Source organism: Drosophila teissieri, chromosome X (assembly GCF_016746235.2).
Source record: "Drosophila teissieri strain GT53w chromosome X, Prin_Dtei_1.1, whole genome shotgun sequence".
NCBI classification, from domain to species: Eukaryota; Metazoa; Arthropoda; class Insecta; order Diptera; family Drosophilidae; genus Drosophila; species Drosophila teissieri.
In genome coordinates, this window is record NC_053034.1 from 9,387,923 (window position 1) to 9,495,192 (window position 107,270).

Sequence of the window (107,270 nt, forward strand, 5' to 3'; positions counted from 1 at the left end):
CCTTCCTTTCGCCTTTGAAGCGGCTCTCCATTTATTTTCTCCACCTCAATCACGCGTAAGACGGGGCGTATACTTAATGTCGACTCAACTCCACAGGGGCGTCCTTGGCAGCAAAAGGGGGAAAGGGGGGCGGTGGGTGGAAGGGGAAGGGGAACATCTGTAATTGGAAGACTACGGGTAATTCTGTGCTGTATGCACGCCCGGGCTTAAAACTCTCGACATTCGTTTGAAGTCCCTCACATGCAAAGCGGTTGTTCTGATGAGCAGCCTAATGCGAAACTGCTGATTCAGATTCGTATTTGGATTCAGATTCGTATTTGGACTACGAAAGTCGTATTCGCATTCGTATTCGTATTTGTATTCGTAGTCGTATTTGTATTCCTTTGCGAGTGTATTAAATGCCAGGGAATTAAAGTGCGAGTAATATGCCCATTGGCCATGGCTTAAAGTATCTCGGGGTATCATTACACAATTGTGCCACACAAATTAGTCACTTGCCGCAGCAGTTGGAGCCAACATTAGTTATACTGCGTAACATTGAGTACACTCAAACTATTCAAACTATTCAAATGCAGACAGAAGCCAAACTCTGCGTGGTTTTCTAAAACACCGCTGACATTTTGTGCGCTATGAAACCTTTTCCGAAACTATTGGATGTTTTTTTTATATTTTTCTTTTGTATTTTTGGTGGACGGTGGACAGTGGACAATCCCATCTCGTTTCGCCTTCCGCACGTTCAGTTTTGCGTTGATGGCTTGCCTGCTATGCGAGTATCTTTGTATCTTTGTATCTTCGCTGCTAGTCGCCCCATTTTCCTTGACTTTTGCTGCCCAGCCCAGTTCGAGGTATGTCCTCCCATTCCCTGTCCTGTTCCGTGCTGTCCTGTGCTGTGCTGTCCTGTGCTGAATATTGTCCTTTGTCTTCGTCTTTTTTTCCGGGCAGCGGAGAAAGCGAAAAAACAACTATTTGTTATCCCTTGTAATTTGCATGGGCGCACCCGAAAACGTCAGTCAGTTGGGCAACGAGGCGGGGGGTTTTTTGGGAGGGGTTTTTTTTTGGGGGGGGGTTTTTTTTTTGGGGGGGGGGGGCACTTTGACACATGGACAACGTCTCCATCGCAGTCGCAGCGCCCGAAAATGAAGAAAAACCACCCACTTGTGCCACTTTTCCTCTCTCACTTTTGCCCTCAACTTTCGCGTTTCCATTTTTCCGCTTTTTTTTTGCTTTAATTGATTTCGCTTAAGTCTCATAATCGTGACACTTTGGCGCCTTTTAATTTGATTTTATTGGCCCTCAGCATGCCACGGCCCGCAGGACCTCCGCCTTCCAGGACGCCAGAACACCAGGACACCAGGACATCAGAAAAGCAGGACTCCAGAGCGGCGGGGATGTAAATGGGACTAGAGGAAAGGGTTCTCGAGCAGTTGACCCGCGTCAATTGGCGCATTTTATGACGGCGACCTCGGCGAACTTTATTATTTTGTAAAAATAAGACAGGCGCAAAAAAAAATGTGAAAAAAAAGGACAGAGGGGTTGACATGGAAAGGCGGGGAAAACGCGCTGGCCGCAAAGGGTGGAATTGGGAAATGGAAAATAGGGAAAGGACGCTGTTCGCATTCCACTTTTAAGATATTTCATGCCCCTTTGCGTTCTGTTTTTGTTTTCTGTGTTGTTCGGCTCTTTTTGGTTTTTTGTTTTTTGTTTGTTTGCCTTGGCACCGCCTACATTCTCGTTTTAATTTGCGTAATTGAGTGGCTCGTTTTAATTTCCACTTCCTCTCTACTTCACTTCAACTTCACTTCTTGCTGCCGATCGCTGGGTATCGAGGGTTTGCCCGACTAACCACATTGCATGGCAGCATTAGGATTACTCATTTGATAGATCAGTTTTAGATATATTGTTACATAAATTGTTCATAAAACTGGAAAGTCACATTTATAATTGTTTAACTTCTACAACTAAAAGAGAGGTATTAACTGGCTTGTTGTGTTTTACAAATATCTTGCTACTGCAAAGCCAAAAAAACTGGGCGACAAAAGGCGGCTTATTAAGTGGCTGCCAGTGGCCCAGTGAAAATGACAGACTGCCAAATGAGTTAATGTTCTTGGCCAACTTCAGCTTCAGCTTCCAGTTGGAAAATCAATTTGCAAGCCAAGTGCCAAACGAGTTTACAGTTGCATTTGAATACAGAGTGCATGGTTTATTATTACAATATCGAAAGCGGACTCCATCTACGGGATTTGACAGGACTCGACAGCAGTGCTGCTGGCCACAAAACGGCCAAGGACAAATTAGATTTAATTTAATTCACCCCACCCACCTGGCCACCTGGTCACCTGACCACCCATTCATCTATGGATCCACCCATCACTCAATGCCCGAGCGGAGCAGTCGAGCATTTGGCCATCCATCAGCTGGACCCATCCATACATCCGCACATCCGCAGTCCGCACATCCGCAGTCCGCAGTCCGTTTGCTCCGGCACATAACCGATGATGAAGTTGCTCACTGAAGCGCCAACGAACACTAGTCAATGGCATTGATTCTAGTCTCTTCATTCTTTTGTTTCCCCACTCCTTGGTCTGGAATCTGGGAATCGGGGGATTCAGGGGAATCGGGGGATTCGGGGAATTCGGGGAATCCGAGCTGGCAGGACATTTAATTTATTAGAGAATTTGTAAAGCAATAAGTTTGTAGCCAGTTCCAGTTCTCAGATCCAGGCGTGCCACTCCTATTTCCATCTATCCAATTGCCGAATGCCCTTCGTCCTTTCGTCCCTTCGTCCTTTCTCCCCTTCGTCCTTTCGTCCTCTCGTTCCGCCGTCCCGAGTCGATAATCGTTTTCATTAAGCCGAGCGACAGGGGGCGCCAGCGTGCAACACGGCGGCTTAATTGCTGAAACGCCCCACCAAGCAAACCACCCACCTAGCCACCCAACCAGCCACCCAACTACCCCCCACATCCGCACATCCGCACATCGCATATCCCCACCCATCAGTCAAATGGACAGTCGCACTAAGCGACACTTTTTAATTAAAACGCAAGAACAAAGCGGGAGTGGAAAATTGCTGAAATGGGAATGGGGATGGCGGGGGGAGAGGCGGGAAAATCCCTTGCTGACTTCAAGAAAATCAACTCATCTCGAGACGGAGACGCAGACGCAGACGGCGACTTGAGGCCACAAAAATTCAATCAAATCACGGCGCCCACTAACCCAATCCCCCCCCCCTCTTTACCCTACCCCCCTTGCTACCCCCCTTCCGCCTTTGAACTTCGTTAAGCGGAAAGGAAAGGTGGAATCCTGTTTAGAGCGGATATATCCGCATGGAGTCTACTTTATTCCACCAGAACGGGCAAGTTGCTAAATGCAAGTTTGGGGATTAGAGTACAACCTATATATACCCCCGATACTTGTGTATATGTTATCACTAATAATGATAATAATGATAATGCGTAGTCTTTTTGGCACTCCCTAATGTCCAGTCACCTTGCCCCTTTCTTGCTGCTTTCTTGCCACAGATTCCTACGACCGCAACAATCTAATCAAATGGCAGGCATCAGGCGAGCACAAGCATTATCCAACCGCTTTCCACTTTTCCCTCTCCCTTTTCCATTTCCCCCTTTCCCCTTTCCCTTTCCCCTTTCCTTTCCCCTTTCCCGATGCCTTGATTTCCCCACTTGCCATCCAATCTCTTGGCCAGGGATCATTAGGCTCTAAGATGTGGAGCGAGTGGAGCGCTGAGTTACGGCGATGGTGAGGCAAGGGTTCATTCGCACTGCAGCCGCGTACACTGCAAGAAAGGGCACCACACTTGAATGTGCTAGTAGCAGGAATCAGAGAGAAAGATGTAAGCATAATAATAATAATGTGTATAAATACATCTGTCACTCTGATTCATACTTTTGCACAGCTTTACTTGTATTTTTGCAACCCAATTGGCCCCATTTGTTTGCCGTGTAGCTCGGCGTAAGGAAGCCATCAGCCATCACCTTCGTGCGCTGCGGCTGCTCATTTGCGTAATGCACAAATTTAATTTACCAAAACGCAGCCCAGAAATAAGACGCTGCCCGCCTTCCTGCGAACTTTCGCCACGGAACATCAACGGCGAAAGTTGCTTATCCGCAACGCAGTCAGTGCGGTCCGCTGTCTTCTGTCCGCTGTCCGCTGTCCGTTGTCCGCTGTCCGTTGTTCGCTGTCCGCTGTCCGCTATCCGTTGTCCGCTTTTCGCTGTCCGCTCTCCGCTTTTCGCTTTCCGCAGCCAACCGCCCGCAATTTTCCAGCCCCCCCCACCAACTTTTGCCACCGCCGTTTTTGCCCATGATTTTGCGAGGGAAAAGCTTACGTTAATTGTGTGTATCCTCCAGCTGCGAGCCCTGTGCCTTGAGTTGCAAGTGCTTGGCACCTCCTTTCCCCCAGCTCAGAGGGGGGAGGGGGGTTTCAAATGGGGTTTCATTGGTGACCCCAAACGGTGGGTGGCGGCAGGGGGGGAAGCAGGGGGCAGGACTACTGAGGCCCAGGAGCCGGGCTCATTTTAATCAATTTTTAATTTAAATTTAATAGAGTAACACGCTTGGTGGCCCGTCGAAATGGCGAGCGACACGGAGAAATGGAGACAGGGAGAAAAGGGGAGAAAGGGAGAAGGGGACAAAGTGGGCAGGGGCGTCGAGTTTCAAGGGGGGAAAAGGGGGGCATCGCAATACATTGGTGTCATTTTACACGCATTCCTAGGTAAATAATCTTCAGAGCGTCACTAATGCGATGACTTTGTGGCGTTGCCTCCAACGTCGAAGGGTGAAAAAGGGGCAAGGGGGCCAAATGGGGGGTCGAAAGGGGATAGGGGGTTGTGGGGGGTGGCAATGTAAATTTGCGCGTCATTTCGGTTCGTGGGGCAAATGTGGGTTAAGGTGTCACAGAGCAGCGAGCGGGCGATATTTAAAGGATTAAGTGATTTCCCAGAAATTAACACAAGTGAGAGTGTGGGTGCCATCGATTTGGCCTTCCTGTGGGTGGTTGGGTGGTTCGGTGGCAGTGTAGCTGGGTGGTTCGGAGGGTGGATGGTGGAGCAATTCGAATAGCTGTTTCTGTGGGTGGTGGGCCGCCCCTTTTCTGGGGCGTTTTGCGGGCAGCCGGCAAATTGCGTGTTATTTTGACCATTATGCTTGGGGGCTTAACGTAATTCAATTTATGGCCTTGGTAAGTCCCTGACTCTACCCTCCCCCCCATCCCATCCCCTCCCCCTTTCTGGCCGCCGCCGCTGTCAATTGGTTATTTATACGCTCCTTTTAGATTTTAGCGGTTAATTAAAGCACATTATGCCTTAATTGCTAGATTAAAATGCTGCTTCTTTTCCCAGCAGCTTCTTTTCCTGCGTTTTTTGTCCATTTTATTTTCATTTTTTTTTGTTTTTCGGTTTGGAGGTCAAGCGGCGAATTGCGAAGCGCTGACCCATTCCCGCAGTTTTTTAGCTGCTTTTTAATGACTCGCAATTAGTGGCGAATTAAATTGAGTGCCGAAAAAGAAAAGTTATTTCTGCTACCTAATTGAAGAGTACGAGTTCAAAGTTCATTTCAGGTCCCACAGAAAAGTAATCGGTTTATTTTAGGCATTTTTTAATTAGAAACACGTTGGGTTAATTACAACATCATTTAGTTCAATTAATACTTAATATTAATATTGAGTTTAATAAGTGAAATATCAGTTAGCATCTATGTAAATATGTATGTACCTTGAATCGTATTCATTAAAAGCCATTCCAAAGTGAGTACTATTCGTTGGGGCTGCCGCAAATATTTCCTGAGTGCAGCTCCACTTTAACTAGGAATTTCCCTCGGGCATTTGCAGCTGGTTAAAAGTGGCCTACGCACGGTGGGCGGTGGGCGGTGGGTGGTGATCAGTGGGTGGCGAGTGGGCGGTGGGCGGTTGGGTGGTTGCGTGTCAGAAGGCGGCCAGGTGACTTTGAGTGGCCGTGCACCTGTCATTTGTCAGCCGGAGTCGCACCTTTGATGGGCCAGCGATTGGGGCACGAATGCATTGGGCATTCGGCATTGGGCATTGGGCATTGGCCATTGGACATTCGGCATTTGGCAGCAAACTGCATTTGTCCACTTTGATTGTCATAATTGCATTTCTTTGTCTGCGTGTCCGCGTTCCGTGTGTGCGCATGTGTTGGTGCCCAGCACAGCCTGCATTGTGCATTGTGTGTACGTGACAGGAAGTCGGGCCGGAGATAGCCATGCACTCGAAGAAAATGCACCCCTTGTTACACAAAACTCCATTTGAGATTACACGCGAATGGACTTTTAGGATATAACTGCAAACCTTATTTTACAAAAATTTAAACAACACGAAATAGAGATTTCTTTTTTATATCTTATGTTATTAGCTTTATTAAAATTTGTAATATTTATATATTATATTATTTGCTTTGTTAAAATTTGTAATATTTGCTTACCATATTTAACTTTATAAATTTATAATTTTTCCCTCTCCATTTCCCCCCAGGTACTCACCCCTTTCCTCCAGCTTTTTCCACGTCAGAGCTGCCAGCTGGTTGTAGCTCCTGGAAAATAGCTAGCTCAGGCACTTCCTCCAGTTCCTCCAGTCGAATTCACATTATTGATATCCATCCTCTGCTGCCACATATCACATATCACTGCACCACTTACTCACAATTAGTACTATTTACAAAAAAACATCGAAAAAGTGGTTTGCTTATGTAGGACTTTTGAGAAGCGCAGAGGAGGGCACCTATATTTTGGTATTATTTAGTATTATTTAGTATTAAGTATTTAGTATTATTTAGTATTAAGTATTTAGTATTATTTAGTATTAAGTATTTAGTATTATTTAGTATTAATTAGTATTTAGTACTTGGTATTATTTAGTATTTACTATTTAGTATTATTTAGTATTTAGTTTTATATTATATATTATTTCCTTTTAATGTAACCTAATTCTTTCAGCTAGCTTACTTATAAATTTATAATTTCACTTTGAATGCCAGCTAGAACAATAGAAATGGAATAGTGTTAATTGGGTATAAATATAATTTAATAATATAATATAATATATAAGATTGTTTTTTTGCTAAGACATTAGAAACATCAAATCACAACAACATGTACCTTTTTCTTGGATGTTCCCTTTCATTTCCCTGCATTTCTGCGACCGTCTCGCTTCTCTTTGTGCCAGTAACAAAAAGCAAATAACCCAAAGTAGGTGGGAATATTTCACAGTGCACGAGTAGGCGCCAGACAAAGGCTTTGCTGCCAGAGCCATCAGCACACAGTGTGTGCTCTTCGAGGGGCGGTGGTGAGTCTGGAAGGGGGAGTGGGGAGGGGTGGTGTTGGAAGGGGAGGGATCCTGGTAGCGTCAGCCAGCGTATAATGATATTAGTCCCGGACTAATGTATGCAAGCTTCTCTAATAAGCGCACTGCACATTATTAGTTATTAATTAGTCAGGTGAATTGCCCACGAGGCCCGAGCACCCACACACACACACACTCATCCGCACACACACACACTCGCACACTAATACCAATAAACTACACCTGCACACCCACGGGGCTAAATGTGTGCGACCTTTGTTGTAATCGCCCGACCGCATTGAACTCCACACATGTACATACATATGTAGTGATGTACGTACATATGTATGTATGTACATATGTATGTGTGTTAGCTATAAAAGTCGGTAGCTTAATTTGTATGACTAGAATGGCCGTCGGTGTTTTTCGGCTACTGCCTCGACACTCTGAATTATTAGAAATGAGCTAATTGAAAAACTCAGAGCGCCCCAAAACCAACACACACACCCTAGCACCCACGCACACACATCCACACACCCACACACCCATGCACACCTACACACACATCCACGTAATGGCGTAATTCATCACGTAACGTGAGATGTAAATTGACAGCTAACAAGCTCAACGCCGCCAAATGCGGAAATCTAGAGAACCAAACGAAACGGAACGGAACGGAAAGCCGGCGATGAGCTACCAGGACACCAAAATCCTGCGACCAAGCGAGTGGGATGACTAATTACCTCACTCGAGGGAGCGCGGGATGAGCTAATGGTCGTGTATACCCACTGTGGCAGGCATAGGGTGCGCAATTGCTAAAGTCTTCGAACAGAGCTTAATTGTATTGGATTTGAAAAGCTGCTCGAAAGTATGGAGTACCCTGCAATAATACGTTGCATACTTGCAGACACTCTTGCAATTTGATGTGAAGTAATGTGGCAGGACACCAGGAAACAGCTACGTAACAGCTACGTTATCTGCAACCCTAATCAGCCACGTAAGCTGCACAGGTAGCACAGGTTGACCATCGTGGGTTGTGCAACCAGCCAAGTTCAGCTGCTTAGGTTACGTAAACTTGCAACATTGCGACGCTGCGACGAACAATTTGCCAGCGGAGCTTTTGTTTGTAACATAAGTACTGCAAATTGCATCGCAAAAATGTATGAAAACCTCAACGGCGATGCAGCGCCAAAAGTTATAATGACCTCCTTCGCTGCGGTTCAAGTCCGAAATCGCAGTCCCCAGACCAATTTCATTTCCAAGCCAATCTGGGCGCCCAATCACGCGCCCAATCACGCGCCCAATCCCGTTCGGCGAACCCAAGTCCGGTCAGCAGTCAGCAGTCGCCGTCTAGTAGTCCACGGGTCCACGAGTCCTGAACTCCAGCAGGCCAATCCCAATCCCAATCCCAATCCGAATCAGAATCAGAATCCGAATCAGAATCCAACTGCGACGGCAGCTTAGCGCGTAATTTTCTATGAATGCGGCCATGGCTGTGGACCGCAGGAGGTCCGCCAGGCGACAGGAGACGAGTCCAGCAGGATCCAGAATGGGTCGCAAGTGGACGAATCCTGCCACATGTATGGTAAATTAACACCCTCCCTGGATGATGCACCGCAAAAAAAAACGTTGCTAGAATCAAACTATTACATTCAGCTCACTAAATCAATGGAAAACTGAAATACAAGCAACAACTAAACTTACGATTGCTATATGGCCATGCAGCTCTGTTTCTGCCAGTGTAGCAGCTGGAAAGTCGCGCTGCAACTGTCGCATATTGAAACGTTAATCGCATTGCTCCTTGCAGTTTTCCCGGCAGGGAAACAACTCCAGCTTCAGCTCCAGCACTGCTGGTCAGCGGGCGCGGGGATAATGGCAGCGGGATGGGAATGAGGATGGAGATGGGGGATTGCATGGAGCAAAGGCCGTCATATTTAGTTTTCCTTGACGCTCGCAGCTCACACAGCTGGATGTCCTTGCAGGCGCACCCTCCCCTCCCCCTCTTTCCTTTCCTACCCTTCCCTTTCCTTCCCTTCACTGCTCTTCCCTCCATTTCCATTTCCATGTCCATTCCTCGCCTCTGCATTTCCATGCCCGCCCCCAAGCAACGTTTGCGATGATTACTTTTGGTGGTTGTTGACTGTGGCGAGTGGCCACTACCGCCCCCCGCCGCCCCTTGCCACCCCCTGCCGCCTCCTGCAACGCCCCTTTGTTGTTCGCCTTGTGGTCAATGACATTTACTCGCAAGCAGCAGCGACAAAATCAGCAGCAAAGGCAGCGAAAAATCAATGCAGCAGCAGCAACGACACCGATGACTTTTTGAGACCCCCCACACCACCCACGCCACCCACGCCACCCACTCCACCACCACAACCGCCCACCCAGCCGGAATCCCACCCCCTTTTGGGCCATTTAACCAGATGCCGCAGAAGACTTTTCCACCTGCAGGCCGCCAAAAAAACAAAAAAATAGAAAGCACAAAATAGAAAATAGAAAACACAGAGCGGTCTTCCAGTCGAGTGTTTTGGCCACATATTTCACAATTATCATAAATTTCTAGGCCAGGCACTTTCCATTTAAACTGGAAATTTATTGGCGTAGTTGTTCCGATAATTGGATGTTTGAGTGCCCAGGAAAATGCTTTAATAAGCACTCATAAATTGCTACATGTTTATCAACTGACTTTTTTGCCAACTGACTTTTAATGACAGTAAACAGACAGTAAACTTATAGATTTGTCTTAATCTTATTTCATCTTATTTCTCTCAACTGCGAAACTCTTTCCAATAAAATATATCCAGCAGCAATAAAGCATATTAAATGCATAAAGTGCGGCAAGTGGGTAATCCGGCCAGGATGAAGAGAATCCTTTGATGGAATCGCTTTGAGTCACCGCGTTTCTGGAGTTTCTTGAGTTGCTTGAGTTGCTTGAATGCCACACGTTGCGAACTTCGGTTGCCACTTGCCGCAGCTAATTTCCTTCTGCCTGGCAAACATTCTGCGGCCAACTCACCTGAGAGCAAATCAAATTCCAGACATTGGCCGAAGCTTTTCTCGCACTTTGCTCGCCGGAGAGAAATGCGAAATTGCGGTAGCAACAAGTACGCCAATTAGCCGCATGCCTCGAATTCCCACTCTCCCCTCTTTGCCCCCTCCCCTCTTAACCCCCTCCCCTCTTAGCTCCTTGCCCCTTGCCACAACCCCGCTCACCTTTACACGCAAATCATGGAACTGACGCGTTAATTGGCTTTCATAATTGACCAAAAAGGACATCGGAGGCTGTGGGAAAAGCGCACTCATGCACCGTGCAAAATGCTGCATATCCTTGCTTTTAAATTCATTTAAATAATCCACTTGGAATTTGATAAGGTCTAAATAACACTTCATGTGAGATGCATGACATAGTCATTTTCATTTCTCTAACAGCTTTTAGTGTAGTATAAAGTTGTGGCTATTTTGCATTGTGTACATCGACCCGACCACTGAAATGAAATGAAATGAGCCAGCTAGCTTTCTTTTTGACTGGCGATTGCAGCTTGGCCGCTGCTTCTTGTGGACATTTTTCGCATTCCGATTCGCATTCGCATTCGGATTCAAGCCTGGCTGAAACACAGCGAACTGGCCAAGAAGACAGCGGCGATGTTGATGCATCCAATTAGGCGGAAGTGCAAGTCACTCTACGCACTCCATCGCAGCTTCAGGTGGCCAACAGGGAAAACGCAGCAACTCCTTCCGCAGACTCGCCGCTAATGAGAAAGCTGCGAGTGGGATTAGCCAACTTCAATTGGGCTTGCAACTTCAATTGCAATGTTAATGCCACGCACACATGTCAAAAAGTGTGTGTGTTACAATAACTTAAAACTTGAGTAGCTACAAATTATCGCTGGGGGTGGATAAATGGATAAATGTATTACTGATACAATTTAAAAGCAATTTGGCTTTAGTTGCACAAAATGTACTTTCCACTGAGCACAGTTTTTGCGCTTCGCAATTAATTCGCTGGTTTTATATCGCCCTCGTGCCCAAAACAAAAAAAACGCCGCCCTCTTTGTCATTTAAAGCGATATTTATCATCGTTGGCTACTCCTAGGCTCATTTGCATTTGCCACAACCCGTGGGGGCGTGGCAGGAGTGGCAGGGGTGGATGGAGTGGCAGGAGTGGCAGGAGTGTCGCCTGCCCCCGAAACGATAAGTTGTGGCCCTGTTTTTATGGCTCGCACGCTCTGGGCCAAGTTGTTTGTGACCGCTTCGTTTTCATTTCATCAATTAACCAAAAGGCAGCAAAAATGTGTTTTCGCCCTCTAATTAGCATCTACATAAACAGAGGGAAATCCTATTAGCACCCGCACCCCTCGACCCTTCCCTTCCCTTCCCTTCTGTTCCCCAATGGAGTGTTGTAAAAAATACAAGAAGCAAAAAATAAACAACCCAGCCATAAATACTTTGGGGCAAATGTGGGCGGCAGGACATTGCAGCTCATTAGCAACTCGATTCAGTTGCTGGCAAAGTTGTTATCCTCGGGAACGTGTCCTTTGGCAGCCAAGCGCCATTCAAAGGTGGCTTTTGCATTGCAAAATGATTCACAACAACTGCAGTCTTCTTCTCAAGCGAACTAGTGCCCTTTTGCTAATATTCCTATTCCCCAGAGATCGTACAACTTATGAGACCAAATTCAAGTAGCTGCGCCATGCGCCTTTAAATTTTCAGTCGGGAACCAATGAGGCTGCTAGCTGCTAGCATCTGGATGCATCTCGCATCTCGCAGCCAGCTCACGTCGGAGTGCGGAGTCGCCACCTGGCGACCTGGCTAATATTGCGAGAATTCTTCTCGGACTGCGATGACAAAAGAATCTGCTGCACTAATTGCTGCATAACTCCACTGTGTGTGTGGCTTTTATGCTCGCTCCTCTGCTCCTCCTCTGCTCCTCCTCTGTTCCTCCTCTGCTCCTCCTCTGCTCCTCCTCTGCTCCTCCTTGGCCTCCCTGTCATCGCACATCGCACATTGCACCTCTCACCTCTCACCTCTTACCTCTCACATCGCACATCGCACTTGGGATGCTGTGTCAGCGGCGGAGTTCATTTGCGAGCTGCCCGCTCTCCTTGGTATTTTCAGCACGGAGCGGCTGCCTGCTCCTGGTCCTGGTAGAGGTACTGCTCCTGCTCCTGCTCCTGCTACTGCTCCTGCTCCTCCTTCTGCTCCTGCTCCTGCCACTGCTCCTGCTCCTCCTCCTGCTCCCGCTCCTGCTTCTGCTCCTGATTTGCTCCTGGTTGCGTGTCCATTGTGCCCACGGCCACTTCACGCAGTCCCCGAGCGCCGATCCCAGCCCCGAACGCCAGTTTCAGTTCCACTTGCAGATACGCATCCTTTGGATACCTCGGATACCTCGGATACCTTGGATACCTCGGAGACCCCTCTATTTGCTCGGCCCGGCACTCCAGGGGTTTACCCCTCAGCCTGATTGCCGCATATACATAAGCTTGCGGTGGAGAACCTTTCAAAAACATTTGCCCCTGTCAACTGGGTTAACTATGCACTGGCTGCAAAACAAAGGTAAAAGTTCATTAAACACCGATAGATAATAATAAATAAATAGCGAGAAGTACACATATCATAGGATTTGAACACGCCTTTCATTTGCTGTTTTTGGCTGAGCCAAGAGCTAAATTTTGTTTTGTGCTGGGTATCTGTTAGTCGAGTCAGCTGCGATGGATGCCGCCTTGAGCCGCGTGGCTTGGCCCCTGTGTGCGCACCTAAATGTATCCATATGCCTGAGATACGGGATACCAAAGCCAATTACCTGTGCGTCTGTCCCCCCCTCTCCCTCCCCCTCCAAAGTGAAGGGGAGAGATGCTGATGTGGAGGGGGTGGAGGAAAGGGGGGAAATGGGGGAAATTAGGAGGAGAGAGTTGTCTGGGCCTGCGGCTGCTGTGGGAAATACAAAACTGACGCTGGGGCACAGTCTCCGTGGGCCATGCGACAAATTTGACTTTTATGCTTTTGAGAATTGCCTGTGACACAGATACAGATACGGATACGGATACAGATGCAGATACAGTGTTACAGGTACGCACACACGCATACGCACACGTACACATTGTATGTGTGAGTACGCCCCCGACGGTTATGCAATTACAACAGGTACAAAAACCCAGCGAGGCACTTGATGCGACTGTGATGATGACGATTCTCGGCGGAGGATCGTAATGATGATGCTGCTGATAGAGTGTGGCAATACACTGAGGAAAAACCCGATGGGCTGCTATCCATGTCCGTGTCCGTATCCGTGTCCGTATCCGTGTCCGTGTCCGTGTCCGTGTCCGTGTCCGTGTCGGTGTCCGCCAGCTGAAATGGACGCCGCACACAACAACAAATTGTTTGCCGGGTAATGCGAGAACTTTTTCGGGGTAAATAAGTGGATGGCCCTCGGCTAGGAGTCTGCAATGGAACACTCGCCACGCACATCCATGCAGCATACATGTACATGCACTGAGAAAAACGCGACACTAACTAAAAGATCTTTCTTGCATATACCATATACTATAGTTAAGTACTTATGTAAGTATGCCATTGGTTCTGGAAAACCTTCACAAACAACCATGCAATTTAAACAGGAGTTCTTAAAAAGTTATAAAAAACGAATGCTGTGGAAATTGCGCACCGTGTATGACCACCCACTCGGTGGTGGATCTGTCCGAAAACAGAGAATTAAAATTCAAATTCCAATTCATCAAGATAATCGCATTTCAGAACTTTTATTTGCCCCCGCACAGAAGTCACATGTGCGAGCGAGAGGCCCTGCTCTTGTGCGTGCCTCTCGTTTCCACCACTTACAACACCAACACACACACACACACAGCCACCCACAATTACACACACCCACACGAGTGTCCGTTCGCGTGCGTGTGCATGTGTGTGCGTGTGTGCGTGTGTGTGTTTAATTGTGCTGGTGTTCGGTTTTGTTTGTGCTGAACGGGCAGCGGATGTTGTAAATATTTGCAAATAGCCGTCACAGTTCCCAGACCGAAACCCGACCCCAAGAGCCCTGGTTACCCTGGTCATCCTGGCCCATCCTTGCCCATCCTGGGTATCCTATCCCAAATCTCCGCCCACCACCCACCACCCCATGCACTGCGAAAAGGGGTTTTTAGGGCCAATTATTATTAATTGCTTTACAGATACAGAACAGTACTGAACAGCCGACTCGCAATTTCCATGCGAAACACACGACGCGAGTAAAGGACGGGAATAAAGGACTAAAATGGCAGGACTAAAACAGCAAGAAAACAGAAATCCAGACCAGGAAACGCAGCTTTAATTACGCTGTCAGCCACTTTGCCACTTTGGGCACTCCGATGATTATGAACTATGAACTATTAGCTATGGAACAGCGTGAAGAAGTGCTTACATTTTATATACTTACACTTAATACCTAAAGCACAAGCTACTAAATAGTATGAATTAGTGCATTAATTACGTTAATATAGTATAAATATAACATCATTTTATTTAAAAACTTAATTCGTATATATGTAGAAAACATTATCTCTGCCAGCGATTTAGGAAATATGTGGCATGCTCTCGGGCAAAGTCTGCCACTGCCACTTGAAACCCAGATGAAACCCAGATGAAGCCCATCCTGTCCAGTCCAGTGAAATGGAGATGGGGTCGGCAAAAAGTGGCACACAAGAAGCGGCAATAGTAATAACAATAAGCCAGGGGCAGCAATAGGAATGGAGCCCAATTGCAAGCTGTTGCATAATGCCGCTGCTCCACAGTTGCCACTGACTCGACTCGGAATCGGACTCAAACTCAAACTCAAACTCGGATTCGGACTAACTGGATGGATGGATATTTGGACGGATGGCCAGGCTCTTGGCTCATGGCTCTTGGCTCTCGGCTCATGGCTCTCGGCTCATGGCTCATAGCTCTTGGCAATTGCCAAGCGGATTTTCCGCTCCAAGGCGCTTTGCCGGCGGCCAGAAAAGTCTTGGGTGGCAGAGAAAACTGGGAAACTGGGAAAATGCAAGCGACGCACTCAAGCGTTCACATTTTTAATCATAATATTTTAAACAATATAATTGCAAAACTAACAAAAGATGCAGTAAGCAAATGATGATGCACAAATTGCCAATAATTCGGCTCTTGTGAAAATTGAGAAAATTGTGCAAATTTCGCAACTGATTGAATCGATTGTTAAATTGCCAAATTGGATTATTCGTCTATGAACAGTTGAACGAGGAACAATATAAAATCCTCTTAAAGAAGAAGTTTTAAGAAAATCAATATCATTCGAAGGCTGAATTCAATAAATGAAAAATGTAACTACTTTTAAGGATTTCATTTTGGATTTCATTTAAATAGGATTTAATTTATAATGTTTTTAGCTCATCTTTTAAGACACCCTTATAGAACCAAAGACAGTGCCAATAATTAAAAACTTGCATATTAATTAAATAAACATTAGTAAATGGTCTAGTTCAATGACATATCTTATACTTTTATTAGTATTTGAACACTTTACAAGCCGCTTAGATTTCTTACCTTTTTACCAAATTTTAAACAAATAAATTGATCGCCTATAGCCAAGTTCCACACCAGATCGCGGCTGCAGAGGAGACTCCAACCCATGCCAGCGCACTAAATCAACAAGTATCGCCGGCCCAAAAGTATGCAATGCGTGTTCGATCGAACGTGCTGCGCAACACGCAACACTCAACACGCAACCGCAACGTGGCTGGATGCAGCGGCATGATGCAACATGTTCGAGTTCCACGCGGTCCACTGTGTGGATGGCAATGGCAAGTGAAGGAAATAAGTTCGTTGCTTTTGGGGTTTTTCGTTTTGCATTAGATCTTTATTTAATTCTTTTGCGCTTTTCTCGTTTGTAGGCCAAGTTTTTTCGCCAAGTTCCACTTTTAGACTTAAAACGTTGTTCTCTGGTAATTAATATGCATAACGTTACTTACAGTTTCGCTTAACTTAGTATAATAATAATTAATTCATACAATACAATAACTAATCATAATAAGGTGTAAACTACCCTCGTTTAAATGCCCGTTGTTGTTGGTATCGGTATCGTTATCGTTATCGGTATCGCTTGTCTATATATGTATGCATGTATGTATGTATGTAGTTCTGTGCTGCGTTCTTTCGTTACGTTTTATAAAGTTTCCATTAGTTTTTATAAAATATCACATTTTAAGCTTTTTGTTTGGGGGAAAAACCAAAGTGTCGAACGCAAAATTCACCGGCAAAGCAAAATTTGGGCGATGGCTGAAGCAAAGCAAATCTAGCGAGACCCAAAGAACGCCAGCACTCTTCATCGAAATTGAAATAATGATCGGTCTTGGGATCGGTATCGGTATCGGGATCGAGATCTTTATCCCCATATTCGTTATACATATACTTGGTTGTGGTGCTAAAACTTTGCTTTATTTTACGATTTATCCAATATCTAATGCGCCTTTCTGCGTTACTTCGCGTTTAATATTTTATGTAGACATTTAAAAGTCTGCAAAGTGCAGCTTGGGAATTTAAAATTGTAATTTCTTCTTGTAATTCGTATATGCATGTCTGTCTGCGTGTGTTTTCTCTCATTCTCATTTTCATTTTCATCTGTTACTGTGTGTGGAAAGTGCGCCTGCGTTGGACGCCACTTTCGACAATCGGATTTCCCATTGTTGCTACAACTTGATTCTAGAATTTCCCCTATAGTGCTTCGCCTCCTCATCATCGTTTGCTTCTAATTGTGGACTGGAAATGGACAGGACTTTGAAAAGTGCACACGGTGCACGAAAAGTTCGCGAAAAGCCCCAGCTTGATTGAAGGTATTGGTAGGAATATGTGTTTACTCGATACTCCAATCTTTCTATTCTTTACTTTTTACTTTCAAAACAATAGAATCAACTTTTGGAAAAGCTTGCAAATGACTCTATTTAAAATCAAAAAGGCCTAATTTGGAGCTGTGTTTCGACTTACAAAGTACAAAACACTGCAGCATACTTTCGGACACCTTTTTTAGAGGTTTCAAATGGACAAAAACGATATTCCAGGGAACTTCTATCATTGCAGCTTGCGTAGTCCGCTGTTTTCAGGAACTCATTTGCGGACGATGCCTGAGGTCTTGCAGTTGGCATTTGAAGAGCTCTTTTCCCCCATTGTCGAAGTTGGGTCGGTGAAAATGGACTTTTGTTTGGCTGGGAAAAGTTGTTCGAAATGGAAATGAAATTCTTACAATGTTTCTCTATAGCTGTATAGCTGCGCCTGCTGTTTGGAGGTGTGTGTGAAGGTGTGGAGGTGTGTACATTTACCATTTATCATTAGTATACACATAGGTATGTATGGGCTTATATATGCATTGGCTTAAGACACATTTTTCAATAAGTAAGTGGAACAACTCGCCAACTGTTTCGGTTTCAACTACATGCACATAAATTACACATTTACTTTTGTGGGCTTTTGGGTTTGGTTTTTAAATGCTTTTCCATCGATTTTGTGGTTTTCTTTTCGCTACTCGATCGTTTGCAAAAAGTTGACAGGCATTGACAAACATATAGTTTTTAGTTTTCGTTTTTGTTTTGCAACCATTTCTTGGCTTTTGTTTTTGCCCTTTCCTTGCATTGTTTTTTGGGATGTGCGTCAATTAAATTGTTTATGTGTCCAAATTTTATTTACAATTCGTTTAACACTCAGAGCTTAGGTTACCAAAAAAAAAACACGTTTTATTAAATATTCCTTTTTTATTAAGATTAATATTCGTATAGTTATAATCCACAATCTTTACTCTATGTACAAGCATTGCTAGGTTATAAATAATAAAAAAAAATCGTATATATTTAGATTTATATATAATTAATGATCATGTTTGCTTTACGCGCAGACAACATGGTGGTGCAATCTTCTAGATCTATTCTCCACGTTCATCCACAAAAAAATTATCGCGCTCACGTATTTCTAGTCGGATGCAATAAAAAAAATTCGCTTTAACATAGTTCGTATGTACATGAATAAATATATATATATATATGTATATATATATATACATCTTTATATATATGTTGTATGTGGTTGTGTGTGCTTGTGTCTGTGTTTGCGTGTGGTGAGTGCGGGTTACATATATTCTAGATGGATATATGCCTAACATACAGTTAATTAGCGGTGCCAGATCTGCCAGATGTTCAATAATACATATATTTTGAATATATATATTTATCAATTCTGTGCTTAGTAACGATTAGTTTGAAATGTTCATCAGCCGCCAGGAAAAAAAAAACGTCGGTATACATCTATTCAACATGCGCAACTCGTTCATCGGATATCGATTATCGCCTATCGCTTATCGTTTATCGTCTATCGCTTTAATCGCTTACATTCTGCATTTCAGGGGGACTCTCTTCCATTCGCTCTATACGTGCTAACTCTCTTTGCTTCATACTCTTTTCCTATTTCATGCGTTTCTTGTTTAGTTACTTTGTTGTAGGTACCTTGCGTTTCGCTTTTAAGTGATTCCGAATCCGTTTCCCCTTCCGCTTCCGCTTCCCCTCCCCCTCCCCTTACAACATATCCGCTATGGAGCCGTAGTGCTGCTCCTGGCAAATCGGACGACAGCACTCCTCCACGGCGTCGTACTTGTAGTGGCGCCTCCGGTTCATCTGACTCCTCTGGTAGTAACTTCTCCCTGGCTCCTCCTCTTCCTCCTCCTCGTCCTCCTCCTCCTGTTCGTTATCCTCCTCCTCCTCCCCGTCGTCCTCCTCCTCCTCTTCCTCATTCTGCTTACTGCCCATCTCTCCAGGATCGCAGATATCCAGCTCGAAGGGATTGAGACGATCCTGGGCGAGGGAGTAGCGTTTCTGGGGCGGCTGCAGTGATGATGTGGACGATGACGTTGACCCTGATGACGTCAGCTGCTGATGCTGATGGTGACGACGGCTACTGTGGTTGTTATAGCTGCTGCCGCTGTTGGTTTGGTGGTAATAGTGGATGGCATGGCATGAGGCAGTCTTTGTATTGTATTCCTGAAAGTCAGAGCGAAAGAAATTGTTAGATTGCAAATCTATTGTGTATTTTATGCATAACTGCAAGTAGAAGACGGTTGTTAAGTTTCAGTTGTATAGTTGTTTTGGTTTCTTTCCTTTGCAATGTGTAAGCTATACTATTAACCCTTTGAGATAATCGAATGCATAAAATACAAATATAAAAGCCAGCATTTTCCGAAATATATATGCAATACTCTGAATCGAAATCATTCTGCTGTAAAATTAGTTTTCGCTTGTGTGGTACTTGATTTAAATAACTTTCGTATTTTGTTGGTGGCCATTGATGTGATGGTTTTTTTCCTTCTTTTTTTTCTGCATTTCAATGCTGTGAAACTGTTGCTGCATTTTGTGAATTTAATAGCATTTATTCAGCTGCAGCTTGGTCTAGAAATCCAGTATGTTGAAACCCTAACCGATTGAACTGTGATGCCATACAGGGTTCAACAAGTTCGGGCTTTTGGTCAAGTCAAGTGTGGAGATTCCAGCAATTGACTTTTGGAAGCTTCTTCTTTTATCCACTTCCGGTGGTGCCACCAGCACCCATACTACGAACGAGCATGTACTCACTTCCCTTTTGGTCGACTTTTCCTGAACCAACTGAATATTGTCTGCGCTAAAATTTGTTGCCACAATTTGTGCAACAAATTTTGTGCTCCAGCTTTTGCTGCTGCTGTTGCTTTTGGCTTTCGGCTTTTGGCGCACTGCCTCGACATCTGTGGCCAAGTGTGTGTGTGTGTGTGTGTGTGTGTGTGTGTGTGTAAATTACCAACATAATGGCAGAAAGGTCGCATTCTCATAAAGTTGGCGCTGACTTTCAGGGGTAACCAACCAGCACTCCTGTAGTTCCTGCACTCCACTGTACTCCTTTGCTCCTCCTCCCTGCCTCGTCCCACTTCCTGTGCCCCGCATATTATCAATAAATTGCATCTGACTGCCGAGCAGACAACAAAACGTTAGTCCTATCTGCAGACCTCACCCCCCAGTGCCACCCATCGACCCAGCCACCCACCTGACTAACCCGTTATTAAGCGACAGCTTAAACACTGTGCAAATTCCCCGAAAATGCAACAAAACGAAGAGGAAGCTCATATTCCAGTTAGAACTGGAAATCATGTTAGTAAGCTCCATTTTTAAAGGATTTGAAATATATTGTTGCATTCTTTTAAACTCCTTTGGGAGAAACTTTTGTTCTGCCGTTCTTCTTCCAAGCAACAGAGTCGCAATTTACTGATTATCTATCTATCTGTATATCTGTTTTTCCCTTTTAAGCTAGCTTTCTCTCAGTGTACACGTATTATGGGCTTGGGCCCTGTCACACCGCACCTTGTTCTAATTTATTTATTGTTGCATGCATGTGCCTTTATTGGGCATTGGGCTCCCCCCTCCCCCCTTTCAACCGCAAAATATCAGAGGGGGAGGGGGAGAGTGGCGGTGGATCGGACTTTAACAATTATGTTTTACCGGGTTGTTCGGTTGTTGGGTTGCTGGGTTGCTGGGTTGTTTGGGTTGCTGGGTTGTTCGGCCAAAGTCAACAGTCTGACAATTTGATGCACTTGTCGCTGGGCTGGCCATTTGGTGCCAAAGTTATTAAGCACTTTTTGGGCTCGCCAAATGGGGAGCATGAATGGGGGTGGGGAGTCTAAACCGAGCTGATCTCACCCAACAACCAACTGGACTGAGTTTTAAAATCGGCTTTAGCAGGCAAATGTATTTCGAATATGCCACCCACCACCCATGCTATTCATACAGAACACCCACTCTGCAGCTCCCCCTCACTTTCCCTTTCTCGTCCCCCTTCCCTTTGGCCTCCCATTCACCTGCTTGTTTCAAGTTTATTGATGTCGTCGTGGGTTTTCATGCCCCGCCAGAGGGTCAGCTCAGCTGGAAGTGCGGAGGGGAGGGGAGGCACATAGGGGGAGGGGTGCAGACTCGTCTGCAACGTGACAAAACCCATTATAGATGCGACCGCAAAGATAACACTCGCTTTTCGGTCCAGACTCGACTTCTGATGGATGCCCAAACACAAGTGTCAAGCCTTCGGTTTCGGGGCCGTGGGGTTTTCATCTGGTTTTTCCGGGTGCGGGAAAGGGGAAAAAGGGTGTGCGATATGCCAGTGATGATGCCACTGGAAAAGGTACTAGTACTATATACTACTAGCAATAGCCATATTCCAGTTTAAAGGTATATATAGTAGCTATATGAATCAGTAATAAATATTAACTATTCATTGCTGTTGAATGATAATACTTAAAGCATCCTCATATCATCTGCATCACTAGTGTAGCAAATTAAAGTTAGACAACCTTAGTAAAATTCAGAGCAAAATTCATTAGAGCTTCCCTAATTAACCGAGCAGAGAACAAACGTTGAGTTAATTTGTGGTACCTTTACCTTTTGCCAGCTGAAAACCTCTTCAAATAAGTACCTACATACGAGTATGCGAGTATACGAGTGTATGTGTACCCAAATGCGCACCATCACTTCCGGTTCACTGGTGAAAAGTGAGGAAAAGTGAGGAAAAGGGCGGCGCTGCAAAGTTTCCATAAATTTCATTTTGTAACCATCAAAAAGTTAAGTCAACGATAAATTGAATGGCTGCATGATTGACTGAATGAGTGAGTGAGTGAGTGAGTGAATGAGAGGCTGTGTTGTTGCTGTGGTGCTGCAAGTGGACAGTGGGTGGTGCGTGGTGGGTGGCTGGTGGGTGGTGCGTGGTGCTGCTGCTGCTGTCAGTTGCTTGTCGGTCATTGTGTGGCTCGTTGCGTTTCGGCCAGACATCAAAATCCACAAGCGGCTACAAAAAGTTGGGCAAAAAATATGCGAGTGCCAAAGAGATAAATGGAGTCAGGGGTTAAAAACACAAAACGCACAGCACAGGGTGCAAAAAAAGGGCTTAGCTCATAAGCTGCGAGTGTAAATTGCATTAACCGCTTTCAAGATTGTGACAAAATATTTATGGTAATACTTTGCATTTGGCAAAGAGCTTTTTTGCGGGTTCATGTAATTAATATGAAAACATAACATATGGTTTAATGGCATTGCTAAAAAGTGCACAATATTTGATTCATTATCTAAACTGCATCAACATAAATGTCAGCTATAAATTCCCAGACATAAACGGACAATTAAATGCAATTATACAGTGGTTACGGGCGCAACGAAAAGAAAAAATGTAATTAAATTAACTATCCAAATTGAAATGGAGCAGCCAGCGGACTAGACCACAACTATAATAGCGACCGCGGCTGTGGCGTAAAAAAGCGTCAATATAAATATACAGCAGGCGACAACAACAATGCGAAAAAGCCAAAAAGTCAAAAGCCGTCAAAAGGCATCATTGAGCCGAAAGGGGGGCGTGGCATGGAGGAGGGGGGGCGAGGCGAGGTAAGAGCAAACAGCTACACACCTCCCTTCTGGCCAAAGGCGTGGCACCGACATGTGACATATGCCCCCCCTCCCCCGCCCCCGAAAACGTCATGGCAACACCCCCATCCCCCCTTCTACCATCACCTGGTGGCCAGGTGAAAAGGGGTGAAAGGGGGGAGAGGAAGCACCTGCCCAGCCGACAATAGTGCGGAAATATTAAATCTGCGCGTCAGGCGAAAGAGAAGAAAACGATTTTGGGCAAGTGAAAATATTGCTGCTAACAAAAGGGCTTCGCCTCGCACACAAAGGGGCGGCGAATAACAGGGGGGTGAAAGGGCGTGTCACAGACTTTATATAAATTGCAATAAACACGAATTGCCACGCAAACTTAAAACTGATTATGTATTGATGGCACTTCTGATGTCTGGCGTGCGCAGATATTCAAAAGGGGCACCATCTGTCGCCCTGATAATGCAGCATTTTGGGAGCCGGGGGGATATTATATGGATATGAACTTGATTGGGACAATCATGGCATGTGGTCAAGTGGTAAAATATTGATTTAGAAACGAAATTAGGTTGTGTACAAAGTGAAGTTTTATTATTTATTATATGCAGTAAAGTATATAGCGAGCTAGCTTTCATATTGTGCACAACTTTTAAGCAGGCTGCAGCACGTTTCAACTTTATTAATCCCATTAAATGAGGACACCTTGTGGTGGGTCAGTTGCCCCTACCCCCCGTCCCCACCAACCACCAACTTTTCTTGCAACGCCGCCAAAGTGCAAAAAGTGTTGCCTACTTTTTGGGGCCGTGCACTTAAAGTCGCTGCACGGCGCGGCGCCGTCGACGTTGTTGTGCTGTTGTGTTGGGAAATTTCTGACAGGTCATAAATTGGCGCAGCGGGCGCTCTTGCCACACCCCCTTTTGCTCCTTTGGGGGGGCGGCGGGGTGGGCCACTGGAATGCCTTTGCAAAGCTTTGCCAAGCCCAAACGCACACACATACACTTGCACATGCACACACAACAGTCGCAGCCATCGGGAGATATATGTGTATTCTGATGACCAAATGTCGACGTTGTTTGTTCGCTGCTCTCCGGCAAACAAAACCAGACCAAACGAAACAAAACGAAGCGAAACAAAACGAAACGAAAGGAAAATGCATTCCCCACAACAGCTCGTTCACAAATACAAACGCAAATGCAAATGCAAATGCAAACACACATACCAATACCAATACAAATACAAATAAAGGTGTGAAGCGGCGCGGCGCAACAACAATGGCCATAATAATGGCAAGGACAACGAAAAACCAAGTGCCATTCCGCCGCCCGCCTTCATTTGCATTCATACATATATACATACATATATACACAGATACACACATACAGCGTGTGTATTTTTTACAGTTAATGAAGCGACCAAGGACCGGAGACCAAAGTAGGAAAAAACACAAATACAACAACAGCAGCAGCAAACAAGGAATGCCAACTGCACTTGGAAAAACAAAGCGAATGTCTTGGAATATTTACTCGTAAATAAGATAACAGAAAATGTATGGCATGTATTTACATTGCACATAATACAGACACATAGCAATCGAGTTAATTGTTATATATTATATTTGTTTAAATCACAGAATACTTTTTTGCTCAGTGCACTTTGGCCAAAGCAGAAGCGACGCTTTGGCACCTTTGGTTCCCCGAATTTTCCCACCTCGCGCTTCGTTTGCAGCGCTTGTTTATTAGCCAACGCCGTGCAACAATAACAACAACAACGACAAAAACAACAACAGCAATAACAACAACAACAGCAGCAGCAACTACAACAACAAAATCAGCAACAGCGACAGTGGCAAAATGGCCGCCGCCGCCGCGCTTAATTGTGCGGCCAGCGACCGGAAACGGAAACTGATTGTGCGGTCTGGCGGGAACTGGACCTCTCCTGCGCCCTCGTCGTTACCTTTACCCCATTGATTTGCAGCAAATCTCATTCACATTAACGCGGGCGCGATTTGCCAGCGTTTTTAGTCGCGCTGGCGGCTTTCCAATCAACGCATTTGACATTTCACCAGCCATTGCCATTTCCATTCCCCCGCTTTTCCAGCACCCACCACCACACATTGATTAAGCAAAGGAAAAACGAGAATGTTGTTTTTTTTTTTGGTTTTTAGGGGCCTACGTCAATCGGTTTGTTTGTTTGCCAAAAAATTGACTTTGAGATTCTATTTCTGTTTTGTGCACTGCCTGGTTGTATGTATTTTTTGCAATTTTTCTTGTTTTTTTGTGAGCGTTCTGGTCCTGATTGATGGGCTAAGATAAAGCTATGGGTTGGCTTGGGTTTGGAGGTTTTGGTTGCAGGATCTGTCGTTTGCATTTAGCCGTGCTGCTCGCTACCACTCTTCATCTTGGCCAAAAAGCTGGAGCTGCAAACGCTGCGGAATAAAGGACAACACAACGAGTCGCGTTCAATTGAAGCTGCGCACCCTGTTTCTGCCTCCCGATTTTCCCCAACTTTCCACCCTTTGCCGTAATTGATGTGTCTGCGTTGCGTTTTGTTTTTCCTTTTCACTTACAAGTCCTGCTATTTCTTTTTTTGTTTTCCTTGCTTTTTTCTGGTTTTTTGCAAGCTTTTTTGCAAGCTGATCTGCAAAATGCCGGCAAGTTGTACATCTCTATTATAACTTTCATGGCACGTTGGCCGTGAATAAAGCAGGAGAATTAACGGAAACAACGGAATATCTGAAGACCATAAAGATTATTGCAAGGAGGTCCATTAGGCTATTCTTTCATACATGCTCATGAAAGCTGAACAAGCTGATGGAAAACGTGGCAACTTAAAGGGGATTTAAAATTTAAAATAAACACAGCTTTTTATGAGCTGAAAAGTTAGTATTTAAGGATTATTTTGCCTTTTAAATCAACTTGAGCACCATGTGCCGATTGCCGCATATTGAATGAGATAGTTCGGTGGTAATCCACAGCAATTACGAGCAGTGCGACTTATTTCACCCTTCAATGGCGACGCACACGGCATGAACCTTTTGACTACTGCGTCTCATTTGGCAGGCGAATTGATTGCGCAACAAATGTTCCATCATCGCAGCCGAGTTCATCTCATCTGGCATTATCAATTGCTCTTCACGCACGTTTGCCCGTTGTTAATGTTAATGCAGTCATCAGCTTAAGGCCGCCGAACAATGCCCAAAATAGTGGGTAGCTATTCCCCAGTATCGGGCACCCAGTTTCCCTGATTTTGATTCCGAATCCCGGGGATTGAGGTCCAAAGGTCCAACCCCTCGATATGAAACCGCGCACAACAACACCAGCTGTGGGCGCAGCGAACCTCAAGTCGATAATTTAATGGTCTCTGCCATTTAATCTGCATTGAATTTATTATCTTGGAAAAAATTAATCTTGATATGTGGCCGGCTTATGGCGGCGACGACGACGACGACGACGACGACGAACTCCCGCTCTCCATTTCCTCGGGCGGAGCGAGCGGTGCGACTGACGAAAATAGCTAAAAAGCCGCGACAAGCACGCGCCACTCCCCCTTTGTTCGCCCCTGTGCGCCCCTCGAATATCTCATAAAAATTTGCAATTGTGCGGGTGGAGTGTCTCTAAATCTTTAAAGAATTATTTACTACAGTTCTCGTCTTAGACGGCGAGTGGTGGGTGATTTTGGTTAGACAACCCCCGAAAACCAAGGAGTACTCAGACGCTTTGTGTGTGTGTACACTGAGCCAAATTTGCGTTTGCACTTCAGCATATGGATTTTGTTTTCTAAACACCTATTTAAAGTGCAGAAATTCGTACTCTTCCAAAAGTACGAAATGACTAGGATCGCCATGCCTAGCACGCATAGTACAACAGCTCATCTGCAAGTAGTTGTTGTTTCTCGCAGTGCACTTGTACACGAGTGAGTATGAAAGGGAACGCAGGCGGACAATGTCACCACCAGCTACCGTTGAGCCACCCCCAAAATTCGTTGTGTGTTATTGCTCTACGCCTGGCATTGTGCTGCTCCTTGTCCGCCGTTACGCCATCACCCCTGTCCGTCCGTTTGTCCGTCTGTCCGTTTGTCCGTATGTCCTTCTGCCCGCCCGTCCAGCCGCCCGTGTCCGCAGCCATTCCCCTGGACCTGGATTCTGATCCGATGGCTTGGCGCCTTGCCAATGAAAGGAGCAGACGACCGACAACCAGACCAAACGGGTCCTTGTCCTTGCAAATTTATTGTGCCACCCACGCGACTTTGGCGCCAGCGGGTTAAGGCTTTCCCTCGCCTTTCTTCCACTCAGCTACACTCGCAGAAATACTGCGCATTGGATTTGCCACATTTAGGGTTGTGTGTCGGTTAAATGAGACGCACAGAAATGCTGTAAATGTCGATGGGGTATTAGGAGCAAAGCGCAATTTACATTAAAATGCAAAACACTGTATGGGGAGCAACATTGTATGAATGGCCATTGTTTGCGGTTGGAAACTATCGATTTCATTTGCACCTGCTTTCTTCCCAATATTAAAAATTTGCTGCCATATGTACCGTGTCCGTGTTAGCCTACATAGTTTTAATTACTTTTGAATGGGTTTTTGCCACTGAAAGCTGCATTCAAATTGACCGAATAATTGCATTTGTTCAGATGCCCGAGCAAATAACGTGCCATTTTGTTTATAAATAATACAACTAACTGCCAATAATTAGGACTGTCCAACTAAATGAATTTGTTCGCTTTGAAATATACTTGTACATTTTGTACTATTGGAACTTTCAGCTTTCTCTTTCGGTGTTGCAAATGTTGTATAAGAATAAGGCCTGATGGCTTTTCGTACTTCGGGGCAAGTTTAACAATTTCAATGTGAGCGTCATCGTCTCGGGGCCTTCATCGTTCAATTTTTAATCAGTCGGGCGCAATCTAGCCGGAGAAAAGTCAACCAGGCACCAGGCACCAGGCACCAGTAACTGGGATCTAGGAACCAGGAACCAGGAAAGCAGGCTTCATTCAACCAAACTTCTGACGAATTCCAAATTTCCAGCTTGGCCCCCGGCGGCGGGTGGAGTGATGACCCCTGACCCCTGTTTAAATAGAAATGTTGTTCATTTGAGTACTTTGTGTGCGGCTTGGCTTTTATTATGGCTAAGTGAATGTTTATGCCCGATTTCCCCAGCACATGTGCCATTCTGCCCCCAATCCTTCCGTTGCCTCCTTTGGCTCTTTCGGCTCCTTCCTTTTCATCCTTATCTCCATTGTCCGGCACTGGAATCCCCAAATCGTCGTCGTTCTTGGCGAGATCCATTTTCATATTTGCCCAGAGCTGAAAAGCAGACGTTTTCCCCCATTTTCCCATTTCGATGTGGCTCTGATTTCATTTCAAGTTCCTTTTCCTCGTTTTCCCTCGTTTTCCGCTCCTTTCCCTCTTTGCTTTATTAGCCGGCGCAAGTTTAAAATGTTTTATTATTGTTGGCTACATTTAAACGATTCTCGGTGCAAAAGGGAAATGGGAAATGGGGAAAGGGTTACAGAGCTCCCATCCCCAACCAAGCAAAAAAAAAAGAAGAAAAAATCATAATAAAAGGGGGGAAATGGAAGGCAACTGACTGACTGACTGTCAAATCGAGTGTGCACAAATCGTTTCCAGATAGACTTGCCCCAGGACTAGTTTCGGGTCACATGTATGAGAAAAGTCCCCAAAAAAAAAAAAGAAAAAAAGAGAAAACGAAAACGAAGGGGGATTGCGTTGGGGCATCAGTGGGTTAGGGTCAAGGGTTAAATTCTAATACAGATGATGATGATGAGATGTCTGGGCTGGTGGCCAAACTTGTGTCTGGAGCTCCCAGAAAATGCTCACAAAAAACCTATACAAAGTCGTCGTGAATAAATGAATAGGATGAATCAACTGGAGTGAGCGGGTGGACATATTCACTTACTATTACTCATCTCCACTGAAAAGGGGACACAAGTAAAAAGTAATGGGAACACCTTAAACAAATATTTAAGGAAACTTCAGAAGCTAGAAACTAGATGTGAAAATTCCAAAAATATGGGGGCATGTGTATATATTTCATGTCGTTGATAACCCCAATTCAAGGTGAATGCTGCTGGGCTCCGCATGAATGGTCGAAAACTAAATGAATGAGATTTTGAATGCGAGTGAATGGGAATGCTCGCATTCTCGGCCGATTTCATAAATGACTCCGGAAATTCTTCGCATAAATGTTCTGTATAAGCAGCGATTGAATAAGGAGTCCCTTGCCTCATATGGCATATATACATATATTGCCGGGTCCTCACGATTCACACACTCGCATTCACACTCGCATTCGCACTCGCACTCGGTCACTTATTCATGGCGCGGCAATGGACCATTCACACACACTCGTTCGCTGCCTATCATGCTGCCATTCATCCAAACGGCATTGAATGCAGCCGAGAGACCCGAGAGTTTCCCTTTTCAGCGCTTTCCCAACCAAGGAACGACCCAACCACCCAACGCCCAGTTTTCCCTGCACACTCTCACTCTGCCATGTGTGTTTGGCTTTCTCCCGTTGCGTTTATTTCACATGCTACTTAACACCCGAGGCAAATTAGTTGCGCCTCGGCGCTGTTTCGAATATAAATCAACACGCGGACAACGGCAACAGCGGAACAACAACATCGCCCAGCCAAGGAAATGGATGCGCAGCCAAAGGAATCGATGCATTTGCTACCCTGGAATAAGTGCCACTTCCACTTGATTAAATATATAAGTTGCACCAACTGTCGATATGCTTCTATGCGTCTGTGTAAATGGAGTGAACGACTATTGTGTATCCTCACATTATTTTTTACTAACCACCATAGCGTCAATAATACCCAGTAAAAGTAGTTTTGCCTTCGGAGCCATTTCCGAGTTTTCGCAACAGATTTTTTATGGCAGCCGCCGAAATGCGAGAAGCGCAGGAAGAGGAAGAGGCAGGAACGCGAGCAGCGTGCACCCTGCGGCTGCCACACATGTGCGACCCTGCCCTCGAGGGCTGAAGTGTGTTGCCCTCCCACACCCCACTCCCCACTCGCCACTACCCACTCTCCAACCCCCGACGCACTCGCATTGCATCCCCTTGCAAACCCTGTCGAATTGCATAGAACATAAAGCATGCAGGCACTCAAAGAAAAAAGGTTATATTAGCAACCTAATTGAACAGAAATACTAAGTCAAATAAAAAATAAATTAATAATTTAACAATCAGTAACTATTTTGAATTAAACACATTTTTGAAAAAATATGTAAAAAAAATGCAGCATACTAACATAAACTTTTCATAATTATTACAAAGATTTTTCTCATTTTCAAGACGATACTCCGCGTTTTTGGTCGCGACTTCTGTTTCGAGTGAATCGCCGGCTTGTACGCACAATTGTGCAAATTGACAGATTTATAACAAAATGCAATGAATAATGGTATTATTCACACAGCGCGTAATGGGGCAAGTGAGTGGAGTGAGCGGATTTAAGGGGGTGTTAGAGAGATGCTATGCTATGGTATGGGATATGCTGTGGCATGGGTGCATCTTTAGGTCTGCGGACATTTCAATAGGCGCCTTAATGTTCAACACTCCACTCTCCCCTTGCCGCACATCCATTATTTCCCTTTGCTAACCAACCATCCTCCTCATCGGGCTATTCGGGGTAATCCCCGTGACCAGTATAAAAATGGGGGCATATGTGGCCCCGGAATATCCCACAACCAAAAAAAAGCAGAAGAGAAGACAAAGTATTGGTGAGCGATGCGGATTAGCCCAGTTTCAGTTATAAATGAATTTTTCGTATTTTTCGGTCAGAGCAAGAGATAAAAAAAAAGTATATGTGTGTGTGTGTGTATATTGGGGGAGGAAATCTATGAAGTTCAATCAGTTTTAATTGATTCATTTCGGCGGCGAAGGGATGAAAACATTTTGCCCGCTTCTCACAGATAATGATGATGTCGGGCCGCTCAGTTAATAAATTTATTATCTTGGGAATGCGGATAGTCCAGTCCTCAACATCCCTCTTCCCCCTCCTTACCATCTATATATATATATAGCTATATCTCGCGCGGATCTGCTTCCTCTGCAGCGGAAGTATCTCGTTGATTGTGAAATGGAGCTATAAGCTATGGCCATGGCCGTGGCTGGAAAACGGGGCCGCAAATTTATTATGATTAAAGTTGAAAAGTTGAAATTGATGCCCAAAAGCAGTCGGGATATGAGAGCGATTGCTCCGACTGAGGGGATGTGGGATGTGGGATTGGGGATTTGGGACTGGGGATTGGGCATTCGGAATCGAGTGGAGGGGGTGGGAATATGGTGATGGCGACGGCGATAATCATAGCAGATGATCTTAAATGACAAAATGGCCATAAAAAGTAATCAACTATTGAAAGGGGTTAACACACACAATCGCAATCACAGCGATGTGGATAAAATGGACGATGTGATTTTGTGAGGGAAGTGACTCTTGATTGATACAAAAACAACTTGATGACTAATGCGATTTTATCTCTCAAACTATTAAACATAGCAGAAAGGAACTATTGGATATATAAGGTTTAGATATAAAGGTTGGAAAGGTAGAAAACTCTACAGAGTTATTAAATTTAATTTAGTTTAACAATTAGAGCTGCACTCACCATAACAATAGTCCATTTCTTGCAAATGTGACGCAGCGCCTTTTTGTAGCATCACGGTTTCATGGTCCAGAAGTTCTTCTTGGGTTTCGCGCCCGTGGATAGCGCCACGTTGCTGCTGCTGCTCATGCTCATGCTGCCGCCGCCGACGGCCACGCCCACACCGGGTCCAACGCCCACGGCGGAGGCTATCGATCTGCCCGAGGCGCGCTGCTGGTCCGCCGAACAGCGACGTGGATAGTTAAAGGGCGACAATGAGCCAGCGCCCACGGCACCGGATCCCTCGTGCATGGGTGTCATCATGCCGCCACCGCCGCCCACAGCCAAGGACATGCCAATGCCCTGATCCTCGCCACAACTGGCCATGCTGCTCTTGGATGTGGATGTGGCCGAGGCCGTGGAGGAGCGGCAGCTGCGCATGTTGTGCGGCAAGGTGTTGTTGTTCAGGCTGTGGTGGTGCAGCGCCTGCTGTTGCTGCTGCTGCTGCTGGTGGTGGTTGTGGTTGTGATGGTGGTGCAGCGGTCCGGTGGGCGTGGCGGACTTGTAGTACCGCAGACTCTCGTTGTAGCTGGCACCGCTGCTGCTGCCGCTGCCACTGAAGCCGGAATCGAGATCGCCCTCATCGAACTCCGGATTGATGCAGCTACTGTGGCCATGATCTTTCAGCTCCATGCTGTTCAGCGTGCTCGATAGATTCTCCAGGCTGGCGTGCGAGGCGGAGCTCGAGTTCGAGGCGCCCCCAGCACCAGCCGCACCGCCCAGCAGGCCGCCGCGTCTGGGTCGTTGGGCGGTCTTCGAGGGACCCGCCACCACGCTGGACACCACCGATCCGCCGCCCACGGCACCGGCGGACATCGAGGTGCTGGGCTCGTCGGCGCCCATGGCGTGACTGGGACTGACGTCCGGCGGTGTGGGCGGCATTATTAGGGCCTCCAGCGAGAGATTTAGCTCGTCGAGCACCCTAAAGTGGTTGTGCTGCACGCGGCGCTGCTCCTCCTTCACATTGCCCGCACTGGAGCCGCTGGCGATGCGGTTGTCGGACAGCACCTTGCGGATCTTCTGATCGCTGACCTCCTCGTACAGGTTCTCGGTGGTGCCGTAGCGTGTGGTGTACGTGTGGCGGTCCCGCTCCTCGGCGCTCGGCGAACTGGAGGTGGACTGGCCACCATGGTTGGTGCTGCTCTTCGAGCGGAAGCTCTTCGCCAGCAGGGCGCGTATCGAGTTGCGCGGCGGGCTCTTCGACTGCACCTGATGGACCTGGTGGCCCTGACCCTGACCCTGTCCGGGACCAGCTCCCTGGGCGGCAGGCACGTTGGTGTGACACTTGGCCGCCCCCGGTTCGTAGTAGGCATACGAATAGACATGGTTGAAGGGCGCCGCCGCTGCAGCCGATCCCGAGCCGACGACACCGCTGGCGCCCGATGTCGAGGCTGAGCCACCGCCGACTGCTCCACCACCGCCGCCATTGAAGGCCACGTGCAGCGAGGGATTGGAGGCGCCGCCGCCATGCGAGGCTGTGGCACTGCTGCCACTGGGCGTCATCACGCCGGCTGCAAATCCGTAGTCCAGCGACGAGGTGGACGACGATGACTGTGTGTTGGTGGTGGGCTCGAAGCGTTCCATGGTGGCAGCGATGTTCTTGCGTGACCACTTAACCTGGTTATGGGTTTAGATTAGATATGGATTAGCGCTATGAAAGCAACCCTTGTCGTCGCCCCCAGGCCCAAAACTTACCTGCTGCTCCACATCCATCTTGTGATTGCTGCGCCGGCTGTGACCCCTCCTTCGGCGCTCCGTGAACGCCTCGCCGTGACTGCTGCCCAGGAGCAACTGGTCGCCGATCCCGAGGCCGTTCTGCGAGGAGGCGGACGAGGAGGAGGGCGCCGCCGGCATGCAGAACTCGATGCTGTCCATGTCGTCGGGGAAGATCAGATGCGAGCCCACATGGCCGTGGCTGCTGCTGCTGCTGCTGTTGTTGTGCGAATGCGAGTGCGGCGGATGCCCCAAGGTGGCCGCCGCATGTCCATGGTTGTGACCCATGCCCATGCCCATGCCCATGCCCATGCCCATGCCGTGGTTGTGGCCCATGCCGCCGTGATTCAGGGTCATCTGGCTGGGATGCTGATGGGCTGAGGCCGAGGCCACCACCCGCTGGCCGTGACGCATGGACATGGAGCCACCGCTGGCTATGGAGCCACCACTCACACCGGGCGGGGCACTGTGCACCGCCACCGATGTCGTCTGGTGCGGATGCTGGTGCGGATGTGGGTGCGGATAGTCGCTGGCAAACTGCGGCGATCCGCAGCGATTCTGGAACTTGGCAGCGGTCGCTGCACTGCCTCCTCCACTGCCGCTGGCCGGATACATTGTGATATTGCAAAGTCAAAGTCGTTCGGGGGAGTTGCGCTCTGCTCAGCTTTCTCAGCTCGCTCGGTGAGAAATTCGGCGTATTTAGCAACAGCAACAGGAGTCGGGCATCATCTGTGGAGTACGGATAGCCATTAATCAGCGTGCCAAGTGGGGAATGGTCAAGGGTGCCAAGGAGCATTGGGTGGAACCAAAGAACAGTGAGACGGCGAGGAGATGCAGAGATGCATGACTGACATGCCATGCCAAAATCCCACAAATAAAAGCTGGAATTATGAGCACCGCACAGCTCCAAGACCAGCAACCTCACTCTCATCCGCAGTCGATTCCAATTTATTTATGCGCAAACATTGTTGCCACACTAAGTGGCGGCCCAGATGCACTGCGAGAAGTGACCAGAATATTCAACAAAAATGCACACAGCTCTGCCATTTAAGTAAGTCATTTTACGCGCAATTCATGGTTAAACATTTTCTTGGAGTGTTCGAAAGGCACGCATGTAAAACATTTGGCGCTGGCATGCGTTTCGGTTCCACATCCAGATCCCAATGTGTTCAACAACACCACCCCTACCACCCCCTTCCCCCTGTCCCACTAAACTGTGGCCCTTTCTCCACGAAATGCCATAAAACAGCATTAAAGCTATTAACAGCCAAAGGAGAAATGAGCCAGCCGGCAAGAAAAAGCCGTCCAAGAAGTACTAGGGAAAAGGGGGAAAAAATACAGCTAGTGACGAGAGCCACCCTTAGCCCCACTCCCCGCTCTTCTTCTTATCCCTACCCCCTTTTTTTGGTGTGGGAGAGGTGGGGGGAAACATAAATCAATCAGAGTGGGCAGGCCGCCCTTTATGAGTGCCCCAGCGTGTGTCCAAGATAATCCTAGAAACAGACTGACAAAAGCGGAAAGTACAGATGTACAATATATATATACAGAAATATATATACATATATATATATATATATAGGAGTATAAGAGTATAAGAGGAGTACATGTGAGCCCAGCTCAAGGCCAAGTTTTGGGGGTCGGGAGATGGAAGGGCAGGGCTATTAACGCACAGAAAATAATAAAACCATATCAAATATCGACTTAAGATGCCATGGTTATACACGTACGTACATATGTATGTGCGTTTGTTTGTTTGTCGATGTTATTAAGACGTCCAAGTCCTTATTTACCATACAGCCAGATATTAATAGGCTCGAGGCTATAAAAACCAGAAAAACAAGCCATAAAAATCAATCCCGCATTGGAAACAATATTTTTGAAATCTATATTTATCGTCAGGCACCTCAAATAAACGAATCGTTGTGATCTGTAGGTGATGTATGTTTAAAAAGATATGTATGTTAAAAAAAAAACAAATTTAAATAAGTTGAAATCCCATTATTTGCATTGTTTCTGTTGAAATGTAAAACTACCTGATTTGTAACTAAAACTAATTATTATCTGGCCGCTGGGAGAAATGTGCAGGCTGTTTTACCTTTCACACCGCCACGCTTCTCCGCCCCTCTGGCCCAGCAAGTGGGCGTGGCAGCAGCGTATAAAAACCGAAATGAATTTCCCTTCCTCTTGGCTGGATTTTCATTCGTGCTTTTCACTTTTGGCCCTCACTCTGATTGATATATCAAATTGATAGCCATCCGCTGCTATATAGCCAAATGCTCTTGTTGCTGTTGCTGTTTCACTGTTTCACTCTACGAATACCCAATTTTCATTGCCCCGTAGATATTTCTATTCCACCCCCCTCCACCCCCTCTGGCCAAACACTGTCCCCCGGAAAAGTCTAACGCTATCTCGCTTCTATGCCCATCCCCCTTCCACTTAACAAAGCTCGGAAATGTTTGTGCCTGCGTATTTGTCTATTTTGTTTTCACCTTTTTGTGTTGTGTTTGTTGGGCTTCGAGATGAGCGCGTGACGAAACACGCCGCCAAAATTGCACTCAAAACTCAGCTGTTTCTTTTGCCAGAGATATATTTTATATAATTTATTTAGTTTTATACTCGAACATCATATTATTCTTGAGAAGCAGATAAATAAAGATTTAACCACTTTGGCTGCCCATAAAAGCGACCATCACGCGCACATCTTTAGCTAAATTTTCTTTGATTTTTCCACTGCTTTTTTCTCGTTCCTTTTGGCGTTGGCTATTTTCCGTTTTCAGCTTCTTTTTTTTGTTTTGGCCGTTTGCATTTCACATGCAAATTCTAACGAGTTGTTTGTGGTCTTGTCGAGGCGTTGCCAACAAAAGTAACAACAATTGCGACGCAAAAAACCATGATAACACGGCAACAACAATGGCAGCCATACGCCGTTTATTTGCTGCACTTTTGCAACATTTTGATTTGCCTGATTGAGTTGGTTTGAGATAAAGGATGGTTTGCAATAAAAAGCAAAGCAAAACAAAACGAAAAAACACAGAAATTAAAAGCATAGTTCCGAATGGAAACAGCGACCAGTCCAGTATCGCATATCGCATATTGATGTGCATTTTTCAATTAAGATTTTCGAGAGGAAGCCGCATAAAACACACACGTATCTGTATCTGCATCTGCACTGTTATATGTTCTTAAAAATTTATAAAAATCATATTGAAGTGCAATATTAATGCGGATTAATAGACGGGGGAGAATCATATTTATAGTTTGCTAACTGCTAACCTTAAATTCGTACATTCTGTTTGACTGAAGTTCTTGGAGCGAATTAAATGGTTTCTTCCCTTGCAAAAATATATATATATATATATCTTTATAGACCGATCTGGGTAGTGAAAACAATTCTTCCTCTTCGTGGAAGGCGAGCAACCACTTGCCTAATGCAATTTTCGAATGCAAAAGCCATAAAAATATCTATTTTAATCGAACACTTTGTAGAACTCTTTTTGCACCAGCTATTTTCTACATTTTCTTCTCTGAATTTTTTTTTGTGAATTTTTTTTTGTATTTTTTTAGCCAGGTGAAAGGGGGCGGCAAAAGCAATTTAAAGTCTGCTGAATCTTGGGTTCATCCTCTTCCTGTTCGTTCTGGCAAAGGCAGCAGCTGCGGACCAGGGCCAGAATGTATCTTATGGATACTTCTCCTGCTCCCTTCCCCTTCTCATCCATGCATTTTTGCTCTCTGCATTTGAATGCCTCAGCTGCCTGCTGGCAATTCGATTTCATGCTGCAATTTAATTTGCTTCACTCTGGCCACGGCATCGAAGCATCGATTTGAAAAGCAAAAGTAACTCAAGTTGTCCGTAGCTTGGCGCAACTCCCCCACTTGCCACGCCCACCAACCCCACCCACGAGCAGTGGGAGTATGGGTGTAGCGCACCTGGGGGCAGCAGTAAGGGCAACAGGTACCAAACAGGGCGGGGCTCATTAGGAGGCGATCGAGTTCTAGGAAAGAACTCACGAGTAGTCGGCAGTCGGCAGTCGGTTGGTTTGTCATTAACACATTTTGTGCATGTTGTGCATCATTAGAGCAGCAGACGAGACGAACCGAGATGAGGATGAGGATGCGGATGAGGATGAGGATGATGTGTGGTGGTGGATGGTGGCCCATGTCGATGGAAGAAGCACCAGTACACTGCCACAAATGCCAACTAGCCGCGGGCAAGCGATTTACTATGCACCATAACCAACTTTAAGATATCTGTTTACTTTACTTCTTTCCTTCCTATAAAGCACTCTGTATAGCTTCCCCTACTAGGAATGTGTTACGTTTGATACTCAGTTCAGTAGGTACACAATATTTCTCGCAGTGCAGTCATCTCACATGTTTCGTTATTTCAACAATGCTCCTGACACGTGGCGTCTGCAGTTGGGCCACACACCGAACACACACCCAGCCCATTTCGCTTGCCCTTCGCTCCGCCAACTGGAAATTATTCATTGATGTCAATGCCAAAGAGGAGATTTTCCTTGCCCCTGCCCCCTGCCATCTGCCCCACCCTGTAGCACCCCCCTGTTGCAGCACACCCCTCTGGCCCTCTGTGTGTGGTTGCCTTGAGCTCGGCTCGGCTCAACTCGGCTCGGCAGCTGTTGCTCCTGCTTTTCAGCTCCTGCCTTTGCTGCTTGGCATGCATATGAAAATTGGCCAATTTGGCGCAGCGTTTGGCATCACTTTGTAGTTGTTGTTGCTGCTGCTGCTACATGTGCGTGTGCCCCAACACCCAACACCCCAACCCCACGCACACAGCACCAGTATCATTATGCACAGAGGAAAATTAACATACTAACGTGCTGGGTAGCGTAATTTTGGGGTCATATTCCAGTGAATCAGCAGTTGAAATATATGTTGTAGTATCTTTTTTATTTACTATTTCATAAACTTTTCGGCTTTTATAAATAATATGGCTTTAATAAATTCTATAAAATATGCAAATATTATAGACTAGCATATTTTAATGTATTTATTAAATATCCTTCGACTTAGTTTTGTATTTTTTTCAGCTGTGTGCAATTGGCAGCCGCTCGCCATTTTGGCTTTTGTTTCCTTTTTTTCTGGTGGCGTCCTCCACGTAATGACTTTAATTAACATACACATATACTCTTGAGGCACAAGGGCGGCACCAGCGAGGGGGGCGTGGCACGGGGCACTCAAGTGGAAGCTTTTTTGGCCAAGAGAGCCGAGAGCAGCAGCAGTAGAAGCGGCAGCAGCAGCAGGAAAAACACCCAAAATGTGGGCCACAACTTGGTGGCCAATTGCAGCTGCAACAACAAACTCATGAGCAGCAGCAGCAGCAACAAAAACAACAACATAAACCACACGTTTGCCAGCTTCAGCAGCAGCAGCAACTACAACAACAGTAACAACAACAACAAACACTTAATGAAAGGGAAATGCACTCGGCCATTTGTTTTTCTTTCCCTTCAAGTGGGCCTTGGTCCATATTCCACCATATTTGACCAAATGAGTATGAAAACTAATTAATATCGTGAACGGAATATGATGATGAACATAATCTATACCTTTGGTTCAGCAAATCAGCTGACCTCAATCCATTGACACTAAAGTTTAGACTTGATTTTAAAGAGCGAAGTTTGATTTTCTATTACTCCAATAGAGGCAACTTTTATTGTTTGAATTGTTTCTCTGCTTAAATTGTTTCATGTTACCAATGGCTATTTGGTGACCCAAACACACACAGGAAAATTGAACCTCAGTGATGTTACAAGAGGTCATTCGGGTTCACAGGGAAAGCTACGTTCAACACTCGATAATCGCCTCGATATTTCTTTCTTTGGCCCATACGCCAGCCCATTTGGGCCACCTGTAATTCATACAACTCATCGAATATTTGATTTCCGGGCTCCTTCATCAAGTCGACTCCCCAGTGCCCACTTGCACCATGAACTCCGGCCCACAACTTCCCTTCCTCTCCGCCTTTCCTCCTTTCCGCTTTTCCGCCTTTCCCATGCCCCTTACTCTTACCCTTAGCCCTCTGCCCGATTTTCCACCCACTCAGGCAAATCTAACCAAATGCCAACACAAATTTTGTTTGCCTTTTGTATTAGGTTGACAAAAATCAACAGCCAAGCGGGAAAACAGGAGCCGAAAGATGAGCAGGAAAATGCTGGCAGGGAGTTGGAAAAGTCGGGTGCTGTAGGGGCTGCCAGGGGATGGCAGATTGTTGAAGAGATTTATGTTGGCACTACGCCCACAGTAGAACGAGATATGGCCAAGATATTGGGCGGCAGGGGGGTGTGTGTGGGGGGGGGTGGCTGCTGAGCTGTTTGTCTTTCGCAAATGTTGGGCAATATTTTGCGGTAAAAGGTGAATTTATTAGCACTAGAACGAGGAGAGGGTTCACTTACAGTTTGCCAACGGAAAGGAAAACCACACTACTACTCCTTGTACAATGTACATAGCAAATTTTAATCTCACTAGAACTGATACTTGGTACTACATAGTACCCCCTCTTTGTTTCTCTCTTGAAAAAGTAACAGCTCCAAGGCTACAATAAGTAGTTCAAGGAAAAATGTTTCTTTAAAGGTATAAAAGACCATATTAGCAACTTTAAAGGAAAGTAAGAGAACCACATTTCACTGTGAAAAAATCTGTGGCAATTTAAAACACATTTTCCCGGCCCAAAGATCTTGACAAATCATAAACAAAACGCTCGTCGGACGCTGGCCAGCCGCAGCTACGTTTTGTATCTTTTTGGAAAAGCCATAGAGAAGTACCCACACAATCACAATAAAAAACAACACACACACAAACTCACACATGAGATGCATATCGAAAATATTGAGCTGAAGATGCTGATGAAGAGACAGTTAAACGCACACACTGCAAGAAAAATCGTGGATGGGGGGCTTATTATTTGGGGGACCACAAGATACGCATCTTTCGGATTGTTGCTCTTCGAATGAATTTCCCCCTCCGTTTGCGCTTTAAGCCGATTTCTAGGTTATCTTTTTTTCTGTTGTGTGTCTGTTGCGACATAAAACACAATACGAGTGAAATGAGAAATATCTGTCGGGGGGTGGGGGTGGGGGGTCAAAGAAACTTTCATGTCAGCGCTATCATTTTCGAAATTCCAATAAGTTTACTATCGACGCAGAGCTGAGTAGAGAGCTATATTGGATACAGAATTTTCCCCAAAAAAGCATAGTCTCTTCCCAATTCACTTACCGAAATTTTTGAAGAGATTTTCCAGTAACGCTTGTTGTTCGCCAAACCTTCTGGAATCTGTAAATACAAACACGAAACGAGAAAATATTAGTACAGAGCTGTGATTTAATTAGTATGCGTATACTTTTCAAGTGGACTTCATTCGCAAAATACCCCAAACAAAGAAAAAAGAAAAGGAAAAGCTCCATCAATGATGGAAATGCTCCAGGAATCAGTCGAAGTTGCGACCAGCAGCAGAAGCAGCATTGTACATCAAATGTGACTTACAATGTCAGAGCAAATGAAATTTTCCCCTGGTTTTCCTTTTAGCTTTAGCATTTTCATCATTTCAAAGTCAAATGTTGGATAAATAAAACAGTTTTCTGTAGTTTTTCCATCTCCTTTTTCAATTTTTGTGTGTGTGTTTGCTTGGCTTCTATTCTTTCTTTTTTTTGTTTTTTTTTGTAGCTTTTCTCAGAATTCATAATTGAATGTTTCTCTCAACTTTGTGGGGATGATATGGGATTTGCAATTGAATTAAATTCTGATGCCGTTTGTCCATGGAACTTTGGCTCGGCTTCTCCCGATTGGCCTCGGATTTCTGGGATTCTCGTTTTCTGATTGAGATTTCTTGCCGTACTCGTAGGCAAAGGATAATTGTGGCCAGTTTCCACTTTTCTATTGATGTTTTTATCAACGTTTATCGTGGATAAAGTCGTCTTTTGTTGGTAGCAGGCATTTCTACGATAACCTTGTAACCTTATTATGAACTATGAACCGAAATACTAAAAGAGCGTGAATTCCTGACTTCCTAATCCGGTTTGGTTGATGACACCAAATGTCTATATCTTATGCTTGGAGTAGGAGTACTGTCCTTTAAGCTCACCTTCAATATGTTTTCAAATGCCCAATACATTTCCACCACTTCTATATACATACATATGTATCTAAGTCCTCTTTACCTTTTGCTATTCATGATGTAATATCTTTTTTACCGGGAAACCCCAAACAACTACATCAACCAAATTGCTTTCACTGCAACCCCGCAAAATGCTCAGTAATAAAAAAAATTTCCTTAAGCCGACTCAACGAAAAATATGAAAAAAAAAATGGGGAAAAAATGGGGAAAAATAGAAACCCAAATGGGAAGCGGTCGGTCACAAAAGTCCGACTTTTCCTAGTCCTCCAGTCAAACCCCACAAATGTCATTGCAAAATGTTTTAATTGAGCCAAGAATGAAAACCAAGAAGGATAAAAAAAAATAAAAAAAAGAGAAGAGAAGAAAAAAAGTGAAAGCATTTTGCACAATACAAATAAAATAGAATTTCAAACCGCAAGCAAACGTGCGTTATTCATTTTTGAATTTATAACACAATTGGGAGGAATGCGAATGAATGTCGCCGGGAAAATGGAGAATGGAAAATGGGGAGTGGGAAATGGGGAAATGGGGAATGGGGTGAAGCAGTGAAGGAGTGAAAATGCGCAGCAAGAATAACTGCTTGCCTTTTGCCATTTTATTTTCCCTTTTCGGTTTCAGTTGCTACCGTTGCTGTTATTCCCTGGTTTTGTAGTATGTTTTTTTTATTTTTTGTACTTTTTATTCCTGCCATGCACATAAAAATAGGAATAAATAAGGATGTGTTGAGGTTGGGGCACGGGTAAAAGTCAAAGGAAATCGTGTCGCGGCAAATGTGACAGGCGGCTACCGTTGCCGCACCACATCACCCCCCCTCCCACTTCAGCCGCACTTTTCCGACCCTCCTTCAGAGTTTTCCACACACAAATGACTTGAGTTCGCGGTAAATTGACAAAAATGTAAAAAGAAAGCAGGCAGAAGGAATAAGCTCCTAAGAAGTTGAGTGTAACCTCTGCAAATGATGATAATGATCATCGTGACGATGCCGCCTCCGCTAAAGATGATGAGCGGCGGCATGTTGCCAGTTGAGTTTTCCGGCTCTGACATCTTTTTTGTACATTTTAAAGCCACCTTTCAGTCAAAGGTTTTCCGAAAGCCATTTCTTCTGCTTTCCAAGAAGCGTTGAAGGCTTAAGGCATTTCATTTGGGCATTTGGCAACGCAAAAAATAATAAACAAATAGTAAAGGGTATACAAAATATACCATATAATAATAATAAGTTTACTTCAGTTGATATATAAAGAAGGTTCTGCAAACAATGAGCTAATTATTTGAAACCCTAATTTCCCCGATTTTCTCTTGTATTCCTTTGGCATTTTTGGGGGTTGCAGAACCCCAATCAATGGCCAATTGTTAATCAATGATCTGTGCACCAAATTAATCGTCAAAGAAACCGCCACCGAACTGAAGTCCTATATGCAAAGGTCTCATTCGATTCTCCTTTTTTTTTTTCTACTTTTGGGTAGAATTTCGGATGTCGGAAGACCCGCAGCTGAGAATCGAGAGCAACCCTTTCCCTCGGCTACTTTTCTGTGTTCATGAGTCATGTTCTTTGGCTGGAAAGGGGTTTCTGTTTGCCCACAGATAAACAAACTTGCAGCCAAGCCAAGGCATTTCGCATTTCGATATGAAACAGACAGCTAAGGTCGAGGTAATAGGAATGCCGAAATTATGAACAGCTGGTAAATATGAAATTATGCAAAAAAGACATCATATGAACACCACAAGCTAAGAGCCTTCAGGCAAAGCTCTGGGTCACCTCCTTTTTGGTTCTAATATTTTGTGAGTCAACGTTGTAAGGGGCAACTCGCCTACAAACTCCGCCCCTCCCCGTTGTTTCCACTACAATCAACCAAGACGACCTTGTAGGGGAAAAATAAAATGGGGAAACAAAAAAAAAAAAAATTATTGAACACACAACACACTCGGCCCCCGTACGAGTGTGCAAATATGTGTGAAATTTATTTGCCACAGCCCGCGCCGTCCCAGGGGTTTTGGGTTGGGTTTCTGTGTGCCGCCCGTATCCGTGGCATCCGTGGCAAGTATATCACCGACAACCCTTTCACCACGTCCCAGGGGTTACTGCGAAAGCCCCCTTTTACTTCGACAAACCCCTTTCCGTTTGCTTGTTTAAAAATCACTTGATTGCACAAATGCTCATTGAGCTAATTTTATTTCGTGTACGGGGAGGAATAAAAAACCAGAAGGCGATGGCGATGGCAATGGCGATTGCAAAGGCAACTTGAGCCACGCTTACATTTTATGGGATTCCAATTTCCATATGCGCAGCCAGGGAAGCCGTACTGCCTGAAAAAGTACCAACTTAACTAAATTATTAGCCGGCCACCTCAACTCAGCTCAGCAATGTGGAAAAATGTGTTATGTCCGTAAAACAAAAGCAAAAAGGACACGGACACGGACAGTGACAGGGAAAGGGAAAAGGAAAGTAAACGGGATGGAATGGAAGGGGGGCAAGAGGCACAGTGAGTTGATCAAATTACCAGACAAACCCGAATGGTCCGGTCCTCCGACTTTGATGCACTTGAGCCGTGTCAGAAGTAGTCACAAAGTAAGCAGCAAGCAGTACTCGTGTACTGTCCCTTTTTCGCTGGCTTCGTTGTTGACCTTTCCCGGGTTGCCGGCTTTAATTAATTACACGAAATGAGTTTTTCTGCGGCCGGAGCACCGGGGTGGCCAAATTACATGGCGGAATGGTGGCTGCTGAAGGGACACAACACAGCACAACAACAACCGTGTAATGGAAGCCCGAAGATGCTCCGCAAGGCACATGGTTCAGGTACATGTCTTCAGGTGAGCTTCGAAGCTTCGGGGTCTGGACACAATTTGTAATTGCTCCATTTTAACAAGTACACTTTTCACTTAAGCTAAATTAAAATTGGGGTCCATTAGCAGCAAAAAAAAAAGGTGGTGTCCTCAATTCTAAAGTGAATTTCTGAAAATTCCAGGTCTCCCTGGAATCCACGCCACCGCATTATCATTAACCATTGGCGTATACATTAAATCGAATCGAAATAAATCCAACTAAAAACCGCATTGCTCAAAACCCATTTAGGAGGAATTCATTCATATCCCTAAAAGCCCTGCCATCAACTGACGGCTCAACAAGCTAGTTCGTACTTGAAATTAGTTTCCGAGTGCGTGACAAAGTTTTCCAGCCCAAAATCCATCTCCCTTTGCAATTTTCTTAGCCCCGGCTTTGAACTTCCATTACCAAAACTCCAAGGGACAAACAACAAGTAGAAAGAGGAAAAATACAAAAATTCCCTTTACAACTTCTGCGTCTTCACTTTTTTGGGCATGTTTGGCAATTAAATCATTTTGACCATAAATCGAATTTCGCAACACTGGAAGTGGGTGTGCGTGTGTGTGTATGGAAGTGTGTTTGTGTGTGTGTGTGTGTGTGGGCCTCGTGTTAATCCAATTAACTTGGCTTGCATCAAACACATTCCTTTCCACCTATAGAACGAAGGCTGACGGAGAAGAGCGAAAATAAATAAAGAAATGAAAACAGTTTCAAAGAAACTCAAACTTCAAGTTTTATAGTTCCATGCTCCTTCCTGGCTCCTCGTATTTTCCCCTCCGGTTTCGTTTGGTTTGCTTTGGTTTGGTTTGGTTCGCTTCGGCTTGGTTCGGTTCGGTTCCACTGGCTACAAATTTCAGACGAAACTTGGTTCAGAAAAACTTTTCGCAGGCATTTCATTGGAATAACTTCCACCACCCCCCCGAATCCGAGATAGATCCCAGTAGCCCCAACATCATCTCCATCCCCATCCGCATCCCCTAGCAGATTGGCAAGGTGGGCCATCAAGCCAGAAAAGCTTGTCCTGACAAATGTTTTCATTGATTTTTACGAGCAGTGAACGTATAAAATAAATTCACTTTTTTCCCTCTGCTCTTTATTTATTTTTGGATTTTTATGCTCTGCGACCAACAACAAAAAAAATCACGACTTTAGTGTAAGCTGAGCCAAAAAAAGAAAAAAAGTCGAGAAAACAAAGCTTTACACAAAAATCTCCAATTGTTTACATTCGTTTGTTTGGCGTGCTCCATGTTTCCCCTCTTGTGCAACACCACTATCACGAGGGTGGGGAGAGGAGAGGGATCGGCGTTTGAGGGGGGAGTTGCGAGTGTCAGTTTTACGATTACCATGCGGGTCCCACGTTGGGCGCCATTAACGATCCCACCTACCTCACTCACTCACGTGTGCGTGTCCTGGCCGACTGGTTGACTGGTTGATGTGTCGTAAACGCATCATAAACAGCTGGTACACAAGCACGCCCACCCCCACCCCCAACCCATTTCACCCGATTTGAACCCCACTGCATCATCATCAAAATTATACTTCATATTTACCTTTTCCTCTCCAAATACTCTCTTTTTTACGCCCAAGGGCCACCCAAAATAATGGACACTGATCTTTATCAACAGGTGTGTAGGGAGGATGGTACAAGGGTGTTTGCTTATGCATAGCGACCCCAAAGGGTTGCATATAAAAAAAAGGAAACGTGGAAAATTTACAATAGGATGTTGGTAGGATAATTTATAATCCATCTAAATTTCCAAGTGCTTCGTTTTTTTAACTTATCATGGCTCATCGTAATCGTTAAAATGAATATTATATTTCGAAGAACGGTTCGTATTTAGATGAATCCATGATATATTGAGTATACTTTGAGATAAAAAACAAATACATTTTCAGAAAAAAAGCTGATAAAGATAAAAAGCCTTCCAAAACCAATTTTGAAAAGCTTTTGACACTAATTCGTTTAATTACACCGACCTAATGGAGTCATACAAATGTCATTTTAAAGAAAATGTTCAATTATAATAGCCATCGTGAAAATAGACAATTGCAGACCAATGAGTTTGAATTGCTTTGATTGAAATTAATGACAAAGATAAGCGCAGCACCAGAAATATGAATTATCTGCAGATAGCTCGTTTCCACTGTGCACGGTGGGGCTGCTTGACTGCAAGCCAGTGGAAACGCTTTCGTATGTTTATCTTGTCTGTGCCAAAGGTTTGATTAGCCATAAAAACTCACATTCGGCCTGGGTGTCGTTGTCGTACTTGTTCAATGATTGTATTTCCCCCCCTCGCTTTCCGATTTTACTCGACATTTTATGGTCTTTCCCCATCTATTCCATTTTATTTTTTTTTTATTTTGGTTTTACGAGCTTTCGAATTTGAAAGTCGTAAAATGCATTTCAGAACAGCAGACAGCGGACAGCGAGCGACGACAGGCATGGAATCTTTTAAGGCCACGCTGCTGATGGCATTAGCTTATTATTATTAATAATAATACTGGGCCAAGTGCTTGATCTTTAAACCCTTGCTTATTGTGCCCGCTTCGGTTCGCAAATAAAGTTTGTCCCCCTCTCCACTACGAGTTCATTCCAAGTCGAGTCAAGTCGAGCCCAATAAAATGTAATTAATTTGCAAAACTTTTGCCCCACACAAGCCAAAAGCCAATAAAGTAAGCCCAAGATGCTGGGCGATGGTGTGGGGCTCAGGATTTGCATGCCAGAGATGAGCCAAAAAAAAAAAAAAAAAAAAAAAAAGTTGTGAAAAAGGACGAAAGGGGGGCAAACAAAAAGCAGCAAGGAACAGAAGCCAACAGCTGCTCGACATAAACTTATAAAAGCTGGCAAAACTCTCTAACCAAACGGTGGGTGGGGGTTGTTCGGGGGAAAGTGGGGAAAGCACTGGCATTGCTGCATTAAAAAGTTAATAAAAGTGGAGCATGCCACAAGTCGTGCCGCAATTTGCGGCAGCTGCAGCTGCGTTCCAGCAAAGGATATGGATATGAATATAAGTAATCCTAGTGCCAAGTCCTGTGCCCAGAACGTGTGTATAGAGTGTGTGTAGAAGGGCAAGGGACTGCAAGCGGAACTTGTTGCTCTTCAGGTGGCATAAGCTGCGACTTTTGCACTTGCACTTGCACTTGCTGCCACGCTGCCGTGCTGTGCTGCCTCCACCAAAAGTGGCAAACAATTAAAATGCTCAACATCCTTTGCCCACCCCTCTCCCCCCACCCCCTTCAGCATCGACGTATTCAAGGAGTTTCGCAACAAAATAGAACGACAACAAACGCCTTCCAATTCATGCGGAAAGGTAAGAAAACAGAGAGGGGAGCAGCCTTGCAAGAATTACATCAAAGCAATTCGAGTGGAGAAATCGTTCGGAGAATAAATGTCACAAGAGAAACATCTCTCTGGCCAGAAGTAAAAGCATTTACAAATAATTAAGAGGTACAACTTTGTGCTAAATTTAATTATTAAAGAAACAAACACTGAAAACTTAAAACGTACGAGTAGAGTATCCTAAAAGCTTCTTCATTAGTCAGACTCATCCACGTGCCACTTAATTTCCACATAGAGCGCCGTCATAACGATCATCATCATCAATAAGCGTTAGTAAAGATTTGGCCAAGACTCTTCGCATCAGTCGTTTTGCCAGAGCGAACACATTTCACTTCTGTCAAATATTACCCACACGGATTTATTTATCCGCATCCTAGGAGCCACACACACACACACATGTATATTGCACTATACTATAGTATTAGATGTGTGTGTGTGTGTGTTTGCGGGAAGTGCACATTTATATACTTAAGCCCTCGCAGATGGCAACTAAATGCAACTCTGCTGCCAAGTGGCGAGAGCTCACTTCCACTTGCGGTTTCAAGGGTTACTCAGCGGAGAGCCTGGAGAGCCAGGAGCCAAGAGGCCCCACTTTTGGAGCAACGGGGGGGGGAGAAGCGGAGAAAAGCGGGTAACGTGGCTGTGCACTTTAAGTAATGCGGCCAATTGAAAATGTCGAACAAGTGCCACCAAACGCCAACAGCGTTGCAGCTGCCATCCAGCGACTGCAGCTAATTAAGAACGCATTAAAACGATTTGTGGGCCCTGGGCCCTCTGCTGCCATTACCGCCTTGTGATGGTTGTAGTGGGGGGTTGGGGGGTGTGGGGGGCTTTTAAAGGGTCTCAATATTGTCAATCAATAAGTAGATTAAGCGACAAGCGATTATGCAACGGCGACTAAGCCGCATTCAAACGATGCAAAGTGTGTTGCATCATCATCATAAGCGAGGTAAATGCCATGAGAAGTGCAGAGAGGGGCGCTTGTGGAAAATAGCTCATAATTCCGCTAAGCTGATTAACGCCGGGCCATCGAAATCTTTGCGTTGCAAACACAAAACACAAGCGCGAAAAACACAAATAGGAAAACCTGAGATGAGATCCGTGCGATGTATTTGGTTTCCAGAGAGCAAACTTAGTTTCCAGCACAATGAAAATGTATAAATTACGTTTTTGTTCAGCGAAACCGTGGAAATATTCAGCAATAGCAATATTTTCTTTAATAAACGATTTCGTGGACTTTGGGATTACTATGCAAATACAGCTAATACATATTGAATTACAAATGAGTAATGGCAAGAGTCGAGTTGGTATCGTATTTAAGCACTTTTATTTTGTGTTGAGCCTGAGAAAGTAGTATGCATATGTATAAGATTTCATCAATGAAATGACCAAGGCAGTCGAGTGAAAAAATGCAATATTGAATAACTTTAACCAGCAGAGACAACCAGAGTCGCAAAAAAACAAGAGCAAACAAACCAATCAGAGAGATTGCCATACTTCGCGAAGTACGAAGTGAGCTCATTGAGAAGCGCACAGAAAGACTGCAAAGGCGACCAAACAATGCAAAAACTTTTCCCCAGGCCATTAGAAATGTCCAACAACAAGTGGCCATCAAAAAACTACTTGAGAACGAGCCAGAAATCAGGAGGCGGGCAAAAAAACAAAAAATACTAAAAGTACAAAAATCCCCCCGAAAAAAACTTAAAAGCAACTTTACAGCTCAGGGCAAATGCAAGTGCGAGAGTGTGTGTATGTGCACGAAAATATTTTCAATTACAAATTGTATTTTTCCGTTTAGATAAGCAAAATTTATGGCAGGACTTGCGTCCTCGATCGCTATTCTGTCCCGTCTCGGTCTGAACTCAAAGTTTCAGTCGCAGTCCTGCGGCAACAAACACTTTTGCGCTTGGTCGGCGTCGCAGTTGTAAACAAGGGGCAAATACAAGAGCGCCACGGAACAGCACGGAAAATGCCACCAAAAAAAAAAAAGTGGGAAAAAAAATAAAAGAAAAAAAGTGGCAGCCGAACGGACTCAAGTAAAAACCCCAAGAAGACTGCCACTGCGACGACCGAAAGACGCCAAATAGAAGCTAAGAAAGAAAAAAGTGCAGCCAGAACTTGCAAACTGCAAAATCGAAAAGCGCAAGAAGCGCTGCGAAAAAAAAAAAACTGGCTAGAAAGACCAGAAAAGAGCCTTGCGACTCGAAGATACCCTGTGCTGCAAATATGCATCAAAGTATAGCTAGTAAGTGCACAATAATCTATTCAAGTTGATGTAATATATCCATTTGAATATGCCATTCAGGTGATCCAGAGTTGGAGTTACTTTAAAGCTGCCATTAAAATGTTAAAGGATCCGCAACTGTTGCCCTCTATTCGACATTCTGCTTAATTCAACTTACGGTCAAAGGAAATGGAATGAAGAGAAAGAGCGTACAGATTTACAGAGTATTTTCCGTCTACGTGCTTCCCGGTGGCGCCGCCAAATGTCACGTACGCAGACAGTGGCAGCAGCCAGGAAGGAAGTGGGCGGCGTTCGGCCATGGGGGCGTGGCTGCAGGGTTGCCCTGCTGCTCATATGGCCTGTCACATGAATGGCATTGCCAACTTAATGCGAAGGCAAATGCAACAAACTGGACAGAAGACGCAAACACTCGCCGACACATCCTTCTAGGGTTGTCATCTTTTCCTACAAAAAGGAGTTTTATGTATATGCATGTAAGCAAAGAAATAAAGCCTAAGCCAGCGGACTACGATTTCAATTGAAGTTTATCAACTGCGGACTTCCCCTTTTCCACCTGGCATCATCGATATTAACATGCATTTCTTTATTTCATTTTCACGCACGTCTTCCAGGCAAGGACACAAGTTTCCCTTTTCACTGGTTGCAATAACAGTATCAAGTAGGACATGAAGTTATTATTACTGTTCCACCACTGCGAACATCGTGGGCTATCTTTTTTGTGCCATTTTCGAGCATCTGCATATCTGCATGTCGGCAAACTTTAATGAGTTCGCTGACTTCTCGCCCATGTGGTCCTTGTCCTTAAATAATGACTGCCAGAATCAGTCGCTAATAGTCTTAGTGAGTCACACAACAGGCTCCCCTCGCACTCCTCACCCCCTTCCACCCCCCGTCCACCGGTGAGCGTTTGAAGCGTGTGAAGCCATCAAAAATGGAATTGACACGTTCTGCCACCAGATGCACGCAAACAAAAGGTGTTCCCCGTCTCGTACTCGTTTCACTTCTACGTCATCATCAACTCAATCTTCATCATCACCAACTCAATCTTCATCATCATCATCTTTCCATTCTTCTTCTTTAGCAGCCATGTGGCAGAGTGGTGACCCCGACGTCGTCTTATCATAATGATGACGTTTACATTTCAATTAACGGCGAACAACATAATTGCAGCAGTCAAATTATATAATTACACACAAACAACACGCGCACGCAAAAGCGAGAGCGAGTGCGACAGAGACGGGCGCAGCGCCGAGTGAAAGAGAGGGAGCACTCATTTGACTACGAGTATACTCGCGTGCATTTGTGTGCAACGCGCACACACACCAACTATATCAACTATATAAACTATATATCTATATAGCCATACATGCCATTGAAGGCAGCTGCAAATGCAACGCAGGTGTTGCCCCATGTGTCAAAAAATAATCACTTTGAAATCACTTCAAAAATTCAGACAGCACAGATGAAATATGCGTGCAGGAGGCATCGAAAGTTAGAGAGAGAGAGAGAGAGAGAGATGCAGAGAGGTGGGGCAAGAAGGAGGGGCAAGTCCCAGGGCTCTGTCAAGTGTTCCGGGCATTATATAGCATGTTCGAGCCCCAGGTCGCAACTATACCTGCCCCATCCACCCCACCCCCAAAACAGCTCCCAATTGGACTGTCTTGTAATTTCATGTGAACATTCAATTCACCGAGCGACTTAAAGACACTCGCTCTTAAATGGACCACAGCTGCATTTCGAATCGAAGAAACTGAAGAAAAGGAACGATCACTCCATATGGCAGTTACATATATATGCACCCCACTTTTTTCCAGTGCTAAATTGTTAATGTAAATGGCCAACAAACAAAAAAAAATAAATATTAAACTGACAACTTGACGGTTATGAAAAGTGAGATTTTTAATTATCGTTTCCGTGTCAGCGTCGAAGTCAAACGATTTTTTTTGTATTCGTGTTTGAAGGAGCGGTACGCAATCCGAACTCAATTCCCACATTGAACCACCTGAGAACTTAACACCGCCGCGGTGGAGTGGGGGGTGTGGCAGGGTGGTAAAAGGAAATTAAAGGCGAAAAAAGAAAAACACATTGAATTGTTTTCTATCGTGACACATGAGAGGCCTTCATAGGCTCGAGCGCGCTTGTGGTGCATAAGTTTCCATCCATGCCACATATAATAATCTCTGCTGGCTGTAATTTATTAACGTTTTCTGTCCAAAACCCCACCATCCACCAAACCCCCTCATCCCATCCATCAGCTCTTGCGTGCCTCTTGCGGGGGGTGGGAGGGGAATGGCTGTTGGCGGTGGTTTCGCTTTCAGCGTTTTATTTCAATGCGATTGAAAGCAAATTGAAAGCCGGCACCTGCCAGAGAGCACACGCGGCCAAGGAAACGAGCAAACCCATTTGCGGACCAAAATGGCCAACGAATGGACTCACTCACACTGCGAGAAATTGTGCACCCATAATCCACTTCATGCACTCACTCGCAACATTATTGCAGCACATATAAGCCTGGTCACTTTAGAGAACTGATGTTGCAAAGTTTGTTTTTCTTCGTGCATCTTTCAATCAAACTGCTTGGTGGGATTTGATGAAGCGCACTAAACAAATAACGCCCCGGCAATATTTCATTAAAAACTTAACGGTCTAACAGCACAAAGTGCTTTGGGGCAACACGGAGCGACTTGAATGGCGGCTATAAGGGGGCTAAGTGGCAGGAAGGGCGCACAAGGGCGGCGGCTGAAGGGGGGTGGTGCTTACAGGTAGATAAAAAGCCATTGGCTAATGCCCCATTGGCGTGTGTTGTGCACTGCCAAAGGCTGGCATTTGATGGAAACAACACAAGATGCACTTTAACCGGGCCAACAGGAACATGCTCGCTGATGGCCAGCGAAAATGGCCAACTAATGTGATCCTAAATGCCCTTAGAAGTGATTTCAATTGCCATCGCTTTTTTTAAATATTGGTTAAACTCCCATTAGACTATGGATTATTTGCTTAGCAACTATATGTATATAATTATATGACATTTTTTACGATTGGTATATGCATTTCGTAATTTCCTTGCTTGCATTGCAATCCTTTGTTATTCTCAATATTTTCCAGTTTAATTAGTTTGAAATTACACAAACAAACGGCAAATGAGCGAGATGAAAAATGCATGAACATAATTTTTGTTGCATGCTCGCGTTTGAATTTTCAATTTGCCGTTTGCTGAAATTGACAGTTAAATTATTATTACTATTATTATTATTATTATACTTGTTAGTTGACTTTAACCGCCATTCGCTCGCTGGCCAGGCTTTGTGCTGATATTATTGTTATTATTATTCTCGTTTGGGAGCTGCGACATTTTCGATGTCAAATTGTACATTTTTTGCGGTTGTAGAATTTATGGTAAATTAAATTAGCCTGATTGCTATATGCATTTATAATGGCATCACTTCAATCCGATCCCCCCATCCAAAACCAGCTATGTGCAATAATAAATTATTGAACAAAAAAATGTTTATTACTTTTATTTCATTTGTCCGGCACCCCACCACCAACCCCTACTACCTAACAATTTTCATCTCTATCGCCACTTGGACATGAGGAGCAATACTAAATGAAAATGCCTCAGAAATTTCAATAAAAATTTTATGTTATAATTATAGGCCAAAGACAGACGAAGTCGACGGATGCATAATAAAAATTAACGCCCTTCTTCCCCTCGAAAAAAGAAATTCCCGTGTTTGTGTTTGTGTTTGGGTCACCATTTTTCCATTAGACAAATATGAGTGAGGAGGGGTGAGAGGAAGAGGGAAGAGGGAGATGGCATGTTCGTCATGTGCGAGTGTAATAAATTTTATTAAAAACATATACAAACAAACGCATAAACGAGTTCCAAGACCAAGTCAAGGTGGAAGCCAAGAAGCAGGAGGGAAGAGGGAGGGGAGTGAGTTGGCCACACATATGGGCCATCATACGTGACCCCAGCGGACAAAGAGCGGACGTAATGCGGATGGATACGAAAATTGTCCGCTTAAGATATTAAATACGGACGTAGAGTCGGAGTTTCCGCACTAGGTTCGCTCAAAAACGGACAAAAGTCGAAAAAAAGTCCGAAAAAGTATTGCTAACGGACACTGAATCGTACAGTGGGCGGGCAAATAGCGGACTTATCGCCAGAGGTTTGCCTAATTATCGAAAACTGACCGTAGATAATATTATAAAAGTATCGCAAAAGATACCAAATACGTTTTGTCCGCCCAAAGTCCGCAAAACTATCGTTTCTAATATATATCATAAACGAAGTTTTTGTCTGCTGGGAACGTCGATGGAATTTCGGGGCGCGTCCCCTCTCTTTCTCTCTTTCGCACCGTCTCTTTCGGCATCCAGCTGAGACAACACATAAAAACGAGAATAAACAAAGGCGATGGAGGTAAGTCGACGTTTAGGGAGAGTTGGCATGCAATCAAAGCTCACGATCTGGGAGCTCTGAGAATTTTCCCCAAATAGTTGGCACTGCGCCACACAAACGGAATAAAACGACCATTTTTCAAGTTCAAAACTGAAGAGCTCTATATGTCATTCCAATCTCAATTTCATCATTTATAACCTAGAAACAACTATGCTAGAGCCACATTGAATATTCCAGAGAAGGAAAGCAATAAAATGTATTTAATTCAGCAAGTAACAATTTCTCCTTCGCCACAACCCCTTACCACCAAAAACCAAAAAAAAAAAGGAGGAAACTCTTTTCCCAAGCGGCGAGTACAGAAGAAAAGCCCCAGCGAAAAAAGGAAAAAACGCATCGAACACAGTTAAGTGTGGCCAAATTAATGGACATCGAATGAAGTTGACCGGCTGTCATAAAGCGTTCATAATTACTTTTCACACCAGGCGGCGGCCAAACGAACGCGTGACTAACGAGTGCGAGGAGTGCGCCGTTTGGGTGGGGAGCTTGGGGCCAGCCAGAAAGAGAGGGGAGCAGAGGGGAAGAGGGGCGGTGGGGCAGAGGTGACCCCAACAAACAAGCCCACAAACAAACAGTCGGCAAAGAACAGAAAAAAACAGAAAAAAAACACTGGAAAAGGAAAAGATAACAAGGGGCATATTACAAATAAACAATCATAAATTTCTATAAATTCTAATTGAAAGTGTTGCGAGCTGCGGGGCAGATTGAGGTGATGGTATATATGCTGTTATATGTTTATATTTATATTTATATTTATAGGCTTAGAGCGTATTGCGCACGACATTTGTTTATTTATGGCGAGTGACAATAAAATTTAATAACTTTGACACAATTTAATTAATTTCGATTTTCCAATATGACAAAATAAAGAGGAAAAAAATGAAAAGGCAGCGGGGTTCGAACGGAGCGAACAAACAAAATGTGCAAAGCCAAACAAAAGTCAGCACGACATAACATTTTTATACTCATATTCATACTCATACTCATATACACTCATACGGCAGTGCGAGTTATAGGCAAACATGTTTATGAATATCTGACTCTTTTGCAAAGGAAAATTGAATTAAAATTTACCAAGTTCAATTTACAAAACTAGTCTAAAAAGGATAGTGGGCTTTTTGCATTAACAAACAGTATGCATGCCATGGAAATTCCATCCGATTCAAATCAAATCGACTAAATTGAGAGCTTTGAGATATTCAAATCGAAAGTGAAATTGATTTGTCCTGTTCAAGCTGACACTCAATTGCATTGCATTTTTTAGCCAACCACTAGGACTTTAAATAAGTTAAAATAAGAAAAATTATGCCACAGAAAAAATCGTTTCACAAACCAAAACATTTTTGAAACGCAACCAAAGAGCTACTCGTGCAAAGTTAACAAAATGTGTAACGCCCCAGCAGAAAACCAGTCAAATTGACAGAGTTATTATAGTCTTTATGTGTCTACAGACGGATGGGATGTGTGTGCGTATGCTGGCCAGTGGCCAGTGGCCACCAAAAAACCGCAATTGAAATGCAAAATATTGCCCGACATATAAATATTATACATACGAGTGCGATGTGAAAAAAGTCAAAATGCAATGATTGAAAAATGAAAAAGCATAGGGGAAAATATTAATTTTGAATGCCTGGCCTGGCCTGTCCTGGCCTGGTCAGTGAATTGCGTGCGTCTATCTCTCTTTTGCGCCATAGCTTTTTAAATTGTGACAACATAAAATAATTGTTAAAGTCCACAAATAACAATAAACAAGCACACAGAGTGCAGCAGCAGCAGAAGCAAGAGCAAAAAGCAATTTGCAATGCACCAAAAACCAAAAACCGAAGCCCAACTCCATTGGGTATAAGTCTTTGTAAGTGAAACAGAGAGAGAGGGAAAAAGAGAAAGAGAGAGAGAGTGCCTGTGTGCCTGTGTGTGAGGTAAATTTATTGATTTCCATATATTTATTTGTGTAAAATGCCATAAATTACAATTATTTAACAGGGCCGGACGGATGAGCCCGACGGACGGACGGACGGGCCGTAAAGTCAACGCGCCAGCAAACGGACACTCCTCCACCCATTCACCCATTCAATACCCCCCTTTTGCCACTGTGTAGTTGGGTCAGTAGTGCTGCTGTTGCCACTGCTGTTGCATAATTTGTTGGCCAAATTGCAACTCAACAGGCCAGGTACGACGTAGACGTTCTACGTTCGTACTGACTCTCTGATAGCGAAAGACCCCAGGTGCCCATACATACATACATCCTATATACATACATCTTACATACATACATACATCCTACATACATACATACATCCTACATACATACATACAAATATGCATGCAAGCAGACAGAGGAGTAAGAGCCAGGCTCATCAAATATGCAAAATTCTGCAAGTCCTTGCAACAATTGCAATTAAGGATGAGCTGCCGGCGAGGCGACTACAAGGCAAATCACAGATAATGAAAACAGTGACTCATGGTGAGTGTTACTTACTGCCCAATTAGCTGGTGTTAATGAATAGATGAATGCTACGATCCCAAGCTACATACAAATTCCCCCCCCAAAGTTATGTGTGCAAAAATACTGTGAATTATGTTATAATGTTCTTTGATTTTAGAATTTATCTATGAACTAAGCCAACTATAGTCATTAATAAGATATAGATTCATATTTCGTTTACTTCGCTACTTTAATCGAATGCAAATAAGAAATCACGAGTTGCGTTTCATCAACTTATCATGTGGCTCCCATATTAGGCAGTTCGCAATCACTGAATCATCAGCGGGAATTCACTGAGGCATCTCCCATCGACAAAAGAGCCTTCCACCCACTTTTCCCCATCCCCATCCCCACTGCGCATTCCTGACCCTTCTCCAGCGCCAGGATGGCCAGGATGGACTCGCTCCCCATTGAGCATTCAGCATTAGCTAGTCCTGATCAATCGCCTGGTCATTTGCTCATTTGCTGGCATTCGCCCGCCGTGCAGGACTCGCTCTGCCTTTGGACTATTATGTGCGGAGCTTATTAACTGCGGGTCTGGTCTCGCAAATGCAATGCAAATAAGCAAATTTGCAATCAAAAGAACGATTTTCATATTTAAGATGGCATGCGAGTGCAGCAGGGAAGGAAACGGGGCGTGGCTGGCACAGAGGCATGCACTTAATTTGGCAATTGTCTCTGCACAAACACAAACACAAACGCACAAGATATGTGTACGACCGTTTGGCCTGCATGTATTTATGCATGTTTGTGTGCGAGTATCTCTCGTATCTCCCCCGTTCATCTATCGTCCCCCGCACCACTACCACCGCATTTCCACCCACACAGAACTGCCTGTGTGTGTGTGCGCCTGCCTTTGTCATTAATATTAATTTCGTGTTTAATTTATTGTAATTTACGTGCATTTGATAAATCGTGTTATTATAATCAGTTGACTGGAAACGTGAAGAAAGGACAGGCCATGGAATACACTGAATGCCACTCAAATTTATCCCAGAAAGCAGTTTTCCTTATATCGAGCATGTTATTGCTTCAATTAAAACCCAAGCACAATATTTCTAAAACTTCAATTTGTCGAGTTCATATTGCCTTTGTGCATAGTTCAAATTTGTGTTACAATTCGTTAACCCGTTTTGCAATGTACACTGTCTGGGTGATAAAATTGACAATTTCTTTCAATGTATGCGAATAAAGAGGGGTAAAATGAGCAGTTATCTGACTAGATGGTATGGGTGTTCTACCCAAATGCCAACGACAGTTGTCTGGGCTCTATTATTCGATGGGCTTACCCAATAGCAAGTATTACGCGGATTCCTTTAACGTGTAGACTTCTCAGAACAGGAGCGCTTTAAAAACTGCAATGAGAAGATGAAATAAAAGTTAATTAATATGCAATGCAATTATTTCTGAGGGTCAATACTAAAACTCATATTGCTTTATTTAAACAGAGAACTAATACATGTTGGGTAATTTGTGGAAATAAAAGGACATAAAATAGATATTGTGAAAGATATTAGTGAATAATACACTACATATTTTTCCTAACAGCAATTCCTATTGCATTATAAACAATTTGTAGTATAAACCATAATTTAGTATTTCTTTCCAGCCCTAAGTAAGGTTCAAGTCTCTAGGTAGCGCAGCATATCGTACAACACTCGATACCAGCCAACTAATATTTATGAGAATCGCATAGAAAGGACCAAAAACCACTTGAGTGGAATTCCGAACTGAAAGGATGGACGTGGGTGGATAGGGGGGTTGGGGGGTTACCCTGGGTAATGTCGGGTAATGTCGGGGCAATAAACATTTTGCTCTCGTGTGCGAATGGTGTGGAATGCTTGAGGACAAGTGTCGCATAAAGGAATACACCATACCCCCACACACCCCACTTCGCAGTGTGGAATGCATTTTTATAACGAAATAATTATATTTATGCCACGGTCGCGAGGGGCGAATGTGCATTGGCCATTGCACAGAGCGCATTCAAGTCGAAGTAATGCAAAAAGGCGAATCGCAAACCCGATTCCGATCCCCAAACCCCCCTTTGCAAATCCACCCCCAATCCCCCCCTCCCGTTTCCACCGCTTCTGCACATAACGGCATCCATTACACGCAACAACAAAGCCAAAATGGCGTCTGGGACGACAATGTGTTGCACGCGTGTGTGTGTTTGTTGCGTGTGTGTGTGCGACGCTTTGTGTCTGTATTGTCGTTGAAATTATTTTTATTATTTTACACAATTTTTATATGGAAAGCCAACCAAATGCGATACACAGAAAAAGAGAGAGAAAAAAAACCAACAAGGCGAAAAAAAATGAACTTTTACAGCCGGGCATAAATATTTAGTATATGGTTCTTGTTGCTGCTGCATGTTTATATTGTTGTATTTAATGAGATTTTTGAACTTTTCCCCGCCATAAGCGCCTTAAGCGTTTACTCTCGCTCTGTGAAAACACTTTACAGAAGCCACAAAATGGAAAGCAAAACACGAAGCATTCAAGAAGTTTTTCTTTTTGATGTCTCCAACGCGCGGGGGAGTGTGAAAATTGAAGCCGGGCGGCGGGGTGTTTTTTTGTAAATTTCCTGCAAATGCAGGATATTAAAATGCTTATTTGAAAAGCAATAAATATTTTGGAGTGTGAGACGTGAAACGTTTTCGTAAATTGTGCAACCGATGATAATATCGCTGCCCAGTATTCCACAGAGATTAATTTACATTAGTTTTATTTTCTTTACGAACTTTTACGAACGCAATTCATTCCACTTCACATATCTTAATGCCATGCGTTTCACCTTTTAATATCTTAATTCCAATCGAGATATGCCACTATCTCCACATCTAAATGACTTCAAATTGCATTATTACCATCCATAAATTCCAAATCGTATTCCCATAATCATGAAATCAATTTATTGTCATCACATTTAAGCCCATTAGTTTGAGACTCGATAAGATCTCCGATCCTAATCTCAAATGCATTTGTCATTCCCCAAAATCGAATCAGAGCAGATCGAAGACCAGTTTTCGAATCGTTTCGGTTTCGGTTTTCGATTTTGGTCTTGGTCTCCGATTTTCCCATCTTGTGTGGGTTGTTGTGCAACCCACCAGCCGGATCGCATAAAATAATAATAATGATAAAGGAAAACCGGTGGCTGAGCATCAAACGCAGACGTTGACTCCAACGCATTCATTAGTTCTCATTAGGAGACAAAACATTTCGAATCGAAACTCGCATCTGAACGATAAACAAAACATTTCTCACTCGTGCGATGGCGACTGACTGACTCTACCGGTTTATTGGCGTCTCTAATGAACCTCTATTAATAAATAGAAATGGAAAACTTTACATATCCAATAAGTCGCCATAGAAATACTTATGACATTGTCAAACCAAGTATATATGGTAGCGATCTCAACGATTTGGGTGGTCGCGTAGAAATCCAGCAATAAATATACTTGTAGAATCGAGTGGGCTGTGCAAAAGAGGTTAGGCTTCGATTTAATTTTGATTATATGCTCGAATGGCAAACAAAATAGGATTATTAGGTTACGACGAGTAATGTATACCGAGGAAACGCACAACCATTACAAATATCGATTTAAAATTAGCTTTCCAGTTTGAAGTCCAGAACAAATACACCCTCGAACTTAGCGAACATAGTAAAGTAAAGTGAACCCAGTCAATTAAAGACCTAGAAATGCATAATTTCCCATTTAGCCCATTTATGAATTATGCAGCTGAAAGCGGGCCAAAGGAAAAATACCCAAAGGGGGAGGAATGTGGATATGACATAAGCGTTTAAATATTTCAAAGGAGCGACTCCACTTCACTCCACTCCACTCCGCTGGCGTGGGCGAAAAGCTCTATAAAAACAAAACGAAGCCGAATATAAGACAAATGCAGGCCCGAGGCGAAGTTTTCAGGGGGTTTTTGTGGGGGGCGCTGTGGGTGGGGGGGGGACTGTGTGGGGAAAGGCAAAGCAAACATGTGACATATGCGGCAATTAATGCCGTTAATTATTAAAGTTAACACCCAAAAGCGACATGCACAAGTCAAATAAATAAACACGCAGCAGGGAACGAAGTCAATGGCTCTTGGCCAAAGCCAAAGCCGAAACCCTATATACACCACACACTCACACACACACATACGCATACCTACATACATATACTATGGGAGCGAGCCCCCTCAAAAAACCCATAAAATGCCAGCCCCCCTGCACAAACGCCCCAACAATTAAGGACAATGCGTACTAATTTCAAACGAAAACTCCAACGTGGCCAACTGAAAGCGAAGCGGAAAAGAAAGCACGAAAAAAAAAGCCACCAAGAAATTTAATCAAAATTACTGAAATAAACACCGAAGTTCCCGATATCCTATAATTAAGCTTACCAAAAGGTATTTACAATCTACGTTCTAGTTTTGAAAGTTTAGAAGTTTAGTTGGAGTGCGGTGCCAAACTTTTAGGCAACTGATAAATATTCAAAATCCATTTTTTAATTTGTAGTAATAATTAACAATTGTGTTAGTTCAAGCTTGAAATTAGTTATTGTTTTTAAATAAATTGAATTACATTTAAAAATTTGTGATATATTTTTCAGCGGGATCAGGCCTAATCTCTCTCCCAAAAGTCGCGGCAATAATGGTTTTTATTTATAAACTGCCACAAAGGAGCGAAATGAGGGGGTGAGGGGGATCGGGCTTAACCCATGCGTGCCGCAAGATGAAGAAGAAGCCTGTTGGGGCAGGACAGTTGGCACATAAATAATTTACACACCCGGCCCTCGATTCGCCGTCCTGCTGACATAATTTCTCCCTCTTTCAGCCAACAAAAAATATATGGCAGGGTTACTCACAATTAGGGGCATGCCACTTCTTTTTTTTCAGGGGGAGCGGGGTGGGGGGAGTGGGGAATATGGGGTGGATTTTTTTTGTAAGCAATATGGGGGCGAATTTGGAGGGCGAACGGTTGACAAGGGCAGTGCAATGCATAAGCAAACAAAACTTTGGCAATTTTGTGCAACTTTTTGGCTTCCACATTTTGTATAGAAAGCACTTTTTTCTCCCTTTGTGTTTTCTGCTTGTCCGTGTCCGTGTGTGTGTGTATGAGTGTGTGTGTGTGTGTCGAGGAAATTATGTTTTGGAAAACAGGAAAACCTGGGCAAGTTTTTTGGGGGCAGTACAAGGCAACAGAAGAGGTAATCCCATTTTAGTATAAGCTTTGCTTAGGTCAAATCAAGTTCAACTTTTTTTCAGAGGCTGCACAATCGAGTTGAGGTTATAACCAGTCGCCGATCGGCTTAAAAATGCTCCAAAAAGAGGTCTATTTTAATAGGCTTGATATTTGGGGAAAGGAATGCAAGCTTTAAACAGTTTAACTGTATGGAATTTGATGAGTATATCTTTTAGTATCCAACACCGAGGTAAATTGCTCTCAATTTTCACAAGATTAGGCAGCATTTTGTTTTGCACCGTTTCACAGTATATTATTTTGGTTTTTTGTTGAAACGTTTGCCACTTAACGGGCACATAAAATGCCAATAGGGATCGCGGGTTTTCTTTTTTCTTATTTTCTTGGGGGAAGGAGTGAAAATGTGGGGACAATGACGATGAGCATATGATTTTCAATTTTTGCCACAAATCCAGACAAACACACTTAGACTAAACTTTCTGGTCCGCCGCCCTGTTCGCGAATATAGTGCCAATGGAACACTCGAAAAAATTCTGTAGATAAAGCCTGTTGGCATAAGTCTGAAACCTGACTCATGAAGCCAATGTATTCATAAAAATATTATAATACTATATTTGGATTGATAAATTTATGCATTTAATGTTGCAAATACACCATTAGGCACGCTTTTTTTTAAGTGCAGCTCAAACTTCGTGGCAACTCCTCCGACCGCCGCCCACTAAGAGCCACGCCCCCAGCTGCCCCCTCTGTGAACCGTTAAGCGCCATTAGGCGGCTGTGCAGACATTAAAAACAGCTGCCATCGTCTCCTGTTTTCCGTTGTTGCTGTTGTTGTTGTTGTTGCCGTTGCTGGTGAGGCAGTTTTTTTTTTTTTTTTTTTTTTGGCAGGGAGGCAGGGGGAGAGGGGTCAGGGGGGACAAGCGACGGGGAGCGGCACAGAAATTGCCTGTTTATATTCGCAGCGACAGCAAATTTTATTATTATTTTTGTTCTTGACAACGACAACGGGCAACGGAGGAGCAGCAGGCACAACAACATTGCCAGCAAGGCAGGACACCGATTTTTTGAGGGTTTCCCCCAAGCGGAGAGGAGAGGGGAGGGGAGGGGTGAGTGGTGTGGCAGGAACATGTCCCGAAACCAAATACAGGGTGTGGCCATGGGGTGTATTAGTTGTCAAAAACTGAGGAGTTTCACATTTCATTGAAACAAACGTCACCAAAAAAAAATTGAATGATTTTTATGCATGAATATTACATACTAGATAAAGATGTATTCATTACATTAGCTACCTTTCAAATGGTTACTTTAAAGTGTACTTAAAATGCTTTACAGGATATCAGCTAGTTCATAGTTGAACTGCAGAAAAGTGTATTTTCCAAACAAAAACTATTTTCCCATTTTATTTTCCTTTTTGTTTTTCTGCAAATTTTGCATTTATATTTCGAGGGAAGCAAATCAAAATCAAAGTTATTTGGTTGTTGTCCGTTGAATGTGTATTGCCGCATAGACACAATTCACATCGATGACAGAGGCTCCATTTGCCGCCCCCCACCGCCCACTCCCTACATTTGGTCAGCATGGGTTAATGTTGCGCCGACGCACTGTGCTTAGAAGATTTTACTGTGCTTCGATTTGGTGTCTTTTCTTATTCATTTTTTTTTTGTTGGTCGCCGACTGCGCGCCTCCAATTAAAGAATAATTCATTTCAATTGAAGTCAATCAAAAGAAATTATTTCACGCTTAATCAATTAGAGAAGATGAGGCCCCAAGCAGGGTACCAAAAAGTGTGGAAAAGAGAAACCCCAGAGCCAGACACCCCACAAACAAAGAGAAATGTGTGCCGTACTGATTTTTCACTTGAAAAATAAATAGCCGAAAAAACAGAACGATTCCGAACGATCCCGAGATCCTCATCATTATGATATATGGGGGGCAGACAGTCGAAGACGAAGGGGCACCGACAGTCATCACTTGAGCTTTGCTTTTAGTTTTTCGGAATCCAAACAAATTGATTCCGCCGAGGGTGTTGAAAGGCCGGGAAGTGCCACTTGGAGCCCCAAAGATAAGCTTATGAAATGTATGGGATTTTACATACCTACATACATATATGTACATATGTATGGTATACATCTCTCCGAAAAGAAACCCCAAACTTTTGAGGATCATGTGCCATAATCAGGGCTAGATTTACGACTCCAGTCGCCAGCTGGAAAGTGAATTAAACTCAAGAAGCCGCACTTGAGTTGCGATTGGATAAGTGATTTAATTAGTTCGATTTGATGGAAAAGCGGAAGAGGGTTATTAATAGGGGCATTGTTCGGAATCTGGCATCATATATCATACAAACTGAATAAATAAGGGCTGAAAGGAAAGCACTTGATGCATTGGAAAACCTAAAAAAAAATTAGACACGACTCAAATGCTTGAAATGAAATGCATTTTAATGAGCTATGGGTTAATCTGCATATTTTAGCATTATTAACATTAAATGCAAAACTAACACAGCCACTAAGAACTCTCGAAATCGTTAAGAGATGAAAAGAAAAGAAAGAACTGCTGCACATGTTTCTAGTTAACAATGCCGTTTTCTCTCATTTCGCAATCCAAATATAGCGGCGCATGTTCAAAAATTACAAATTAGTTGGAAATATAATGCCATTACATTTCGTTTGATTCCGCGCCGCCAGAGGGCGCCACCGCATCGCGGCACAGGCAAACGTAAACGAATCTCCTAAAAGCAGCCGCAAGATCTTATAAAGTATTTATAGTTATACGAGTATATGGATATGGCGAGCAGGAGTGGGGATGTCGTAAACAATTTTTGCGCTTACGCAACGCCCACCCAAGTGGCGACACCAGACAGACGAGGGCGGTGTGTCGTCAGAAAGGGGGCGTGGCTGGGGGGGGCAGGAGGCACAAGCGTCGCATTAATTTGTCATTTTGCGCGTGTGTTGACGACGGGCAAATATAGAGAGGCAAGTGCTGGAGGAGAAGTAGACGGCGATGGAGATGGAGAGGCAAATGGCAAATAGAAGCCACATCAAGTGGCATGCCGCACACACACATCCACAAACGAAAAAAATGTATGTTTCTTAAAATCGCAAATTTAAATAAATAATATAGTAACACAATAATAATACATACGTATGTGCATCACTAGAAAAATATAAACAATATAATGAATAGCACACTTCTTTTATTTCTTATTACGTGAAAATTTAAACATTCAAGTCTGGCAAACCCTAAATTCAAATATAACTCTAATTTTTCTCTGTGCATACACACCTACTGAAAACTTTTGTTTCTGCTTACGCGCTGCAAAAAAAAATGTCACTTTTCCCCTTTTCCGCATACACACGTACATATACATATATATTCTTTTCTATCTATTAAAATTCCTTTTTTCGCCGACTTCTTTCACAGATTTTGACTTTCGCGAAGGGAAGACCTGAAGAAGCGGCATCCGAGGCGAAAAAAGTGTCACAAAACTTTTATGGTGGCCATGACACGTTGGCGGTTGTTGGGCCCCACCACTGGAAACCCCCTTCCCCCCTTTCCCCCCTTTTGGCGGAAATCCCCTTCCCGGCCCTTCGTTGCGGTGGCTGCCACTGCTACTTCATTTGCCTGCGCGCTCATTAAAAAAGTTGCGACACATACAAATGCATACACTGGGCGAAAATGAGTAGTGTATGGCTGCGGCAGTAAAGGGGAAGCTGAGATTTGTGTTGAAAGATAACTAGTACTTCAAATGAAGCGTAATTAATATTGTAACGACTAATAAAGGGCGTTTTAATTATACCACAGAATACTTAGCAGAATTCTTTAAAATCAATGAATTTCTCATTGTGTGCACAATATTCGCCACCTGCCACCTTCCTTGCCCGCCAGTTAACCAATTCTCTAGACAAAGTCAACACGTTTGCCTGCATGTCAAGTGCCAGTCAGTCTGTCGGCTTCTGCAAGCTTCTTTTCCCCATTTTCACATTTCCCATTTCCCCCAAACCAGTTCTCCACCAGCCGTACTCCCAAAACACTTTTTGGCCAAATGAATGTCAAGAACGAGTGAAAATTTGCGCTTAAATGCAGTTGAAACAGGAGCAAAAGGAAAAACTATGCACGAGGCCAGCGACCTGTCGCCATTTTTGCATATTTTTCGAGGGTGTAAACAGAAATTTGTCAGTCCATGTTACAGCACTTCTTCCTCGAACTTTGGTAACTTTGGTAGCCGCTCGCATTTTGGTCATTATTACACACACGAGCCGAGGGCCGCTGGAAAAACGGCTCAGGGAAGCCAGTGGAGCGTGGTCACCTGGGGGAATTCCAGGGAGTGAACGCACCTGCGGTGCACAGGTGACTCGGCACACCAGCTCAAACCAAAAAAATAAAAAAAACCAAAAAAAAATGCGAAAAATAGCAGAGCAGATAGTTTCATGTTGGCTGGAACGCAAATTTTGATAGTATTTAAACAGAATTTTAAAGTTTAGTTTAAGTTGGGCGAAAGTTAGCAAAGCCGAAGGTACATATACTCTTCTATAAGTGTTCTCTGCAGATTGATATTCTACGTTTTATGCCCTATGAGAACATAGAACATAATTCTCCAAGCCACTTGTGTTTTATGTTCTCCGCGGAAACTTAAAAAAATATTAAATGAGATTAACAAATTATCTAAAATGCCATTAAACTGTTAATGGAGTGGAATTTTGAAACATCTTCGGGCCAGAGGCATAAAAATCTAGAAAAACGATAGGCGAAGATGAATCTCAGTGCTCTTGGCGCGCTTCATCAAAAATGGGCGGCTGTATATATACATATATATGTATGTATGTATGTAGATGTATATAGAGAAATGTATATATATAGAAAGGCAACCATTTGGCAGTCTGACTGCCGCCAGTGGCCCTATAAATAGTCCAGATAACACTAAACCAGGCAATCAGCTTAAGGCGAACCTCTTATCTTAATGTGTCGTCGTCGTCTCTGAAGTTCGCGAGACATTTTTGCTAATTAAGCTGTGACCAAGGGAGCCAAAAGGGGGCGTGGCAGCCGGCAGCCAGCAGCTAGCAGCTAGCAGCTCCTTACTCACATTAAAAATGTCGCCCAGACATTAGCATTTTTATATGGCGAATATTGAGAGAGAGAGGGAGAGGAGCTGCAACGGCGACGACTAGAACGACGACGAGAACGACGAGTTTATCTGGTCAGAGTTTATGTCTGGCAGCGGTCACTACTTAGTCTGATTATTGTTATTATGGCGTCGTAGTTTTCATAAATTTCCAGCAAGTTATTTTCCCATAAATTCCTGCAGGACACGCTGCCAGAGGTACGATGTCACAAACGAGGCTGAGGGGCAGTTGCAGGGGCAGTGGTAGTGGCAAGGTGGCAAGGTGGCAGGGGCAGGGTGGGCAACAACCAGGTAAATGACGACGACAGCAAATGACAGACGAAGGTGGGAGGAGACAGGTGGTAAAGGTTGTCCTGTCAAGACCTAGACAACTAACGAACCAAGGAAATAACAACTAAAAAGACGGTGACTATGGCAAATCTCTTGGCAGGACAACAACAACCAACAACCAACAACGAACAACCAACAACCAGTAACCAGAGATGGGAGCCAACAGGGTATTTCCCACAAATGTACTTGGTATCACAACGAGGTACAATAACATCATCATGGTTTATTAAAATTTCACGAACTGCACTTTGGATGTACGTGAAGTTTTCCCCCTACTTTTTCATTATGTATTTAACCGCCTGCTGCCTCGGAACTTTGTGTATATAAATTGTACCTAAGGTACATATAAGAATAACAAAAATACTTTTCTTGTAACTATTTACATACATCTAAAGATAACATTATAGCAAGTAAATTAAACTCCTAGTCATATCATAGACACCTAAGCTTCGACTTCTTTCCAACTTTATTGTTGAAGAGCATGGATATACCCCTTCTATGCCATATGGAGTACAAGAAAAATGGTACCTTCCTCATCTCTGGGAATAACCAACAAACGACGCAATGTCGAGACATGTGCAATGTGCAATGTCCTTTGGGTATACAATTTAAATTGGCATTCCACATGACAATATGTGTGGCAAAGTGAACGAGCCAACAGACAGGTGGCTACCAGCTACCAGCTATCAGGTACCAGGTTCTTAGCCGCAGGAAAAATACGAGAAAAATGCGGGACGCAAAAAAAAATGAATTTGAAAGACGGAAAATAAGGAAAATAAGCATTGCGCATCGCACAATCAGAGTTGATAATTTCTTTGCCGGTAAAGAGCGTTCAATTATCGCTTAAATGCAACCGGCACCCAGTAAACAATGAATTAATAATGAGTTGCCCGCAAAGCGGATTTGTTAGGAAATCGGTTGTCCGTTGCCTTTCGGCGCTGGCTTTTTCAAGTTTTTGCTGAAATTAGTTTTCCCATTTTTCCCATTTTCCCGATTTTCTGTTCAACTTTTATGAATTGTGCTGCAGCGCAGGCAGAAGTAAAAGTGAAGGCAGTCCGGGTGAAAATTACGCTGCCGTAAAGTGATTATGTTCAAGAATTTAATATTGAACTATTGAGTTGTGCTGTAGTAATAAAATGCTGTACAGATGCCCTTTAAAATAATGACATTCAATTTTAGAAGTTTAATTATGAAGGAAAAATCCCTTGAATGGCACCAAATCAATTGAGTGGCAATCAAAAGATTTAAACACATAATTAATGCTTTATTTCCTTAACGTTGGCTGCATAAAATGCAAATTTCCAATAGAGACAAATTCCTGGAATACCCAATATGTGTGTGTGTGTGTGTGTAGAATCTTCAATAAAATCATTATACATATTTCGCCGTCATGCAATTTTTAACCTTCAGCCGAGCCATTAAAACTGGTTCGTTCGCACACAAGGGCTCCTGCAGAAGTCCAGTCATCATCAATTCCGTCATCTCTGATCTCTGGGGCATTTTAATGCATTCCCCAGCGCGCTGATTATTATGAAATGTTGTCGCTGTTGTCATTATTATTGCTGAAATCATCGGACCACTTCTCCTCCCCTGCCCCATGCTTTTTACTGGCTGCTTTTCTGGGTTGTCCTTCTTATCGCGGTTGCATCGTCATCGGATGTCTTGCAGTTCCCATCGTCGCCGGGTAAACAACAAAAGCACAGGGAACACTCTGGTCCGCAACGCTTCGATGGCGTTTTGTAGCCTGTTCCGCTGTCTGAGCCGACTCCTTTTTCCCCGGCTACTCTCTATCCCTCTATCCATCCCTATACCCATCCCTATCCCTATCCCTGTATATCGCATCCCTTTTTCCTGCCCTTCGCCTGGGTCGGCTATCAATTTTAGCACCTTTTGCTGGCATTCGACGCTCCGCGTTGCGTTTCGCTTCTTATCTGGGTGTTGTAGCTACACAAATGCTTCCACCTTCGAAGAGTCCATCAAGATCCCACCATCAACGTCACCATGGGCTTTAAACATACCCCTAAGGCAACTCAACTAATATGATTAAATACCTTTTTCTTATTTTTAGAGGTTAGAGCTTAGCTCCTTAGTATTACAATTAATAAATACATTTAAATGAAGCAGGAGATAGTTCAAAGGTATAAAAAAGTGTACTGAAATTGATTTATTCCTGTTGGTAAACTCCTCTTCGATCACTCGAATTTTCTCGATCCCTCTGCCATCCTAGTTATTTGTGCTGCGTTTGCCAATTTATACGAGACGATCCACTGATCACTTTATAAGTAAGTATATCATCATTTAAACATGCTCCACAGATGGCGATGCCAGGGGACAGTGGTTAAGAATCGGTGATGCGACTTTGTCTTTGTCATCTCGGCTCGGCTCGGACATGTCTCGTTTGTACCGTTTTTGGTGTCTGGGGAATGCCAAAAATGTTGTGTGGATCTCTCCGAGAATGAGCCACTGAAATGGAGAAGGGTGTCGGTGGAGGGAGTCGGTGGTGGTGGCCAGAACCGCCGAGGCATCGAGAGCCTGAGAGCGTTTTGTACAGTTTTGTTGGCCGGGAAATGAGCGGGAGATGGGGATTACGGGGGCTGCCATCTCGTTCTGGTCATTTATATTGTGGAGTTTCTTTCAATCCCCCCTCCTCAGATCCAACCCCAACCCCAACCCCAGTTCCAGCACCAGCTCCAGCTCCAGCTCCAGCTCCATGTGCATGTGTCAAGTGGACTTGTTTAATAATTTATGATGAGGCCAAAAACGTAGATCGTGCGTTGCGCATTGCCGGCCATTAATCATGGCCAAGAAGGCACAAGGCAAAAGGCATGGCCAGTAAAATTCGAAGAGAGAGAGGAGGGAGAAGGGAGAGAGAGAAGGGAGGAGCATGCGGTGCATGAGGAGCACGGGAACGGGACAGTTGGCTGCTGTAGTAAAAGTTCAATTACCCGCCAAATCAAAATTCAATCTGCTTTGCGAAGAGCAAAAATAAAGCAGGAAAAAGCGGACACAAAAACAAACAAAACGGCAAGAGCGGACCACAGTAGTCCGGGTGGGGAATGGGGAATGGGGATTGGGGTATGCAGTAGTATGTAGTAGTATGTAGTATGTAGTATGGAGTATGAAGTGCAGCAGGGACCATCCTGCATATTGACTGTATACCGTAGACTGCAATGTGGCAAAATCAAAAATTCCAAACGCATACGCCAGACAACCATGAAGTGGAGGAGCCAAACCAAACCAAAGCGAAGCGAACCAAGCTGAGCTGAGCTGAAAAGACGACCAGGAAAGCCAAAAGCGAGTCATGTCATGATGGCGGGTGGATGGATGCAGCTCAACTGATGGACGGAACAGTTCAGGGGAGCGACGCGCGGATCGGGGATTGAGGTTTCGGGATCCAGGTTCCAGGTCTCAGGTCCCAGGTCCCGGATTCCGGGTGGGGGGCACACGGTGGCTGCAGCGAGGCCACTTAGCCACGCCACAGATCAGATGACAGCGGCCCAAGACGCGACCAGGATAACAGACGGCGCACAAACAGAGAAAAATCAAAAGGAAAAAAGGCACAGGCACAGGCACAAACTCAATGTCGAAAACAAAACCCAATCCCAATCCCAATCCAAATCCCAATGCCTGGGAGCAAAACCAATAATGGCAGGCCAACACGTTTCGGGAATACTCTGCCCGCTGAATCGATTAAAATTGATCAGCTAATACCGAAAACTGACAGGAAATTACATAGAGTTAACTGTCGTAAGGAATCAGTTATTTGAGTTCTCTTCAAAAGTTTTACCATAGCCTGTCATCGTATCATTAATGTTACTCCCTTGCAATTATATATTTCTTTACGTTTCTTTATGAAAGCTAAAAGAGATCCCATTTGTGTTTCAAAATATACACACATATTTAGCACATGGGAGTTTAGCTTTTAGATGAATAAGTGAGCGAGAAAAATACGTATTTACCATTTACCCGAAGCGCTTCCTGATCATATCTGTATGTGGTGGACTATCCCGATATGCAGATATGTTAAACCGACAAACCAAAGTCCCTGACAAAGTTGATGGACATAACCCCCCTGCCCGCCCCCTCGCCGGAGGGGCTGTGAATGGGGCAAGCATTCCGGGGGAACGAGTAACGCGGGTTTTTAGACCCCCATGCGTGAGCTACCAGCCCATTCAGAGCCCGCTAAACCGACCTATTCTGTGTTCTGTGCTCTGTGTGCTCTCCGACATTCCCGCTCGACCATGCCCATGTGCGTTGGAGCTGCCACGTAGTAGGTGCAAGCATAAGCGCTACTAATCTGCTACTCAGTGGCGTATCAGGCTAAAGGCAGCAGTCGAGGCATGCCACCAAACAAAACCAACAAGCAAACAAACAAACGGATGAGCCAGCCGGTCGGCGAGTGGGGCAAACGCTGCGGAGCGGAGTGGGGCGAAGTGGGGCGACAGGTCGTGTGAGTGATCAGACAGCCGCAGATTACGTATACGCCGCGTTGAGCAACAGTCCTGGCCACTTGGCCGGATTCTAGCTGGCATTCAGAGTGAAATTATAAAATTATATGCAAGATAGCTAAAAGTATAATACTAAAAAATACTAAACACAAAATAATACAAATTCTAAATAATACTAAAAAATACAAAACACAAAATAATACGAATACTAAATAATACTAAATACTAAATAATACTAAATGCTTAATACTAAATAATACCAAAATATAAGTGCCCTCCTCTGCGCTTCTCAAAAGTCCTACATAAGCAAACCACTTTTTTCGATTTAATTTTTCAAATACTAATTGTGAGTGAGTGGTGCAGTAATAAGTGATATGTGGCAGCAGAGGATGGATATCAACAATGTGATTTCGACTGGAGGAAGTGCTAGCTATTTTCCAGGAGCTACAACCAGCTGTCAGCTCTGACGTAGAAAGAGCTTGGGGAAAGGGGTGAGTACCTGGGGGGAAATGGAGAGGGACGCTTAACTTTCTGACTTTTGGCTGCGGCTTCTGTGGCTGCTGCTCCTACTGCTGATGCAGCAAAAACAAAAAAAAAAAAAACAGAAAAAAAGCAAATGCCCACTCTTCTTGCTCGGGATGCTTTTCTTACTCTTACTTGAACTCGTACTCGTATTCGTATTTGATGCTGGGGAATCTGCTTAAAAAGTCCGCTCAGGTTTTGTCTGTGCCGCAGCCAGCCTTCATTTGTTATTCAAAAGTTTCTTGCTGTGCACTCCCCCCGTATACTACTCCTGTACTGTGCCTTTATTTATTTATTTTATTTGCCTGATTTCATTTCATTTTGTTTCATTCCATCTCGTTTCATGCCTCACGTACGCAGACAGAGTCCGAAAAGCTCTGCTTCCTTTTTTTTTCGCATACTCTTCTCTCTTCTCTAGTTTTGCACTTGAAGATCCAGCTAAGTGCATCCAATTTTGGCCACCGGAATTCCCCAAAACGTCCCTGGAATTTTTGCCATTAAAATGATGAGGGGTAAAATAAGTGGAATGCCATGTGGGGCATGGGCATGTTGGCATTAAACAAATTAACCAAAATAACAAAATAAGAGGACGTACAGAAATGCATACGAATGTCTTGACTTGATGGCTCGACAATAAGCCTCTCTAATGAAATCAATCTATCAAGAATTAAGTAAGCAATCATAATCTTTAAATATTCTTTCTAGTAATTTAATATTGAGGGTTTGCCATCTCCATTAAATACCCATCAATACCTGTGTAAAAATTTATTTGAAAAGCTAATCCCTTGCGCTACGCTCATTTCGAATTTCACTGGCCGCAAAACGAAAATTGGTGGAAAAAAAATTGGCACAGAAATGGATTAAAATATTTATAAAACAGCGCACGCAAAAACCTTTTAATATGTTTTATCTTTATCGAACTGGAGTAGCAGGTTCAACTGCCACTAAATATACTCGTGCCCATGTGTATCTGCACAGCGGTATGCATTTGATTTCATTTGCGAAAATTGTTTGATAAGCATTTTCCCCGCAAACAAAGGGAAAAAAGTAACCGGAAAATTTATGAGCAAACAAAAATTTTGTTTGAACACTTTTTTTTTTCGTTGCGCTATACACAATTTATGGCAAACAGCTTGGGGTATTTATTTTAAAACAGATATTGTAGTTTGTTTTTATTTATACACGCAGATAAACAATGGCATTGACAAGTCACAAACAAAAAAAATTGTATAAAAATACGCTTTTTCGTGGTGTTTTATGATGAGCTTTTTTTTTTGCACTCAGATTATTATTATTATTTTCGCCATATCCGAAGAAGCAGTTTCCGCGTAAAGATAATGCAAAAAGTGGGCGCAGAAAAATAAAAAAAAAATAATAATATAAAAAAATAGGAGCGCCCATAATGCTGGCTAAATATGTGTAAACACTAATTATGTTAATTATACTTTTTTGCATCTGCCACTGCCGGCAATTATGCTAATTGTATTTTCAATTATTATATGCTTATTTATTATTATTTCTCAGCGTGCCCTCGCCAGTCTGCATTGTTGTTGCCGTTGATTAAAATTATACAAACGAGACTCGATTTATGAAAAATACAGCGGGCCACAAACACAAAACCAAAGGAAAAAAAATAAAAAATGAAAAATGAAAAAGAAAAAAGAGAAAAAATGCCAACAAGAATTACGCTGCCTGAATTTTAAGATGATTTTATATTCGGTCATTCGTTTGCAGCCGAAATTAAATTGATTTTGCCTTACAGAAAAGGGGGCGTGGCCCAACAACGCCCACCGATTACAATGGCAGTCTGGACATATAATTACACCCACATACACATACACATACACATACACACTCGGACCTGCTGCCAGACATAATGTATTCACACATATTCATTAAATAATTATGTCCATAATTAAAAACGAGGCGAGGCGAAAGGAACGGAACGGACGAGCTGCGTCTGGATTTAACCCGGAAAACCCCATTCGGAACTGAAAGTTTTCCCCCTCGCCTTTTTTCGCGCTTTTTTGCCACACTTTTGCATAGTTTTTCCTACTTTCGCACATAATTATATGACCAGATTAAATGTCTATTAACTTATGATTCGAAAATGGTCCTAAAGTGATGGTAGTGAAAATGAAATAATAAAATGAAAGCGACGAAGAAAAAATGCAATTTAATGGATGCGTTTTTTTCATTCGAATATGTTGTGTGTTGAAACCAACAAAAAAAATGTACTTAACTATAGATAACTTTTGAACATTTTTGTTGTTTTTATGCGTTAGATTGCACTTATGCTTAAACAATTTAATTAAACAATCTAATTATTAACGGCTAGATGCATATTTTTAAAGTATAGTGCGAACTTTCAATTATTATAATAATTGTATATGTGTATATTTAAGCTAATTAGTTAACTGCTTTCTGCTCTGCCTACTGCCGATTGCAGTATAAATAATGATAATGCTTTAAATGCTGCAAATATATATAAAAAATATTATTGGATATTCTATAAGCCGAACATGCAGCTGTTTTATTTTTGCGTTGGCCCCTTTGCTGTTTTTTCAGCATTTCCTTGGCGTTTTTTCAATCAAATTCAACAGTTTCTTGACTTGAAGGGCTTATGGTGTTTATTAGCGCCACCTGGCATGTGTTAAACGATAGCAGCTGCCGGCGATCTATACGAGTATATGATGTATGCCCTGTTTATATGGACCGAAAGCGACGGCAGTTCATAATTGCCAGCAGAACGAGTCCATTTCCATCAATCTGGCCATTCTGTTTCTGTGTTTCATCTTTCTCAGGCTTTCTCGTGATTTTTGCACGATTTTTGCACAATTTTTTGTTGTTTTCTTTGCGAATTTTGCCTGGCAGTGCCATCTTAAAATTGCACAAAAAACAAAATAAAAAAAATTGACGCCTTCGCCTGGCATTTGTTTAATTAAAGTGATGACCTCCCCGCACCGTCAGCGTCCCGCTGCGGCCGAGTGAAAAAATCAGAAGCCACTGGCATTATTTAAAATGCAACGCAATGCGGCGCTCGAAATGCAATCAATGTGAATTAAATTCCCCAACTGGGACCAGCACAAAGCGTGTGGTGTGGCGGAGGCTGGGCTGGCAAAAGCCGTTGGAAAATCCGAGGAAAGTCAGGAGCGGGCAGGGGGAGGGGGAAGGGGGTAGAGCCGGAAAAAAGCGGCCAAAGGAGGGGCGCTGAAATCAGCGTCACAATCCGAATCAGAATCCGGCGCAGGTCAGGTCAGGGATTGGGGTCAGTTCAGTTCGGCCGCAAATATTTTATCCAAACTCCGTCAGAAAATGGAGAAAAATATATATACAAAAGTGGGAAAATTAAAAAAAAATCAAAACACCAGCAGCAGCACAGGGTAAAATCAGGAAAAATTTAATTGAGCGTAAAATATTTCAGGGAGGTTGGGGCAGAAATGCACATCGAAGGTGTTTCAGCAAAATGCTTTGTCAATGTTATCTCTGCTTTTGGCATTTGTTTATGCCATAAATAATTTGTAAATCGGCAAACTGGAACCTTTTCATCCGTCCTCAACTTTAAACTGTCTGAGCGACTTAAATCGCATTCTGAATTATTAAGTGCATAAGTAAGCGTTGGAATTATTTATACTTTTCATTTCACAACTCTCAATATCTAAGTGTTGGCTGCTGTCAAATGTTTGCCCATATTTCGGTGTGAGACATATTTATTGAGCTTTAATTGAAGTTAATTACAGGTTGCCAAGTTACAAAAGTATAAATAAAATAGAGTTTGAATCAATTATGCGACACTTAATATTCTATGTTTACATACAAGTATTTTCTCTCAACCTCATTTAAGTTATACAATTTGAATATTTCATTCGCCTGCATCGCCCATTTAAAGAAGTGAAATAAAAGAATTCTTTTTCAATTGCTTTCACTTATTGTTTGCTGCTTTGATTTTTTCCCTGTACTTTGTTTTGTTTTGTTTCGTTGGTCACGCAATTAATTTCTGCACGCAAAGTTTTGTTGGCTGAGTGAAACAATAGCCTTGGACGCCCTTCGCCCCCACCGCACCACCTTACCCCACCCCTTTTTCCTGGGAGCCCTAGGCATTGTCTTGGATATTCGCAACCCCCGTCCCCCGGTTTTCCACAGCCCCCCCCCCCCCTCGCTGTACTTCAACCCCCAAACTGGCGTGTGATCGTTATTATTAGAAAAGTTTTATGCACAATATTTTTCTTGTTCCTTTTGATTGTTGGTACTCTTGGGCTCCTCCGCTTTGTCTTGGCTACTTGTTGTTGCCGTGCTTTGTTTGCTCCTTCTCCTTGACCACCAACCATCCAACACCCACCATCCACCCAGCACCACCCACTGCCCACAGCTCAGATATAGTGCCCGTTAACCCCCCACCAGCCAACTGCTTAACCCTCGACTGCCAGCCATCATACATCGTTTATGTTACGTGACTTGTTTGCCAGATGAATGCAAAATAACAGACCCCGAAGGAATCGAAAAAAATCGGATGGAGATGGCTGGAAAACACACACATGTGTGTGTGGCTGTGTGTGTGTGACTGTGTGTATGTGCTGTAGGTTGGAAAAACAGCGGAAAAATCAACAAAGAACAAAAAGGGAAAAGAAAAACAGTAGACCCAACAGAGAAATACATCGGGAGGAAACAAAAACATGAGAAAGAGCGAAGAACGAAGAGGTGGCTTTGATAATGAGACCAAATTAAGCAATGGCCCACGGGAGAAAGCAGAGAAAGGGGCGGAGAAAGGTGGGCAGCGCCACAAGGATTTGGCCAATTTGTCACACTAATAGAAGCCTATTTGAATATTTGATGGCACATTCTTAGCCCCAAGTATCCTGCTGGAAAATGGTATTACTTAAAATTATTATTTTGAAAATATTTCGTTCTTGTGTTGAGTTTAGTTTAACAAATAATCATTATACTCGTATTAGGGAAACAATATTTTTGCTCTGTGTACCTTCCGTTTGCTCATCTTCTATCCATCTCTATCATACCAACTGGATTTTCCTCAATTTCCATCCAGCCATTTTCAACCTCGCAAATTGAAGCCAGCATTTTCCGCCCAACTTTTAATGTAAACTTTTCCGCTGTCTCCATATCCTTCGCCTTAATCATTTTATCGATTCGTGTTATTGTTGCCGCTGCTTGTTGCTGCTTTTAATGCATATTAAACAGATGTAAAAATTTACACTTCAATTACAACAACTTAAGCGTGAAATACAACAACAGCTGGAAAGGATATCCCAGCGGCAGCAACAAAAACAACAGCGCCGGAAAAAAGGAAAATGGTTGAGAACTGTAAATGATGCTGATGCTGCCAGGGAAATCACAATTTAAAACGAAAGACAACAAAAAGAAGGTAAATTGGTATTGGGGAAAACAAGAAAGAGCCAGGGCTTAAAAAAATACAACATATTGCATACTTGATAGAATGCTAATGACTTAAGATCAGTGCTATTATCAGTCATTATCAGTAATCGTATCGTTTTATAATTACTTTTCAGCACTAGACCCAAAAATACACTGGTAGCATCAGTTTCCGGTGCTGAATGCATTATTTTCGTACCAAATTCGTAACAACTGTCTGCCCCGAGATGAAGGGCATCGAAAAGGATCTCCGACTTGTAAGTTGTTTTCGTTGAGGCTAAAATTACAAGTAATTGAACTTCAAGCTGATGCTCCGATGCCCCGATGCCTTTTTCCGCTTTTGCTCTTTTTTCTGAAACATGTGTGCGGCATCGGTGGCAAAGGAAAACAACAATACAAATTGGAAAACGGCTCTGAGGGGCAGGAGGTGTAACAGCAGGATACAATCCCAAATACCCAACCAAAAACGAAAAAAAAGAACCCGAGAAAAAAAAAACAGACCAAGAGATACCGAGCATGATTTCATGGGAACAGGGAGCTGTGCATTCAAGAGGCGTGGCAAATCGCAACAAAACCTCTGCGGCCCTGAAAAAAAAGAAACAACAAATTTATAACAACACAAAATTGTTAAAGCAAATGAAGAACGATCGGTAGCTGAGTTGAGCTGAGGATTTCTCCGCACATTTTTAGCGCAAAATGTTTCGCTTATCGAGATCAATCGATCATACTTAGTCGGGACATGAACCAGCTGTCGCTTCTTCTCGTTCACCCTCATTTAACGGTAACCATAAACCCCCGGCCGACGCGACACGCCCACTTTGATGGGCGATTTGAGATCGGGCAAAAGGTGTTTGTGTCTGTGTCTGTTTCTGTGTGCACCCAGAAATCCGAGCCCAGGAGGGATCCCAGATCACAGATCCCAACTCGCAGAAGGGAACACATTTTCGGTTCGGATTCGGATTCGTGTCAAAATATTTGGTGAGCAATTAAATGCGGTAAATAGGGGATAGCCACAAATCCGAGCAGATTTCACATGGTTCTCTTTGTAAAATATATCATTTCATATTTATTGATTTATATTTATAGATTATATGTGTGGCATGGGATTATTATTTTTGCAATTACTTTTGGCATTGGAAGACAATTCCAATTTCATGCAAAATTGTTTCCCACTTGCAATGTAAAATTATTCTTTTGAACTTCGAAATACTTCTGTATTTGGCAATAAGCCGGAAATGTTAGTAAAAGAAATCAAGTTCTGGTCAATAAATTGAAGTGGTTTCTTGGTTCTGATAGGCAACCTCTCGCTCTCGTCCCACCAACAAAAGGATAAGACGCCACGTCTACAGCATAAATTCAACTTATTTCTCACAGATTTCAAAGTAAATATGCAAAATATTTCTTAGTACCACATTAATGCATCAGCCAAAGGGAGTGGGCAGAGGCGTCGCGCCAAAGGGGGTTGGGGATTGAGGATTGCGGATTGTGGATTGGGGATTTTGACTGGGTTCTGGTTTTCTGGGGTGTGACTCGCTTGGCTGGGCGACGTCACTCACACTCAGCCAAATGTGGGCGAGATAGCTCAGGAAGCGGCCACAAACATTAAAATATGAAGAAAAAATCACGGGGGAAAATCCAGAGATAGCAGAACGTACAGCTGAATACCCTTACGACATGTTGAGCCTGGCAGTTGTATTGAAAAATGTATTAGAACATTATCAGCATAGAATGAATCACATTTTTCATATACTTTGTAATAATAACATAAATCCTTTTCCAAATTTGTACAAACAAAAAGCCAAGTAAGATGAAATTTCATATTCATTAAGACGATTGGTAGCTTTTTGCTCAGATATGTTCCCGCATAGTAACGAAAATCATATATATTAGGGTTCTGCGTACTTTTAACCCAAATTGAAATACCCTCTTAGAGGGCAAGATAAAGAAACAAAGAAAAAATACAAATAAAATATAAAAAAAAAGAACTAAGAGCGACACGATATGGGAAGAAATAAAGAAGAATGGGGGCTTCCACAAGTCGGCGAGCTATGCGAAAAACGTGCAACAAACTATGCTATCGTCTCGCTCTAACTTGGGACCGGGTGTACCGCCTTAACCCCTCGCAGCCCCCCCTTCCCTTTAACCCCACGATGGCTGGGGCCAAGCTTAAATGTTGGCGGCATGTCATGGAAATAACATTAAAAACACATTAAAACCGCGAGTTTCTGGCCAGTCAACAACAAAATCAACAACAAACAAAAGCTAAGCGATGTGAGAAGCAGAGAGATATAGTAAATACATACATAAATATATATATATAGGTATACCCACACATAAATGCGAGTATCTGTGTGCACAAGGCGAAGCGACAAAGATGCGTTTTCTTCTTCTTGGTCTGCTGTTGATTTATCCCTCCCAAAAAATAACAACCACAAGAAAAAAAACCCCCAAAAATCCAAGTGAAGCAATGCACACCATGGCAATGGAGACAGGAGACAGGATGGGGACACGAAATTGGGGACGAAGGATACCAACTGGCAGCAGGCCCAAGAAGTGGGGATTTGGATAAGCAGGCGGCATCCACTGGATGCCAATGCCAAAGTCTTGATGCTAAATATTATCATAATAAATACCAATGAAATACTTGCGGATTCTAATCGGATTTAATATGTGACTTTGTTATATTTTCTCAATATATATGTTTGCTAATGTTTATGAACTATAATTTAATCACAATTGCGACCCCAATGATTTCCGGGTATATCGGTTATTCACCAGGTGGATGCATTAAGGTTAATGGCCCCACTGAACCGATTGAAAAAAAAGAGCCAGCTATTTTTATAAAAATCTAACAAAAAAGTTGACAAGCCCAGTTCCTGCACCTTATTGGGCTAAAGCTCAGCATACCTGCTACAAAAAAAAAAAAGATAATAATACATTAATTATAAATATGGTAAGATGGCAACAGCGAATCGCTTCCGTTTCAGCGACCCGCTAATCGTCAGAAAAGCAATTAAGATGATGATGATTTCCAGGTGGGGGCGAAATCGGAGATCAGGCAACTGTGCTGCCCGCAATTAATTCTGCCCTCCCTGACGGGCGAATCGAATCGAATTGAATCGGATTGGATTGGATCGATTCGGTTGTAGTTAATGCTAACTATATGTTTGGCCGTCACGCCTCATTAACTGCCCGCCCCCCTGTCAGCGGCAATAAAAAAGGGGGGCTTTGTGGGGCGGGAAATCCGGGAGAATTGTAAATTTACAGCACGTAATAATAACGAAATTCTCGTTAACAATTTCCAAACAGCCAACATCATCAGCGGGTCAGAAATTAACAATTTTGTTTGCCAATCACACATCAATGAATTATCATTAACAAGCCTCATATACAATACATACTCGTATATATTCCGTGGGCAGAGGCGAGTGAAAAATGGGCGGGGAAAATCACAATGATAATTGAGGTTAACCCCAAAATTGCCCTTTTCCATTTGGGCAATGCAAAGAGGAAAATCCAAATGAATGGAATTACGCCTGACGGAGAATTTCCTTATGGGGCACTACATGGTGCCTAAATGTTTGGCTTTGCGGCAATTAATAAACTCATTTCAAAGGTTTAGGACTAGTTATTCTTTAGTTTAAAGGGCTCTTATTTTGCATATAGAACCGATGACCTAATGAGCATTTAAAACGTTGCAGCCGATAAGCAAAATAAATATTTACGAGCCGCTGATGGGACGCGGCTTGAGTCACAGTTGAACCCCTTGAAATCAATTTGTGTATACTTTGTGCAAAGCACATAAAAGCGCTAACAAGATAAAGAATTGCTGAAATATTTCAAAAATTATTGTATATTTGCCCAAGACTAGAGTTTATCAGTGTGACGCTCTCACAGTTCGCTGGTTGCCTTAACCCACCACCAACGCCACCATCATCCTTAACCCCTTGCTGGCCCGCGATGACGGGCTCTAATCAATTTGCTTTGAACTCGAAACTCAATGAATGACTTGCCGCAACAACAACGAAAGTTGTTTGCATAAGTATGAATATCATACATTGGCTGCTGCTCCCCATGCTATATATATATATATACTACATATATACATACATATATCGGGTATATACATACATATATTGTTTGTTGGCTTATGATTGATGATGCCATTGATTGATGCATGACGCGTTTTCCTCGCTTTTCCGCGCTGACGTCGTTTGTTGCCTTTTAATTGAATTTCCCAACTGCCGAAAATATGCTGAAACTCAACTTTTGCATGCTTATCGGGGTAAAACACGAAACCTCACCACCCCCATCCTGTCCCAAAAGAGAATAAACTTTGTTGAAAATTTATGCGGAACCATAAGGAATTCGCCTCATAATCGTCATCGTGGAAAACATTTTATTGCAACATCATTCGCCGGCTCACCGCAAAGCAAAAGGAAAATGGTAAGTGGGAAATGGGAAATGGAAAAGTGAAGAAGTGGAAACGAACTTACACACTTTGACTATAGTCATTGCTATCTCCTCATGGCCACCGTTTTAAATCTAAGCATATTTATGGCACTCAATTTATTAATAAAATAAGTTCCATATATTATTCCACATCCTTCTTGTTAATTTTGAATCCCTGGACCCTATCTGCGCTTAATTTTAAATATAATTTTTCATTTTCCTTTCATGCTGCGCGTAATTTTCAGCCATCAAGAGCAGCCAGGAAAAAAAAAAGTGAAAAATTGTGACTGGCAGAGGGCGGGGGTTGTGGGGCAAAAAAAAAAAACTGTGAAAAGTCCTTGAGAATCGCCTTCGATGTCTGTTTTTTATGATTATATAGTATCGTGTGCCCATGCCCAGCCATTTCCTACCCGAGGTCATGATAAATCGCCAAGGCAAATCAAAATTGTTTATAATTGTCATCTTTTCGTTGGGCCCACCACTTGCTTCCTACACTTCTGCTGGCTCTTTTCCCAGCTGCTATTTGGTAGGTAAGGTGGCCAGGAAAGGTGGCCAGTACAGGCCAACTAAGTGAACTCCTCACCTCTTACCTCTCACCTCTCATCACCATACTTCTTGGCCGATGGGGCGTTGTGGCTGACGACTAATGCGGCACCTTGAAATGGTTTTTATGGCCGTGGCGTGCGTTGGGCCATTTCAATTAAACGTCTGCGATGATGATGATGATTGGGGCGGGGCGGGCTGAGCTGAGCTGAGTTGGTTTCGCTGGAAAATTTAACCGGAGGGGCGGTTGGCAGTCCCAAGTAGGAGCCTCACAAAACAGATGGGGTTTTCCTCATCTTTTTGGTACAGTGAACAAAAAAACGCACTAAAACCTATTTAATTGATATTACCTATGGCAAGTACACTTCTTATTATAATCGCAAGGTCAGTTGTTTTAGCAAAAGTGGAAACGTACCTGCAAAGAGAGAAGAAATACATAAATTAGCATAACTTGTATGTATATATTTTCCATATTTTTATAAATGTTCGTATTTAAAATTAAAGGTTGAGTTCATAGTTCATATTTCTTTGCTACATTTGTTTTTCTAATATATATATATATTTTTTTTTTTGAGGAAGTTCCGCTGTTGTGTCGTGGCCATAATCACAGCCACTTTGTCACCCACCCAGTTTTGGCTCACTTCATGTGGGGTCTGATTGCCCCTGCCCCCCGTTCGTGACCCCCATGCCCCATCCACATCTTTTTGGCTTAATGCAGCTGCCACACGCAAGTGGGGCATAAAAACAAAATGTTTTGCGGGGTCTCTAACTGGAACTATAACTCCCGAATCCCGAGACTTCCTCACCCATCATCTCCTTCTATTCGCTTCTCGGCTGTTTAGGAAGTTGTTTGCTTTCTTCATCAGTCCATGGCCCTCGCCGCTCTTTCTATTGCTCTGGCCGGAAATGAAGATGATGCAGCACAAAAACTATGAAATAAATAAACTACATGCCACACCAAGATGCAGAAAGGGGTGGGGACCGCAGAGTGCACATACCCCTACACATATACATAGTATATATACAAAGAAGTGTGTGCCTTCGACTCCACTCCTCGCCAATCCACTCCAACCAAAAATATCGGGCCCAACTCAATCTAACAATTTGGCAAACGCAAAATCCCTTTAAAAATAAATATAGCCCGCAAGGAAATTGGAGTGGGGATTGGCCGAGGAAGAGAACCAAGCACAAAAATCCCAACTCGCAGGCTAAATGAAATCACAGTTGGAATGAAATCGAATGGGAAAATACACTATTCATTCAAATATATACATTTTTGCTTCCACTGTGCCTCTTTTCCCCATAATTTTCCTCCTTTAACTTTAACTCTCTGCTAACCCAAATGCTAAAATTGCAATTTTCTGAGCTGGACAAAAAGCAGGGCAAAGGAAGAGTCCAAAAGTTAATGTAGTTTGCAATTTTGCATGGTGGAAAGCCCTGGAGTTTCCTTTTATGCATTTAGCATGCAATTGTTTTCTTTTATGTATATTTTTTTTTAATTTTAATTATCTCACTTCTTACTGTAAATGGGCGTGTGTGCTGGTGCTTTTCCCTTGCTCATACATAATTAATTTCATAAAAATAATTTATTTAATTGAAGTTTCGTACGACTTTCAACAATAACAAAAGTTCAGTTTGTCTTTTGTTCAAAGCGTCAACTCGTGTTTTGTTTTTGTTTTCGTTTTTGTTGTTGTTGTTTCTCTCTTTTTCTTTTGTTTAAACGACAGAGCAAAAAGCAGCTGGAAAAATGAAAAAGCAGAAAACACATTGAATCGAAATTTTATAACATTTAAGCTCATTAAACTGAAAATGTCCTCCAGTCTCTGAACATGTTTAAGTGATGTAGGATTTTGAAACAACTAACTGATACATTTGAGCACAAACTAAATTTACTTTTTCGCTTGAAAGCACATCTCCAGTTTTTCCTCGATTTTCCTCGGCACTCTGTCATTCGAAAAGTGAAAAAATTAAGTCAACTTCCAGCCAAATTGATGAGGTGCGGTACTTGATGTGTTCCCCAAAACACCCCGCCACATCTCCATCTCCATCTACATCTATATGTTTGGAACCTGCTTGCGACACACTTGCCGCGAAGTCCCCACTTTTCACCATTAGACTTCACCCAGACACCTTTCACCTTCCAACAGTTTACAAAAACAGATGACAAGGCGTTTAAATGCAAGCTCAACTTGCTGAATACCCTGTAGGTATCCTGTAGTTGAACATAGTCGCTTTCAATAAAAGCTTCAACAAAATATATTTTACTTTATCTATGTTACTTTCCAGAGTGCGTTATTCTGAGTATCCGAGCATGGCCCTGCTACCCTCTGATCAGCGTTTATAATTAATTAGCACCTGCCCGCTTCGTTTCGCTTGCTGCCACCAGTGGAAAACAAAAAAAATATAAAAAAAATTGGGAGTGGAAAGGAGGATGAGCGAGTGGAGGGGCAAGGCGATGGATGCGAAGACTAAAGACGGTGGCAGAGAGACGCCACAAAACTGTGACCGTGTGGGCGTTCTATCTTAATGATTCGAGTGTGCTGCGCTGGAAAAGCCGCCTGCGTTTGTGTCGCCTCATTTTCGTGGGCAAAAGTGTCATCGAAAATTAATTGCTAAACAAATGTCTAATCTTTGGCATTTAAAAAGCGCATAAATCAAGCGCAAATCAAACACTACAAGATACACAGGCTCACACAGATACGAACGCAGACAGTGACATTTTTCAACTTCAGAGGCAAGCACATGACAGTTTTTTTTGTTTTTTTTTTATGTTTTCTCCATCTGTTTTTTTAATTTGTTCTCTGTTTTTTTTTTTTGTATTTTTGCCTTTTGGTGAATGGCAAGTGACTCAATTGGGGGCAAGTGGCAGTGGAAATTAAAATGAAACAGAGAAACTGAAAAATAATTGGGAGATCTAGAGCAAAGGAGAACAAATTAAACATTTCATGACACAGAGATGTGTGGAATTATAAAGGAAATGGTATTATTTCAATTAGGAAATCTCTTTATGCAAAGGGAAGTTGGGCGAAAAATATGACCAAAATAAATGCAAAATTATAACTTTCATTAAAGTTCAAGAATATCTATAAAGTAAAGTAAAATAAACAATAAATGCATAGATTCATTGATCTAAAATATCAAGCGATGAATATATTAACTAGAAGAACAATAACAATTTATCAAATGTTAATAAATGATATGGCAAAGGAAATGGCATTCACTGCCGGAGTTTAAAGTCTTGCTATATTGTATAAATTTAAATATCTATATATGTTGTAGACCTCAAAAGTTCAAAATGAAATCTGTGAGCTGCCTCCGAGTGGCCGAGTTGCCGAGTTGCCATTAGACAGAAAGCTGGGAAAAGTCCTGAAACTCATTTCCTATGCTCCTTCAGCAGCAGTTCCCTTCGTCTCTTGTCCACTGCTCGCTTTTCCTTTTCCCCAGGCCTCCTCCTTCTACTGCCCCCCCTGCTCCTTTAGGACACTGCCACGCCCCGTGTCCCCTATGACTTGCCCCTCGTCCTTTTGCTGGTGTGGACCATCATCCATTTATGATTTAGTCCCTTGCTTCGTCCCCTTCGCCGTTCATATATCTCTGTCTCGCTTAGGTTGGTTGCATTTTTATTGCCAACTTTGTTGTTGCACAGTCAACACCTACTCCCTTTTCACAGAGGCGTAGTAGGTGGAATTCGCAACGGGGTCTTAATAAATTAAAAGATGTGGTTAATAACTGTTAGCAAAGTAGATTAGATCTAATCTAGTGGATTGGGAACATAAGGAAAAAAGATAATTTCATATGTCTGAGTGATGTGTTCTTTCTGCAGATTTATAAATTATATAATTACCCCTTTCCTACGCCCCTGCAGCTGGGAACCCCTTTTATTTGGTTTCACCCCAGTGGAAGTTGCTTTTCCCTTTTATACAATTTTGTATTTTTTCTTCGCCTTTAATTTTTTTTTTTTTTTCTTGCTGCCTTTCACTTCGCACTCTTTTTGAGTGCAAAATGTAAATTTTGATGTCACTGGGAAATTCTGTGGCAATGCTGCTGCTGCTGCTACTGCAGCTTCTGCTTCTTCTTCTCTCTGCTCTATAGGCCATTGACGAGGACACTGTCCAGCATGGTTAAGTTCGTTGGTCCTTGCAGCAGCAGTGGATCTGGGATTCCCCTGCACTTTCTCCTCCACGATTTCATGCTTGACTCGAGTGTGAACTTCCGCTTTTCACCATTTTGTTCCTTTTTTTTATGCTTCCATCAGTTGACTTGTTCGACGCTCCTTCCTGGTTTTCCCTGCAGTTTTCCCCAATTTTTCCAGTTTATTTTTTATTTATTTTTTTTTTGTTTGTTAATATTTTTGTTGCTTTGAGTCCAATGCAAAAATATTTATTTGGACAATTTTTCATTGGATTGTTGAAGAAGTTTGTTGCCTTCTTCTTCTTCTTTTTCGTTCTCCTCCTGCTTGTTTATTCAACTGCGCCACGCCCACGCCCCACCGCCCATTACTCTCACTCTCCAATTTTCTCGCTGTGTAAATTTGCGTGCAGCTGGCGCACAATTTTAACACTTCTTGTGCAAATTTGATGCAGTTCCTTCCATAGTTAATACTTAATACATATGTATGTTTGCAACTATATACAGTGAGTTGCGAAATTGTAAGGCGGTATTTTGATTATGAAGTTGAAGTTCGATTTTATGTTTTATATACTATTGTGCTATTGAGTTTTATAAACTATTGTGATATTAGGTTTTATATACTATTGTGTTATTGTTGAATTTTTAAGACCAAAACATAGTAGGTTTCTGTGTAAGCTTTTGATGATTATTATTATTATTATATAATATTATATTGGAATTTCCTACTTCTTGGGCAGTTTGATGCACCCACCAGTGAGAGGTGGGTGGTTTGGGTGGCCTCTCAAGTGGCCTGGGTGGGTCGACGGTGTTGGCCACAATTAAACTTTACGACTGCAATTTTCAGCGAATTTTTTCCGCCCCCTCGCCACCTAGCCATCTCGCTGCATGCAACTTCTTCGTTTTGTTTGGGAAAAGTTTTGTAAAATTTAAAGCGTTTGTTCGGGTGTATATATGTATTTGTATGTATGTTTGTATGTATTTTTTATATTCAGCAAGCCAAGAACTTGCGGGAGCATTTTCGCTGCGCCCCCCAAGCCGCCGCTTTTCGGGTTGTAAAAATGAACCTCTGGCGGCGACGTAGTCAACAAAAACCCAGCAGGTCGGTGGAAGAGTTCGGGTTCTGGTTCTGGTGATGGCGATGGTGATGGCGTTGGTGATGGTGATGGTGCTGGTGCTGGAGATCCAAGACAAAGGGATGAGCTGCGAGACAAACGGATGGAAAGTCTCTAAGTGAGTTCCCTTCGCGGAACGGGGACTTTGACGCTCTAATGGAATGCGGAAGAGTGAATGGCCACGGAATTGCGAAACGGAGTGGATTCGCTGATGCTGGAGGAATGTGGAAAGAGCCCATCAAAAAGTGGCACTATTTAAGGGGGCTTTCCTTCGGGCATTCAAGCGGCTTAAATCTGCACACATTAATAAACAACGGAAAATGTAAATATGCGCGTGTTAACTTCAATGTGGCCATAAAAAATGTGCATACACATGTGTATATAAATATGTGCAGCAAGTAACCGTATCTATTAGCCTATTGTTCAGCTGCCAATATTGCAGGTATATCGCAATCGGAAAAATATTTTCATATTAAATACAAAGCCGATTGCGTATTTTTCTCTTTTTTGAGTTGTTAAACTGCGATAATGCCATTCTGCGTTATAATATTAATTGTTGAATGTACAAAATGAATGTTTTTTTTAAAGTCTTCATCTGTAAGAGAAACCCGCCTTGTTCGCTGTGCTGCCACATTCGCAGTGGGTCGCGCAAAAAAAGAATTGACATCTAATCCAAATTGATTGAATCATTTGCAACGTCCGCTTCCAGTTCCTTTTTTCTGCATCCGCCTCCGATTTTCCTGCTCCTTTTCTTACCAGCTGACGAAGGAAAGAGTTTCGCTTATGCTTCTTTCCAACCCTTTTTTTTGTGGCCAACTTTCTTTATGGTTTTTGCCTTGGCTTTTCGACACTACTTTTGTTTGTCGCCCGAAGCTTAATTAGACCACAAAGTTAAAGCGAACTTTTGGGCAAAAAATGGTGTGCGATAGTGTCATACACACAGAGAAAAATATACATGAAACTATTCCTCAAACTATACAATTTAAGTAGCAGTTTCTAGAAAAACTAATATTTTTACTGGTAATTTTCACACTTCCTTTGGTATTATTTTAATTATGTTAATTAGATCAATTTGTTTGTGTGTGGAATGATAGTACCTCCTCCATCGCATTGATATTTGATTGCAGGGCCATGTGGCCCGTGAGACAATGAGATTTTTGTCGGCAGACCGTTAAAGGTTCTGCCTGAAACTTGTTCCTTTTCCGCCCGCCTTTCTCCACAACCGCCATTCTTTCTCTGCATTCTTTTCTTCTCCGGCGGCCTCCAGACATTTGATGTTCGGTTTTGACCCTGCGGGAGGGAGGGGGTGGAGGCAGAGTTGGCTGGGAGGTGGCTAAAGAGGAGAAGGAGGAGGGGTAGAAGGAAGCTGCGCGGTTCCAGCCTCAAATTTCAATGAGCATTGAGCCACTTAAGCGGTGAGCAAAGGTCGTTCGCCGTGGGTTACTGTCATTTGATATTTGCCCAAAAGTAGCTCAGGTAGTCCTGAATCCGGGTTTCTCTGTGCCCCGGGAACTCATGTGCGGGAGGCAGAAGATAAACGCACAGATAGATATGTTTTATGGCTGCCTACACAGGGAGAAATCAAGTCTAATACCCTGACGCTTGAGAATATATACAACATTAACTAAATATTGTGGGTATTGGGTTGGAGACGGGAATTTATTCCGGTTTTATGTCATTCGTGTTTTCTAGAAATTGAACTTTTTAGCTAAATATTTTTACATATAATAATTGTAATAATATTATACGTACAGTAAGTTTTGCATAGTTTTTCCAAGTGTAACAGCGGTTAATGAAGCATTAAGGATGTCTCAAGGAAAAATCAGGCAAAAAGGGAGAAATTCAGGGAATGCGACAGAGAAGGAGAGACTTGGAGAAACGGGAAAAGAGAGTTACTTTGTCTCTGGGCCTCGCCTAGAAGCGGAAATTGCGCTAAGTGCCCCGACACGCAAAATAAACATTGCCCACATTTGCCGCTCTCAGTTCTCAAATTCTCCTGCTCGCCCCTTTCTCACTTTAATAATCCCCCTCTAATTCCCGTCGCCTCCTAGTGGTATGTATAATTTTTGTTTTATAACAAAAAATTGAACCTTTTTTTTAGATTTTTGCGGGTGCAACACACTCTCAAGTAGCCGAAGTGAGTCAGTGCAGTTGGCAGAGGGTTTCCCACTGTGTTCCCCCATTTTTGTTTTATTTTTATTTATTTTTTTTTTGTGTTTACTGGGGGTAGGGTTGCCCAGTGTCGGGCAATAACCCCTTTTTGAAGGGGGGCGAATAAAAAAAATCAACTGCAAAAACAACAGCAAAATTGTAGCCCCATCAAACCGACCAGGGGTGCAAAGAATTATTGTCCAAAGGAAGCGGAATTTAAATGATTTCCATGCTCTTTAATGAAAGGTATATAATTTGTAATACTTGTAACTGACGTTACACTTCAATATATAATAATGCAAAATGTTCGTTAACTAATCTTGCTCTTTATAAGTTCAATCTTATTCGACCTCGATTGCCAAACCTTTAAAAATTAATAAGAAATTCTAAATTTCTTGAACGGTTAGGAAGCGGGTATAAATCGGTGAGGAGCAGTTTCGAAGCCGCATCCTTGGTCCAACTCTACAGTTCCCCTTGGAAAAGTAACGTCGAACCGCAGCAATCGGGGAAAAACAGTCATAAAGCTCCCCGAAAAAAAAGAAATCGGGCCAACAACCGCAGTTGGTTTCCCTAGTTCCCAACTGCTTCCTCATCTTTTTGTCGCCGCGACGCGGTTGTAGTAGTAGTTCTCCCCCATTTTGGTAGTTTCTGAAACTCCCCTTCATTTTTTCCCATTTTGCTCCCTGCCAAAAAGGGGAGCTCGAGTCCAAAGTCCCGGCCCGGCTTTGATTGAGAGTACCCAGTCACAAAAGGCACTCCCGGCTAAAAGGGAAGTTGTGGGAACGGGATTGGTAGCGATAGCTGGAACGGGAACGGCAACGGGAATAGGAACGGGAACGGGAACTGTGACTGTCACTGCGACTCGCAGTGCGACTGTGGCTCAAGTCATTAGGCTCGCCTTCGCCCCAGCTCGCTGCTCGCCGCTCAGTCAATGCCTCCCCCTTTGGCTTTTGTTTGACAATTTCTGCGAGGGTTCCTCGAAGAAGAAAAGGGCTCCACAGCCCCAACCCTGAAATGAAACACAGTCATTGTGTCTTAGCCTGGCCAAAAACTGGCATACCCAAATGGGGGGAAATCAGTGAAAGGCATGACTGGGAAACAGGCGCCCTCGCCAAGCTTTAAGTCGCAAATCCAGGCAGTTTTTAAGATCCTGTGGTCTTAATATATTTTCACTGATCGGCTAACATGAATATTTTAGGATAATCATTATTTCTTTTAAAGATGAAACACTGCATTTGTGCGTCAATTTCTTTATTAGTTTTTATTGAGAATGCCTAATAATAAACCAGTAATACCTTTCAATATTTTCAGAGCACCAACCAAATGTAGCTTTTCCAAAGTATCCCTTTCTTCGTACAATAAGCCGCTTTTCTTTCTTTTCTAAAAGGTCCTGCTTTATATTTCCTTTTGATATCTACCTCTCGTTTTTGTGGAATCACTTTTTTTTTTTTTTTGCTGAGCGTTCCAAACACTGAAAGCGAGCCGAAAGTCAAGTCAAGAAGGGAATTACATACAAAATATTTTATAATAAATTCCAAAATGGCAAAAGGAGCAGGCACTTGCACACACACATGCAAATGGGGCGAATGGCGAGGAGCCGGGAAAATAAAGTATTGCAGAAAAACTAGTTTGCAAAGCCACCCCAGCCCCAGCCCCAGCTCCACCCCCCTTGGATTTTCCCCTCATGTGTAGCAGGAATTATGATGACATACAAGAGCAGGGGGCGGCGGGTAATGCCGAGGATTGTTGGATTGCATGGCGCTATGTTTTGCCAACTTGTCTACTTAATCCTTACGTGAGGGAGTGGCTAAAAAAAATGAAAAAAAAAACATGGAAATACGTATACAACACGGGGAATAGGGCAAAGTATACATATATAAAAAAAAAACAAGAGAGAACGCTATAGTCGAGTTCCCCGACTATCTGATACCCGTTACTCAGCTAGTGAAAGTGCGAAGGAGTCTTCAGCACTGACAGTTTTTGGCGGTTTGTGGGCGCTAGAGTGGGCGTGGCAAAAAGTTTTTTGGCAAATCGATAGAATATTACAAGACTAATACAAAAATGAAAAAATATCAAAACATTTTTCAAAAGTGTGGGCGTGGCAGCTTTGGGCGGTTTGTGGGCGTTAGAGTGGGCGTGGCAAAAAGTTTTTTGGCAAATCGTTAGAAATTTACAACACTAATACAAAAATGAAAAAATATCAAAACAATTTTCAAAAGTGTGGACGTGGCAGTTTTGGGCGGTTTGTGGGCGTTAGAGTGGGCGTGGCAACATGAATCGACAAACTTGCGCTGCGTCTATGTCCCTGGAGTCCGTATGTTTAATCTCAACTGTCTAGCTTTCGTAGTTCCTGAGATCTCGACGTTCATACGGACAGACGGACAGACGGACAGACGGACGGACAGACGGACAGACGGACAGACGGACGGACAGACGGACATGGCCAGATCGACTCGGCTACTGATCCTGATCAAGAATATATATACTTTATATGGTCGGAAACGCTTCCTTCTGCCTGTTACATACTTTTCAACGAATCTAGTATACCCTTTTACTCTACGAGTAACGGGTATAATAACGTATTTTTTATACATATATTGTTTGTGGGGCGAGGGTCATTCATTTTAATATGCCAACGCTGGCCACGCATGGGCGGCAGGGGTGCGGTGGGCGTGGCAGGGCGATTGCAATTGGCCCCCCACCCGAACCACATTGAAACGGGGTGGCAACCCTAAGCGGCGTCTCTGATTATTTGCATAAATTAATTACAAAAACGTTTTGCCTTTAGCAGCGTGGGAGTGTGTGTTGCACACTTTTCGAAATTTGAAAACATTCAAAATGTGCAAATGTTATGCCATTCGAAACAAGCTGCCCAAAAATTCCTACACCCGTTGAATAAGGTTGTAAACATTAAACCATAAAACCATATTCGAAATACACCTATGATTCAGCCACCGAAATGTAATTGTGATAGCATTGTAATGTTGGTACAGAATTTTCCGAGTGTGTGGCGGGGATCCAATGTGCGTATCCAGCCAGGGGCGGTGTGCTGGTAACGACGGCGAGGGGGGGCCAGGGGGTAAGGGCTGCGAGGCGGGGGCGTGGCACGCACATGAGGTTCGCCAAGGTAAACTTTTTTAATTATGAAAATTAAGTGCAGCGACGACGGCTGCAGCATAAGAACGGCAAAGAGATGAAGAAGCGACACCAAATGGGGGGATGCATTCCACATGGGTGGCGGGAAGGGAGAGGGGGGAGGGGGGCACACTGTGGAGTGCGGAGGGGGAGTTTGCCGCACAGGGGAGTTAACTTTATGTGCCAGTGTCGCTGGCAAACAGATGGCTGCATTAATTGGATCTGCAGATTTTTTCGCAATAATACCAAAGGAAAACTGAAGAAAAAGTGGGGCTTAAATGTCATCTAAGGGGTGCATTAAAACGCACCCATTTCTAGTATTTATTTTTAGTTAAATTGTATTCAAAATAAATGTTTCTTGGGAAATATATTTAAATGAACCTCGTAATAAATCATAATGAACAAAAATATTAAAAATAGCTTTGCCTCGCTTAAGTAGTCATTCCGGAACAAAGCTTCGTATTCATTACCATATATTCTTTAATCACTTTTTCAAATATTTATGTTTTATTATTGGACGTGAAGGCGAACACATGATTTATGTCCCGGGTATTCGTTTTTCATTTCATTACTTTAGCGGTTCCTGGAATGTCATTCCAACCGCTGCTGTCCTCCGTGAAGTCGAATCCCTGCTGAAACGAACGCTTTGGCTTTTGGCTGTTGGTTTAGCTTCCAGGAAAACTAATTTCGCCAGGAGGGCCTAGAACCCAGGAAACCAGTCCGAGTTGGAGTCTTAAGTTTGGAACTGTGGCGGGGATTACCGCGCCAGTGGTAATACATTTGGGCCATTACCTGCGCGGATTTAACTGTTTTTCGCTTGACTCGAACGTGGTCTTAACCCACCGCAAGCCACTCCCATTCAATTTTGGCAAAACTCAAAAAACAAAAACAAAAATCACCTGAGAAAAGCACTTAAAATTCCACAATCCTCGGCAATGATTGCCCCTTTGAAAAAATCACCGTCAAACGCTTAACGCATGCGCAACAAAAGGCTGTCTTTCCCCGCCCCCCTTGAAAGCCCCCTCCTACGCCTCTGCTCCAAGAATCGGAATCGGATCGTTGGGCAAAAATTGCTTTTTAAAACGCTGTAACTCATTTCGAGTTTGTGTTACTTTTGTTGCCCTTACTTTTTGCTAAGCCTAATTAACTGTTAAATGAGCATTTTGAGGCGAGCGTGTGTGGGTGTGTGTGTTGTGTGTGTGTTGTGTGTGTGTTAGCCACTCGTCATATTCCAGAAATGTTGTTAACTTTGCCTTTGATTTACTGCTGTCTGCATCCACAGCTCGGTTTCACACCAACCTTTTGACGATTTGTTAAATACATTTTTGATGTCGTAATTTTGCACTGGCATTTCAACTATATTCGTAGTTAACTAACTCAGCTCAAGCGTTATTTATTTAACAAGCAAATGCAGAACCTTTATTCAAAGAAGTCAAATAAAATAGAGACAGCAAATTGCCAGAAATATCTCACTTCAATCTAATTGTATTAGAAATGTAAGATTTTTGCTTTGTACTTTCAGCCACTTCCATAGTTTTTTTCCCCCAAACTCCTTTTGCTTCTTTGAGACACTTTCACTTGCCACACAAATGAAATTGTATCATTAGTCGCGCGCGCGTTTTGCACGCGTTTCGCTGGCGTTTCGCAAGCGGTTACATTTCGCTCTTCGTTTTTCGCTTTTTGGCAATCGAAAGCGTCTTCTCCTGCACCTAACGTTGTTGTAGCTATCATTTGTTGTTGTTTCTATTTTTCCTGCTGTTGCTGTGAAACCGGAAATTTTTGTCATTAGCTGGGAAATTTTATATTCGCTTCGTTTCATTTCGGCGATTTTTTTCCCCATCCGCTTTTCCGAGTCTCTTTCGAGGATTTGTAAAGCGTTTTCCTGACCTTATCCTCTGAATGGACTCCGGAAGAGAAAAGTCCTCGCTTAGGAGGAAGAGTTTGGACTACACTTCGCCTTCCTAAGGCTGGGAGTACCTTAGCTACCCTCTAAACTAGGAGACATCCAATTATTTGTTGGCATAACTTTCTGCTAAAATATATTCTGTAATTCGTTAATACTTTTTTTAAAAATCGTTTGCGTTATTTAATTATTTCTGGGATTTGTTGTTTTGAAAGCCTTCCAAAATGTTATTAAATTTTGTTTCCTAATTACAGGGTATTTCCATATTGGATTCTATGAGCGACTGTTTTTCTGTCTTTATATCATTTTTCTCTTGGCAGTTTTCGGGCTTTTCCACATTTTTTTGTTCGCCTCACAATTTTTATCGAGCTATGCGAATTTTCGCTAGTCGCCTTCGTCCTGGGAAACTGCCACGCCCCCGTCCAAGCCCACCGCCCCTCGTTTCTGGCTGTTGCTTTATCATTTTTCTTCGTCTGGTTTTCACCCCCCTTACCGCCCCCCTGCCACCGCCACCGCTCCACCTCTGTTGCCATATCTCTCGCTTTATATTTGGCCAAGCTTAGTTTTTGGGTTCGAAGGCGACTGGCACAGCCAGCGACATATATTCAACCGAAAAAAAACCTTAAAAAAAAAAAGTATAAAATAGAGGAAGTGGGTGGGGAGGGTGGTGGTGGGGGAGTGCGCAATACATTCGCATTTTGTATCATTCGCTGTGTGTGTATGTGAGGGGACAAATGATAAATGAATTTGTGATAAATGAAGCATGTGGCCAAAAGTTGAAAATACTTTTTACACACAGTTTTGGAATCCGTTTGGGCGATGGGTAACGGGAGGGGGTGAGGGTGGGGGTGGGGAAATGGGGAAGTGGGGGCGGTTGCCAGTGGCCAAATGTCTATCGAATTATGAATGGAAAGGCGCTTATTGCCAGTTCAGATATCACAAGTCCGACAGTTTTGGACAAAGACCCGCTTCATTAACATTGGCTTTTCACCAACCACCCGCCTTGCCACCACTCCCCTCCCCTTACCGCACCACCCTACACACACACTTTTACCTGTTTTCCAACCTACTTTTCGCCCACCTACCACTTTGGCTGGACTTTATTTTGTTATGCAAACTTTTCTGGCACTTTTCAACTAATGAAAGAGTAGATCTTTGGGTTCTGCAACTGATGGGCATGATTTGCTGTTCGATTTGTGAGCAGGGCACTTGGAGGGAAAAGGGAAAATAATAATATTATCATAATTTGATACAGGCCAAATGTGAATAACCAATTAGGAGATGTAGGCCGTTTGAAATGTTCATACCTGCTGAAATTTAAAGCCTTCATCTGCATATCAAAAGTTAATTTAGACAATCGTTTTACTTGAATTGAAATGTGCCACCAAAATCCCATTGTATTTAGTACGAAGCATTGACTACAAGTCTGAGGGTTTTTTCCTCAGTGATATTTCCACTCTAGTTTCGGCTTCTTCCTCGTTTTCTTTGAGAAAGTAGCCAAACAAGTGAATCATGGTGCGAGGAGGAGGAGCTCAAGGTGTGGGAGTGGAAATGGGGCAGTGTGAGTGGGGAACCAGAAGTGGAGCGATTACTTTTGAATAGTTTAACAGCTGTTCCAAGTGACTGTGCAATGGGGGAAGTGGAGGGGGTGAAGAAGTGGGAGGATGCAGTAAAATAAATGGTCAAGTAATTGGGAATCGAGATTGGTTCGGGGATTAAGTTGAAAATGAGTGGCTATTTTTCACACCGAGCTAATGCTGCTCTGGAGCTGCTTGAAAATGCATTCTCATGGACTCAAGACTCGGGACTAAAACTAAGCAAAAACGAAACGAGTATATAAAGAATACATATATTTCGTTTGAATAACACTCATTATTAAATGTACTAAACTTATTTGCAGTATAATAACTTGTAAGTATATTGCCGAATGTGTTTCTCTTTCTCGGAAATACACATATATTCTTGGCGATTTTCCAGAAAACTTCCCACTTGATCCACGTTGAGTCCGCACTTCAGTCCAAATACCATTCTGTTCCCAATCACCAGATTGACTCTCTTTCCGAATCCAGAATGACTAGACGGGGGTCTTGAGATGCCCATTGTTTCGATGGTCAGCTTGTGTTGCCATGTAAATCAATGCATTATTTTCCCACGTCGTTTTAACAAAAAAGCCAAAACTCATTTATCAGAGGCGGCATTTCGACAACAAAAACAAAACAGAAACAAAAAAACAGCGGCCCACACACAACAACAACCACCATAATAACAAAAACAGCAAAGCAAGAACAACAATTTCGAACAAGAAATGAGCAGCATCATCATTTATATAGCCCATAACCATTGCCCATATAAGTCGGCATTCGAAATTGTGTGTGCCTGCGTAAACAATCGTCTGCTGATGATAATATAGTGTGATGCCTATTATCGCATCAAATCGAATTCAATCGAAATAAACCCAAGAGTTGTGTAAAAAACTCAGAAGTTGGTAGGTGAAGCCATATCTGTATGGGCAATATCTTGATTAATACAATCCTTTTGGCCAATCTTGTAGCCATTCAATTTGTACATAATTTCAGTGTTGGTATAACCTTTGCACCAGTATTAGCACCAGTGTAATTAGTTTACCAAAACAACTAACAGCACTCCCCAGAGTACATATGTACATATGTGGTATTCCCCAAGTTCTCTATTCGAATTCTTTGATTTGCTTGCTTTTATGGTGGACAACAAACATTTAATTTATGGCCAACATTTAATTGCGAAAACTCAGCTTGTTTGTGTCGGCTGGCTATCCAGGGGCGTTATCCAATGCATAAATACGCACACCCATCTATCTGGGTATCTGGGAGCACATATATTCTCGGCTAAATGTACATATCTATGTACATATACATATACATGTATATATTTCAAATAATGACCACAAAACTGTCATTAGACACGGCGCATAAACAGTTGAAACAACAATACGGCCGGGAAAAACAAAACACAGAGGAAAAAAAGGCAACGAAAATTAAAGTGGATGGCAAACAGAGCGCATCGATGGCATTGAATAATAATATTTCACTGCCTCGCCAACTCCTTGGGAGCCACATATACTACAATGCCATATAGCCATATAGTCATATAGCCATATAACCATGCCATATAGATCTAGCCCCATCCATATCCATACAATCCTCGGGTGCTTATGCTTCTTCCTGCTCGTCGCCGCTGTTTGTTCATAATTTGTTTGTATGGAGTGTTTGTTGGCCTGCCGGGGTTTGCTTTTTATTTTTTGAGCACTGAGCTCTGTGCATATTCCATTGATTTAATTGATTTCAAACAAAAAAAAAGAGGAGAGAAAAATTCAAATCACGAAAGTGTTAAGAAATCGAGCGAACGAAGCCAGAAGACTCTTGGAATCGAAACCCTTCCTGCCATCTCTTTCTCCCTGCCCAGCCAACAATCTCTGTCTCTTTCTGTTTAAACAGGTTCTGTCAGCGAACTGTGAAGAATTCTTTTTTTCCTGCACCGCAAAAAAGAATTGCATTTATTTCGGGAGGATAATTATTAAGTATTTAAGAACTCATAAACCATTGTTTATATGTTGTAATATTTATATATGTTTTTATATGGCATAATAGAAAATAATAATTAGTTAACCTTTATTCTGACACTATTATTATACATTTCAAAAAAGGATGTTCAAGTGCACTCGAAATTTCTGCGAGTGTACCAGTTTTGTGTTTTTTTCCCCCTTTTTTTGTTGAACCTGCGTGCCCAAGAGTCAACATTCCTACTCCCTAAATCGCTCCCTCTCGCTCTGGCTGTGGCTCTGTTTAAAGTGGAAACCTGTTTTCTCAATAATAAAAACTAATTTATTTACTAGTTGTAGGTACAAAGAACAACAGCAGCAGCAGCAACAACAACAACGAGAAAACGACTGAGAAATATACGCCGAAAACCATGGGGACAAAATGAAAGAGCGAAAGGGAGAGAAGCAAGAAAAGGTTTTCGAACGATGGAGAAAAAACTGCGTGTGTGGCTAATCAGAATCAAATTGATTTAAATTTGAATGGTTCGACGGGTAAAGTGCGAGGAATCCAAAAAAAAAAAAAGAAAAAACCAAACCAAAAAACCAAACAAAAAAAGGCAGGTGAGCGGGGGATTTAAGTGAGAAAAGAAGCGATAAGTTGTTCCCGACTTAAGTGAAGTTTACTCTGCCCTCCGCTGCTTATCTGTAATTTCTGATTTCTTGACCATTTGGAATTTTGATCCCTTTTTTTTCGGTTTGCCCCTTTGAAAGTCACGCAAAACTTCTCGTTCAGGCGGGAGAAATATGCATAGCATAGAGTCATATAATCTATATAGAGTTTCTGTTGGGTATCTTGAATTGATTGGAAGGTACACTTTGAAAAAGGAAAATACTCACAGATCTATGTAAACAGCTTCAACACCTTTTTTTTCCGCCCTGATGCAAATTACAATCAACTCCAAACTATTGGAATTTTCCTCTCTAACTAGGCAAACAGCGAGGAATCACAGGTGAGCGCTAATTGTAGTGGCAAATATTTGTCGATCGAGTTGTGCAGGGAAAAGAGAAGACCCGAAAATGAAAACCCAAACGAGGACGAGGGCGAAGGAAAATCGAGGGAGAATTCGAGCGAAGGGAAATTCTCAAAGAGTTTGCAGCTGCAATTGTTGTTTTTCCTTCTGTTTGTTGTTTGTTGGAAAATTGCAGGCAGTGAAAAGTATTTAGAGGAAGAAAACTAAAACTGAAGCTAAAGCCGAAGCCGAAGCTGGGCAAAGAACAATACCCGAAATACGAAGAAAGTATCTTAAAGATAGCAAACTGCACGAAAGCCAAACAAAAGCAGCGGAAGTAATCGGATGGCGGGCGGGGGCGGTATCGGTGGCGGGAATGGTGAAGGGGTTAGGGTATAAGATATAAGGTGGCTGGTGCAAAGTATCTACAAGTCGAAAGCGCAAAGTTTTGCGCTCACTTTTGACACAGTCGACAAGACAAGATACACACGGGCCGAAATAGATACAGATACGGATGAGTCAGAGGATAGTGGTAGTGGTAGTGGTAGTGGGATGGACAACAGTGGATACCAGCTAAATAGTAAATAGAGTGAATGAGCTAAGCACTAGTTTCCCCCCGTTGACAACAGGTGGCTTCACTCCACTTCCACGTCCACTTACCTGTCTGTTTATGTTTTACGCTCTCCAGTTGTTGTTCTTCTGCTCGCCGATGTTGGCGTTCAATTACACCGACCTTCTACTTTTGTTTTTCCACCTGGTCCTGAAAGTCCCGAAAGCTGGATGCTCTGTGCATCCACCAGATGCCCCAAGTTACCAAATTTATGCTGCAAGAAGATCGCAGGAGTAAGTGAGTGGTCGGCCATTGCAAATTTCGAATTATAAACAATAATAAGCGTGCGGAAATTGGCAAACACTATTTGTGTTTTCTGTTGGGAAAACTTTCAGCTACATAAGCATATTTCACGATGAATAAAATGCACATTTAAAGTTAATTGACATCTTTTCATGCCCTTAAGTAACTAAGTGTAAAATATTCCACACTTAATTGGAATCGAATTAATTTCAAATTAAATTTCCTTGCAAATTAGGTATTTAAAATTTCAAATATTTAACCAAATTCCTTACAATAACCCACTCGATTTGTGTAGGCAACCGAATTATTTTGACAGCCAATCTCGTTTACCAAATGATTCACGCGCCCATGAATATTTATCATATTTTTTTTTTCACTTTAAAACTTCAGAAATTAACACTTTTTGTGGAGAATCCAGTTTTGCTCCGGCCCAGAATTTTAATTCTATTCAAAACTAACAACTTTCTGAGTCATGGTAGACGACCACAAGCCGAGATTTATATATGACAAGAGGAGGATACCACTTTTTGCTGGCCCTTCAGTACCATTTTTTGTATGGCCTTTCATGCCCAAAGCCCAAAGCCTTTTCATTCCTGAACCATGACCCCAGGCTAAACCTTTCTTGGTTCAACCGTTGCAAACTTGCCTCAAGTTCAATTTTCTTTTGTTCTATCTAAAGGAAAGGCAAATAAAAAAGACGATTTACTAAATAAAGTTGAATGCGCCAGCCGAAAAAGAAGATCAAACTTCTGCTAGTCTTGGCAGAAAAGTAGTATTCATTGCGCAAAAAATTAAGTGAAAATAAAAACGTGGTTAAATGAACTATCTGGTACCCATTTCCATCGTTGAATGGTATATGAGTAGAAGATACTTTGCTAAATATTTTAAAACTACTAGGCGTTTCAATTATATATGAAAAAGTCGAATGGTATATATTCCAATAGTTGAATTATATTGAATTAAGAATACTTTTTGCTACCCATTGCCGTAAGTTCCAAACCGGAAAAGTCGGCCGAATTCGGCGTGAGATACTCAATCGGATTAAAATGCATTCGAGTAGCAATGACACTGACACGCCCCCTTGCCCCCAGTCCCCCCTCAAAAAAAAGAAGAAAAAAGCGAAATACGCAAAAAAAAAAAATGAAGAGAAAACCGAAAGAAAAGATACGAAATGGCACGGCGGCGGCAACTTAAACTGTGGCAAAAGTTATTGTAACTTGTGCCCGCCGGCCAGGCAAGGCCAATCGAGGGGGGCTGAGGAGGGAATTCCGAGGGCAGGGCGGTTAGGGGGTCACGCTTGCGGGGGTGGGGTGGAACGAACTGATACTGTGACCGAGGCGCCACGCGCCTACTTGCCACGCATTTCCTTCCACATTCCCGCCCGAAATCTTTTGGCTCTTTTTTTTTTTGGTGACCTCAATCTTTGGTTCAATGCGTGACCAAGGGGGGGCGCGTTGGTGAAGGGGGGTCCAGAGACACAGAATCTTGCCAACTGTGACTTTCTTATACAACAACGAAAACTTTTGACTGTTTTACAGGACAAATATATGTTAAAAAAACAAAATACAAAAATGAAAGGAAAAGATTTTGGAAACCGCATAAATGAGTTCGCTTGTAGATTGAATATTTATATGACAGCTGGAAAGGTGTGTTATGAAACTTTTGAACGTTTTGAAATGTTACCACAATTTTAAAAGTTATTTCGGTTGATTCTTTGGCATTCCTTGGATGATTCTTTAATTTAAAATAATTTCACAATTTATAAAAATATATATTTATCACTTTTGAGAGCAACATAATTAGAAACCTACAGAGTTCAGATATTTCTTCTAGCAAAACAAACGCCCTGAAAATATTATAATCCCATCTTTTAGAGTATAAGCCCTGAGAGCAAAGTCCAGAAAAACGTATGGCACTTTTTACTGTATTCCTGAGGAAGTTGCTGGCATGGGGATTCGCTAACAAAGATGCTTTTTAAATGATTAAACGCTCTGAATTGCCGAATTTCTCTTGTTTTTTTTTTGGTAAGGGCCAAGTTCTTTTGCTTTTTGTTCTCTGCCTTTTTCCGCTGCTGTTTCGTTCTTTATTTTATTCTTATATATTTTTTTTGGTTTTTTGCTGAGATATCACATGGAATGACATTAAGTCGGGCAAAAAACCACGCAGCTCCCTGCTCATTAACATTTACCATTTGGACTAATCGATATGGGTTTTGATGTGAATTTCTTTGCATTTTAATGCGAGCATCATAAAATTAAAATCCCTTTGTGACAAACGTTTAATATGGAAACAAGCGGCCAATGCAAAGTGTGGGCCCGAAAAGAAATCAAATGAAATGATAAGACGAGATGAAAGAACTTTGATTAGATTCCATTTGATTGACTCGAGTTGCGCAAAGCTGCTTTCTATGGCTCCACATTAATTGCTTATTGTAAATGTAATTGCAATAAGTTCGGTATTCTATAGTTTCACTGGGAAATCGTTTATAAATCTAATTAAAGTACTTGCATTTGTTGAACCAAGCAAAATCGAAAACAAAAGAAAGAAAATCATTTAATCCTTGCTTTGTGTTTAGCTAACTTCACTCATTTCTAGAAACCATTCATTGTTGAAAACCATTTAAAGATCCTACATATATTTAATGCGTTTCCAGTTTATAAAGCCCTTTTATGCCGTGCATTTTCCTGTTTAAAGAGCAGATAATTTTGAGGAAACTTTGAGAATTCACACGCCGTCAAGAGAAAAAGACTTCTCTGTCCGGCCTTCTCATTCTCGGCATGTCACGGCGTCGGAGACATATGAAAATTAAAATTATTTCTTCGAAAGATAATTCCGACTGACATTTGCTGCTTGCCCCAGCAACTCAGATATCCAAAACGTTGCAAACTTGCTGACATGAAGTCATCAGCGTGGTCAAAGGAGTGGAAATTGTTGGCCAGGTCAAGTGGTTGACCGTGAATGAGCGAAAAAAAAACAAGAAATTGGAAAATATAAGAATGGAAATGGGCAGACAATTGTCATATAAGCAGGAGCATGACAAAACTGTTTTCATTTTTTTTTTTTGTTTCTCCTCCGCGTTTCTCCAGCGAAGCGTGCAGAGAAAACTTTGCCACACACACAAAACACAAAGCAATTTGTCGATTATCAAAAGCGTGGAGAGAAATTCTAAAGGGAAGCGGGGGGAGGGTGTTTGTCCGGTTAGTCGGAATTTTTTGTTTTTTTTTTTTTTGTTCAGACGTTTATCAGCCAAAAGCAATCAAAGTCAAGTTACTATGGGCGGCCGGCGTTTTCCCTTCTCACCCCCTTTGGAAAAGACACTTTTTCCCCAGATCTCTGCACAGATTGAAAAATCATTTGGAAATTTAATATTGAGCCCTTTTTTTCGCTCAATTAAAACGGCAACTTCTAGGGAAACTACGAAAAGCATGAAAAACTAAATAAATAGACGGGAACAAGTTTGTATTAAGTGTAAGCAGTTCTCCGATGCCAGAGAATAAATAAAAACCTTCATGGGAAAGCCACAAAGCCCATTACTGCAAAGAAACTTAAAACCTAGAAAAATATGAGCAAAAATAGCAAAGACTTACTTTAAAGCAATGATTACTGAATTAAATCTACGAAAACATAAGAATGTAATATTTAGATGTGGTCAATTAAGAAGGAAAAATATGAATCTTGTCACATTTTCCATTTTTCGGTAAAACGAGTCTTTCATTAGAATATCCAGTGTGTGTGGGCCATAGGTTTTATTATTTTTCCTGCTGGTGAAAGGAAATCAAATCTGCTTCAAACTGGCTGAAAAGTGAAATCCAAGTGAGCAACCTTTCGTTATTTCAATTTATTTTACTTTTTCTAGCGTTTTCGTCTCTATTTTCCGTTTATTTTCATTTGTCGCACGCGGCGACTGCAATAAAAGTTGAATAAATATAACCTTAAACGGAAGACACCACACAACACCAAGCAAACAAACAAACAAACAACAACAAAATAAAAAAAAGCTTAAGAAAAACAGTACAAAATCATAAGGCAAAGAATACAAAAATGCAAATAACAATAAACAAGAAAGATACAAGAAACTTCAGCTGAGGCCCTCGGCTATTTAAAGGCAAAAAACGAGCTGAAGATACTTCCTAAACTTAATTAATCTCTTCCAAATTCGCTGTAAGCGGGCCAAAAACTCAACGCATTTATACCACAAATGGTTTAATCTCGCTCTTTAAAATCTCCACTCTTTAAGCGGTACTATCTGTCCTATATCTCTGCTTCGATTTCCCTGTTCTCAGCGACAATCAACCATCCATCCATCCATCCATTCGGCATCCAACTTCATTTGGCCTTTTTTATACACATATGGTTTTTCTTTCATTCCGTTTATTCCGTTTCTGATGCGGATTGCCCTTTTGTTTTTATAGCCTGTCTAGATTCACATAACTCTTGGCCCTCTTTGAATTCCTTATTACAGTTAATGGCGATGTTAACTTGCTTTTTGTGATCTAAATGATTTATTCGACCAAGTAAAAAAAATGTCGTGTACAATTTTTTTAACTTTGATTTCCGCTGCTGGAATTCTCTGTTTCTTTCTTTCACATTTTTTGGTGGAAAAGGTGCAGTTTCCGTCTTAATTTAGTAATCTTTTACTTGGCAATCTAGTAAAATCAATTTTATGGCAAAGTAATTGCACGTGAACAACAAAGCATTGGGAATTAGCTGAGGTTTTCCAAAACCAGAGGCTTTTCATTTTCGCTGAAGCACAGAACAACTATTTCGATTGCATTTTCTCGTCGCTGTTAATTTTTAATGGTATTTTCTGGGTCTATTTACCAGTCCCTTGGAGTTTTCGGCTCAGTTTCCCCGGGGGACTTATTGATCTGCAGCTAAAATAGACCGCAAAAAGTGAAATTTTTATTTGGATTCCACTTAATTGGCACTCGAATTGGCTGCCGCTCATTAGCCTCCGAAAACACATTGCATGGCACTTAACATTGTCGCCGTCCTCCACCCCCCTCTCGATACCACCCTCTCACCCTACCCCTGTTTTTCCCCAATGGTTCCCACATTCAACCCCCCGCCCTCCCCTGCCAAAGGCCATTAAAATGTCATGCACTTGGCGCGCTAGAAACTACAACCAAAACGACGGTCCAACTTGACTAAATCGAATTTTATGGGAGCGAAAATGGGTTTTTAAACATTTAAATAAAACCAAAACTATATATCGGATTTGAGTATTTGTCGTTGTTTTAATTCGGATTCGTTTATAAAGCTGTAGATTGAATACAGCACTAATGCCTTTTAAACTTCACACTGCTAAAATAAACACAACGCCAGTCAAATAGTAAGAATAAACCAGATTTATTGAGAAAATATCCGTGTTGCGCCTTAAAATTGTCTAAAACGAAACCGTATTCCATTTCTTCTTTTTATTTAGTTTAGCTTTTAGTTCAAATTATGCTTATGTCAAATGTAAGACCTGAACAGTTAGCCTTTTCTTATTTTTAAAGTTGGGTCCTCAAAACCCAAAAATATTCAACGCTGCAAGTAGAAGGTGCGAAAGGGACAGCATGCACGAAAGATGTAGGGTTTTGTTAGGAAGAAACCACAAAAGAGGGAACGATATTGTAATGCAAAATGCATAATGAAGAGGAGGCCACAGAGAGAGCAAGAGAGGGAGAGGATCTGATCCGCAGAACCACTATCGAGAGAGAGGGACGATCTCCTTTCTCGTTCTCGCTCGCGCAAAATGCAAGTGAATGGTGCAACAACAATTCCAATTTTACCGTATTCTCCTTGTTCGTTTCTTGCGCTCACCTTTCTTCCTCCTTTTTGTGTCCGTGCGTGTGTGTTTTCTGCTGTTTAAATTTTTTCGGTAGATTTGCAACTTTTGTTTTGTTTCTTGTATTTCTCTCACTTTTTGGCACTGGCTTTTAATTCGCAACTTTATCTCCTTGATTTCTTGCACTCTTGCACTGATACTGATTCGTTGGAATTTTTCGTATTCGTTTTGGGGCACAGTAAAAAAAAATTGGTTAATTTTGCAATGCTACATGTAGTTTATGCCTTGTTTTGGTTGTTATTACTTTCGCACCGAAAAACGGGTGGCCAAAAACCGAAAAGTAATTAAAATTGCGCTGGCGAAACGAATTCCAGGCTCGATTTCGATTTTTGGTTATTACGAATGACGAAAAGGCAATTGCAGGCGAGGAAGAAGAAGAAGAAGAAGCAGAAACAGAAAATAAGGAACCGGTTTATTCTTTTTTTCGATTTCGTTTTCTTGTTTGTATTTGTTAACAATTTCTCCGTGGCTCAAATGCACACACACACACCGACGCACCGCAGCAACAATAATAATATCGAGACACACACAGACAAGCACGCGCGCACCGAAATGCCGAAAAGCCGAGTTTCGAAATGGTAAATTCCTTCCCGAGTTTTTCCCGTGTTTTCTCCGACGAACGCCTCTGGAAACGTCCACTGCGAAGTCCAAATTCGATTTGAATCGCGAGCGAAACACCATTTGTTCGGCAACTTCACTTTTCGCGTCGAGCGTGTTGCGTGTGACGTCGCTGTTCGCGTCGAGCCAGTTGGTTCGAATCGAACGGTTCCTGTTCGAATCGGACAGGTTCGTGCTCGAATCGAACTCAAGGCCCAAAAATAATCTTGGTAACGAATTCTCCTAAAATTTCGTTTTTAAGCGTTTTTTTTTTAATTCTATCATTTAAATTTCTTACTGGAATTGAGTGGAGACAACGATAATTTGGCAATCGTGGAAATCATTTCATACAATGTATTAATAATATTTATTAATTGTTGCTATTAATATATATTATTAAGAGATCGAAGTTGCGCGTTCGAGCTGCCAGTGTTGACCGTGTTCGAA

The 107,270-nt window shown here is 42.8% G+C and overlaps 1 protein-coding gene across 1 annotated transcript; it reads right to left on the reverse strand.

Moving 5' to 3' along the window:
* Nucleotides 1-19,184: 19,184 nt before the first annotated feature.
* Nucleotides 19,185-106,866, reverse strand: LOC122624419 (midnolin homolog). Its single transcript, XM_043803950.1, has 7 exons — nucleotides 106,202-106,866; nucleotides 100,204-100,367; nucleotides 57,874-57,939; nucleotides 40,337-40,393; nucleotides 33,086-33,832; nucleotides 31,355-33,007; nucleotides 19,185-19,322 (listed from the first exon to the last, which is right to left on the reverse strand). Exons 5-6 carry the CDS (start codon nucleotides 33,716-33,718, stop codon nucleotides 31,406-31,408), a joined length of 2,235 nt encoding a protein of 744 aa, XP_043659885.1. The 5' UTR covers nucleotides 33,719-33,832; nucleotides 40,337-40,393; nucleotides 57,874-57,939; nucleotides 100,204-100,367; nucleotides 106,202-106,866; the 3' UTR covers nucleotides 19,185-19,322; nucleotides 31,355-31,405.
* Nucleotides 106,867-107,270: the final 404 nt, after the last annotated feature.

Bases quoted from the DNA above. Each gene is read 5' to 3' on its own strand.
- LOC122624419 (XM_043803950.1), bottom strand. From the start codon at position 33,718: ATGTATCCGGCCAGCGGCAGTGGAGGAGGCAGTGCAGCGACCGCTGCC. The intron at 33,008-33,085 runs GTAAGTTTTGGG...ACCCATAACCAG, and splicing joins AGATGGATGTGGAGCAGCAG to GTTAAGTGGTCACGCAAGAA.